Raw genomic sequence first — 116,067 nt, 5'->3', positions numbered from 1 at the left:
TAGAGATATGTCAATGGACCTTCATCAATTAATGCTTCCTTACCCAAATCAACAACAACAACAATAGGGCATTAAAAAAAGTCAGATTGTCAAGCCTGAATAGGTTTTTAAACAAATTAAAAACATTTAGCATTTTTAGTTACATATAAATTAAGGTGCGTGTGATTAACCAGATATTTATTCAACTTATTTAATAAGTTCTGATTATATAAAAATTTATTCACAAGTTGGATGACGAAACTCTCTAGAATAAATTAAAATATATTTTGATAAACATCTCTAATAAATTTATTGAAATGAGCTAAAAATCTTATAAAAAACTTTTACATTATTTTTAAGAAAATCTTTTAAACACAAACTTAGAGCAACAAACCTTCAAGTGAAATTTAAGTTGAGAATGTTAGTTTCTTATGTTTACTTTTGATTTTTAAAAAATAACATTCACAAGAAATAATATTTTTGGGGAATTTTTTTGACCAAGTTTTCTACAAAAATATTTTGATGTGAAAGGTGAGAATCTAAGTTTCTCAAGTTAAAAAATAACTTTAATTATGATAAAAATATAATATTACTCTAATTAAATTATTTAATGAAATAAATAACTATTTTTTTTAGTAAATATACTATTTTATTTTACATTTCCAAAAAAATTATATAACCACCCCTTAACTAATCATTTTTATGATTATTTTTAAATAAAATTTAAATTTATGATAATATTAATTAAAATAAATTAATTTAACTATTTTTATTAATATCGATGAATTAGACATTTTTTTTTATATAGGATAGAGATAGTACTTCAAGATTTGTGCAATATCCATAAGTCAAATATCTACTTTGCTATTGATAAAGTTATGTACCGTCGTTGTTTATCTGCAAATAAATTATTCATGCGACTTTTTGAAATGATTTAACAATTATCACGTTATATCATTATTCATTGATTAAAAAAATAGTAAATAATTTATTTTATCGTGCTAAAATATTTATACATTTATAAAATTTTATTACAGTAAATTTAAATAATCTAATAATCAAATTATAATTGGAATATATATATATATATATATATATATATATATATATATATTACAAACTATTTTAACACATGTATAAATATCAATGCATGCATAGATGGACATACTAGTTTTACTCTAAATTTTACTCTCTTCTCGCTGTAAAGTGGACTTTATTAAAGTGGAATCATGATTATGGGATGGGAATTTCTTTTGCAAATTGAAATCAGTGCAAATAGGGGGAGGGGGTGGGGATAGAAAATTCGTAATAATGAATAATCCTTACACCAAATGGAACAACAGTTTTAGTGGCATAATGTAAATATTTTTAATTAGTTTTGAATTTCTTCTGTTTATAATATTCTTTTTCTTTATAAAGTTACTTTTTAATCCATACTTTATAAATTCGTGGAAAACTAGCTTTCTGCATATAACCCATTCGAATCATCAAATTGCAAATTAATATTAAGTCAAATATACTTTTTCTCAGCTATTGCAGATAAGAATAATTCATGCAAAAGATGTGATATTGCCACTTTGGTAACATTCTGTTAGAAACAAACAAGCACCATCTTTGCATTGCAAGAATATATTGGACTGAACTGTAATTCTGAACAAATTAAAGTAGGTTCTGGGGCCATACATATTTATGATTCGTGATATAGAAAAGTAATGACATCTAAATTTGGCGAATCAGAACCACAAACAGAGAAAGTAGGAGAATTTAACTAGGGAGCACAATAAACTATATATTCTTCCGTAAATAGTGCTTTATTTTCATGATCACTCTCTCTATATAGCCTATAGGCATTCATAATATTATGACTTGTATATATGAAGTGCATGACTAAGCATATACCAAGTTTGAATAGAGAATGCTTTTAGTGACCCTCAAAGGCTTCCAATACTTTATTTTTTATCGATTCAATATCGAGAAACATGAAGGCGTGGAAGCTGCTGGGGGTGTCACCAAAGGAACTACTCATGTATTTTTATCATTCTTCTGACTTGTGAGTCATAAATACTGTGAGTGTTTGAATCCGTTATGTGTTATTGCAATGCAGTTATTGGAGTTCCGATATCAACTGCGATATTCCACTTGCAACAAAATACATAATTAAACTCCAGAGTTCAATTTACCAGTTATCTCTAAGTAATATTATTATATGATCTTTGGGAATACCATGTGTCTATAGTCTTTGTTAATCTTCACATGAAAAAAATATTATATGATCCAAAACCACGTATGCATAGTATCCACATCAATCTCTATATATCAAGTAACTACGTATATTTTTGAATTTACAAAAAAGTTAATAATGTGTATGTTGCGTGGAGATTCATGAAGGACAGTCACAAATGGATTATGATATAAAAAATGTCTAATTATTTTGCTACAAATAAATTTAAAATTTTCGAAGGAAACATTTATTTTAATAAGCAGGTTCTATTGATATTGGTATAAATCTGAATGAATAAAAAAGTGAGTATAAATTATTAACATCAATAACTTGTATATGTAAAAATAGGCCAGATTTATTTGATAAGGGCTATAATATAACCTAGTCTACATCAATCCGAATCAATCCTTTTTTTTTTATAAAAAAAAAAACGTTTTATAAAAGCTTATTTGATTAAAAAGACTAATCTTTATAGACAATTTAAAAAATCTTTTTGGTTTAATACCTATTTAAGCAAATGTAAATAACAATTTTTTAGTAGTATTATATTAAATTTATTAATTAATACATTATTATCTACGGATTAATACACCATAATAAAACTATATTTATTTATCTTTTTTAAAATATTAAGCATATTGATCTATATAAAGAGTTACTATAAAGTTTAAATTTTTGCCCTGTTTAAAGATCTTATATTACAAAATTGGTTTTAAAATAAGTGATCTTAAAAGTCAAATTAATCATTAAAAATAAACTAATGTACATTATGAATAGCAACGGTTTTTCTTATTTATAAATTATAGTTTATTTTATATAGAATCTTTACAGATTATAGATTATAGTCCATGATGCAGAAAGAATTAAGTAAGACTTATGGAAAACTTATAAAATAAATTTTTAAGTATGCTAATAGGTCAAATTAAACTTTCAAATAATTTAGGTCAGAGCTAAAGAAAAACCTAATTAAGACAAACAAGCTACGCTCAAATCTTATATATTTTAAATAGACCAAGCCTATTTAAGTAGAGTCGTTGGCCTAACCTTGGTAGTTGGTACCTTAATAACTCGTAATGCCCATGGTTAAATAACACTGTACAATATTAATCTACAAACTTGTATACCTAATTACACTATACAACATATTTTTCAATATTTAAAAATCATTAATATTGAAAACATTTTGAAATTGAAAATTTCTAAGAGATTATTGAATATATAAATAATTAGAACGAAGTATTTTACGTTTCTACAAAAATTATTAAATAATACAAATATATCAAGCTTTACTCTTGAACTAGAAGAAACTAGATTAATTCTTTGTTTTTAATTAAATATGTTGCATTAAAGAATGATGCGAATTAAGAGCATCCTACAGTATCTGACCTTTGGCTTCCTTAGAAGTTGAAACGGGGCCAAGATGCTCGTAGCAAATCAAAGCATAGGAAAAGAATCGACATTTTTTTGGTTTATTTAAGACTTCAAGTAGTAGAGATTTCGATTTTTACTCTATTTAAATAAGATTTTATTTTCATTTTCAATAAATAAAAACTAGTAGTTCAAATACTTTTTAAAAAAAAAAATCTAATTTGACTTAAATTAATTATGGTATAAATAAAACTTTCAAAAGAAAAAAACATGAAAAGAATTTAAAGTGGAAATCATTTATACAAATCAAATATATAAAATGAAATACACTATTTTTATATCACCTTTTTAATTAAATAATATAATAAAAAATAAATATTTTAACATATTCTAATTTTTCGAACGAATAAAATATGGTAAACAAACAGTACGAAGTAGCTACTTTTAATTGAATGAGTGACTTATTAGTCACACATATTAGGTTTGTGGGATAAGATATAAATTCAGATAATATATTATTAGAGAAGGATGATAAACTTTTAAGTTTGATAAAATCTAAGATTAATAATTAATCTCAAAGGACCACCTCAAGATCTCATCAAAGGATAAAAAACTTAATTAAAGTAGATACCAAAAAAGAAGTTTTTTTTATCAAAGGATAAAAACTTTAATTTATGCGATATCTATTTAATTTTCATGCGTTGATCACACTTATATTCTTTTTACACCTAATTCAGCAGAAGCCAGAAGGTGTACCAAAAAGTCAGCCACTACAATAGAGAGATGCAAAAAGATATGGTGTTGATGCATACCAAAATTAAGAAAAATAAAGTAACTCAAAACCATCACATGCTTGTGCGCATTTACATGCATGGCCCATGTTGGTCGGAAATTATATATTATCTCAAATAGAGTAATTTAGGTAAACTTAGTCTTCAAAGCTTCAAAAACTAAACCCTGTTCATAGAATTTGTTTATGATTTTCTTGGTGAACTATGTTATAATATGTATCACGTTTACTTCATGTTGTTTTTTTTTTCTTTAACTAAATTTGGTTTGAATTAAAAACCCTATTGTTGGCACTTGGTACAGATACCTGTTTATTTGAATATTGCATGTCTTTAATGTTGACACATGGGGATTGTCACTGTGGTCTGCTAAATGGTCCATTATCAAATCATTGCATGAATCGGATCTGCAAAGTTAATTATCTTCATTCTGTTTTGACTTATGTGGGCATTGGATGAACGACTTCTATTTGTAATATACCTTTTTCTCGTTAAAGTCATTTTTAAATCTATTCTCCACGAGTTGTGAACACTGAAGATAAAATTTCATGCAGAAGATGCCATTTTCCCTTTTGTGGCAACATTCTATTAGAAGTAAACGAGCACTATATATCTCTACCTTTGTGCAATTTAGAATTGAACTGTCATTTTAAACAATGAAGGTTCTTGAGACATTAAAGTTCATTATTCGCTATCCAAAAAGTAAACATATCTTAAATTTGGCGAATCAAACCACAACAACAAAGAGAATTTTCTTTAGCAAATTGTGATTCATTTTCATCGCATGCCTTATCATCACACTCTATAAATATGGACTACACATGCAGCCTTTCAGATAAAGGTATAAGGTGTGTGCTTGAGTGAAAAATAAACAAGTTTCTTAATTAGGTCTTTGCATGGAGTTGTTAAATAGAGAATGCTTTTTAGTGGCCTCAAAGGCTTCCACTACTGCATGTTTCTGTGGTTTAATATCCTGAAACAAGTGGTAGTGGATGCCTAGAGGTCCATTAAAAGCAATGCTCATGTTTTTATCCTCTGAAATTTCTACAATATATTTTGTAGCCAAATACTGTGACTGTAGCTATTTAATTTGAATCAATTTTTATAATGTTTGGTTGCTATTATATTAGAGTTCCTGCACAACTTCATTAAATCTTGCAGCTAAATATAAATTCCAGAGTTCTGTCTCCTGCAGTTCTATAATTACTTGTAATTTGTTTGCTATCAATTTTGAAGTCCATTTCTTTTATTCTACAGGAAGATGACAAAAAAGACAGCATTCTCAAATCTCACGCTTCATTATTGTCCTCCGCTGAGTGATATTGGTTAGGGCTAAGGTCAATATTCATAATTTTTCCCTCTGAATTAAGTTGAAAGATTATTGTCCAAGGATAAGAAAGATACCAACGGCACCAGCAGCTACCAACTTCAAATTAAGAATGTAACCTTATAACATCTCTATGGACCACTCATCAGAAACATGTAATGTTTTGACTTATTAAAGAAATAATTTTATAAACAGGATATAAGCTATAGCTAGCCTTTGAAAAGTTAGATGCCAATATTATTTTCTTGTAATGGATATGAGTAACAAGTTGCAGAGAAATTAAGCTAATTGAATCACTCTTGTTTCCTTTCTTTTCGAAGCATTGTATATGTATTTATTCGGCGTATATATATACAAGAGTATCAATCTAACCTGTCCTGGTTTCTGTTTCAACTTTCAACTCAGCACAACTTGTATTAACTATTAAGCATATTTGGTCAAAGATACTGGCCAAGAGCTTTACCTCAGTGGGTATTTTACTACGTACTGTGTATATATTTATTATTGTCATCGGAGTTCCTTAGCATTGGATAGAAAACACTCAAACAAGCTACTACTAGTCAAGTCAGTCTTTATTTTTAAATGGAATTCATTTTCTCCATGTGTTTTTGATACAGTACCATAGGTATTTAAGTGTATTTTTTATTCACTCAAAATCAAATCTTTCGTGTGTGTGTATACTAAAAAAATGTTATAAATGTATAATATAAAATCTGTAATTAGATTAACTTGAGTACAAATTTCAAGTATATATATTCAATTGTATAAAACTAATTATATAAAAAATAACTCTTTATAATAACTTCAAAATAAATAAATCCTAAGTTATTACATTAAAATTAGTATGATTAATCTTGTTAATTTATTGCAGCTGAATTTAGTGAATAAAAAAGTAATAGTTATCAAGATGAAATGCCAATTTTAATTTGAAAACAGTTTTAAAGATATTGAATTTAAGTTTTACTAAAACAATAAAGTATAAATCAAAATAATTTAATTTTAATGTAAAAAACAAAGCAAAATAGATAAAGTTATCATTTTCTATCAAGAATCAAATTCGATTTAATCTTAAACTTAATACATTAATCAACTTGTATCGAATCACTTAACTTGATTTTATAATTTTATGTACGTGTAACTAATATTAATTGTTAATTAATTTCCTATTAACAATTAAAATTTCTCGCATTCCTTGCACAATTTATAAAGTGTTGAAATTTGAAAATATATCCTATTAGTCTATTTAATATTTTGAAGACAATGCTTTGAATCGAAGTCAAAAGTCAATTTGAGAAATTAATATTCATGAGATATGTAAAATTCCAGGATTAAGTTTGAAATTGGAATCAAGAAGGTAATATTTAAAATGTCAAAACTGTTACGTTTTGGAAGATGCAAATTGGAGGCAAGGATTCAAGTTACAAGGAAGTTATTTGCAGTTATATATGATAATCATGACATGGATGATGAAGACAAATATACCAAAATCTTAGAGTCTATTTATAGGATTTTTCGACTGTTTGTGGTGAAAATATACAAATAAGACCTTTGTATTTCATGTTTTAGTTGTTGAAACACTTAAACCAAACACTTTGTACTATCACACTTCACACGTCAATGATTTTTTATGAGTCGAGTATATGTTTCTAACCACTCATCATTTTAATAATAGTCTTTACATTTTCTGCGTTTTACTGTACTTAATTTCAAATTTTCTTTGAACACTTTCCATTCCTATTTCTTTACTTTTTGATTACTTCCATTCTGATAATAAGTGCCATTTATACTTACCCTTTAGGCGCACATTTAAGCATGTATTTTCTCTTTTTACAATTTAAGATGTCTGTAGGTACGTTTAGCCCATTTTAGTATGTTTAATTGATTAATTAGTATCAGGACGTCTTATTGTTCCTACGTTAATTACAGGGTTTTTAATACTTTAATTAGTTGTGTAATTTGTTATGATTTAATGTGTACCGAAGCAAGCCCATTTTGAAGCTGAAGTGAAGGCCTTTTTTTGCAGTTGGCGCTTAACCTAGCAGGCTAGCTCCATGTACGTTGCTCTGGCATCAATACCATAATTTACTCTGACGACCACAATATTAACATTTCTAGTGTCGGTCACTAGCTACTATCACCAACATGTACGTCTCTATTATCATGATCATTTTGTCACAACAATCATCATTTTTAACTACTGTCTATCATCCTTGTCATTTGCCTGGCCGCTACCAACAATGTTCTTGGAGGGACTATCATTATCATTGCTATTGACCATTATCACCATCATCTTTATTTCAGTTATTACTATTATATACCTTGTTGTTCTCATGATTATTATAATTATTACTTTCATCACCTTCATCCTTATGTATATATTATAACTCTCAGCATCATCATTATTATACCTTTTCCATCTATTGTTAGCATCATTACTTGTGAATCAATATTTTTCCTCTCTCAAAATTAGACTAATAAACCAACTCATTATTATTCTTAATTAGAGGTGTACGTGAAAATAAAATTCACACTTTAACTCATTTATAATTTTATGCTTTTATTTTTTGTATAACTCAAACGTATGAATTATGATTCTGAACCATTTTTTATGTAGAATTAAAATTAAAATTTAAAATTCTAAACTATAATTTTAATTCGTTCTATGTTGAATGAATTTTAATTATGTTTTTTTAGGAAAAATAAATTTCATCAAAAGATAACAACAGGTTAGCATATATATGGTATGCTAATGACCGGTAAAGAGTTTATGATGCAAATAAGATAAAGCCCGTCAACTCCATACAATTAAGTTCCATAACGATACACGTGGACTATATATTAGAAAAGTACAATTACAACTTTGTCTCACATGAACTGTGTGCTGATTAATTCTGCAAAGAGGCTCAAGTATCACTAATAATAGTGAGAGTTTATGCGGGGTTTTGAGTTTTTCATTGATTTGATCGAGTTTTGAGATTAAAGTGGGATTTATTTTTTTATGAGTAGTTTTTTTAACACATATTTTGGTCATATATATATATATATATATATATATATATATATAATATAATATAATATAAAATATTTAATCAATATTTATTTATACACACAATCATTACTCATTTAGTCTCTATCATCATGAAGTCGTGTCTAAAAGCCATTAATTACTTACACATGATTAATTTGATCCTTATATGCAACTATATTCTTAATTTGATCTTTATACATGTCATACATTCTCAATTTAGTTCTTATACTTAAAACATTATTAAATCAATTTCTATATATACAAATTTTTCACTGTTTAATCCTTTTGTTATATACCACATTTGGACGTTGTCTCTAATGATCCTACATGGATCGTTAGTCCCTTACATGAAGTTTTACTCTCGTCATCCCAATGGTTTCTTCTTCTTCGACCTTTAATATTCATCAAAATTAAATTAAATTTTGAGTAATTAAAAGTCTTGTGCAGTTTTATGGCATATTTCTTAGTCTTAACATATCATGTGTTTGATTTAAAATAAATTTTAAAGTAATACTTATTAGGTAAAATAAGTATAGTTGAGTATTTGTTTGTAAGTTATATCGCACAAACTACAAGATAGAAGACAAAAAAACTATATTTAGGTAGAGCAACATTGGAAGCTAGGAGCCACATTTAAGAATCTAAAATAAAAATTTCATTGTATGTAAAAAAAATATATAATTAATTTACCCAACATAGGTACAAAATATGTCACGCCACAGGTCTAAAAAATTGAATATAAAGAAACCACTATCATTGAAATAGTGGAAGAAATTAAGAAGGCTCTATAGTCGGATGGTACTTGAATCATGACTTAACTTGGGAAGACAACTCCAAAGGTTGCATCATATATAATGCATTGTGATACGGGTAACGACAGAGTATCTTGAGACACAAGTGGTCTAGGCTCCATTTTGTTGGTTTGGTTTTTGTTGTAGAAGAGAATGAAAGTTAAAAGAGGGAGAAACCACATGAAGGTCAATGGCGAGGGTGAAACTCTATGTAAGGGATTGAATATCAATTCATGTAAGCTCATTCTACATATCTTGATTACACTTTCTGAGTTCTGACTTTAGTATTGAAGTGTCTGTGCAACTAAATGTATGTAGGTCTTGTTCATCGAAAGCTGTCACCGCTGCTCCTCAGAGTCATCATCATTGCTTGAATCGTTCATCATGTTCAAAGGTATGAAAATCCCTCCAAATACTAACATTCACCCAAGTGGATAGCATTGGCTAAAGTCAACATTAATTTTTTTTTTTTATTTTAAAATAAAGAGGAATTTCAATGGTTGTTTCCATCTTGTGTTAGCCTAGTTGAGGCTAATAAAGTTAATGTGGAGGCCGATTGAAAGCTTTTAACTCTAAAACTAACGTTTCTTGTAGTGACTACTATACTGTGTATTACTTCACTTATGAATTAATTAATCATTTTATCAGAAACTTGTATGTTCTTTCTCTTTAAAAAAAATTAAAAAGTTCATTTCATTCTTAATTTGTGAGTGGTTACTATCCGCAGAAAGTCAACAACTAATTTTATTCTTGTGTTTTCACAAGATAAAATTTGAAATTAATGGAGAATCGAATATGAAAACCTGTGGGCCAGATAGCTATAATTATATTTTTGGAATAGATGTTCTGTTGGACAAGGGATTGGGTCTATAAAAAGCCAATGAAACTCTGATTTCTCATAAAAAAGTGAGATAACAACAATCATAGACAATATATATCATATATTTGAAGGGCGAATTATAAATGAAGTTTGCAAGTTCGTTCAAAGGCTTCCAATACTGCACACACGCAATATCGGTAGCCTTTGCCCAAACTTCAAAACTTCGGAATGCATTCTAAATTACTTGAATGATTCGTGAGTTGATTCTATTTATTTTAATATTGAAAATCTTGTCTGACTAGCTCTATATATATATATATATATATATATATATATATATATATATATATATATATATATATATATATATATATATATGTGGGTTTTTCTATCATGTGCAACTTTATACATGTTAAGGGTCATTGAGATCTACTTCCAATCAACTAATTAATTCTGATTTATTGAGAAAAAGATTTTTTTTCTCTTATTTATTTTATGAAATCACCTTAATGTATTCTCTCTCTTCCCATCAAAATAATAATAATTTCTGACTACTTTAGAGAATAAATTCATAAAATATATACAAATGAAATAATTTTTTTAAGAGAATCAGGATTAAGATTCATTAAACATTTGTTTCATAAAATGCAGAAAGAAAACAATGTCCTATACTGCTATTGTGTTTTCAGCAATCGTGCAAGTTTTGGTAAAATGACACAAACACATACACAGGTCACGTCATCATAGATTTATTTTTGCTTTAACATGCATCATTAAAGGTACCTCAATTATTTTGAAAAAAAATACGTAATACTCATTAGTTTGAGTGTTACGAAATTTTCTTTCCTAAAATCATGCTAAAAAAAAAAATACGTAGTACTCATTTTTTAATGAATATTAATCTTGATTCTTTTTTTAAAAAAATTTCGTTTGTATATATTTTATGAATTTGTATATATTTAAAATACTATGACCGCAGTCTTGTGCATCTATATATAAGATCAAGGTTTTTAGTTTAAGTTAGTTTTCGCATGAGTTGATCCTTGACATTCTCCATTTCAAGTGGGTTTATTGTTTGAGTTTGGTGATATCTCATCCTCACGTGTTCGTTGCATGGAGAATGTATTATGGACCGGTACCTTAGGTTCTTTTGTTGGTCATTAATTAATGAGATATTAATACCTATTTGGAGTCGTATGTTATGGGGCATTATCATGTAGATTAGTGTTGGGTCTGGGGAAATTGGTTTCGGTTTCTGTGCTACATATTTTATAAAGAATAACGATACATTGAATCACTCATAATTTTGTATATTTCATTAATATTTTTAATTTTTTTCTATCTCTCATTTCTTATTATATCATATATTAATCTTATTATACTTATAGTTTTTTCTGTTTATTTACTCTCTTTTTAAGTTTTAAATAACATATTGGATGCTGAAACAAATATTTTTCTTTTGTGGATTCTGTTTTTTGTTTTTTTTTACTCTGCTAGTCTCCTAGTTATCAGTATTTCTTTGGGATAAATACTACGGTTAAATTTACATTCTTAAGTATAAAAGGTTAGAGCAATTTTATAACAATGTAAATCCTATGGTAAATAACTAAAATGTTATTCTATATTGTCCAATAATTATATCTGAAAATATGAGATTCTTGGGGATTTAATTTGGCTTCTTGCGAGATCTTAATGGAAGTATTTTATCCACGGAAAAGGAATTGTTAAATGACATGAATTATGATATATAATATATAAGTAATTTGTTTTTTTTTAAAACTTGAGAGACAAATTTCAAATGAAATTATAATTAGTCACAAATTATTTTTTAAAAAGTCTCGTCTTTGTGATTGCTTTGGACCTAGCTAGATAAACGTATTGCCAGTCCTATATCTTTAGAATGAGTTGCGGTTGATTTTGTAATTATTAGGAAGGTATGTCTTATATCTGTCCTTTATTTTATAGAAGTCTTTACTTGTTGCTGATAAAAAATAAACCTCTACTTTGTATAAAATGCGCTGTAACATTTGGGACACCTGTATATGGGTTGGGTACCCTTATACCTCATAATTAATTAAATATATCTTATTTTAATTTGCTGATAAAAAAAACGTAACATTCAATCTTGATTCTCATGAAAAACAGCGATAGTAAATTAATCCATACACATACTTGTACGGAAAAATGAGCCCTATACCGAATTTGACAAATGCAGAAATGCCTGATGACAAAAGAAAAAAAAGAAGAAGGAAATTGAAAATGGCAAGCACCAGTTAGGTCACAGTAGTGCTTAATTAATATCAATAAAACATAGACTTATGGCCATTATCAAGTTCCCTTCTTCATGAATGCCTATAGTAGTTTTTATTACTGTGTAAGTCTTTAACTCTCTTTTCCCTAGAAATCTATATTCTTTTACTTATGTTAATGCTTAATTACTGGACGCTATAGGGTACGTAATTTACTATTTTATGTTGTTTTTCTCTCTAAAAAGGACGGATATGAAAAATTACAAATAATATTAATGGCGAAGATAATCAGGCAATATTATTTTGTAACTTTGTGTGCTGGTGCCAATTCAGTTTGAGTTGATTCAACCAGTAAAGTGACTTGAATTAATTTAGTTAATTAATTAGTTGTGTATGGAATCAAATCCTAGCATAAATTTTTCTATAATTTCCAGGTCTTTATTATTGATCTTAAGTAAAATGATTAAATATATCTATTAATTGTAGGATAGATGGTAAGAATAATTAATTGGATTTATATATTCTATAGGATTTTTAGTTCACTAAGAAAATAATTATATTTACGTAAACGTGTATATCTCTTGAAGACATATATTCTTAAAGAAATATAGTCTCACATTGATTTCGGTGTATACACCAGAATATGATATTTTCCTTTAGCTGGATTAATATAATATAACATAATTGATAAATAATTTTATTTTTAAAACACGAAGTTTGGAATTTGGTCCTTAGGTATGTATGTGTATGAAAATGCATATTTATTAATATAATTCAATCTCTTAAATAAGTTTCAGTTTATGACATGAGAAATTAATTTTTAACTCTAAACTATAAGTTCACCAAAAATAGTCCCTTGATGGGAGTACACAATCAAAGTGTTAAGATTAGAAAAGGGATCCTAGCCTTATAATAACCCTAGCTTTTACCCATCACAAGCCCCAGGTCACCCAGCATACAACAGTATAAAGTGATTTTCAAATCAATAATAGATCACATTAGATGGACTTGCAGGAAAAATTTTGAGCTATCCATAAAATTAACCAAATCTACCAATCAATAAAAGTTCAAATCCATAAAAACTAACAGGTTTTCACTCAGACAATATTGGTTGGTTTTAATTTATTTTGCAAATGACTCTCAAGTTAAATAACTTTGCAGACGACATTCACAAACCTAATAACAATTATCACACGAAAAAATGATTATTAAAACAAAAATCCATTGGCTGACAACCATAAGTAAAATTATATATTTAGCGTCTAATTCACTCCAATGACCATATAAACAAATACATATCGTAATATAATATGTGACACTCCTTTCATATTACTGGGTGTATGAATCACGTACACGTGCGTCTTCTTATGAACATACAATCAATCTGCCAAGAAGATTACAAACATGTTTCAAATGCAATATCATTTATCCATATATGAAAACCAACATATCTTTCTCATGAAAAATCAAAATGAAAATAAGAAGTATCATCAATCTCCTAAGAGGATATCTATCATAAAATATGTGTCTTACAAAAACTAGATTAAATTAATCATCTTAATTTCTATTAAAATATTGTTAGGACTTGGCAAGTGCACCAAATCGTGACAAGTAGTAAAGCTCGGAAGTCCGAGTATCGTGTCCACAGGGATTTTATTGCACTTTTTCAATACCTCTCAATTTGTAAGTGGGAGTAAAGTAGTAAGTAGAAATGAAAGTAGGAATAGTAAAGAGTGCTATTACTAAAACAAATAAGTAAAAGGGAAAACAATTGATAGAAATGCCAAGACCAGACAAACCCAATTGGCCTACGATGCATGTAAGTATGATATTCATTACCAATGAAATGGTGTTAGTTCTACCCACATCTGTTGATTACTTCCCCCTGATGCCTCACGTTGGCAAGCCTATTTTAACTACCTATCTCCCAAATGCCTTTGCGAAGATTTAATAATTAAAATGCGTTAAGATTAAGTTCTAGATGTTGCTTAGATGCATGGGCAGTGAGTTATCATTCTATGCCTAGCAATGCTAACCCAATGATTCTTTTCTTTAGATGTTCTATTAGGTGTTACCCTTTCCCAAGCGTATAACCCCTAAAACTGATGCATGCATTGAATCTTAAATATTATTGAGAATTATCCTCTCCCGAGCGATTAAGACCCAAAAAGAGATCTAAGAATGAATGCAAGAATAAAAGAAAAGAAATAGAACAGAAAAACCTGGAATAAATTCCTTTGCATTGATAACTCTTGAAGCTCATTGTACATCGTTGGCTTTTTAGGCCTGCCAGGCCCTAGCTAGGGGTTTAGCCACTCATGGCCATTGAGGGCTTACAACTGGGAATGAAAGAAAGAATAGGCTAACAAAACAAAGAATATAAAGAGGGAAGAAAACTCAGGCTTGAAGTACTGAGAGTGATGCTCTGAGATGGGATGATCTTTCCTTGGGACTGCCTCTCTATTTATAGTGGCTGAAGTGAGCTTACGGGCCTTCGTAGTTGCGCTCAGCGCCACACCTCGCGCTTAGCGCGTTCAGATCGCGCGCTGGGCGCGCCATGCACGCTGGGCCTGTGCTTCTCTTGGATCGGGCGCTGGGCGCCTGTGCGTCTGTTGGATCGGGCGCTGGGCGCCTAGCTGGGCTTAGCGCCTGATGCGCGCTGAGCGCCCCTATTGGATTGGGCCTGCTTCAGAATTTCTTCTTTTTTTCTTCCTTTCTGTGCCACTTTTGCTAAATGCAACCTTATTTTTTTGTATCTGCAACCAGAAATTCAATTTAAATTAATTTTCTCACTTTTAATTACAAATAACTGCTAAATAATTAATTTTAAGCCAAAATTTGACTATTTAACTCCTATAAATTCACAATTATTTAACAGTTATCAAAATCCCCCAAATTAAACTTTGCTTGTCCCCAAGCAAACCAAGAATAGAAATAATTTCCAAGCAAGTTCTGAGTGTTTCAACACTGTCAATGGCCTTAGTTCCTCCTTCTTCCAGTGGTCCTTTCCGCATCTGTCAACATCTCAAAATGAAAGCATAAAACACACAAGTGGTTAGTCAGTCCTTTGGAATCTTGATCAAATCTGGCTTGCCTTACTTTCCTCACAAGGCTAGTGTTTTCCTCTGCTCACAAGTGTATGGTTTAGTGTCTGCAATTTTCTAACAACCTGCAAGTAAGATTCCAAAGTTTTGCATTTCCTCTCAAGTATAGTTATCTTTAGTTATCTTCAGGTGGATTACTAAGGACTTTATTGGCTTGTATTGGGGCTTGGCTCACAAAAAAAATCATGGTTTTTCTTGAAAATTCAAATTAGGATTAAGAGAGCAAAAATTTCTAATACTTCCGATGCATTCTTCTTAACCCTTTTATTTCCCACAACACTTTTCTTTTGACACCTCTCTTGCTCTTTGTTTCTTTTTTTTTTTTTTTTCGGGCTTCTAGTTTATAAGAGGTGTCTTACTACGTGCTGTACCATTGTCTTAGCTACCTATTTTCCAAAATCCCCCAAATTAAGACCTTTATAACCCATTTTTGCTCTCTTATCATCCTAAAGGGTAGGACTTATCATTTTATTGGCTTAAGGGTTAATTCAGAATAAAATAATATGATATATAGGCTCAATCATGGGTGCAAGGGAAAAAATGATGTCGGGTTGGCTTTTTGGCTAAGTAGCTATAACAAACATGGCCTTGATCATTTCCACCTTAAGTAACTATTCTAACAATCCAAGAGTGATGCAAAACCAGGAACTTAAAAACAGGCGTTTTCTCTCACAATTAAGTTCACACTCTCACCGGAATTAAAGCAAGTATACGGCATACCAGTTATGACCTTGTTCCATCAGACTATCCTTCCCACCTTGTGCTATTCATGTTCCACTTCCTGACCTGACTCGTGCTTCCAGAACCAATGTTTCCAAGGACTAGTGGCATCTCAAGTGTTTCAACCTTTCAGAACAAGCTCAAAAATTATGACCGCTCAAGTTATCATGCAATTATTATTCAGAAAACAAATGCTAAATCTCTCATATTATTACTACTACTTCTTTTTAATACCTAAACAGACCATAAAACACAAAAGAAAACAAAACATAAAAGAAACATCAGAACATAAAAGGAAAACATCAAGAAAAATCAACTGCCTCCGCCCAAGTCTGCCCATGGGCCCCAGTCAGCGGTGGCTAAGTCAGCAATGAGGTCCTCATCGACTGCAGGATCCTCAGCGGCTCCAGAAGGCTCTTCCCCCCTGTCAGTGGAGGGCTGGTCTCCTGGCCAGGCGACTCGCTGACGATAGGCCTCTGGAGTGGTGAGCGGGGGGTCCATCTGCAGGTGTAGGGACAGCCTATGCATATTCTCCATGATGAGCTGCTGTCCAACGTGAAGGGACCTCAGCATCTGCCCATGCATGTCCATGGATGCTGAGGTGGAAGCAGGTGGATGTCGCGGTCGCTGGGATGGCTGAGACGGAGACTGGGTAGGGAGAGGGGCCTCGGAAGCTGATGCTGAAGCTCTGGTACGTGTGCGGCGAGGCCCAGGGAAAGTGATCGATGGGTCGGCGGGGTTCCAGCAGTTCTTCTTCACATAGGCTAAGTTGATCGCAGGGCTGAGTGACTCAAAGATCAGGGTATCAGAAACCACCCCCTGAATGTCACACAGCGCTGTAATCAATGCTGGGAACCCGAGCCTCGAGGTGCTGGACTGGGCAATCTGGCTGATCTGCTGTGATATAAAGCTGCCCACATCCATGTCCATGCAGCTCACCAAACCGTAGATCAAGCGGGCCCTGTCAAGATTAACATCAGAAGTGTGAGAAGTGGGCGCAAGATCGTAGTAAGAAAGGACACTCCATGTCTGAGCAAGTGTCGTCATGTCCTTCCTCAGGAGCTTCCAGGGGAGACCATCAGCATTAAGGACAAAGCGCCCCCCTGGAGTGCACAGTGTGGCCGCGATGGTGTCAGGATCGGGGTGAGTGCTGAGGTATCTGGTGTATGCTGGATACTCCTCCCCGTCCTCCAAGATAACTGGGGTGTCGAGGAAGTCGTTAATGGTGTCAGCATCAAAACGAACGACCTGTCCTCGCACCCTGCAGAACCTGGGACTGTGGTCCTCTGGATCATAAAGGTTCGAATAGAACTCTTTTACCAGAGCCACGTCAATCCGCTTCTCCGGAAGGTGAGTCGGCACCTGATCCCATCTGCGCCTCCTGAGTTCCTGGAGGAACTCGTCAAACATCCCGGGTCCCAGTTCAACATTCCTCTCCGGAAGGATGTTCCGAAGCTGGATGTTGTCATGGTACCTGTGCCAGGCAATCTCAGATGTGAAGCGGGAAGTGTCCCAGTTGGACGCTTCCCCTGGTGTGGGCACGGCACGGCGCTTGCGGGAAGTCATCTGAAAAAAAACAAAAACCACAAAAACAGCAAAACAGATTGCAGTTAGTAATTAGGGGGGGTGCAAAAAGTAAACAAATTAGGGGTGAAAGTAGTAAAGAAGGGGGTGCAGAAAGTAGACAGCGGGGGTGAAGTTAGAAGGAAGGGGGGTGCAGAAAGCAAAGAAGAAGGGGTTGAGGAAAGTAGAAGGGAGGTGTAAAAAGAAAAGCACGAGGACTGGTGCCCCTAAGGCCCAGCCTCGCGCTTGGCGCCACCCTGGGCGCTGCTGCTGTCACGCGCTTAGAGCCACAAGAGCGCGCTTAGCGCGTGCTTCCCAATAGATGAGCGCGCTTGGCGCGGCAGAGCCCGCCAAGCGCGTGCTTCGTATCCTCTGCTGTATCAACGGGTGAGGAGCGCTCAGCGTGTGAGCCATACTTCTATCTCCTCCCTTTGTGTTCTTGCTTAGCTTAGCGCGTTAGTCCCTGTTCAAAACCACAAAAAAAAAAATGCAGACGTTCAAGCTTACCTCTGAGTGTACGGAAAAACACGTGCTTAGTCTTCAGAGGATTAAGTAAAGGAGATGAAGAGTAGGAAAGGAAGAAAGGCAGAGGGAAGAAGGGAAGAAAAGAAATGCTGGGAAAAAAAATCCGAATTTAAAAACAAAGGAGGCAAACGAGGGGTTGGGCAGTTTTCGAAAACTGCCCAGCAATTATGGTGTATGCGCTAAGCGGGAGGTCTCGCGCTAAGCGCCCCGCAGGCGCTCTGACCTTTGGCATTCCCTCGTATTTTAAAATTTAAAAACGTACCTGGCCGCTTAGCGCGAGGTCTCGCGCTAAGCGCGGCTCTTCGTGCAGCCCATTTGATTTCTGCTATTGGCACCCCTGCTTTTGCTATCTATACCTGTGGGCCTTTGCTTTTCGTACCCCCTGTTTGCTGTTCACACTTGCTGGGCTTTTTTTTTTTTTTTTTTTTACACAAAAACAAAATACTACAACTTTACACTAAATGTTGGGTTGCCTCCCAACTAGCGCTTAGTTTATTGTCCTTAGCTAGACAGTAGGCTCTCTCAAGGATCATTTAAATAGATAATGGTCGTCAATCGCTCTAATTGTCCTCCGTTATACGGCTTTAAGCGCTGGCCATTGACGATCCATTTCTTCTCGAAGCTCCCTTCTCTAGGGTCCACCAATTCCACTGCTCCATGAGGTCTAACTTCTTTTATGATAAACGATCCAGACCACTTGGATTTCAGCTTACCTGGAAACAGCCTTAGTCTTGAGTTAAAGAGCAATACCTGCTGTCCTGGCTGGAATTCTCTCCTCTGCAGCTTCTTATCATGATATGCCTTTGTTCTTTCCTTGTAAATTCTGGACGATTCATAGGCATTCAGTCTCATCTCTTCTAACTCCTGAAGCTGCAATTTCTTCTTTTCTCCGCATGCATTTTTGTCAAAGTTAAGCAATCGGAGAGCCCAATATGCTTTGTGCTCCAATTCCACTGGTAAATGGCATGACTTCCCGTACACTAGCTGGAACGGTGATAAGCCGATGGGGGTCTTGAACGCTGTCCTATAGGCCCAGAGAGTATCATCGAGCTTCAAGGCCCAATCCTTTCTGGATGATGCAACTGTCTTCTCTAGGATTCGCTTGAGCTCCCTGTTAGAGATTTCTGCTTGGCCATTCGTCTGAGGATGATAAGGTGTGGCCACCTTATGTCGGACATTATAGTGCTCCAGGACTTTCTTCAACTGATTGTTGCAGAAATGCGTTCCTCCATCACTGATCAAGGCTCGTGGGACTTCGAAGCGGGAGAAAATGTTCTTCTTTAGAAACTTGATTACAACCCTGGCATCGTCCTTCGGCGTAGCTATGGCCTCCACCCACTTGGAGACATAGTCAACTGCTACCAAGATATAAATATTCCCGTACGACGAAGGCAGGGGTCCCATGAAGTCTATGCCCCAACAGTCAAAGATTTCCACCTCCATGATGTTCTGCAACGGCATCTCATTTCTTCATGATATCCCCCTGTTCTCTGGCATCTATCACAACAACGCACAAACTCGTAAGCATCTTTAAAAAGAGAGGGCCAGAAAAAACCTGATTGTAACACTTTTGCTGTTATTCTGTCCCCGCTATGATGTCCGCCGTATGATGAACTGTGATAGTGCCAAAGAATGCTTCGTGCTTCTTCCTTTGTGACACATCTTCTCAATACATTATCTGCCCCTGCTTTGAACAAGTGGGGGTCATCCCAAACATAGAAGCGTGCGTCGTGTAGGAACTTCTTCCTCTGATTCCAAGTGTACTCCTCTGGAATGACTCCCGTGGCTTTGTAGTTTGCCATGTCTGCAAACCAAGGTCTGGTGGTAACCTGCAAAAGAAACTCATCAGGAAATTCATCTCTTACCTCAGGCTCTTCCTTAGTGACTTCTTCATTCTTTAACCGAGATAAGTGATCGGCTACCACATTCTCGGATCCTCTCTTATCCTTAATGATGATGTCAAATTCCTGCAATAAGAGGACCCATCTAATCAACCTTGGCTTCGAATCGGTCTTAGCGAGCATGTGCTTGATGGCAGCATGATCTGTGAAAATGGTGACCTTCGATCCTATCAAGTATGATCTGAACTTCTCCAAGGCAAAGACAACAGCTAGCATTTCCTTCTCCGTAGTGGCATAGTTCAACTGTGCTTCATTCAGGACCCTGCTAGCATAATAAATAGCATGAAATACCTTATCGTGTCTCTGTCCAAGGACTGCTCCTATGGCATAATCACTGGCATCGCACATCAGCTCAAAGTCTTTACTCCAGTTGGGTGCAATCATCACAGGTGCAGTAGTAAGCTTGTCTTTCAGTGTCTGAAATGCTGCTGAACATTCTTCATCAAACTTGAAGGCCACATCTTTATTCAGCAGGTTGCTTAGGGGTCTAGCAATCTTTGAAAAATCCTTGATGAATCTCCTGTAGAACCCTGCATGCCCCAAGAAACTTCGAACACCTTTAACATTCAGTGGTGGTGGCAGCTTCTCTATAACCTCTATTTTTGCCCGGTCAACTTCAATCCCTCTAGCTGAGATCTTGTGGCCCAGGACTATGCTTTCTCGGACCATGAAATGACACTTCTCCCAATTCAGGACTAGATTAGTCTCTACGCACCTCTGAAGTACCATCTCTAGGTTCCTCAAGCAACTGTCGAATGAGGATCCGAAAACCGAGAAGTCATCCATGAAAACTTCGATGCTTTTCTCCACCATGTCTGAAAAAATGGCCAGCATGCACCTCTGAAATGTGGCTAGTGCATTACATAACCCGAATGGCATCCTTCTGTAAGCAAAGACGCTAAAAGGGCATGTGAAGGCCGTCTTCTCCTGGTCTCTAGGGTCCACCGCAATCTGATTATATCCTGAGTATCCATCCAAGAAACAATAATACGCCTGCCCTGCAAGTCTCTCCAGCATCTGATCCATGAACGGTAGAGGGAAGTGGTCCTTTCGGGTGGCCTCATTCAGCTTGCGATAGTCGATGCACATTCGCCAGCCCGTGACAGTCCTTGTTGGTATCAAGTCATTCTTCTCATTCCGCACCACTGTCATTCCACCTTTCTTGGGAACCACCTGTACTGGGCTTACCCAAGCACTATCAGAGATGGGGTATATGAGTCCCGCCTCCAAGAGCTTGAGTACCTCCTTTCTGACCTCTTCCTTCATTGTCGGATTTAGCCTTCTCTGGGGTTGCCGGATTGGCTTGTAATCCTCTTCCATCATTATCCTGTGCATGCAATAAGCAGGGCTGATTCCCTTGAGATCCGATATATGCCATCCAATAGCTTCCCTGTGTCTCTTGAGGATACCTACTAACCTGTTTTCTTCTTCTATTGTGAGTGCATTGCTGATTACGACAGGCTTGTCTTCCTCCAAGAACACATACTTTAGGTGATCTGGCAATATCTTCAACTCTACCTTCTTCTTCTCGGACGGAACTTTCTCTTCTAGCTTCTCAAACTTGGCTTCTCCCTCCGGAATACTGTCTTGTCGATCCAAGTCTTCCAAGCAAGCCTTTAGATCTTCCTCTTCTTCACTGGTCAAACAGTCCAAAGCATTAACCATTGCTTTCTCCAGTGAAGACTGTGGTGTCTCGAGAATACTGACATCCTCCTTATCAATCTCTTCTACTCTGAAACACTTCCAACCTTCCTGTGGATACTTCATTGCTTTGAAGAGGTCGAAGGTGATCTTCTGGTTGTCAATACTCAGCTCCAAGTTCCCATTCCCCATATCCACCACACAGTTGGCAGTCAGCATGAATGGTCTGCCTAAAATGAGGGGAATGTCTGCGTCTTCTTCGATATCCATGATCACAAAGTCCACCGGGAAAGTAAAGTGGCGGACCTTGACTAGGACATCTTCTACCACCCCGTAAGGTCGTGTAATCGAACGGTCTGCTAGCTAAAGCGTCATCTTGGTAGGATCGATCTTCAGATTCCCAATTCTTTTGCACATTGACAAGGGCATCAGATTGATGCTTGCTCCTAAGTCAATGAGGGCCTTATTCACCGTCTCCTTCCCTATGGTGCATGGGATGGTAACACTTCCGGGATCCTTAAACTTCTTGGGTAGCTTCCTCTGTATTATAGCACTGCAGTTACCCCCTACCACAATGTTCTCATTGTCTATGTACTTCCCCTTCTTGGTGAGGATGTCCTTCATAAATTTGGAGTAGAGGGGCATCTGCTGTAAGGCTTCCCCGAATGGCATAGTGATATCCAGCCCTTTGAATATTTCCAAGAAACGCTTGAAGTAGCGTTCCTTGTTCTTCTTGGTGGGCACCACAGGATATGGGAGATCTTGTGGTAGGGCTGGTGGTTCTTCTTTCCTGGCTTCCCGTGCTTTCTGGCTCTTTGTCTTAGGTGGTGATGCCACCTTCTCTTCGACTTCTGTCCTGTCCTCCTGTGTCTCTGTCTTATCTTCCTCTGTCTGGTCTTCTTCCTCAACCTTACCTTCCTCTTGTGCTTTCTGGCTCTTTGTCTTAGGTGGTGATGCCACCTTCTCTTCGACTTCTGTCCTGTCCTCCTATGTCTCTGTCTTATCTTCCTCTGTCTGGTCTTCTTCCTCAACCTTACCTTCCTCTTGTGCTTTCCTCTGCCCTCGAGTTAGCACGGCCTTACATTCTTCTTTTGGATTCTTCTCTGTGTTAGCCCCGAAAGTTCTAGTGGGCCTTTCAGCTTTGTCTTGTGCCAATTGGCCCATTTGAACTTCCAGGTTCCGAATGGCTGCATCCATGCTCTTCTGATGGGACCGTGTCTCCTGGATGAATTGCAGCAAGAGCTCTTCTATGTTGGTGGGCTTGTCTTGCTGATTGGGGCCCTGGCTAGGATGCTGGTATGGTGGTTGGTATGGTTGTTGATTCCTCTGCTCCTTGTACTGGTTTCCCTGATTCCTCCACCCTGAACCTTGCGTGAAGTTCCTTCCTTGATTGAATCCTGGTGGCCCATGATTGAATCCTGCTCCCCCTTGGTGGAATCCAGATGAGTTCCCCTAGTTATAACCCTGATATCCGCGATTTGGTACGCCCATATAGTTTACTTCTCGAGAAGTATCCTGTTGGCTTACACACTGTCCAGGCTCATGGGTTCCTCCACATGTGGGGCATCCTTCTACCTGCAAAACAGAAGAGTGGGAAGAACTTACCGCTTGTAACTGTTGAGGTAGTTTGCTGAGGGTTTCGGTAAGGGCTTCAATCTGCCTCGTCAACAGCTTATTCTGTGCCAATGTCGCGTCTTGCGTGCCAAGTTCCAAAAGGCTTCTTTTTGTAGGCACATAGCTTCGATCACGAAGGATTGCTTGATCACTGGCCGCCATGTTCTCGATGAGCTCCATTGCTTCCTCCGGAGTCTTCAACTTGATTTTTCCCCCTGCGGACGCGTCTAGTAGCTGTTTCGAGTGGGGTCGCAAGCCATCAATGAATATATTCAGTTGTACCGGCTCGCTATATCCGTGTGTCGGTGTCTTTCGTAACAGCCCGTGAAAACGGTCTAGTGCTTCGCTGAGGGACTCATCCGGAAATTGGTGGAAGGAGGAAATCTCCATTTTCCCTTCGGCGGTCTTCGACTCTGGGAAGTATTTCTTTAAAAACTTTTCTACTACTTCTTCCCAGGTTCTTAAGCTGTTTCCTTTGAAGGAGTGCAACCATCGTTTTGCCTCTCCTGCTAGAGAAAAAGAGAAGAGGTTAAGGCGTACCGCATCTTCTGGAACTCCAGCAATCTTTACGGTGTTGCATATTTCGATGTACGAGGCAAGGTGAGCATAAGGATCTTCGCTTGGAAGACCATGGAAGAGATTCCCTTGAATCAGCTGGATAAGGGAATGCGGGTAGGAGATATTTGCGGCTTGCACCTCCGGTCTTGCAATACTTGTGAAGAACTGAGGAGTGGCGGTGTTGGAGAAGTCCTCTAAGGTGACTCTTCGTGCCTGTTCCCCGTCCATTTCAGCGTGATGTGGAGAGAGAGGAGGTGATGTGTGACTGCTTCCTTCGGTGTCCTGTTCCCTTCTTCTTCTTGCAGCGTTGTTACGCCGACAAGTGGCTTCGATTTCCAAGTTGATAGGGACCACGTCTCCAGATGCAGTCCTAAGTCGCATAAAAACAAGAAGGCACTACCCGTGCAATTATAGAAGAAAGAAAGAAAGAATAGAATAGAAGTAAAGAGAAAATACTGATAAAGTAAGCCAAGAAAAAGAAGAGTTGGGCTTACAAACTGATATAGTATTAAGTGCGAAAACAAAATCCCCGGCAACGGCGCCAAAAACTTGTTAGGACTTGGCAAGTGCACCAAATCGTGACAAGTAGTAAAGCTCGGAAGTCCGAGTATCGTGTCCACAGGGATTTTATTGCACTTTTTCAATACCTCTCAATTTGTAAGTGGGAGTAAAGTAGTAAGTAGAAATGAAAGTAGGAATAGTAAAGAGTGCTATTACTAAAACAAATAAGTAAAAGGAAAAACAATTGATAGAAATGCCAAGACCAGACAAACCCAATTGGCCTACAATGCATGTAAGTATGATATTCATTACCAATGAAATGGTGTTAGTTCTACCCACATCTGTTGATTACTTGCCCCTGATGCCTCACGTTGGCAAGCCTATTTTAACTACCTATCTCCCAAATGCCTTTGCGAAGATTTAATAATTAAAATGCGTTAAGATTAAGTTCTAGATGTTGCTTAGATGCATGGGCAGTGAGTTATCATTCTATGCCTAGCAATGCTAACCCAATGATTCTTTTCTTTAGATGTTCTATTAGGTGTTACCCTTTCCCAAGCGTATAACCCCTAAAACTGATGCATGCATTGAATCTTAAATATTATTGAGAATTATCCTCTCCCGAGCGATTAAGACCCAAAAAGAGATCTAAGGATGAATGCAAGAATAAAAGAAAAGAAATAGAACAGAAAAACCTGGAATAAATTCCTTTGCATTGATAACTCTTGAAGCTCATTGTACATCGTTGACTTTTTAGGCCTGCCAGGCCCTAGCTAGGGGTTTAGCCACTCATGGCCATTGAGGGCTTACAACTGGGAATGAAAGAAAGAATAGGCTAACAAAACAAAGAATATAAAGAGGGAAGAAAACTCAGGCTTGAAGTACTGAGAGTGATGCTCTGAGATGGGATGATCTTTCCTTGGGACTGCCTCTCTATTTATAGTGGCTGAAGTGGGCTTACGGGCCTTCGTAGTTGCGCTCAGCGCCACACCTCGCGCTTAGTGCGTTCAGATCGCGCGCTGGGCGCGCCATGCACGCTGGGCCTGTGCTTCTCTTGGATCGGGCGCTGGGCGCCTGTGCGTCTGTTGGATCGGGCGCTGGGCGCCTAGCTGGGCTTAGCGCCTGATGCGCGCTGAGCGCCCCTATTGGATTGGGCCTGCTTCAGAATTTCTTCTTTTTTTCTTCCTTTCTGTGCTACTTTTGCTAAATGCAACCTTATTTTTTTGTATCTGCAACCAGAAATTCAATTTAAATTAATTTTCTCACTTTTAATTACAAATAACTGCTAAATAATTAATTTTAAGCCAAAATTTAACTATTTAACTCCTATAAATTCATAATTATTTAGCAGTTATCAAATATTAACATATATTGTAACACATGTCAAGTTTATCATCATTGAAAGTTAATTTCATTTATTACTGGTTTGTTGAGAAAAAGTATAGATACTTTAGTTATGCTCCCTTTTTATATTGATTCTTAAACAAAATATACGATATACATGTTTCACATTCACAACAATACGTTAATTTCCTTTTCACTATAATTCCTATCAAACACACACAAAAAAAATTTATATTACTCAAAGTTCTCTTTAAGAAAAAATAAATCCTAAGAGTTCTTGTACAAAAATGTGTTGTCCATTAACAGTCGCAGACTGACATGCATAGTGAACAATGAACATCGAATATTTTCTTGATTCCAATAACACGTGCATGTCAAAAAGATTAAAAAAGAATAATAGCTAATCCATAGGATTAAAAGGAATATGATAAACATGTTGAAAAGGTTCGCTCAACGACAAAAGCAACGGTAAATATAGAAGTAAGCATAAGATTCACGGGCAGCCACTAAATGTCTTCATGGTTAGATGCTGAATTGATTAAAATTTAAAAAATAAAATTTCATAATTTTGAAGACGAATTTAAATTAGAAAAATACTAATAACATACTTTAAAAATGAAGCATGTTTACTGGGTTTTAGTTTGATTATGTTTTGTGGGTAATGGTTGGGTAACAATAATAATACCCAGAGGGGTTTTGTTTTTAGTTCCCCTTGTAATTTTATGTTCTTGGCCATTTTGGTACTGCTTGTACCAATTTTGGCTCCTATCAACAATATCTTTTTGCTCCTTTCAAAAAACTAATCCTATTTTTTTCTAAAATTGTCTTTTATTGAAATTTGATATCAATAATAAGAAAAATTCAGAGAAATTAAATAAAAGATGATTTTATTAAATAAGGAGAAATTTGTTAAAATTTATTTATATAGTCTCTTTAAAAACAGGTCTCCTTTCCTATCTTATAAATAAAGGTTTTTCGCGTCTTTTTTTTTTCATTTTTTAGAGGGGGGGGGGGGGGGGGGGGTCACCTGTTATACGAATCTCCTGTCACCAAGCCAATGGTGCCAAATAAATAAACGTATTATAGAAGCGAAAGAAGAATATTACGTTTTTTGGATGAAAAAGTTAAAACAAAAAATATATTCAGCTCGTGTAAGGATTGAATTTAGTTAACCAGATTGAGCTATTAATTTCAAGCAAGATGCGAAATATTAGGCCTCCACTTTGAGAATTAAAGATAATGAAAAGCCAAAAGGAATGTCTCCATGCATGCATATTTAAAGAGAAAGATTGCACTAATAATTTATGCTTTTGACATTCTAATTGAGTAGCGGATACACAGAGTCAACTAAAGGTCGTCTTATAGAGGGAATGCGGCGTAAGTTCATAATCATATCTCACTTTAATTTGTTGGTAATTTTGCTTTGGCTCTTGAGATGAAGAATAAGTCACCTTTGAAATCAAAACTATATATAAAGCGTATCTTTGTATGCGTTATCACGAGTCTAGGACTAATTTAATTATAGTAGTATTCAAGATTCCAAATATTAATTCCCAAGATACTTTCGAAGATAGAAAATAATTATAGATGTAAAAGTCAATGGGAATATCGTGGATATTGGTTCGGTTGGAAATGCTCGGGTTAGGAACGTGGACAACCATAACCAATGAACTTTGTAGCCCGCATAATAATGGAATTAATGACAATCAACTTTTATTTTCTCAAACTTCCCTTTTTCGATCTTCTCAATAATTTAAGTTTAAATACGGTAATGTTTCCTCTTAATTAAACAATTTTCATTTAAAAGAAAAATATATAAAATTTATTGTTTTAATAAATATATTATAAAAACTATACTAAGTCATATACTATTTTTTATTTATTAATTGATTTAAATATTTTATTAAAAATAATATCTCTTAGTATAGGATATTTATATATTATTACCACACCATAGTATAATATATTTTATTATTAGTTTAAACTTATATTAACTATACTAATAGTTGATTTTTTTTATTGATAAATCTTAGTTGTTAATTAATTGTTTTACTTTTTATTAATAAAAAAAATCAAACCCATGATTTTTTTTAATAACCATCCAATTCATATTATATCTCTGACTAATAGTTCAAATTCTAATGAAAAAAAATTCTATTAATAGAAGCTAAACACAATCATCGGTGAATATTTTTCAGTTTGTAAGAAAATTATGTAATTTAACAATAGTTATTTGAAACATAACTTTGGGCCTTCACAATAAAACTCGGAAAATTCCATTTCTTAAGTTTGTGTAATTTGTGATTTGGTTCTGAAAACTTTAAAAAATGCAAATCCATCACTAATTAAGCTTTTAAAAAGGTGTGTGACATGATGTTCCATATCAATCTTTCATATACATAATCTCATAATCTAGCAGAGAAAAGTATGCTTCACTTTGCATTTTAAGGCAAGTGATCCAGCTCGTCATATGTGATCATCTTGTGCTAGCTTCCTGAAGCGCTTTTTTTTTTCTTTTTTTTTACATAGGCAAAAAGTAGTTTTTTTAATAAGAAAGAAAACTGGACCATGGTATAAGAAATGCCACTGAGCAGCTTCAATAAATCTGATACAAAGTAATGCAAAACTAGAACAAATAAAGCATAAGACCCCCTCTAACACTAAAGAGTAAAGACTAAAATGTACCAATACAAAAGTATAACTCGGACATATATTCCACATAAAAAGTCTTCAGAACGTAACATAACAGCCAGAATATACATACAAAAGGCTAGAAGAAGTCTGCATAAGCATTCCAAGGAGAATGGTGCAAATACTCCTCCATCGGGCATATATAACAGCCATAGTCCTGAAGCGTGCACTATCTAATAATTAAGTGAAATGTAAACTACACATTATATGAACAAAGAGTTTATGTAGGTGCCATGAAATATTTATATATATAGGTCTTCGAGGAGAAACATTCAAACATAGGTGATCGTGTGATTTGAAATTTGTGTTGAGTTATTTGATAATAGGCTAATGATGCATTATGCATAAAGTTATAGTATGAAAGTTAGATCAAGTTCATTTTGGTGTTAAATGAAGCTATTCTCTGATAAAAATAAAGCCTAATATTATCGATCTTAACCACCTCTATTTTTTCAAGCTTTCATAATTGAAGTATAAAATAAAATAGCTTGTTTTATTGAAAACCAGCAGCAGCATAGTTACAAAAAATTCCTTCTAGAATGATCATCATGCATAAAATTGTTATTCTTTTCCCAGTAGAAGAAGTAACCTTATCTAAAACGAAGATGGAATCAAACCCTGCACTGATCTAGATTGAATATTTATTAAATGACAAGGTGCTTGATTCACTTGTTAATAATGTCTTGATCAGTTTCAAGTATCATGAATAAAAAAAGAAAACATTAAAAATGTTTTACCCTTAAAAATACACGACTTAAATTAGTTAGAATTTAATATAACAATATATAATAAAAAAAGTTGCAAAGAAGAGAATATATATTAAGTCTTGTCAAACTATTGTCCATTTGAGAAGATTGCGCGTTCACTGTTTATTATCTATCTCTCTCTCTCTCTCTCTCTCTCTCTCTCTATATATATATATATGGGAGATTTGTGCTTTAATTAGGTACCAACAATTCAGTAGTGTTAAACTTCACATGGGTTTTGATAAGAGAAAGTTTTTAACAACCCTCAAAGGCTTCCACTACTTCATATTTCATTCCAGTGAGAATATCACAAACATGAAAAAGTGGTGGAACTTTGAGGCTTGTTGAAGCCTTTATTACTGTTGTACCTGCTACAATGCAAATTGTCAAATTCAAATAAAATGATAATCAAGAAGCTAGCTAGTGTTGGGTTCTGCATGTCTCAATCCATGCACAAACACAAGCGAAGTGAAATACACCTTGTGTCTTTCGGTGAAGGGCTTGACAATTCCTAATTCCCATAATGATAAGTGTGGTTATCTTCTAGTAGGATTTACTTCAAAATACAACTTTTCTTTCTATTTTCCTTCTTTCATTCTTGGGTAAGATTTTTCATTCTATTATTTACCACATAGTAAAGTGACAATGATCGTATTTTAGAATGAGACTATATATCTCATTTAATTTTCCTTAATTTGCCATTTCTTTATTAATTCCCATGGCCATGGGCTAGCTTCTCTTCACATGTCCTATTTTCTCTCGGTCTCTCAACTTTGTGCAAACTATTCTCCTGATCAATCCACAGAACCCCTGGCCTCTTAACAATCCTGCCTTCTCTCTTTCTAAAATCAAGAACTATATGTATCAGTGAAACACTGAAGTTCTCTATATCTTATATATTGGGGGTATATCATGCGTGTGTGTCATCTTAATTTGAGCATAACATCCGAATCTGTCATTGTTAGTTAAGTGGATTATTAGGAAATATGAATGACTATATATAATAGTCAATTACCCTTATCACAACCAACTGAAAACTCATCCTGATCATCAGAATCATAGTGCTAATTCTTTGGACCATATCAAGGATTTGGTAGATAAGTTGCAAGGTGCAAAGAGTAAACATATGCCACTGACATGTTAATATACTCGGGAAAAGGGTTTAAAAATTGAAATAAGTATTTAAGATGGGATTTGAACTCGCCACCACATGTTTTTTTTAGCGAATACCACGACATATGCTTTTGACACCATAAACTTAATTATTTTGTGTATGTATGAAAAATATATTATTTATTAATTATCTACCAATAATACATATATTTGTATTAATTTTTAGTTCCTCACACATTTAATTGTTTTATATAATATATTTTTCATACCGATGACAAGCTAAGTGTCTTAATTAGTAGTGCTTATGCATGTTTTAAAGCATGGGGTAGTGAGTTCAAGCCTCACCTTGAACTCTTCTCAATTTTCAGAAGTTAGAAATTTAACAGTGAATTAAGTGTTGGGCGGGATGTTGTATGAATTTCAAGAGTGTGATGAAGATATATTTGATTTGAGTAGTTGAAATTATTGAGACCAAAATTACACATTTGGTAAATTATGAGGAAAAAAACACAATTAAGCCTGAATAGAAAAAAGAAAGATGCCTACTTGGTGTCTTTTTTTTTTCTTTTCAAAATTAAATATATATGATTAATTATAATATTAAATATATAATAGTATTAATTAATATAACATATAGATGTATTTGAATTCATGCTGGTGTATAGAGGTACCCCACAATGCAGAACATTTTTTGTTAAAGCAAAATATATTTTCATTCGGAAGTTATGAAATTAATCTTCAAGATATAAAAGATCATTAAAGTAAATTTTGTCTCTTTTAACAAAATCTTTTTTATACACATAACTAAAAAATTGATCTCTTGTCAGCATTTTTAAAAATCTCAATCTACTAAATGTGTTAGACCTTGTTGATGCAGGACATTCCCTTAACGAATCGCGTTGAGGTGGCACCAGACCCAAACCTCATGACCGATAAGACCCTAACCTCATGATCCATAAACTCCCGGAGAGAGTTGAAGCAAAAATTTACGGATCACCTCTCAGTTTTCTATGAGAAAATTAAACTCAGCCAAAGACAGAAGCCACAGATCTTATATATGTGCATCAAAATCTAAATGAGTCTTTCAAGGAATATATCAACAAGCTAGTTTAACTCCAAGAGTAGAGCTCCAAATTAATTAACCATACATGGGAATGTGGAGGAGTTAATTTCTCACAAGGTCGATTAACGAGTAAATTAATCTATATATGGTAGTAAGGCAAGCATGCCTCCGATAGAGCCAATACAGAAATCCTTCAATTCGCAGCCAGAACTCAATTCTTTCTCCATACAAACCTGAGACCGAGACTATTTCATCTGGATATATATATTTCTCTTTCCCGGACTGGTGCTAAAAAAAAACAATGAGTATTTGCTTAGTAAAATTTATCATTTCCATTAGATTGTAGAAATTATAAATATATATATATATATATATATATATATATATATATATATATATATATATATTGATTAATTCCATGCAACTATACGGATAAAATTTATTTTTGCAATAAAATTGATACTATAACGTCGAAAAATGAATAGCCAATCAATGGATTGATTTATGTCAATAATAATTAAGGAAATATACAATTATAATTATAATCAAAGTGAGCATACTCTTAAGTAGCAAAAATAATAGATATGTATTATAATTTTCATTATTATTAATAACTTCCTAGAATGTCTTTGTTTCGGCATTTATAAAGTAATAAAGTATTTTTTTTTTGGAATGTGTAAACTTAAGGAATTTATCATGTTTGTAAGCTTTAAAAACAGGGTTTTTCCACCTTGTGCAACTTTGCATAGGTTAAGTATCATTAATTACCCACTTTTAATAAATTCTGAGTAGTTAATTAATTGTGTTTTCCTTTATTAAAAAACAATTATCTCTCTTATTTATTTTATACATTCACTTCTTTATTATCCCCCTCTCTCTCCACTAAACAAAATATATATAGTCCTTGTTGTTTTTATTTTTATTTATTCCTCTCATTTTTTTAAACGTTAAAGGACTATTATAACAATTTTTTAAATATAATGTTTCTATTTATTGACATATGACTCATATAAATGATAATTATAACAAATTTCTATAATATTGGTGATGCCATATTCCATTCAAACAAAAACGTATAACACAGTAAAAATATTATAAAAAAATTATTTCAACAAAAATAAAATGGAGTCACAATATTTTTTAAAGGCAAACCATAATTTATAATAATATCCCTCATTTAAAAAAATTAAAATAAGTTGAGGCATTAAATATAAAAAATAATGACTATAATTTTTCCAGTGAAAAGAGAAAGATTATAAGCTGCAAGCAAGTATGTGAAATAAATAAGAGATATATAATTGTTTTTTTTATCAAGAAAACATAATTAACCAACTACTCAATTAGTTAAAAGTGAGTAAACTTATTTTACTTAACCTGTGCAAAGTTGTATAGGATAGGATAGAAAAAATCTTAAGCTAGAATATTCTACTAACGAGAGTTTGTGTTTAGAGGATGGGTTAGTCTCCATCTTATGACAAATCATAGTTCAAATTTTTATTAACAAAAGTGTTTATATATAGTGTTCAACTATATCTCAAATAAAATTGTTTTTGAATAAAGGTATATGTAAGAAACAAAAAAATATAAATTTTAGTTAAATTTAATTTTATGCCTTAAGGAAAGACGAGAATCTTATGCACAAGGGAACACAGGTAGTGTTATCAATATTCAATTCTTATATCATAAATTTGAATATTTATTCTTGAATGAAAATATTTTAAGAGTTAGATAAGATGAAGGGTTGAGTATTTATTATAAAAAAAAACTTTATTGTCTATGTTACTATATGTTTGTTTTTTCGTTTTGGACCCCTCAAACGGACATTGAAGGCAAAGCCAAAAATCTTTAGTACTTCTTAAAAAACATTATTTTGGAACGTGCGTCAAACGAATGTAGTGCGTACACAAACATGCCCTATATGTGTGAGAGAAAAGATGGGTAAAATATATACTTTCGGTCAAAATCAATTTCAGTCCATATAATTTTTTAAGAAAAAAGTAGATTTAGTCTCCATCACTACTCCAAAAATCACATTCTACATCTGTTATTTGGTACCTGCATGTACGCTCACAATGGATCAGATCGTTATCAACAGCATTAGGGTGAGACTAAGGGATACACAAAGATGACCCTCCACCTTAAAAACACCGGGCACATGTCATTCCGTTGGTGTTGGACATGTATGCATGTAAATATGTAATAATGGGTCAAATACAACTGTAATTTAACTATCAAAATAATTAATAAAATGCTTGATTTTATCAAAGAAAAAAAAGTATAATTGCTCGCCATGTGAGACCATGTACTGGATTTTTCTCTTCAATGCAATGACATTCTGTCCTAAGAAATAGCATGAGCGCGATACAATTATACATAATGATATGATAATTTTTAAGAATATATCGAGACAATACATACATACATATATATATATATATATATATATATATATATATATATATATATATATATATATATAATGTAAAACTAACATAATAATAAAAATTTTAATCTAAAAAATTAATTTGAAAAAAACATAGCATAAGTCATTATATATATTAAAACATTTATTTAATTATTATGAGATTTTATTTATATTAATATAATATTTTAAATTATAAAATACAGATAAAAGTATTGAAAATATATATCTGTGATGATGCATTTGAGAGACAAATATGTCTTGCTCAAAGGTGATATGATGTAGTGTTTGTACTTCGTTGCTCAATGCTCACACTACTTATACGATCTAAAAGTAAAAGATTAATTGGTTCACGTCATGTAAACAAAAAATTAAATGAGAAAATTCAAGAAATTTGAATTAACAGACAAACCAATTGAGCAACTTAAGTGTTTAACTCACTGATTTCAAATAAAACTTAATGATTTCATTAAACCAATGAGAAGACAGGTATAAAGCCTCCAGTTAACCCCCAAAGTTACTTCCGAAACTCTTAATTATTCCTAATCAACGATTAATTGATTTGACCGTAACATGGAGTCTAGGAAGCCTTTGAGGGTTACTGAAGACTTTCTCCTTTCAAATCCTTCACACACAACACAAGCCACTGATAAGATTACAAACAAGCAATACCTATTTATAATCAGCTGGTAGATTGATTCTCTCATCCCACAATTAATTGAAATAATTAAGACAAGTAACATGCACATGTTTTTTTTCTTTGCTTAGAGTTTGATTCACCGTATTTTAGATAAGGTTACTTTATTGATCATGAATGGTTAGAATTTGTTCCTAGTGAACTTGGTTGTTTGTGGTTTGCTCTAAATGTTTTTGACAAATAAAAGAAACGTCTCGACAGACATACAGAACAATTGGAAAATCAATATTTACACTAAATCACCTTAATTAATTATGTTTTTTCTTTATAGAAATGTCATATGTGTTCAATGATATTTCCTGCCTTGTGATCTATTGTTGTCTTGGTCATAGCAGCTTTGTTTAAGCCGGGTGTGGCAGTGAGATTTGAGAATAGTCTCATTCTTTTCTTATACGGTTGTCAATAAGAGATACTAACTTTTTTATTTTTTCATTAAATCTATATATACAAAAGATCATCACTATTAAGGGAAAAAAGGGTGGGATTGATGAGTGGTGAGATGAAAATAAATAAAAATATTATATAAACAATATAACTCAATTTTAAAAATAATATTTTAATTTCCCTTTAATTCTAAAAAAAATAGTGTTTCATTATATTAGACATCGAATGTTTTAAATTGGATCCAAATTTTCTGCCGTCAAAGGAAACACGCATTCACGCAATAAGACGATTAGAACCATCTGATGAAGATCCAACGGTTCATAAATTATTTTAGTAAATTCAACTTAAAAAATACCTTTAAAATACTAACTGTCTGATCAAATTAGTCGGTTCACATTCACGACTGCGTGAATGCTGGTAATCCATTTTCGTTTTAAAATACATGATACAGAAAATACAGTCACGACTTTTTACAACGTTTGCTACAATAACGGTTCATAATCAACGTGTTATGTCTAAAAAAATCAACTTAAAATGTCCTTTTCATAGCAGCTTAAGATGTTGAGCACACAGATTAATATGCAGGCATTCCGTGTGTAATTAAATTTGAAATGGTGGCCATGAATTTCAATTCTGGAAGGCAGAGATGGAAGAAAATGTGAGTGCGAAAAATAGAATTAGTGCGTTGACATTGTGGCAGTATCCAAAACAGATCGTATATATTACTTTGGGGTCGTGACTCCTTTTAATTCCATGCAGAATAAGTTATCTTTGACAAGCTGCACACATTATATTCCTCCAACTCCAAGCTCATTACTTTTCTGAATTATGCATGAGTTCTTTCTGAATAAGTTATCTTAGAAAAAAACTGTGTATAAATAGATTATTTATGTATGATATTACTTTATGCGGTTAAACAAAAGAAATAAAGAAAATCTTATCTTTCTTCTTCAATCATATAACTTAGTAGGAAAAATTAAAATGTATAAATATGTTCGCTCATAAAGGATATATATTATCCATAACTTAATTTTATTTAAACTATACGCGCAAAACGACTTCTAAATTTCTATTCTTAAATAGTTCACGCACTGTGTCCAAAAAGATAGAAATGCAAGTTAATTGAACTGATGAAACTTCATGAATAGGTATAGGTGGCAATATTTCTTATTGGAATACAAAAGTTGTCTGTTCTTATAAGTGTTGATTCCTCCCTTTATATTCTTTAGAATACATATGGCGACATAAAGATAAGCTTAGTCGTCATATCAGAAAAAGATATATGGAAAATTAAAGGCAAACCCGAATGAACATGGAGAACCAAATAAGATATGACCCTAGCTAGATTCGAGTTAACCTCCTTCTGATCAGAGTAAGGGCCAACCATTGTTGTCTATAAATACGAACTCAATTATCTTTCACTACCATCAAACATATATACATAGAGATACTCATAGTGATAACTAGCTAGCGGGGTTAATTAATATATCAAAAGAAGTCTTCGTGTTCCCTCAAAGGCTTCCAGTATTCATTCATACCTAACTAGTTGCTTGAATGCTGGATGTCTTTGAAGGAATTTGAAAGCTTACTTCTACGCTTAATCATAAATATTCTGAACCCTAACTCCACATCCCTTTTCTTACAATAAAGATCTTCAGCAAGAAACCTAGCTAGATATCTCCATAACATTTTTTAACCAAAATCAACTCATTATTCAGTTTTTCTTTATATATATATACACACACACTTTCGTTAGCTTGAATTTTAATTCGAATTCAGTGAGGGAACACCTATATATTGCATTGATTATCAAACGGGTGAGTGATACAAGCCTTTGGCAATTCCCATTAGTTTATAGTTCTCTTAATTATTTTTCAGATTTTTAACAGATATAACTGAGTAGCTCACTTTGTTTTAAGATATTTACTAGTCAAAATGAATAACAAAAAAGGTAGTATATATGTAGAATAACAATCGTATTCCTAACGTGACGGTGTTTAACGTGACTCCATCAAGCCAAATTTTACCTTTAATATATAAGGGATTCAAATTAAATTCTAAAGTATATTATGCTTAATAAAATTATAAATATATAGCTTAATTTATTTTGTATTTAAAAATTATATTAAATATTGTGATTAATTTTTTTCTAAAAATAAATTAAACTAATTCAAATAAGAATATAATATTTACCTACCAAAAAACAAAACATAATATATGAAATTTAAAATAACATGAGATATATTGAACAACTTGTATTTCAATACAAACAACTCTCTTCACCACGACTCCTCTCATTTCAAGAATTCATACTATATAGACAATTATCTCTCGAGCATAGGTTTAAGTTTGACCTCAATGAAAAAAATAAAGCATCTAAAAAAGTATATTCACAGACCAATAACTATGAGATTTCCCCTTTCATTGTGGGGTGACGATGAAATTGTACCATTCGATCCTTTTCTTCATGTTTTCCTAGGAGTATGCAGAAAATTGCAACCAATAGGAAAAAAGCATCAGTTATAAGGCCTATATTTAACACCTCACCTTATGGAGGTCTATAATAACTAAGCATTTATATATAAATTAATATAAACTAATTCTATTTTTTAATTAAAAATTTTAAATTAACGTAAATATATTTTCGATCCCTTTAAATTGACTTTTTTTTTAATTTTAATTCTTGTAAGATTTTTTATTCATTTTAATTTTTATAAGTTTGGATTTTTTTTCTATTTAAATTCTTGTAAACACGAACTTATGGGAATATAAAAGAAAAAAAATGTTAAAAGAATTAAAATTAAAAAAACATAAACTTATAAGAATTAAAAATGAATAAAAAATCTTACAAGAACAAAAATTAAAAAAACGTCAATTTACAGAGACTAAAATTAAATAAATAAATTTACAAGAATAAAAAATAATGAAGTACTAACTTACCAGAACCAAAAACATATTTAAATTCAAATATAAATATTAACATAGTACAAATATTAATTATTATGTAAAATCAAAGAGACGACTTAGAGATAGCGGGGTTCGTAAGGGCCATCCCTACACTGGCCCAGCCCAAAAATACTCATTTATTTGTTACGTGGGCTTCGTTTAAAGTATTTTTGTCAACTTTTTAATTATGTCCCCAGCTTTTTTATAGATTATTTAGTGTTACTTTTGTACTCTTTCATCTAACATGTACTTGTGTGTAATAAATATATAAGTTGACTTCTTGTTTCCTACTTTTATTATTTTTAACTCACTTATGTTATGCAAATTGTATCCATCCTCATTCCTTCTTTTTGTTTTCAATTCCTTTCAACCTTCTAGTGACATAAATTAGGATAAAGATAACTTATCATTTCAATTTTAATTTCAACCATGTCCTTAAAGACATTTGTTAGTATTATCTAAAAGTATTTTTTTGCTTTAAATTGCCTGGATAACTTACGAAATATTATCAATTATTATTGTAACTATAATTTGTGAAAAACAAGTTTTGTTAAATTAATTATTATAATCTTATATGTACTCAAATATATCTAAAGATTGAATAATTTTTATACTTTATCAATTGAAAAAGATTTAAATTTTAAAACTAATTATACAAATTTAATAATTAATTACATATCATAAAGAAACATAAATTTTAAATATTTTGTACAGTATATTTTATATTATTAAGATGTCATAATGTTTTGCACTTAAGGTCTCAAATACCCCTAAACCAGCCCAGTTGTATGTTTTTAAATAGACATGAAAATTTTGGAGGAAAAAAAAGGGAGAATAAAAGCTGCAAGTGCCAAAGGCAACCTATCTATTGAAATACTCACATGTATTTCACTAAATGTAAATCTGCCCAAATAACTCAATACATGGAACTAAGTTTCTATACAAAAGCAATCATGTATCAAGCAACCCATAATAGGCTGCAAAGAATGAAGGCATGGGAGTAACATTGAGAGAGCAAACTCCCAGCAGATAGAAAAAAATTAGAAGAAAAATACAAATCATCAAAAGAGAAAGGTCAAGCTCTTTGCAGTACCAAACCGCTTGGATACAACATTCTCAACCTGTAAAAAAAAAGCATAAGAGACATGTCATCATAATATAAATCATTTTCTTGAAATCCTAGCAAAAGACCTTGCCTTCCCAAGCCACTGCCACCCACTTTCCCATAAAAATGAACTACATAAAGGCTTTTCATATCTTAACACCTATATAATTTGAATAATTTTTGGAAGATGAATGAAATTATATAAAGGCTTTCAATCATAAGTGATGATAGAATATTTTCTCAGTTGACACTTGATCAGATTAACTTTCCATGTTCAATTTCATTTGGGAGGAATGCATCCAACTGATTAGTTAATTCCTTGAGATATTGAAACGAATATATTTGTAATAGAAATTGTAAATTGAATTTAATTAAAATGTACTGACAATATAAAAGTTTTTTACATTGTCATCAATCATAGATTGCTATGTATAGAAAGATTGTTGACTTTTGTAATAATTTAGTTTAAAATCATATCTAGAGTAATTTCTAGTTGGTTGATAGTGTAAAAATCTTTACAGTGACAATCACTGACAATATATGAAAATTAAACTCCATTATATATTTACCTGATAATATGACCAAGCCAAGGTACAAAGATGCGCAAAGAAATGCAAATGATATCATTCCCCTGAAAGTGGAATGCATTGCAGAAAGGAATATTAATGACTAGTAGTTAATAAAAATATAGGACATAAACTCAGTTTATTCACCCAGTGGTAAAACATATATTATTCTTGTCATTCAGCTGCACATTCATGCACTTTTTCCCCTATTTCTATACAGCTATTATTTGACCATCTTAATCATCAACTTATGTATAGCTTGAAGAAATTTATTTTCAGTTAAATCTAACAAAAAGTTAAACAGGGCGACAAATTGAAAACAAGCTTCATTAGCAAAGAATTATTATTTATTAGAATTATCTTTGCATTCAAGCATGCTTCCCTATAGCAAAACTCACCAAATAACTCCCCATCCAAAACCATTACAAGGGCATGGGCAAACTTCTGCAAACTTTTCAGCATCACTAGAGTGGACTCTCCGAGATATTAAATCATCGTAAATATCTACATCATACAAAATTTTAATAATGTGATATAAGTGGTATCAGATGTTTTATTATCCGAAGAAAATAAACCATATAAAAGGTGCTTGAAAGTATACCATAAACTGAAAACAAACTGTTCATCACACCTAAAAAAGTAAATCATAATTAGTTGCCTGTATATTTCACAAGAAATGACACAACTGTCTACCAGAAGCAAATTCAAATAATTTAAAGAAAATGGATGAATAGGAACATACCAATAAAGAGAATCACATAGCGAAGAACGTGGACTGTTGTTTTCTCTTGCAGAAGCCAAATTACAGCAATAAAAACAATAAATCCTGATATTCATTGATCAAGAAGAATAATGTGAGAATTGTCAATACCTTTCCATTTTATTTGAGATAAAGATCATAAATTCACTCACCAATACAGAGTCCTCGGAGGGTCCACTTTTAGAACAAAAGTGGGTAGCAAGACAGGAAAAGGGAGAAAAGTCAGGACAAAAATAGCTTTGATATATTTGATACAAAACATCTGCATCCATAACCAATCTTACATTTTTTGCGAGAAAGAGCACAACAATTAAAGCAGCAATAAAGCAACCAGCAGCAATTTTTGCAGTGAGAAGATTTGTGGACGCAAGTATCAAAGCCATTCCCCAAAATGATGAACCGAGATCTAAAGGGGAAAACAATCAGAAAAATGCTAAATGCAACTGAAAAGTGCTTGTATTGAATTCAAGACATATGCATAAAAGCTATAGGAGTCTGTCTATTCAAAATATAGAATATCAACATATTCATGAATCTCATGATTTGCAGCCATTTTGCATGTCACAATTTCACCTCAAACCATGGCACATGTGGTGTTGTTAGTTTATAAGATTGCTATCCATAAGTCCCTGATTATAAATTAACTTAAAAAATTTACCACATTGCGTAACTTTTTAATATATCATAATATCATGTGATTAAGAACATCATGTGGCATGAAAGTAAAAATTAATGTGTTAACTAAGGGAGAAAAGTAATGCATTACATCCAGCAGGCAGGATCACCCAGTATATGCCACCACGAGTCTGGGTTACCCCACCCTCATTTGCATGAACCTGAATTCCCTCCACCTATTGACATCAGTTAACAATAATTCAGCATGCAGAAGATATAAGTATAAAGAAGCTTATAGAAGAATCGAACTCATGAAATTACTCGGGCTTAATATAATAAAGCCCACATGATCCTGCCAGCAGTAAAAAACTGCATAATACTAATCCATAGTGAATATATTAGTAACAACATGGTATACAACTTCATGCATTGAAAAAATGCAGCATTGATGCATCAAGAATTCAGGATCCAGGAAATTTACTTTATATGAATAAGTTATGAAACATCTTAACTTGAAACAGTGAAAGTTATGATAATCAAGCTACTTTTGGCAGCAGAAATTCTTGGATTCGTGTTATTCAAGGCATAGAATACAAGCTAAAACTTCTAACTCATTGTGAACAAAAAAAACTTCAAAATTGGTCTACTTCTATTATCAAAGAGCATTAAGCTACAACGTTTAGATTTTTACCTTGCCACAAGTGAGCCAGCAAGCAATGGCATGACTTGCTTCATGCAGAAACACGGTGATGAGCTTAAAAGGTGTAAGTAGAAAGGTCCTCCATAGCTATAACCACCACAACAAAGCAATTGCACACAAGAAGATCAGTTGAACAGCCACTGAGACCAAAATAAATATATACATGACATTATACCCTAAAAAATCTACATGACATATGATGTAGCATATTTATGTATGGTTATTAAATTAAAATAAATATCTGCAAACTTCCCTGGTTAACCACTAACAATCCAAATATGGTGTAGCATAAGTGTATAATATACTATAATAAACTATGGACCTACTTTTGAAAAGGTCCATTGTCTAATGTCAAGTCCACCAAGTTGCTCAGCTTACACAACCACGTATTAGTTTACCGATTAGCTCATCCAAATAGAGCTACCGGACTTTGATCCAGTCTCAAGTCACAACTAACTTGGGAAATAAGTCGGGTGAAAATGACAAATAATCTTTATTTCTCTTGCTATCCATCCATATGATTCTCTCTCAAAAAAACTTCAATCAAAAAACTTTACATGGTAAAATCATTTGTGGCACTCCAAATTCTCAAATACTAAAAGTTACAACCCCTTTCATGATTTAGCAACATTTAAAAGTAATTGGCTTTCTCTCGATAACTCTTTCCTACCACTATGTAGTAGGATTGCTATGGTTTTCATGCTCAATGTATAATAGTAAATGATATCGTTGGATTGCAATAACACAATTACCTACAACTACAAACATGTGTAATTAGTAATTACATTAGAGAGAGAAAGAGGAGTGATCATTACTTATCATAAACTACTACTACTACTTATCATCCAAAGCCTCTAATTCTCATATCATTACTTCAATTTAGTAAATTTTAAAATATTCTCTCTCTTTGTTTCCAGAAAAACCAAAAGAGCATACTACAATTCTAATTCCTTAACAGGGTATCTTTTCCTTTCCGAAAACAAGAAACACAAAATTGGGTTTGAGAGAGAGAGAAGTAATAGTATACCACGAGGATTACAACGGTGAAGGCAGCAACACAAGCAATGAAGACCTTCTGGTCGTGGTCACAACAGTTCCTGAGCTCCCAGTTCGGCATAGCTTTTGTGCTTAAACGAAAAGGCAATGATGAATTGAAGTGAAAAGGATTAAACTTTGTTGAATGGTGGTGATGGGTTTTGTTCTGAATCTTCTGATTAAAGGAAGCGTTTTTGGTTTGGTGGGTGTAGGAGAGAGAATCAAAGAAACACAATTTACTGTATTTGTTTTTCAAACAAAATATTTATTTAATTTGAGAAAAAGTATTTGCCAATTGCCAACGCGTAAATAAAGTCAACCACGTCAATGCACCAATCAATGTGTTTTATGCTTAGGTGAACCGTTCCTGGATTTCAGATCTTTGTTCATTTCAAATTTCGAATTTATCTCAACAACGTTGGTACGTACAAGGTAAGTCCAGTTCCACGATTCTTGTTATCGCTAAATTCATGTTTGTTTAGATTTCACTTATAATTCATGATGAGAACCTAACATTTACTTCAATTTATGTTTATTTAAGAATTACTTTTTAATGTAAAATATTTGTTATTAGTCGTATAAAAGGATTCACAAAATTCACATAAAATAATTTGTAACATTTATGTCAGGAAAGAAAAAAGGAAAAAAAAAAAAAAAATATATATATATATATATATATGAAGATAATACTAGTATGTGAAAAGTATAAGGTCGTTTATATCTTTTGACTTTACAAAATGTTTTTTTTTTCTGAGTACTATAAATCATTATATTCTTATTGTTCTTTATTAAAAAAATATTTAAAATATTTATACAAAATTGAAAGGTCAAGAAATTGAAAAGTCAAAAACATTATTTGTATAACTAATCAAAATAAATTTCTGTCGAAAAAAACTAATAAAAACAAATTAAATAAAATAGTAAATTCAAAAAACAAGATTTATAGGAAAAAAACATCATGTGTTAATTGTAACAGAAGAACTTTAGTATTCCAGTCAAAAAAGAACTTCAGTATTATATTATATATAAACATTACCACAGTAAAATGGATATGGTTTATAACAACTCCTTGATTTCATAATGCTTGCTTCCAATTTACAACAACTCGCATGATATAAGTACTCATAATAAATATAAAAAAAAAGGATTTCAAACTGTTAGAATGCAAAATATACTTTAGATAGGAACGCTTATCAACTTAAAGTATATTATTAAGTTCATTGTCAGAAAAATGCTAGCAACGTATTGTTTTCAACACACTTTATTGTTGGAATAAAATAGGAGTAGAACCCACTAAATAAGCAGTATGATCCATTAAATAAAGTGGAAAACTCACATCATTTATAAAACCACTTATATTTCACTTAATAATAACAGTGTTTTAGAATGAGTGTTGCTAGTAAAGGAAATATTTTCAATATATAAATAGTTTAAGCTGTTTACCGAGTAAAACTTTTGCCAATTTCTTAGTAATATGTCATTTGATTCGTCATTGTCTTGAAGCAATTGGATCTACAATACATTTCCCTTACATGTAGTTAGGGACCTTTTGGTTGGCTTTTCCAAATTCAACTTACCTGCTTCATTGTTTGATGATAAAGAAACGTATATAGACTACTTCCAAACAAAAATCACGAAGACATCGAGATGGATGATTAGTGACTTCTCGACAGCAACACTTTTCTGGTATGAGATTGAATGCTTTTGCATACAACACCCCCTATAAAAATATAAACCGAAGCATGATTATCATTGAACCTATACATGCACCAGTCTCGCGTTTATTGAGAAATCTTTGAGGATTTCCACTTTGCATTCCCATTTCTCCCATGCATATACCATACACAAAGCACAAAAGCACAACAGAAGGGTGATAATAATGAGTTGTACAGCTTAGTCCTTGTGAGGGGAATGGTGACTATATTTTTCCCGCCTTTGAGACCGTTCATCTCTTTCTTTTCTCTTCCGAGAATGTTTGTCTTTGTCAGTAGAACTCCTGTGTCGACGTTCTTTCTCAAGTGAACTCCTGTCACTTTCTTTTCTCTTCTGAGAATGTTTGTCTTTGTCAGTAGAACTCCCGTGTCGATGTTCTTTCTCAGATGAACTCCGGTCATGGTAACGACCACTCCTCTCCATAGAGCTCCTTCCACGTGAGTGGTTATCACGATGACTTGAACTCCTATAATGCCCTTCCTCAATGTCCACTGAACTTCTGAGTCCATCTTCCGTCTTGTTCCTGTTCCTGTCATTAGATCCCCTTCTGTGGCTATGAGAGTCTTCTTCCCTGTCTGAAAGGCTCCTTTCACTTCTAGGAGGCGATGGCACCTGTACTTGTAAGGACAAAATCAAAAACAAATTAACAAGCAAATAGATATAATGTGCCATGCCATGACACACTATGAAGAATCCTAAACCAAATACAAATTCCTTTGTCCTTTTAATATCTTAAAATATATAATACAGATTTTTTAATTAAAAAACATCTTCTACAAATGAGATATGCTTCAAAAGGTAAAATAACAACACCTGAAAGCGTGACATGTATCTTCCCTCGGGAGGAGGGGGGATGCCAAGCTTCTTCAACTCCTCATATGGAATTGGTTTCCTGGTCAAATAGTAGAGAGAGAATATAAAATCAATATAGCAATAAGTCAATGAACAGAAACTATATTATCAAAATTGAATTGTGGATCAAATTCAAGCAGGTCTCTTAAGCCTTGGCATTAGTATCTAGCCAAATAGTCAATGCAAATATCAGGATTTTGTATGCACTGCACCATGATTTATCCCTTTTCACAAAACTTCTACAATCACAATATTTTGGAAAAGGCTTGTAACCAGAGCAGAGCCTAGATTATATTAACAAAAAGGTAAAACAGGAATAGACATGGGGGGGCCAAACCAAACCCATGCCATGGGTAATAAATCATTTTAAGGAGGTATATACTTCAGCACACATGTAATCATAATCATTTCCATTATGGATACCCACATTTCAATCCTACTCTCCCTCTTATCCACCTTCTGTTTTATATTCAAGTCACTATCAAGTTATTCATTTTAGACCAACTAGTTCAAGAACAAAATAAACCATAAACCACAATATAAATTTATTCCCCCTTTGACCTTTTTACATCCTTCCATACAAGTGAAAGGCACAAAAAAAAGTAAGAGCAATTTAGGAAAAACTAAAGGGAGGTTAATAGAATTTGGCTCTATTTTATTTTTTTTTTATAAGCAGAATTTGGCTCTAATAATCAACCACTTGACATAATGGTTCAGTATTCTTTTTTGATTTAACGCACTAAAGATTATCGCACATCTTTGCTCAGTAGGTTATTAGATATATCAGAATTAATGAAAAATAGTATTTAGATATAAGAGGACTGGAATTTACAGGGGTGCACGAAATGGCTTTTCTCTCCCCCCAAAACGAAGTTGTCCCGATTCCTTCTTACCACTAAGACCACCACCTGTAGGAGAGAACAGAAAGCAATCAGATGGCTCTGGCACAGTGAGTAGAAATACAACTTTAAGAATGAGTCACTTTAACTGACCTAACCTTCTAGGAATCCATCCAGGCATCAATTGCTGTCTGTTGTAATCAACTATGATTTCAGAATCATCAACAATCAAATGATGAGCATCCTGCAAATGAGAAAATTCAATAAAGTTCCATAACATTAACATTTAATAAAATGGCATATTTCAAGCCAGCAGAAATCCAGATGATTTCACTTGCTACTTTATCTGTGGCTGTGAAATCAGCTTGGTTTTCTCAAAATTCAATTATTAAAACATGACTGATGTGTGTGTGTGTGTTTGCGTAATAAGTAGGTTTTAATCTTTGTTGAGTCATAGAGCTTTGCTTTTCTAAGCTAAAAGTTAAAGAGTTTTAACATGTTGCAGCACCATATATGCTCGTCGCATCTCCCTTTCAGTCTCGTATTCAACAAAAGCATAACCACGAGAAGCTCCCGTCACTGACAAAAAATAAATAAATCCAATGTAAGAACTTAAATCATGCAGTTTGACAACAATATGACTATAGAGTAACTATGAACATATCACTCAAGGGAACAAACGCATAAAATCACCAAACCATTAGAAGGGGTTTGACACAAAAATTTGGCTATACAAGAAGCAGTACAAAAAGCCCAATGGGAAATGCTATATCTGTAGGTAAATGAATATTTAAAGAGACATGGTAAGGATCCTTTTCCAGTATTTGGGTAAACCATATAAAAACAACTTCCTAAAAGAAACATTGTTCCCACCCAGGCATGTATAAATTTGCGAGCAGCATATTATCTCCATAAAATGGAAAATGAATCATCGCAGTGAAACAGTACAAAAACAGCAGTATCTAGATTCCTGAGAGACTATTATATTCCATAGTTCGTAGAATGGCTTAAATACAAGAAAGTACAATCCAATGCAGAGCATTATCAAAGTGAGGAATGAGCAAGTACTCAATCATACTGATCTACACGCTCAAAAAGAAATGTCACTTGTATGTTTTACAAAAGCACACAATTTGAAGATGTAAAATAGGTCCACATAGAGCAGGGAGGGGGGATAATTGGCAGAAACTGACAATCAAAGAAGGGTTAAGAGTTAAGATACATTAAAGAATAATACCAATGTCCCTAACCAAGCGTAAGTTCTTCACTCGACCATACTTACTCATGACCTGAAAGTAAAAAACCACACATCCTATAAGCACTCAGATTAAGCTACCAGAGAAGTTAATTATGCTCTGAAAATGAGGCAGCAAAAGAAGATATGACAGTATCATAAACATGAGTCAGGACTCAGGAGAATGGTCAATGATCAATATCCTCCATCAATTTGACAAAATTGTCGACTTCAAAACCAACTCCCGTGGAAGAAACTTACAAGCTCCAAGCAACATAATTGAGTTACAAACTTATAAGCTATATGCTCCATCTATACTCTTGCTGATCCATTGTTTATGGGGTTAGAAAGGGTCAGAATTGAACCCTAACCAAGTAGCCTAACTTCTTATTCATTATCCCCCTTCTTCAGAAAAATTAAATCTGCATTAACTAACTTAATATATATCCGAAACAATTTTCTAGAAACTTGTATTTATCAATGTTCAAGGCAATATTACATGGAACAAAAAAAAATGGTACCTTGCGGAGATCATCTTCGGTGGTGAGGCGAGAGAGACGAGCGACAAAGAGAGTGCAATAAGGGTCTCCAGTGGCCTTGGGATCACCAAATGGGTCATCTGCAAAATTCAATTTTTAAGCACAAAACGGAACCAAAATTAAAAATTTTGAAAAAGGAGAATGAAAAACGAAGGAAAAACAGACAGAGGCCGATGGAGGAACAGAGTTGAGCGCGATAAACGGCGTTATCGTGAGGAACAACATCGGTGCCGTCGATGCTGCCAGCTTGAATGGGATGGTACGAATCTGCATAGAATACAGAGTTCAAGTTTTTGGACCGAACACTCATTGTCCTTCGCACTTCACTCTTCACTACTACAAGTCTACAAGGGCTTATAAAGGTTTTTACGATAATAGTATGCTCCAATTCACCTGCTTATGCTCATGGATGGTTTAATTGATCAAAATAACTCATTTGCCTCTTTTCGTAAGAACTAATTTGTATTTTTGTTTTTTTTTCTTGGTCCTCCGTATAATCAAAGAAAAACAGAGAATGCTTAACTTATCACTTATGTACAATCACTTCCTTAAAAATTAATTTTTATTGAACAACAATTTAGCTAATTAAATTTTGTTAAAATTAAGAATAATTCTAAAAAATTATAAAAAAATTTATGATATTCAATCAAAACTTTTAAACAATAAAAATAAGTATTATAATATTCAATTACGTATTTTTTTTAAAGTATAATAAAAATATGTTATGTATCATTTTAATATATCTAAATATTGTGACAAACTAGTCCAACTATTTTGTCATAATATTTTAATATGAGTCTGGAAGTAATATAATTATAAGATCACTTTAATATTAAGATTATATTTATTGAAAAATTAGTCAAAAACTCAAAAGTAAATTAGAAGTTAAAAATTAGTAGTTGAAAGTTACAATTTAAAAAATTTACTTCGAGTAACATTTCAAAAATGTTAAAATTTATTAAAAAATATTATTTATCAAACAATCAAACAAATTTTTCAATTAATAAAAAAATTAAAAATTAATTTTTCAAATCTCTTCAAGTTGTAGATGCACTTCTAAAGTCCTCTTTGTGTTTTTCATTTGATATACCTTTAGCTCTTCAGTTGGACCTTCGGTATTCTTGGTTGGACTTTGTTATTGGGTCATACGAGTAATAGTCTTTTTTTCACTCTGTTCTCATCGTTTTTATTTCTTATAAGAACAAGGCTAAAGCCCAAAGAAACTACATCATAATGTTTCGAGGGGAAGAAACACCCATAGAATAAAAAAGGAGCAACTGAGAGGTTACTCATACATCAAAATATCCTGATCCAAATCACAAGCTAAATTCCCCATGGCTATGTGCACACATTTCTGATGCTGCCTCCTAAGTTCTGCAATCTGCAAATTTCTTGAATAAGCTTCAAACCCATAGAACTACCTTCAGAGTTCCCATTTATACCTTTAACCACTGCTTCTGAATCAATCTGCAGATCAATATTCATGAATCCTTTGTTTTCAGCGTTTAAATAAATTTGCATTTTTTACTTCAACATTTTACTTATCATCAAATTTTACCCCAACAAGTTAGTTTGGTGCATTTTATATTTTTAAGAAACTTCCAAATTTTACCATTGTCCATTTGTCCATTATTTGACTTATGAGAAAACTGATATCGCAGCTAAGATAATTGTACTTTTTATTCTCAAGTTTTTATTTTTTGGCAATGCTTATTCCAATTTTTTTATTTTTTGTTAAATTTTATTCTTAACTTTTTTTTACTAACTACTTGTACGGAAAAACAATAACAATGGAAGATAAAATTTGTAAATTTCTTAAAAAGTTAGAAGTAAAACACATCACCCAAATTAATTTTTGAAGGTAAAATTTACTAAAAACTAAATAAAGTAGGATTAAACATAAAAGATGAATGAAAATGTGAGAAGTGTATTTAGAGCTTAGGACCTGTTGATATATTCTCCTGAAACAGGCAAGAGGTAATTCATTAATGCTACGTACCATTCTGTTGAATGTTGATGCTCAATCAATTACTACTCTCATTCTTGGCTTTATAAAACATTCTCGCTGACACCAATGAAATCCAACGGTGGAAAACCACCTTTCCCACCGTGGGAGATTCAATAGTATCAAGTTGATGGCCAATCTGTAATAAGGGACCCACATATATATTTCAAGCCAGAGGCTTATACTTGTGCAACCATTTTGATATTGATTGCCCTCGTGATCATCATTTCTGTATTTAAATTTTATGAATTTTTATTGATTGGGAAATTTGTATTATCACCATAAGTTTTCTTTAAATTGGCCATTTGATTTTCTTATAATTTCAAAATAAAAATAGTTATTTTTCTTTATAAATAACAATGGTTTTCCTCAGTTTAAACTAACTAGAAAAAGGGGAAAATTAACAAATAACATAGCACCTCATTATGAAATAGAGAAATATAGCATAGACTTATATTTTGCAATGTCTGAAATTTTTTGAGTCAAGGGAGGAGGGGATTGATTTTGGGCTGTTTATTGATAGCTTGAAACTAATTAATCTTTGTTACGCGTATTAGAAAACAAAATATTTATAATAAGACTGTTTCATTTATTTTGTCTGTTACATTTTGTTCTAGTGGCACACTAAATCTTACTATAGACACTGTCTATGCAGTTTTGTATCTAATGATTAGGAAGATTCTCCAAATGGCAGCTTGGATTTTATTTTGGTCGATAATAGTTGTTTTTGTTTCATATATAGTCCAATACTCATGGTGTATTGTAGTTTGTTTCTGATGTCTAATTATTCATAAATTACTAAGTCACAAACAACCAAAAGAACACGCCAACGAAAGATCAAACACAACCATGCATCCAATCTAACTTTCTAATAGTCAGAGTCTATCTAGATCAACTACCTCAATTTAATTAATATTGTAATTTGCAACTTCTATTGTAGATTAGGTGCAAGAAAATTTCTTTGACATACAAGTGGTAAATGGGTTATTGGCGAGTAGCAGCCCTCAAACGGAGGCATTTTTGTCAATGGTGCAAAATCATTTGAAATATCTATCGTGCAATTATAAGTGTAGCCTAGCCTTCACAACCAAACTAATTAATGAGCTTACCAGAACCATTAATAGGAGTAAACTCCAACTAGTTAAACTTTTTTGGATTTTGTGATAAAACAAATGAGAATAATGCACCTAATACACAAAAGAACCTAATCATAATCTAAAGTAGACAAAAAAAAAAAAAGACTCACCGAAGAAACCAGTAGAGTCGATGTAAGTGACAATACATAGTCAGAAGAGTAATTAATTAAAGAAAGCAGGGATTTTAGTTGGAGACTTAGGACGAGCAAATATAATTATATAACCAAATTATTTGGCCTTAAGAAGGTGAATATTTATACTAATTAATAATGATGATTCAATACTTATTAGTTAGCAAATGTGCATAAATTCATTAATGGGTTATAAATGTATTTCAATTTGTATTAGCTATTTATTACTCGGTAATTAATTTATATACTTCGCCAATCAATGAGCGAATCTTTATTATTTGGTGTAATTAAAATACTGTATATAAGAGATCTCGATTGACATTAATTACTGATAGTGGAACCTGTAATCCTGTTAAGAATTGGATGAAGGTAATCTGTATCAAAGGAAGGAGGGGGAAAAACTCAACTTTTTTTTTATCCGTATATGGTGAAATTTTATTTGATTTGATCTTTTTTTATGTAATGTAATTTTAAAATCTGGTTTTATAAATAATGTAAATTTAAAATTTTTCATAAACTTTACAGCTTTCAGCCTTTGAACCATTTTTTCAGTAAAATCATTACATGACTTTGAATAAATTGCCTATTTCATATTTGAAGGTTTATCTTCTCTCTTACTTGGTTCCTCAAGTACACAGTGTTGAAAATTTTACCACATATCATCTAATCATATTTTGATAATTAATCTCTCATCTATTAATTACATAGAAAGATATTTTGAGGGAAAACAGGACTAAATTAATATTATATAAAAATAATTTAAAAACTTTAGTTTATCTCGGCTATTTTTCAAACAAGTAAATATGCAGTTAATTAAAAAATAGTCTTTATAGGAAAAAAATGTATAAGCTTAAGTAGTCATCCTCTTAAAAGATACGAAATAAATTTTGTGAGTGTGCAATTTATTCTACTTCAATATATTTATCCTTTTCTTATCTCAGGGTGATTTCTTAGAAGATACGAAAAGGCATTACTTCTAGAATGTTTAACAGCAGGCATAATAGGTGACTAATTGGTGACAAGTGCAATAACAATTTCAACTAGTTTTAATGCTGCTATTATTTTGCCTATTAAAAAAAATCAACTAATTAACGAAAAACACTTATCAATCATTTGTATATGTAGCTTAACCGCACATATATATTGTTACGATGAGTGCAATAAACTGAAAAAATAAATCATGCTATTATTTGATGAATTTTAAATGCGAATCAACTCCTTTCTAATTTAATAAATCAAAACAGTTGAACGTATTAGAGTTTCTTTTCATTATGTTCTAGGAGACCAAGCAACGAGAAATTATTACATGGCGTAAAATCATCATGCAAATTGGGGGCGTTCGTTATGTGATTGGATTTAATTTTTTAATAAACAAATTATTTGAATTAAACATAAAATAAAATATAATTTAGTTTGAATATAATATCAAATCTGAATTAAACTTAATTAATATTTTACCGTTTGCATTGGTTTGATTTGATTCTGACAATTTTTTTTGTTTTTTTAATATATTAGTATAATTTAAAATTTATCAACAAAATTTACATAATTATGCGATATTATTTTAAAAACAAATATTTTTAAAATTAATTTTTTTAACACATTTTAGTTAAAAATTATTATTTTTATTTTTATTTAACATTAATATAAAATAATCTTACCAATTCTTTTTATAACATAATAATAATTTATATATCAATCATTTAATACTATTTTTAACACTATTAGTACATCTTTTTTTAACTTATAAAAGTAAAATATATATATTGATTGTAAAATAAAAAAAATTATTTAATACTTATTATTAATTATCACAATAAAAAATAATAATTACAATATACGATTTTGTTCAATTTTTTATAACAAAATCCCAAAGTCACACCAAATCACAAAAATATATGCAGTTTTTTTATTTTCTTTGCGGTACGTCGTCAACTTTTTAGATTGATTTAACAATTTTCAAATGATTTGATTTGGTTTTCAACACCACTCATGCCAACATGGTAAAGTCCTTATGATTCCATTTTGTGTTACCAAATGCATAAAGGGGTATTTACAAAATATATAAAAGTTTAATTAATCATTTAATTTCTTTGGTTTTCAAATTATTATTTTTAGTTTCTATAGTTAATAAATAGATTTTTTTGTTCCTAAAATTTATATTTTAATTCTACATGATTCATGTTTTTAAAATTTTTTAGCTAACGAAATTAAAAAAATCTGAGAATTAAAATATAAAATTTAGGAACTAAAAGATTTATTTATTAACTACAGAGATAAAAAAAGATAAATTTAAAAACTATAAAAATTAAATGATAATTAAACCATAAATAAATAAGAGTTTTTATAAATTAAAGGCGCCAAATACAATCCGATTTTAAGGAAAAGAAAAATATAGATGAGTGCGCGTGGGTGTCTATTTTTTAATTTATTATTAATAATTACTCTTTCAATAATTTAAAAAGTAGAAAAGTATTTATTGTTTCAAAATTTAAAGATAAAATACTTTTAATATTTTCTTATGGATGACGTGTATTCTATCTGATAAACAATTATATTCATGTGAAATAAGATGACAATAATAATAAAATTTTCTTTCTAAATACTAACAAAGTTAAATATTCAAGATTTGAATTTCCAATTACCGATTAAACCAGAAAAAGAACTTGTATCCATGCACTCGATGGTATACTTTTCGTATTATGATTCTACTTATACTTCTGATGTAAATGAAAAAAGAGGTGAAGGAGAGAAGGCGAGAGCAATTGCATCTGCATATTTTATAAAAAGAAAATGCACAAGTTGTGCTAGAATATACAAATAAAACATGACCCTTACAGGACCATCCAACCAACTAGCAAAGGTTGCCCTCCCTATAGACAACAAACCATACCAATAAATACTTATCACCAACAGCAATGACCTAGGAATCCAATCTTAAATTATACAATACTTACTGCATTACCTTTGCTGCTGTTACAGAAACACAATGGCATGTTCCCTCTGTCGTAATAATAAAGGGCTAAACTGCTAAAGGCATTGCATTAATATTTTGGATTTTAGAGGGTATACTAGAGTTTAATTTTTAAAACTTGTTAATATAATTTTTTTAATTAATTAATTAGAAATCAACATAGATACAATTATTTAATTAATTATTATAAAAGTTAATAATTTTGTTAAAATTAATAAATTCCAATTATTTTGAAAACTTGGTAAAAATGTTTAGTAATAATCATTTTCAATATCTAGAGTGATTTCTAATTAATTGATAATATAATTTCTTTACACCAACCGTATATTAAAATTAAACTCTTAATTTAAATAATTAAAGTTTTAATAAAATATACAATAATATCCTTACTAGTTATTAACTCGAGATGAGAAAGATATTCAAAACTTACCGAAGTATGTTAATATGAGTGGAGAGAACATCTTTTAAGTATATGTCTTGAATTAAATATCAAGAGTATGAAAAACAAATATTGATAAAAGGAATTTCTCGCTTCCACGTCTATTCGAATCTCTAGATATTAGCCTCTTATTCAACTAACAAGCATACTTTATGATAAAAAAAAAATTAAAAATAAGAACAATTAAATTATTTTATCGCTTGATGAAATGAAATTGAATTATTTATAATTTATAATTATAATTAAATATTAAAATCTTTTAGTTAGAAAATATAAAATTATCGTTGATGATTGATGATATAAGAGTATTACGCGAAGAGGGTTTTTTTTACTGTATTATTGGTACATATCGGTATAAAACATTTATTAATTTTGTTAATCACTAATTTTTGTAAAAAAAAAAAAACTAACTATCTTGAGTGAGACTTTTCTTTTTAATTATATTTTTTTCCATCTACACAAAACTTGAACTTGAACTCTTTTCTAAAGATGTTGAATCAATATCAGAAATTTAACACGTGAGAATGACACTATTTGATTATAGATTTGCTTTAGATAACACTGACGAGACACTAAAAATTTGTAGTATTGAATAAAATGCATAATTTGCCTGCATAATAAGATAGGTGAGTCCATGATTGAGTACCAAATGGAGTACAAGTTGATGCGTTGGCATCTTTCTGGTTTTGTTTGTTTGTAGGTGCGGCAATAGAGAGTGTTATTTACTTTTTGAGCACGCTAGTTAATTTCACATTTAAAACTTCTTTAACGATTTTCAACTCATGCCGGCTAATTTTAGTTCTCAACACAACACAACACTCTCTGCACGTCCCTTCATAACCCTCAACTCAATAAACAAAGTCACCTTTTTTTGCTTCCAAAGTCTCACTCTTTAATCAAACAAACAAAACCCAGAAGAAAGCATATCCCCTTTTGTCCACTTTGGACCACTCCATAAAGTTGTAAACTCAGCATCTTGCTACATTTATTAATAATTCAAACCCTATTTATGGCATTCTTTTTATTTCACTCTTAGAACATCTCCCGTGCATATTTTTTTCTAGGTGCTTAATGGAAAGAAATCGTTTTTTTTTTGTTTTGCACAGGAACAAATTGACATGACAGGATGTTTTCCTTCATTGTTAAAAATATTTTCTTATATAAAAAATCATACCTAACAATTAAAAAAATGATTTTTTCAGACATAATAAATATCTAATCATTAAAAAATGATTTTCTCACACAGGACAGGTTTAACACGAGGATAAATAATTGTCCAAGAGAAGAACAGAGAACATATAAACTCATTGAATAACCACAATAAATTTCAAAAATCATCAAATTAAAAAAAAATGATTCAAATTCATATTCAAGCAAAACGGTAAAGGAGAAAAAGGGAAAAACCAAACACAGCGAAGGTGAAGGCAAAAGCACCATGATGGAGGTGTTGACACCAGCGAAGGTGATGCGAGATGCTACCATGGTCGGAACTGGTGACGCGAAGTGAAGGTGAGACCAGACGAAGGTGTTGCGGTGGTAGTCGGAGGTGTTGACGCCGACAAAGGTGACGCGAGACAAAGGGAAAATGACGAAGAGGAAGAAGATAGATATGAGTAGAGGGGAAAACTTTTGGATGTGGTGAAGAGATTTTGAACGTTGATGGAAATAAATGAATTATTTGTATACATAAAAACTAAAAAATGAGTTAATGTTATGTAATTTTTTTTATGTTATGTATTTTTTTTAATGTTATATATTTTTTTTTATTTTTAATTTATATTTAATATTTTCTTCATTTATTCATATTTATTATATGTATACATAAAAATTGAAAAAATTAATTAGTTATTTTATTGGAATAATAATTAAGTTATAATAAAAAATAATTTAAATATTTGAATTTCTTGTGATTTTTTGATTGAAGTAAAATTATGTAGAAATTTTTTATGAGTGATATGAAACTAACGGATCACAAAAAATACATAGAAATCACAAAAAATATTAAGAAATTCATATAAAAAACTTGCACTAGATATGCTGTTAAATGCTTCTTTTATTGCATTCTTTGTTAGGCTCTTAAATGCTTCTTTTATTGCATTCTTGGTTAGGTTTGAATCAATCAAATTGACTGGTCTGCTTGCTAACTTTTGGCCCCATTTATACCCTCTGCTGTACCCTCCTGTTTCTCTTATCAAACCCCCATTTTCTCTTTTTCTTCTTTTTTTTTTTTGCCTTTCTGGGAGGGTTCCAAATTCCATAGTTTCCTCAAAGGTTGAATGAAATGGCCGTTGATCTTTGCTCAGAAAATTGTGTGGTTGCTTCCTCTTCTTCTGTGAGTCCAAGAATCTCATTCTCACATGACTTCTCCCAATCTGATGTCATCCCTGTTGAGCAACTCCCTTTTAGATCAAACTCTTCTGGCTTGAATCCCACCATTGATTTTGATTTTTGTGTCAGTGAGAGCTTTGAGCTTGAGTCATCTTCAGCTGATGAACTTTTCTCACATGGGAGGATCCTTCCCACTGAGGTCAAGAGAAAGAACAATATTGTTCCACCTATGAAGCAATTAGCACCGAAGAGTAGTACTTCATTGCCTCCTCCTCCTTATGCTGGTCCCAACAGTGTCTCCACTGGTAGAAACTTGAAGAAAGAGATTACCCCCAAAGAAAGCAAGTGTTTAAATGATGAAGTGTACGATCAGAAGCAAAGTTCAAAGTCCTTTTGGAACTTTAAGAGAAGTAGTAGTTGTGGAAGTGGACCTAGAAGGAGTTTTTGTCCTTTGCCACTTCTATCTAGAAGCAATTCAACTGGATCATCAACACCAAGTGTTAAGAGGAATCCACTTTCAAAGGAGGGTGTTAACAACATTAAACAGAAACATTCTTCCACAAGGTTGGCTCATCACTCCTTTGTGCCAAACAGCTATCATCATCATCAAAAGCCTCCATTGAATTACAAGAGTCATCATGGATCTTATGGTACCAGTGTAAGAGTCAATCCTGTCCTGAATGTTCCTCCTGCAAACCTATTTGGTTTGGTTTCAATCTTCTCCAACAATAGAGACAAGAGCAAGAAGTAGTTTTAGTTTACTTGCGAACCAGTGGGGTCTATCTCCTTTTTTCCATGTACTTCTTAGGTTTACCAATTACCATGTGAAGTAGCAAAAATTGAGGTATAGGTAAAATTTTGAAAGGTAAATGGTTTGCATCATGAAGACAAAGTGATAGAAAGAGATGTATGTGAAGGTGATCGACAAGAATGATATAATGCAAGCACATGTTTTGGGGCACAAAATGACAGGTAGCTGTTGTTTTCGTGGCTGTACCTTGCCTGTTTTTGTTCCTCTACTTTTGTTCTTAGGACTATGTGTAAATACATTGACTTTGATTACTATCTATTTTTCCTCTGGATCCCTCTTTCTCTGTATGAATAACTGGCCTAATGGAGAAGTTAAGTATGCATTACCAGATTGATTTTATAAAATTATGTTCCAATTCAAATAGGTGATTTAAGGTAATTATTTACATATTTGAAGAATTGATTCTAAGTTGAACGTAAATTTAAGTAACTTTTAGTTGGATAAAGAAATTTATACTTAGTTTTATCATTAAATTTTATTTAGAATAAAAATATGCAAATATAAATTACTTCAATACAAAACTAATTTTAATCAAATCAATTTTATAATAATTCATTCTAATACACAGTTGTGTGTAAGAAGACCTTGGCGTGTTTCTCTTCTGCACTCAGCTGTTCTTGTTGCATGAATTCATTAATAATAATAATAATAATGCCTTCTGACTCATTTTTAAAGCTCCTTCTACACGCAGAACTAAAGTGCTACGCATATGAATACCAGTTGAACACTTAACACAACAGATCAATTATGTACGCTAGATTAATTTGGTGCTCTGCAAAGTTGTTATGATCTGCATGCATCTGCATTATGTGAAGGATTATGAAACTACCCCTTTCGTTGATACTAAATTCAGAGTATTTGACAATTTATAGAAACCATAAATCATTATTTCTAAATCACCAGATTATGCCTCATAATCAAGATGCGATTGTTTTGTGAAGTTCCGATGCTGCACTGTCTTCTAGTGTTCCCTTGAGCGGTGACCGCTATATCCTCTTTGAAGATTCCAACATCGAATAAACTTGTCGCTTGCAATCCTAGTGGGTAAGCTTAGACCCTTTTCCTTTAATTATGACGTAATAAAAAAAATATTTATGAAATATAAAGATATTAGATTATTTGTCAAATACCAATAATGACTTGTATATCTTAAATGGTTTAACCTTGCAATTCTGATTAATCATTGAATATAAAATTAATTATACCAAGAAAAAACTACTTTGTACCAATAAAATCATGCCAACAGCACATTGTGTCACACAATAATATAATAAATAAATTGAAAGAACATTACTGCAATACTGCTTAAATATAAAAATAGTGAGATCGATTTGTTTTAAATATAAAAATAAAAAGTGCTGGATTGGAAATTACTTAAGTATGTGAATTCCTTGTAGAACTAGCAAATCTTTGGCAAAGTTTAGTAAGAATTCGAGGTTTGGTCTAACAAGTAGTAGCATTACTCGCATTAAAGCTTAAGCTTTAAAGCTTTTGAAGTGTTTAACACGACTAATTCCCTATTGGATGGTTACTTGTTGGTGGGCTTCATATAAGTCAGGTTGGAAAACAATATTCAAACTAAGCAACAATTGTCAACTTCGATTCCCAATAAATAAGGGACTACTCCAATCTAGAGAAAGTCCTACCTTGAACTTGAAGCAACCAACTGAACTAAACAAACATTCTTCAACTTTGGATTTTGAAGCTTCTGGGCTTTCCTCTTCCTGGTTTCTTTCTAGGGAAAAAATAGGAGTAATTAAAGAAAAAATGGCATGTTGAAAAGGGTATTGCTATTTGCTGCCGTTCACAGAAATAAAATCTTATGATAAGAATGGATGATGACGTGAACTACGTACAAAGTGCTAAAGTCTGATGGCTTTTAATTTGTGTAAGAAGCTAAAAATGCTAAATATAGACACAAATTCCAAATATAATTCTATTAAATATTTCCGAATTTATATATTAAACATCAATATGAAAAAGTAATAGTAATAAATGATGTGTTAGAGATATAGACACAAACAATATCATTATATAAAATATTGTATTAATAATACAACTCAACGATAAATAAGGTTAAGCAAGAAGTTGTCGTAAAAATAATAGCTCGATCAGGATATTATAATACATTAATAACCCAAGATGAGGGTTATTTGATTGTTTAGACTTAAAAACTCGACATATTAATCGTATAGTATTGTATTAGTGGTTGAGTCAAATTTGATCTATTCAGCTGTCACTCATACTCAACTTGTTACCGTCCTGTCTCTATCTTATTCATTTTGTTGAGGCAGAAGTAGGAAAAGCCAAGACAACGCGTTCATACATACATGTTAAAAAAGTTGAAAGATGAATGCACTGGAATAACCGACCAAGAAAAATGGACAAAGGGAAAAAGATGCGAATGGCCATCATTTTTATCCACAACTTGCTTCACCTAGATACTGAAAGTTCGGTTCAAAAGTTAATTCAATTCAATCAAATTGCTGCATTCATTTACAAGTCACTTCAGATCATGATAGTCCATCAAAGTGGAGGATCGCCTACAGTTTTAAAACAATTGCATACTGTAATAAATATATTTGTCCCCTTCTAAATAATGTAATGTTTGTTTTTAGTTAGTAAAAAATAAATTATTTTTCTTCATTTATATCATATTTTATCCTACTTAAAATTATCATATCGATATTTTCCATTATAAAATGTTTTTAATGTTTCAGTTTTTTTTTTCTGGAAGAAAACTCTTATTTTGTCCATCAAGCATTGGTTTCCAATTGCTATGTTATAAATGTATGCTAAGTAAGCACACATATATGTATTTTTTTGGGTAGTGCAAACTCACATATATGCGTGTGTGTATATATATAAATTAAAAAAAGATTACTTTACTGTAATATATAAAACTATTCTGATTGATGTATTTAACTTCTGAACCTTTTCCTGACTGTGCAAGCTACAAGTCATATCAGATTTTATCACAGGCACAGTCCATTGTAAAAAAAATGCATATGTCAATCGCACAAACTTTCTTGCAAACAACCGAAGGTTTCTCCTCAATTAAAGGATAGATTCACTCTAACAAACTTACCCTCGATTTGATGCTCATTGATCCGAAAATTACATTAAAATATTAAGTAATGTTTTTATTTTTAAATAATAAGAATTAAAAAAATATAAAAAATTTATAATAAATCACGCAAGATTATTCACTCAATCGAATTATATCTCCTTAACTAATATGATTTAAGTTAGATTGTCTCGTCATAGGTCAATTGTGTCGGCAACTTATAAACTTCATGCATATAAGTTTGTGGATCGTCTTGCTAAATAAGCCAATAAAACATAAGATAATTAGGCCTCTGGCCTTCAGTTTAGTAACACTCAATAAATAGGAGTGATCCCTTTGATTTTTCTAAATCACGCATTCTAGGACATCAACGTCAACGAGGTCTCTTGAGCCTCTAGCTTTAGGATCCTTTAGATTTGGATGTGAACATAAATGTTTAGTCTCACTTTAAGTAATTATTTTTGGGTCTGGAATTAATTGAATTAAGTAATTTTAGATATTATTTTGCATTAAATCATTTTTTTTTACTAATTTTACTATGTACTACCTTACAGTCCTTACTTTTAGAAGAGAAAAAACACTCAAACATAAATTATTTTACTTTAAAATCAATTATAATTATAATTAATTTTGATTTTATTTAAAATCAATTTTAAAAACTCACCAATTTAAATCAATTTTGCGAAATTTAAGTTGTTGTTCTTGCTTGTCAATTTACACTATATCATATTCATCAGTTCGAGAACCAAATAAAAAAAAGAATTAAGTTTGTTTTGTATAAAATACATACATGCATTCATATTTTATAAAAGAGAATCTTATTTAAGTCGAATAAAAATATTATAAATAATAAAGGTTTTTTAAAAATATTCAGCGTTTGTATATTTGGAATTTAAATTCAAAACTACTAATTAGATTGAAACAAATAAATATGCAACTATTGATTTGTAGTTAAGTTGAAAAGTGTATGGAATATGATCTCATGGGTTGATGGGTACGTGTATATATAGCCAACAGTGTCTTGTATTGCAGTAGCAGAGTTATTGGTAAACACATGCTTTCTAGTGTATATAGTGTGCCGTATGCTGGTGGAACCCTTTGGCAGTTGCTGAATCTTGAATTATTTGTTAAAAACAACCAAAAAGGTAAAAAGATTAGGACATGGTTGGCCAACCAGCAGCAATCTATCTTCAATCCAATTCCTTGATGCAAACAACTCACACACTCTTGTTACCCAACTCCAAGACCAACACCATGTGATACTTATTCACATGCCAAGTACACCAGACACAGTACATAGAGCTGTTCTGTCCCAATATTAATACTAAATCTCTAGATCTTCTTAAATGGAGAAAGTAAATGTAACTTCTAGATAATAACCATAATAATAATGACAAACAAATTAAGAAAAATTCTTTATGTCATCATGATTGAGTTCTTATATCAAATGATGACATAAGATGTTCTTTTAAGTATTAAATAACCTCCATTAATAATATGTTGGGGGGAGCTTTTTTTAAAAAAAGAAATATTTGATATGAGAACTTGATGGAAAAATTTAATTTCATGTAATTTTTATCATAATAAAAAAGACTACATATATAGTGTAGAGGAGTTGCTACCGATTATTCTATTTTGACCAATCTTCTCTTGAGTTTCTATCATAAAAATATAATTTAGTTACAATTTGATAAGAAAAACTTTATTGTGTTTAATAATTATACATAAGTTTGGATAGAGTGGTGTCGGAATTCAATTTTATCAAGATAAATAAATAAAATATATAGAAGAAAAGAAGAAAAAAAAACTGAAAATTTTCTGAAAAAAATAGAGAAAGAAATGAAGAATTTTGAAGAGAGAAAAATTTTAAACACATCTATTATTCTTCTATTGTTGGTAGTATGCAAAAATGAGGTAATATCTTGATTTATGTATATTTGATAGAGGTGTTTTTACATCCTTGAAAAATTAAAAGAAAGATTTACAACACATTGTTCTGACATGGAAATCAAAATTGACCTTTATCTTGATAAAAAAAAACTGAAATTAAGCTTTCTAATTAAAGCCTCTGAATTTCATATGAGAAATCCAACATTGATCAAATTACTCCTCTCCATTATCTCCTTGTTTTATAAATAGAATTGAAGACCATTGAGATTGAACACTTCGCACATAAAAAAAAAATAGACCAGTTGGTTCTAGTGCAAAGTTAAATGGGCCAGCTCACAGGCTTCAACTATTTTAATTTTTATTTAATTTGTAAGATATATATATATATATATATATATATATATCTAATTTTATGTCTATCTAATTACTCCTCTCCATTACATACTTTTGAAGAAATGAGTTGAATGTCTATCTATAAAAAATGATGAATGGGCTAAATAAATTTTATAAAATACAACATAAATGGATCGAAATTTTTAAATATTATTTAACAAACCATAACTAAATTAATATATATATTTTTTATTTATCCATTATAATCTAACCCAAAATTTATGAAACTCATATGTTTTAGACCCCTGTCTGCTCATTAAAAAGCTCTTTATGTTCTTTTATTAAGAAAATTTTACTTTGTCATGCAATTTGCACGTGATGTGTACAATTGTTCTTCGTCCAATATTCATCTATCTTGACTCTTTCCTCTTACAACCATGTATGCTTTGTGTACTTGTATCTCCTTAAATACATATCATTTCAAATGAATTAGGACGTCTATTACCACTTATTCTTAATTTTATTTTCAAGTCCAATAAAGTATAGCGTACTATGGAATATGGATAATAGCACACACGCTTCTTTAAATATGGGGCCAAGTTATTGTTTTTCTTTTTCTTGTTCGCTTATTTTACTTATTCTTTCCACCAGATTATTGCACTGATTTTTCAGATTTATATTAAGAGAATAAATACAAAAAAATATACTATGACAAATTTGCCATCTCTTTGATACTTTAACAAATATGATAATAATGTTGCCTTTTATAAATCTCTATATTGACATTACCTCAAAATTACACTCTACAAACAATTGTCTATTTCGTGATTTTTTGCATAAGAGGAGTGCTTTTTTTTTTTTTTGAAGGAAACACAAAAGGAGTGCTAACAATATATTTCTAACACATTTCTTTTAATACACACTTTATTATTAGTTAAAATTTATTAAAAATTATAAAATTATAAGAAAAAATCATTAAAGATAATATAAGAGTCACTCACTATCTTTTATAATTTTTAATAAATTTAAACAAATAAGAGAGAATGCATTCAAAGCAACGTGTCAAATGTTTCTCTCAACTTTGGACAAATAAGACTGCTGAGAGAGTAAAATGAAGGGTTATAATACTTCTACAATCCAATTGTATCCTTGGTTGAAGCACTTATAAATGATACTTGATAATATTCAATTTGCTTACATTTTTACTGAATAATTCGTTATTTATTTTGATAACACATAAGGACCAATCATCAATTATATTTTACAAAATTATGTTATGATACTATAAAACAATAAAACAACTATTTATTGATTTATCTTCACTAAAAAATTTAATTATTTCACACCATAAAATTAATCCAAACGCACTGTTAATCTCCTTTTAAAATATTGTACCAATGCTATTCTTATTGTTCTCTCTTAATCGCATAAATCAAGTACTTTGTATTTCATATGAAATTGATTAGTAATAAACTTCATGTTACATATTCTTCTTATAAAAATAGTCGGAGCATTCTTTATAAAAAGGCTCCTAACTTGTCTTGCACAAATAGTCAATTATATCCTACATCCTACAAATATTTTTACATGCTATGTGATTATCTATGTCTCTATTTATTTATTTATCTATAATTCGAATTGGTGTAAAGAAAAATTCAACATTTTTTATGGTGTTGATATAAACAATCTAATTCATGTCACATTAATCTTACATAACTCAATTAATTTTTTCTTCTATGAATATTTTTATTAACAAATTGTTTAACTCTTAAATATTATATTTTTCTTATACAAAGTTAAACAACTCATTATTAATAGTTATTTATATAAGTAATTAATTATCTCTAATTTTAAACAACTCAAAATCATGTTGCATATCAAAATAATTTCTTTTTGTTAAACAATCCATTAAGCATCTTCCATTATTGATGTTCTTCGGAATTTGGAGTTTTTCTTTTACTTCTTTCGTTTTTTATTTTTCTCATGTTTTTCTATTTCAGTTCTAATTAATACAAAACATCAATGTAGAAAAAAAGAGTTATGCAGTATTTCTCTATCTTACTCTCACGCGCACATATAAAATATATATTTAACGCAACCATACCTTAAAATTTATATTTAGATGTTTCGCATACGATATTCAAACCCAGCCATAAACTATATTTTCTCTTTGTCTTACACTTGAGAGAAATTTCGTCTGCCTTTGCCTTTTTCTATTGGCTTTTGTTCTGTGATGGATTGGCCTTTCTCTCTTTCTTTCTTTTCTCCAAACACGAAAATACAAAAATAAAAAATAAATCTGATGTCAACTTCCACTAGATTTTGTGTTTATGGTTGTGTACAATCTAATCTCGTAAAAGATAAAGATAAATCCTTTAACAATTAGTATAATGAAACAGTGTTAAGAACGATGATCCATTGGTCAAGTCTCAGATTCTTCACTTTTTCACACGCTCTTCCCCACGCTTCATGTGACCACAGTTCTCTTTACATATTCATATTCACATTATTGGGTCCACCAAAACTCACGTGCTACTTTAACATTTTTATTTTAAAAATTGAACAGAAGCTTTAAACTTGTTCTTACTTGATAATGGTTATAGACTTATAGTTATAATTTTTAAGCAACAAACAAAAGAACTCATGTGAGAATTGACTCATGGTCAAGAAGATGTTCTATTTATTTTAATTACTATCAATTTAGAATTTATGGTGAAATAAAAAAATAAAGCAACCTGTTAAACTCGGTAGAATGATAGAAAATTTAGATAATTTATATGGCATCTTAAGTATACATCTTATTATCACCATTATATAAAACAAATAAATAAAATTAACAAAAGGAGAAAATAATTTATCTGCCAACCATGGATTTTTTTTTTATACTTTTATCTAATCATAAATTAACATATACAATAAAATTGTTGATTTTTTTATAGTAATTATTTTCAAGTTATAGTTATCATAATTTTTAATTAACTGATAGTGTAAAATTATATATTAATAAAATATAAATTAAATTCATTAACAAAAGAACATTATAAAGTGTCTGTGCAAAATGAAATGAAAGTTGTTATATAAAATGTTTAGAAAGATTTTTAACCCCAAAAGTTGGGGCATATCCCAGTGTGCATTCTTACCCTTTTCTTGCTGCGAACCGAGTAAGAAGGGGAAAAGTTTAGCATGATTATTATTGATATCCTTTTCGAGGTTTATGCCATTGCATAAGCTATAGTTGAATTGCACCAGTGATTTTGGTGTTTCAGTACTTTGTTACTAAGGAGTTATTGAAAATAAAGTATGCTAATATTGTGTGCGTCAATTACATAGGTTGGTTGGGGCGAGTGCATTGACGGCGCGTGAGTTACAGCAATGAATTGACGCTCCCACAGCGCAGAATAGCAGACAGACGTAGACCCAACGTTACCCAACAAACCCAACCTCTGTTTCCGGTTGTTGTCCCGATAACCACTAATATTAATGTATTTGACCAATGCTTTCTTGTGCCTGGGGTGTCCCATTTGTCTCATTCCCCTTATCCTGCGCACCCTTCTCTCACTCTCTTATCCGCACGCGCGCCTCCACCTTAGCTTTGCTTTGCACCTTGCAGTAGTAGTCTTAGAGCATATAGCATTAGCTGCATTGTTTGTTGATGCTTGTGATTTAGAAACGTTGCTATGTAGTAATTGTATTGTTCTTTGCTTTTTCTTCGACGGTGTCGTTTTGCTGTATCAAGAGTTGCTTTCTGCCTTAGTCCTGCTGCTGTCAAGTTTTGCAGACTTGTTCCCATGTCTTTTCTGGATAACATTATTGTACGTTGTTTCCATAAGTGTGAGACTGAGCTTTTGCAGATGGGTACCTAAAGGGAAGAGAAAGCTGTTTCCTTTTCCTTTTTTTTTTTGTTTTGTTGGTGAGGGAATCATTCATGGAAATGTTAAGTTTTTTTTTTTTTTTTTTCTGATCAGTGAAAGAGAATATGTGTGCTGAGAATTGAATGTGTTTATTGGTTTTAACAATGTAGAGAGGAACCCGTTGTTGATTGAGGAAGGTGGTTTTTGACTTTCGGTTCTTTTGGTTCTTTTGGTTCTTTTGGAGTTGTCGGTGGTGGTTTTGGAGTGTTGCAGAAATGAATGATTCTACTGTGAAGAATTTGGCCATCACGGAGAAGAAGGTGCAGCAGCATAAACCTGGTGGTTGTGTTGGCATTTTCTTTCAGCTCATTGATTGGAAGAGGAAACTCTCCAAGAAGAAGCTCTTCTCCAAGAAGCTTCTTCCTCCTGGTTAGTTTCTTTCTAAATCTATGCTCATATAATAATATAATGTATGAAATGTAATATAAATTTGGCTTTAAATGTCACACACGAAGACATGAGGGACTGTTCTTGGTTTTTGGAGACTGATGTGTTTCTTTTGATTGATCTTTTGTTGTTGAGCGTGTGTCAGCTCGTGCGAAAAAGTTTAAGGGAGATGAAAAAATGCCAAATTCCAAGCTTCACTTGGTAACGCTTTAAAAATATGCTCGAGAGATTGTGTTGATTCTTTTGGTTTAATCTTTGGTACTTAACTCTTTTTGTTGGGTATTGTGGCTGCGTTTCAATTGTAGATTGCTAATGAGAACAGTGGAGGTTTTCCTGGTGCTAAAAAAGTTGGGAATCATGGTCTAGATGTAGAACAAAAGAGTGAAATGCGAGTTCCGAGTCTGGTAGCTAGGTTGATGGGTCTCGAATCTATTCCGGCAGCTCAGCGAGACAAGTCCAAGAAAGCCTTGTGTGCTGATGGGAAGAAGGAATCTTTGGGTGACCATTGTGAGTTGGATAGGCAAGGCGTGGATTTGGAAATGGGAGTTGTAAAGCATGATTCAAGACCTCAGAAGCTTCAGAAAACTGGGTCATATGAGAGAAGGGCGGTGACCAGGTTTGGAGCCGAGGCACTGCAAATTAAGAGTGTTTTGTCACGAGCAAGAAAATATAATCACCATCATCATCAGAAGCTTGCTTCTTTGAGAACCCCAAGAATTCCTTCCGGAAAGAGTGCTTCTCGAAGCTCTAGGTTAATAGGAGCAGCTACAAAAATTTTGGAACCTGGACTGCAAAGCAGAAGTAGAGCTAAAAATTCTCTTACATATCCTGCTTCCATGTATCCTCCCAAGACTGGCATTGTGACAAATGGTGTGGAAGATGGGTCAGCGATTATGCAAAATCAATCTTGTTTTGAAACCAGCTCATGCAAGCAATTGATGGGGCAGACCTCTTGCAAAAACTGTGGTAATTTGCTAGATGTTCTTGACTGCAAGCTTGAGGTTGGGAGACAGTCATTGGTTCCTCCACCCATTGTTTCAGATGTGATCACTGCTACCTCTATGGTATCATTAGAGAAGAAGGGAAAGTCATTCCCTCCTCATGGACATGAAAGAGATGTAGTTCTTCCGAGAAGTCAGGAAAAGCTCATATCTCTTGTTACTGAAGGAAAAGGAAAAAATAATGCACAACAATCATGGAGTGAACCCACTGCCAGAAGAATGCCAATGCCCCATGACGGTCCAGCTAAATGGAATTCATCTTGCCAACCATCAAGGGCCCTAGAGGATGATGCATCTTCTTTTGCCTTAAAACACAAAACTCAAACACAAGAACAGATGTTAAGCAGTGAAAGATATTCATCTGGGTCTACAACGAGTGATATGCAAGTAAAAAGGGTATCATCATCTATGAGTGCTGTGAATGGAACTAAAGATTTTGTTGCTATGAATAGAAGTCTAAGTGGTCGATCAAGGATAAGGTCACTTACCAAAGCGGATGGTTCCAAATTTGACCTAGAGAAAAAACCTTACAATCGACAACAGAGTTCCTTATCTCACGTAAGGACATTAGAGAGAAAAAGAAGGATTCCTAATGTCACACAACTAGAAGGTACAGGTTCTGTTTATTCAGTTGGTACAAAACAAAGAAATCTCCATTCTGGTGGAATGGGTGGCAAAAGAAGGGACTTCAATGCTTCTTCCTTGAACAATTCTATTGTAAAAAATAAACAAGATGGTCAAGGAGAAAGAGTTATTAAGGTTAATGACAATAAGATCAATGATGTAGTGTCATTTACATTTAATTCCTCCTTGAAGCAAAAGATAGAAATACCTGGCAAGAGGGAAGAGACAAGCAGCGACAATGAGAGTATGGTGTATTTCCAAAGGCCTTCGCCCTTGAGAGTTGATGCTTTAGGTGCCTTTCTTGAACAAAAATTGATGGAATTGACCTCTCAAAGAGATGAGGAGTTGGCTACAGGTGCTCCACCTAAAAAATCTAGTGCCATGATTCTTCAAGAGCTGATATCTGCTCTAAGTTCCGAGCATCTGATCTGTCATGATGGTCATCACATGTTTAATGAAAATGTTTGTTTTCATGTAAGTCTTCTCTTTCATTATTGTTTCATTGCACCCAAATTTATATTTTCTGATCATTTTGCTTTCGTTATCAGTTACCTGTTGCTCAGTTTCATATTGAATTTGTAGTCAATGTTATCCACATGATTTGCTGAATAGTCCGTAGTGCTTGAGTCCGAAGTTTCTGTTTTTAATAATATTGGATATACTGTGGCTGGAAATGGATCCCTGTCAATTACTTTTGCTTTTGTGTATGTGTACTCTGCTTCTGTGGCTATTTATTTGTCAGTCCTCTGTAGCAATGGCAGAATACTACAATGAAGAGGGGGGGGGGGGGGGGGGGATTGCATTCTATATATTTGCATCAAATTATCATCTGGTATCTTACTATCTTGTTTGCTATCATTGTTTAGACTTCATCCTGTTGTTCTACTTATGGTTTTTAGTCCAATGGATCTTGTTTTTGACATTAAGCAATTGTATTTCTAGTTTCTAGAAAAAGGACATGTTCAGCTGATCAGTGTCACAGCAGGTTAACTCAAAACACTTTGAAAGTTACATGTCCCTATAATCTAGTTGTATTTTACACCCCATTTCATTGATTAATGTGTTATGCCTACCAATCAAACTTATCAAATATTGGAGTACAATGAACCGCAAATATTAGTAATTGGTCTAAACAATTCTGAGTCAAAATTGCGTATCATTTTTGGTTGATTTACAAATAATAGCATGTCAAAAGATAAAAATGGTGATAATATAGCACAACTCAAATGGTGGAAACTCACAGATCCACTATTAATGTCGGGAGAACTTCAAATGGATGAGTATCTGCCCAGTGGCTCTGTATTGAGGGAAATCATTGATCATAGCTGTTGAAGTGCCGTCTAGAGGGTGGTACCGCTTTATGGTGTGTGGAAAAGTAAAGGAAAGCATGCTTCTTTGTATAGTGAAGCAAATATTTGCATCATACTAATGGAAGTTGGCCAAAAATGATTAACAGATATGTAAATGGATGCTATCAGCTGTACGAAATGAAATATACTGATAATGATTTAGCCTAATGATGTTGATAGAGCTCAAGCTCAGGGATCTGGCAAGAGCATTACAATTAGCATTTTCTTTATGCAATAATATTTATCTTAAGATTGAGTATGAATGCAAGAAAGAACTCAGTTAACTGTGTACTGTGATTGGTGGAAATTGAAATTCTTATGACAGTTATACCTGACATTGTGTTTCCTTCCTTTTTTACCAGTATGGAGCAAAACAAGAAAGGTTATTAGGAACCTGTTGCAATGGTAATCATCTGAGTCCTGGATCCGTTTTGGAAGCTTCTTTTTCTTCCAGTAGTCTGGATGAAAGCTCAGGTGGAGTGGAATTTTAAAAAAAAAATATGATTTATGTAAAAGTAGTTTCTAAATACAATTTATTTAATTCCTCTGTTTTTTGGGCCACGTTTCTCTTGTTGATGTCTGTGTTCTTTGATTTTATTCCAGGGCATGGTTTTCACCCTGACCCCATGAATTACTCTTATTATGGTCAACCGGAACATGATACTGAACTTTCAGATTCTGCAACATCCTTTAACAAAGGAAGGATGGATGAGATACTGAGTGATGTTGTCAACCAAATTCCCCGGGCATTAGAAAGTTTGCTCACTTTTGGGACAGAATTGACACGAAGCAAGCTCAACCATATGAAGGATATTCTCTTGAATTCTGAGTTGGTGCTTAGAATTGCAACTGACCGCAGAGAGGATCAAGGGCCACAACTTCTAATTTATCAGTTTCTCGTTGATGATCTTGACAGTATGGTGAGTGATGCTATGTGGACAGATGCTAATGGCATCGTGGGTTGTGAGGATTCTAAACAGAGAAAGGAGCTAAAGGGGTTTCTTCTTGATTGTGTTATAGAATATCTAGAATCAAATTGCTGCCAATATTTTAACTCTGGATTCAAGAAATGGACGAAGCTGCCCTTGTGCATGGAAGCTGAGATGTTGGCTCAAGAGGTGAAGAGGGAGATCAACAAGTGGTTATCTATGGTTGGGATGGTGCCTGATGAAATAATAGAATGGGAAATGAGCCACTCCTTGGGGAAATGGACTGACTTTGACATTGAAGCATTTGAGGCTGGTGTTGATATAGATGGGGATATACTTCAAATTTTGGTTGATGAAGTTGTTCAAGACCTGCAGGTTGCAAGCAGGGGCACCATTTACTTCTAAAATTCCTTTCAGCTGATCATAGGATATACTTCTAAAATTCCTTTCTCTGGTGAGATATGTGATCTAACAAGGTGTATTTTTTGTACAAATAGGATTATGTTATTTCTAATGGAGGCTTTTTTTTGGGGCTCTTTGAATTAGTGGACAAAATAAAGTCCATTGACCTAGTTTTTATTCGTTATTTTTTCAATTTTGTGTGTCTGTGATTTGAGTAAAATAGCCTAGAAAATATCAGTTAATGCCTTGATGACTAACCAAACCTAAAACACAAAGACATAAGTTGATTGAAGTATATTCCATCTTGAAATGTCGGGGAAAAATGATTTTAGACAAGGGGTGTGTTGAATGAACTCACAGTTTATTTAAGTTTACTTTATGAAATAATTTAGAGAGTTTATGATATGAAATTTTGCTTATTAAATAGTTGTTTTATACTTATTTCAGCAAGTTTTTCAAGATAATTTATGAAAATATTTATAATTTATATACATAAGCAATTACAATATAAGTATTCAACAAGAGGGTGTGATTAAAGGACAATCATACTCCGCCTTTGATGAAAAAAAAAAAATACTTTTATTCCAAAACACACCTAGCCAAGTCCTTCTTTAAAACTGTCATGGTGATGAATACTCGCTCAAATCATACTAGCTTTACACTTACACAATACTTTAAGTCCCTCCCGAAAAAACAAAAAATTAAAAAAAAAAATTGAAACCAGAAAGAATGAAAAGTAAAGATCTATCAGCAAAGCTACAACAAAAATGAACAAATAAAATAAAATCAAAGGGTTTAAGGAAACACCATTACACTCCTCAAATGTGCCTATACCCTAAAACAGTCTTTCTTGTGATGACCCTGCTACTCCTTCCTCCTCTGTTCTCACCATTGATGGCATTAGGCAAACTCTTTAGTTCATCAATACTGGCATAGCTCTTCCTCGGCATGAGAACACCACCACCAACAGCCCTTCTCTTCTCACCAGCATTCGCTGACTTACTCCCTCTCGCACTCGACAGAACACCCTTGGAAGAAGGAGGTGTCAACTCCATCAAAGGAGGTAACACGTTACCATTCACCGGCTTCCTATTCTCCTTCCTCAGCACAGCAGAAAAATCCGGCACAGACTGTGCCACAAGAGAAGATGAGGATGAATATGATGACCCTTTTCTCCCAGAAACCACACCAGTACCACCATCTTGAAACTTGACTTGTTTTTTTCTTGGTGGGGTTAAAGTTAAGACCTTTGCTTCAACAACACCCTCTTTTTCTTCTTCTTGTTCGTATTCTTGTTGTCTCGTGTACTTCATGCGAAGCTTTGTTTCCCTCAACGCAGCGTATGCATGGTATCTTGGTCCTCTCTCAAAGTCCTCCTCCATCATGAGGAAGCCTTGCTTCATGAGAGAGATGGTGTCCAGTGTGGGGTTTGAGTGTTGTTGCAGAGAGACGTTGGGATTGTGTTGTGTTGGGTTCATTAAGAGCGTCATCGTTTTTTCTTGCTCTTATCTTAACTTTTCAGTGCTTTGGCGAGTAAAATATTTGAGTTTCTAACGGTCTAATAAATCTTAGTCCAACGTTCTAAATGAGGAGGGTCCCACAGAGTCCAAGGATCCCAAGTTATATTATACACCTTGGATTATATATTCTCTCCATCCTATTATAATCACGTGTAATAAAATAAATTTTATCTCAATATAATTATTATTTTATTTTTTCAGTATAATATTAAATATTTTTATTTATATTTTTTTTATATAATAATAATTAACTATAAAATTTAATAATGAATTATTTTAACTTTTCAAAGTGACATTAAATATTTTTTTTATTTATATCCTTTATATAATAACGATAAACTATAAAATTTAAAAATAAACTAATGACGATTTAAGATTAATTTTTTAAAATTATTATTTTCTTTTAGACATTTATTCATTTTTTTATTTGTGTAAAATAATTTAGGATGATCATTTGGGACATATATTATTAATTACTTTATCTTGTGAGTGTAGTTATGATATAAGATAATAAATTAAAGATAAAAGTCATTAACTATTTTCCTTTTAAACAATTAAAAATATTTAATACTTCTTAATTAATATTAAAATATTTATTTACGAAGACTCTGAAAATAATTCACTACTATTGCTAGATTACTTAGATTTTTTGTTTGCATTGAAGACTTGAACAACTAGAGCAGCCCAACAGAAAGTAAAATAAAAAGGTAGAGGGTACGAAACTAATTTAGTGTCTAAGTAATACTACCAGCTATCCGTGTTTGTCAGTCAAAATTAATATAATAGAGGCTGGAAAAATAAAATTACAGAAAAAATTAATGCGTCTCCAACTATATTTGACAGTTTTATTAATGCTGATAAAGAATATTAACGTTATTATTTATACACTGCTGTTAATTGAAAAATATGAATAATGAATAAAAGTTACTATTAGATATCACACTAAGAAGCTCAGTGCAAGGCATTCTATTTTGTTAAATTTATTTTCAATTCAAATATTTTTTTTTTCAATTTTTTTCCACCCGATCACACTCACCCTAGTTAGCATATTATCAGGTGCCGAAGGGCAAAAGTTGCTTCCACATGCGCTACCATTTTCGTGGACTGGTCCAAGCAACAATTCAACAACTAGTATTTCTCACAATGAAACAACTATCTGCCAGAGCTAGAATATGACCACTGGTGTGCTTTACAAAAAAATGCACTAGTCATGACAAGTTTGTGAGGTATAACTGCTATCTGCTAACATACACAACAATGTAACCACCAATTTCATCTTGGCGGTTCATTTTAAACTTTATGGTACTTGTATTTTTGTCCTAAATTGAATCTATTGACATGCTGGTCAAAACCATTGAGTACTACGGTCCTTACTGCTGCAACTGCTTGCTCCAATGAAGCGTCAATCTGTTATTGAAAACAGGAAACCATAATCAAATTTCATATTAGGAAAAAAAATGCACTTAATTTGTATTATAAAATTACTCTTCCAATTGCTTTTGTAGGTTACGCTAACTGTCCAATATTAGCATTACCTGTTCAAGTCCTTTCATATTTTTTTTCTGATTATGTAATTATTATTGAATTAGTTACAAGTTCATATACTAACCTCCTTCCACAATCAAAAAGTAAATATAAATTGCTTTTACACCCCTAACGAAATCTAATGGACTATCACAAGTCATAAGACAGTATTTCACAGACCAGTATTGGTATAAAAGTGCAGTGCGGTAAAGGAACTAAATTGCTCTTTTATTCTCCAATTATGTAATTTTTGTCAAATTTGTTTCGATCCATCTATTAACTACAAGTAAGTTCCAGTCACAACACAAGACTGTAATGTATTTTGCGATTAGTATAAGCAGAAAAGTGGTATGCTATTATAAAAGAACTAAACCAATTCACGCTTGGTATAGGACTAGCTGTAACCTGCTTTCGTTCCTCTACACTGAATTTTTGTAGAAGATAAGCTCTTAAATCCATAGTTCCAGGAGGATTTCCAATTCCTATAAACACAAATTTGAAATATAGTACTGTAGAAACAATTGAAGAGATCATGTCAATTTATAAAGTGAAAGAAGAAAAGGAACTAACCGACTGCAAGTCGAGGAAAAGCACTGCAACCATCCAAATGGCCCATTACATTTTTCAATCTGTAACAATGCAACACCAGATATAGAATTTATGATTTCCCAGTACAGAGAAATGTGCCAGTTCCCAAATAAGTTTTTTAAAAACAAGGTTTTAATATTGGGATGACAATTTTAGTGTCTTATTCATAAAATCATCTATGTGATGAGATAATGTATAACAAATCTTCACCATTAAACTGTATTGAAGTAAAAGTTCTTTTAAAAATTTAAAATAAAAAAGCTACAATGCTATGTTACTAATGATAAGATTCAAATCATTATCTTGGAGAACATAACAAGAGTCTCACAAATTAAAATTCAAACATAAGAATTCTACTTTTTTGGAGTTGAAGCAACTACCTGTAACCTTAACTTTTTGATATCTTAATATCTGTCTTACGGCAACGACTTTATAAAAAGTCTAATTACTGTCTCACTATTCACAAAGTGAACTCAGCTAAGCTATCAATTCCAACTTTTGAAATCATGTTTTGTTCTGATATATAAAAAGTCTTAATGAATACAACAAACATTACCCATTGTGATGTCCATGTCCGCCTTTAGGTTGAAGCCTTAAAACACCATTTGGAAGGCTTGTCTCATCAAAAACCTATAAAAAAATCCCCACAAACTTATGAACAAATGAGATTATCAACGAGCGAGCAAACTGTCACTATCTGCTTCTAAACAGGAGTAAGGTAAGAGATACATACTAGTAGAATATGACGCAAGGGTACTTGATAATATGCAGCAAGTGGCCCAACCTTCAAGAATAAGATAAAATCAGCAGCAGAAAAGTAATAACCTTTTTAATGAAATAAATAATATAATTTCAACATCAGCATGTTCAAATCAGAATTGAATCAGATAGTTGATCCATAATCAGTTTCAATAGGTAGTATCTCTCTGTCGAAAACTAAAGCCTGTGTGTGTATGTGTGTAATAGAAAATCTAGTCATTGCGTACTGTAAGGTGAAAACTAACTAACTAACTAACTAACCGATTCCCCACTGAAATTCATGTATGTTTGGGGCTTTGCCAGCAAAATCGGTACTTCACCAATAGAACCTGTACAAACCACAGAAGAAAATATAAGTTAATGATAGAATTACAATGAAATCTGTAACTGGGAGGGGAAAAAAATCAATTTTTTTTAGAGGAGGATGCACCTATTCCAATGAGGGCCTTTGACTGTATTGTGTTCATCTGAATCCCTTCTGCTCGAGAAAGGCTATCAATTATTTCAAATCCAACCTAATAATAGAGAGAAAATAATAAGATTAAGGTTCAGTACAAAATACAAATAGGAAGTGTATTCAAGAACGGAAGAAATACATTGTGCCTTGTGCCATGGTATTTGTTACCAGGATTGCCCAAGCCAATAATGAGCCAAGGAGTATATTCCACTTTAGCTCCATTTTTTGTCTGTGAAACCGAACAACGAACAGAAAAACATGTTTTTTGAACTGAAGAAGGAGGATAATGAAGGTTCCCGGGATAGCTTAAACAAAAGCTAGGGGCAGATACTGCATGCAACATTGATCTGTCGAAAAAATTCAAAGGGCATATAAGAGGTGTCAGGAAACCCAATTTTTTCAGTAAAACCACGACATACTCATAAACAGAGATTATTGTTACCTTAATAAATAATCGGAACCGCCACGAGCTGTTGCTGCTTGCTCTTTCCTCTTCCACGCTCACTCCATAAACCCAAAGGAAATGGCGGTTTGGGGGATTCAATGAATGAATGATTTTGAAGGACACGTGGCTCTTCTCCCCTTCTCTTATCGTTTCCTACCCACTGCTTCTGCTCATGCTTTTGGGCTTCACATTTCAGCCCAAGAAAGAAGGAACCAAGTTTGGACACCTTATTCTTTTCTTTTTCTTTTTACTTACTTTTTTTTTTATAACCAGTAGGTGTAATCCTCCACCTAACGGGTTCATTTGTGAGATAAAGTTATATTTGCCGTTGTTACTCCATATGTAAGCTAGGGAATTAAATCCCAGACCTTGTTTAAAATAATCAAATGTCAAACCACTTATATCAACAAATTTTGACTCTTTTAGACCTCAATAAAATATAACATTTACTTAATTATTTACTTTAACTCACACCTAATCACCTAGTTTATTATCTTACATTTCTCTAATTATTTAATTTCACTTAAATGAAATGCTGAATTATTTTTGTATAATAATTCTTGTGGTGAGTAGAAAATCATTGTGTAATAACTTCATATATTATTATAATTGCTGCTCAATTTTATTTACATAATATAGCTATGAATTATGAAGAGGCTAAAGCAGAGGAGTTTAGGAGTTTGGGAGGAAGCGTGATGGCAATGGAGAAACAACTTTGTTAGTGGAAACATGACCATTTTAACCTTTAATTTCTTTGCCAAGTGATGGAATGGAACCAAAACATCGCAAAAGAATTATTGTATGAACAGATGGTGATGGATTGTAGATTGTACATGCATGCATCTATTCAGTACCGACAGCATACAAGGCAATTATGGAGGGGAACCCGAATTATGTTGGATCTTTTTACAAGTCAAGTCAATGCATGCTTTTAAAACTTAGAAGATTATGCTTAATAGAATCTCGTCAAGGAAGGGGTTCTATATATATAGACAGTGGATGTTGTACTTGTACATACTAGGTTGTGGGATGGATATGATGAGCACACAAACCATGTTTTCTTTAATTTGAAAATAGGGACTATAACTGATTAGGAATTTCAATGAAATAATGCATAACTCAAACAAAAATCTCTAATTAAGTTTGTGAGACATACCATCATTTGGTCTACATGGCAGGCAAGGGACTATTTACTTTTCAACTCATGAAGGATAATTCAATTACATATTTAGTTACGATTAAATTGTGGTGTTGGATTAAGGCTAAACAAAATAGATTTCAACACCCGTTCTCCTCTTGATATAAATATCCAACGGTTCATGAATTTGTCTAATTAAGGTAGACACTGTGTGGTTTAGCGGTGACATGATTATCTTTGGTCTTACATTTCAATTTGGTTTTACAACTGTTGCAAGTCGTTAGCTCAAGACTCATTTTGCAGCCTGGTATTTTTTATTTTGGTCTATCACTTTCATGGGTTCTCGATTATTATAGTGGCTGAAAATGACTTGTATTTTTGTTCATGTTATTCTAGTTCAAACAGGGGAAGGATGTGATTGTAATCTGTTTGGGAGTGGTATACTGGTTTCAACTTTCATCCAATCTGTTATAATTGTTTAGTGGAGGTTGAAATTGTAACTTTGGTCTTTAATTTTTGGGATTATATACAGGTTCATCAAATATTTTTAGGGGATTTGTTTATGCAGTGGTTGAATCAATATTCACGATAATTCTCTTGCTTATAGATATTAAAAAAAATTGCCTATGCATTTGGCAAGTTGGAGCTCAAATTTATAAATAATAATGTCCTCGATGCCAATGGCCCGTGATATTCGTTTGAAACAAATTAAAAAGTTTATCAGAAAATAAAAATCTCAGAGACGACCGGCATGAAAAATGTATAAAAATTATTTCTTCACAACTCTAACTACTTATTAAATAAAATTTACATTCACATACAATTCAGAGTACAAAGGTTGCTATTAACAAGTCGATACTTTTAAGGAAGATTTTATGTTTGAGTACCTGAAGAAAAAAAATATGACCGAGAAGAGATTCACTAAAGTGACTTGTCAGGTTCAATCTTTATAGCAGAGACACACCAACAACATGGTGATAAAAAGAAAAAAGAAAAAAAAATAGAAAAGCTGCTACACATTTGGTGCTAAATTGAATGAAAAAACTGATTCACAAAACTCACAGGCTAAGATGCAAATCCAAACCTAACCCTCGTTCACGACCACCACCACTACCTTCACCCCCGTTGAAGCCACCGAACTGCGGCAGAGGGTGGCGGTGACCATGGCCATCAGTGATGGAGGCACCAGCTGCTGCAACATAGATTCGTCTTCCAGAAGCCACAAAGGCAGCTCCTGAATGATATGCACCACCATGTGGTGTGCATAACCACGACAAAGGTGGCTGAGACTGTGGTGAGAAGCTTGATATGATTGTGTTGTGAATCTGTGAAGAAACAAAACCACGAGCAGCTTGCATTTGGGCACGTTTCAAGAGCTGTCTTTCTTTCTTGTGCGCGTTTTGATGCCCTCCTAGTGCCTGTGAGTTTGCAAATTCTCTGCAACAGTACTGACACTCGTACTTTCTTGAACTGAAAGGCTCAGAATTCGAACCTGCTTCATGAGTTTGATCTTCTGGGGACTTGCTAATGTTGATGCCAAAGAGCTTTAGGGGTTGAGTGTTAGTATTGGATTTTGCATGGTATTCAATTTCAGCCATGATGAATTGTGTGAGGGAAAAAGAAAAGATGCACCAAAATATGTGGTTAAGTAGTAACAGTGGGCATGAATGTGTGTGTGAACTACATAGAATGAGAGGCTTTTATAAAAGAGTTCAAGTGCAAGCTTGGAAAGAGGAAAGCATAATCATTTCTTAGAAGAAAGAAAAAAAAGAGACAAGAGGTAGAGTTTCAACGGATGAGACGAAAACCAGCTTAATTTACAATACGATTTTCAGTATTTTATAATTTGTAGCAGTACCACCTATTAGGGTTGGGGTGTGGGCATATTCTCATAGACAGAAAATGGGTGACATACGCATGATATGATAAGCTTACATTACGCAAGTAATTTTTTTTTATATATATTAATTATAGTATTTCGTAAAATGCGCTGTGCTTTTCTTTTTATAACTTTTAGGGTACGAAAATACCTTTGTTTAAGTGCACACTAGCTATACCAAAAAATTACGATAGTAAAATGTGTGTTTTATTAAAAAGTACGATAGTAAATTTTATTAAGGGATATAGGAGCATAGTCTTTTATTTAATAAAAATTAAAGTTTGGGTATAAATATTACGAATTTATGTTAATTGTATGATATATTATACTTATAGACAATTTTATTCATATATATAAAAAATTGATGTACATCATCAAATGTAACATGTTGTGAATATATATAGTCCTTCATACTATTTTCATAGACTTATAATGTTATGCATCAACACTATTGACACTTGTTAGTTCAAGAATAAGAAGTTTGGTTCGGCTTAAATAAAGCATTAGGTCCGAGTCAAGTGAGTTAATATATCCTTTTTTCAGTGATTAATATATCTTTTCTTTTTAAAGGTGTGCCACTAATATATTTTTTAATATGTTTTTTTCAACACACATTATAATATTTGTTAAAACTTATTGACAATTATAAAATTAGTAAAAATTCATTAAAAACTCACAAAAGTTTATGATTTCACAAAATTTTAGTTAATAACAGATAGTGTTGTTAACATATTATATATATATATATATATATATATATATATATATATATATATATATATATATATATATATATATATATATTAATTTCATTTTTTGTGTATGTTTTAAGTGAAAAGAAGAACCACAATGGCACGTACGTCCCAAACTTGCAATAATAATTGGTAGAAATTAATCTTATTAGATAAAAAAAGAAGCTAATAAGTTAGGTTGGTTTAGGCATAGCACATAAAACAAAAGGGTATCTGCTCTTTGGCTCAGAACGCTAGATACATTAGTAATCTAGCTCAAGCATATATATAATCTAGTCTTCACTATGTGTCATGCAGACTTGTTTTGTCGTGGCTTGCATAAAAGGATGTTAGCTCAATATATATTAAGAGGACAACTTGACATCATTGGCGTAGATTAAAATCTAAGCTGATATTTAGTTGATCGATTTAATCAAAACGTTATTTTATTCTTACAAAAATTATTTGTCATATACAGAAAAATATATACTACTACAAAAAGGAAAACGGGCATTTTGCAAGACGAAAAACATGCAGCGGTCCAGAATATCCTGAGTTAATTGATGAGGAAGTCAAACATTGCTAGAAAGATTAATGATCCAAGTGGATTGAAGGTTCAGAATGACGTAAGGTAAATGCTAGGTATCACAAGCATGTTTGCGTGATTGACGTTGAGTTAGTCGTTAATTATTGGGACAAAATCTGCAAGAATCTTACTAACTTCCATCACTTGGGTTCAATGTATTATGATATCACCACTACACATGTTTAATTTTAATAGAATGCTTGACAACAGTGTCGAAACTGGCGATGCTCGTGATTGCTATTCCACCATAACAAAATTGCTATAAAGTACACATGCACCCAAATTTTCTCTGTTTAAATTTTGTATTACTACAACACATATCAACTTTAACAACTTTTTTTTCTTTAACACTTAATAAAAATATTATTGAATTTGTTTGACAACATTAAAATAAATGTCATTAAATTACTAATAAATGTTGATAATATCTTTTTGTGATATTTATTAAATGTTTTTATAACTCATATTGTTAAAATCTTTTTTGATATTTTTAGGCTTTAATAGTAAAAAAAAATATTACTAAAGATCACATGTGATTAGGATATTATTACATGAATTAAAAATATGTTTTTATAAATAATAACTTTTAATATTATATGAACCAGATCCTAAAAACATTGGTTAAAGATCTTAAAGAAGAAATATTTTTATTAAGAAGTGAAAAATTATATTATTCACGATCTTTTTTAATTAGGTTCTCTTATTATTTATATAATAAATATTTTTTAATTCTTTAATAAATGTTTTGAGGACATTGGTTAACTAAACTCATGTTAAATATGTATGTATTTTTATCTTAATTAAAAAAATTGATAGTAATAAATACTGTATTTCTCATATTTATTGTGCAAACCTTGTTTATCGGACTCAATTCACTTCTGATTGTCCCACTTTTATTGTCCATAATGACAATTGACCGACAACAAATTAATCAATTAGCTACTTAGAGGGCACTGACAATGATGAACCTAGTGAAAAACATGTTTACACTTCCCTGTAGACTTAATTTGTTAATCCAGTCCCTTCATGGATTAATTTGCAAGCTGGGGACCAGGGACGGACAATGATTGAAACTCTCGTTGATCATAAATTAAGTATACCTTCCTGCATGGTTCATTAATTATTATGATATGTACCTCTCTTCCCAAGTTATATATGTTTATGTTAGTCCAACCAATTCAAGTCACATGTTAATACAGTCCTCGATCGCAAAACTATCTGTTTTTGTTCCAATACAATTTCCGTATGTTAACGGATTTAAAAAAAAAAAAAAAAATACTTGAAAGTGAGAAAAGCTTTAACTTATATTAGTACATTGCAAAATCATAATCTTTTATAAAAAAAACATTATATATTTAAATAAATTAAAGAAAGAAGGGTACGTAGAACCTATATATATACGTGCCCCTCGCTCAAGCTCAATCGATCCGTTGCTTAAATACTTGCATGGAATCACAAAACTAGCACTCCCTAAGTGAATGCTGCATAGGGTACATACAATAATTTCGAATACCAATTGATAAAAGTGGTTAACGAAATTTGAAATTTCCATGTAGAAATTAGACGGTTAGGTGGAGAAAGTATATTGTTCAAAAGCACATGGCAATGATGTTTGTTATACATCAATTCATGCATGAAAACTCGAGTGAAAAGAATAGGAACTAGCTAGGAAGAGCCTGAAAAATCTCCCTCTCTCTTTCAATCTATCTAAATGATCCATTATGTTATATAATTATCTTCTCTAGTTCCTACCTAGTGAACTCATTACAAGGGGGTCACTTGTTTTTAATTTTCTTAAATTAGTAATCATGGAAAGTTAACATGCACCAGTCATTTTAGAGCTTTTTGTAGCTGGTCCAAATGGACAAACTGGACCTGCCGACTAATGCTTGCCGGGGTAATCAATGAAATCTACAACGTTAACACTATTTGTTTATTAAATGATTGAAGTTGATGCATGTTACTTGGTCAATAAATAAATATACACTAATAGTTTGATGTTGAACTTGATATATAACATAGTTTTTATTTAGTAAAAATTAAATTATTAATAGAATCTCTGTAAATCTAACTAATAATATATCCTATTAATAGACAATTTCATTAACCGTTGGTAAATTAAATTGATATATTATTGAGCATATTACATATTCACCATAATATATTAATGAAAACTCATAATGTTTATATTAACAATTTGTTTTTATTAAACAAAATTTATAATATATGGAGACAATCTTAACGTTGGACAATGTTTATGTGTTAGTAAATGATATTTCTTTTGAAGTGACATGCAATGCAACAATGTACTTGTTTCGTTAATATAAGAAATATAATGAGCTTTAAAAATAATATTGATTTTGCAGGGATGGTTTTGTAATTGCCGTATAGCATGTCTCAAACTGCTCAAAATCCCAAACGCATAGAAAAAAGGTAACGTAATTTTACTTGACACGAATTTCGATCGGATTCAAAATGGGTATTCCGAACAAACAAAGCTACCTGAATTTTAAAAAGGCTTCTTATTTGATTTTTTTTTCTTTTGTATAAATAAGCTATTTTTAAAAAAATTGTTTGTCCCATTTTTCTTTTTATTTTTTTTTAAAAATGGATTATGCAAATCATAAATAAAGTTAATTAATTTATATGTACACCGTAACCTAGATTATGCATGATCTAGAAGGTCAAGATTTAAATGCATACATGGTTAAGCAAAATCTTGAAAAGAGGGTTTATCTGAGTAGGTTAGGCACTTTAATTAGACAAGTCTGCAAGTTAAAATGGTCGAACATAATAATGCATACAAATTACTAGCTTTTACTCAATAAAAAATGGACGGCTTTGGAGATATCTTGCATGTAAAAGGACAAGGAACGTGAGGACGTATCTTATTTAAATTTAATAGACAAGGTACGTAAATCACATTCAATTAATATCTTTAAATGGAAATTCACGTGGATAAGGCATAAAGATATTGAAAAATTAAGACCTTATCTACGAGTTTCAAGTTGGAGTTTACAAATATACTGGCCTGCTATATATAAGCTTAATTGATGAAAATATATAATAGAAGATAGATTAGTAAATGGTACAGTTCCAGAAGTAGTAGGCAGTCACATGGCTAAGACAATACTTGAAGTCGTGTCTTTAGCGGCTTTTTTACCAATCAAGTTTTCAATTACTCAACTCTAAACTTGGGATGAGAGTGCTACTTCTTTGAATCTGTATATGCCGCGGAAGTTTGATTACTTGTTTGTTGTGATACGGCAGCACGTGACATATAAAAAATAGAAGCTTTTTCACTCTAGTTGAAGTGGTAACGATGGATGTTACATACTAACTAGGAAGGGAGGTTTATAGGTTATTAGTTTAAATTTCAAGTCTTTCCAAGAGAATAGTTCTGTCAAATAACATTTGATTTGAGATAATATTAAGTTAGTCATGTGAATGATATGTGTTATTGTTATGACACACGTTAATTTATGTTTTTGTTATTTTTATCTTAATGTCAACAAAACATATTTTATAATTATTTTTTTTCTGAAATGTGATGAGATAGTATTTAATGTAAGTCATTTTTTTAAAATATGCATTAAATGTATTGATTCTAATAATGTGAATCAATTTAAGGTTGAAATATTAATGTTAGAATGAAGAATAGGTTGTTCTTATCCCTTAGTCTCAATTGAAAGCTTGTGTCAATGTGTCAAACAATCTTAAGAGTCAAGACTTAAATACTATATAAGCAAACTCATAACTTAATCACTACAACATCTTTTAATAACAAAAATAGACTATTAAGCATTAAAACTCACAATATATTAGATGTGTTGACTTTAATGATATTAAAAGATTTAACATCAAAATATTGATATTAGAAGAAGGACCTAAATCACTCTTATCCTTAACATTGATGGAGGACTTGTTTTGATGTGATAAAACTATGACATATCAATGCCTCTACTCCATAGTGGACAACATTGCCTGGTAGGGTTATGGTATTTCTAAATATGGTAAACATCCCAAGCAACAAAGACAACTTTAGTGAGCAACAACAAATTTGGTTGAAAATAAAATGTTCCTTATTATATATTATTTAAGATTTTGACACATAAATTAAAAAATATAATTAATTTGTTTGATTTCATATAAAATATTGGATAATTTTATAATACACTCTTTATCTCTCTAATTAATTACTCATTTATTTTTACTTTGTTATTTCCACTAAATATTGATTAAGGATAATATTAGAAAAAAATTTAATTCAATATTAATTTTATAATACTCCCACTATTTTGAAACAATTTTTTTAAAAAATGTGATATAATTTAGAACGAAAAAGAATGATAGAAAAAAGAGTTAAGTAGTAAATGCGGACTTTGGACCATTTAACTAGGCCCAAAATAGCTTAACAACAAAATTGATTTCCACAACAAATTTGACAACATATAATGCTTTAATCATTCTAATAAAAAAAATACTAGACAAATTTAATTACAAATTTTACAAAATGCATTATGAATTGTAAACATTTCTCACATTTTTTTAAAAATAAATTAAAAGAAACACCCTAAAATTTATAGTAACCTGCTTCTTCTTCTTCTTTTTTAATCTCCAATGAAAGTGTAGACAGGTTTGGGACTTGGGAGTCCAGTTGGTACCACACTGGCATTGCCTGAAATTCAACCACTGAACTAACAAACCTACTACCCTTTGCAATTGGAATGCTTTCCCTATGTAGGTCTCGACATGCCCTTCACGTTTTCAACGCATCTTCACGCTTTCTTCATTCCTCTTCTTCCCGAATCCCGCGCAAAGCACCTCCTTCTGATGTCGTTTACCCTTCCTCCTCCTCTTTGCTCTCCGACCTCGTCTCTTGCGCCACCGACGATGCCCACATCCGTCGCGTTTTCTCTCGCCACAAGCGAGACCTAACCTCCCCCCTCGTTCTTCGCGTTTTGAAGAGCTACAAGCAACTGGGTAGGGCTAAAACCTTGAAATTCTTCTCCTTGGCCGGGACCCACTTAGGTTTTCGCTTTGACGATTCCGTCGTTGAGTACATGGCTGATTTCTTGGGTAGGAGGAAGCTCTTTGACGACATCAAGTGCTTGTTCAATACGATGTCGTTTCATAAGGGTCGAGTTTCGCCCAAGGCATTGTCCATTTGCATCAGGTTTTTGGGGAGGCAAGGGAGAATCAAGGAAGCACTGTCACTGTTTGAGGAAATGGAAACTGTGTTTAGGTGTAAGCCTGATAACCTTGTGTGTAATAACATGCTTTATGTGCTTTGCAAGAGGGAATCATCTTTGGAGATGATTGAGCTTGCACTTTCAATTTTTCACAAGATTGATGCTCCTGATACCTATTCCTGCAGTAACATGATTGTTGGTTTGTGTAAGCTTGGTAGACTAGAGTCGGCTCTTGAGATTTTTGATCGAATGAATAGGATCGGAGTGCTTCCCACTCGTTCTGCTGTTAACTTGCTTATTGGGGAGCTGTGTTTGATGAGTGGAAAAGAAGGGTCTGTTGAGAAGGTGAGAGTGAGGAATACGCGGAGACCGTATACTATTTTAGTTCCTAACATGGGAGGAAATAGCGGCGCGATTCAGCCTGCAGTTCAAGTGTTTTGGGCAGTTTGTAGTTCTGGCTTGTTGCCTAGTGCTTTTGTTGTTGTCAAGCTTATGTCTGAGCTTTGTCGCTTGGGTAATACGGTAGAAGCTGTTCGAGTGTTGAGGATTGTCGAGGAAAGGAAATTGACTAGTGTTCAAGAGGGATACTCTGTTGTTATAAATGCATTGTGCGAATGTTGCCGAGTAGAGGAAGCTAGTGATTTGTTTGGGAGGATGTTGTCCTGTGGCTTAAAGCCAAAGTTGGTTGTTTATAATTCTGTTATATCGATGCTGTGTAAATTTGGAAAATTGAAGGATGCTACTAGGGTCTTCGAAATCATGAACAAGAACAGATGCCTTCCTGATGGATTAACCTACACTGCTCTGATCCATTCTCACGGTGAGGTTAGGAACTGGAAAGTTTCTTATGACTTGCTAATGGAAATGTTGGGTTTGGGATGGATTCCACATTTTCACACTTTCAATTTAGTAGAGAGTCTTTTGAGAGAACATGATCAGTTGGATCTATGTGTTAAATTGGAAAGAAAATTGGAGAACCAGAAGTTGCAGAAGCTGTGTAAAGGAGGTGAACTAGATGCTGCTTATGAGAAAGCACAATCAATGCTTGAAAAGGGTATTCCTTTATCAGCTTATGCTAGAGACATTTTTCAACAGGTGTTTCAGAAGTGTGGCAAGATAAAAATAGCACGTCAGTTACTGGAAAAGACTGAAAGAGTTCAGGAGCCTGAGGAGATCAACAAAACTTAAGTATTTAGAACAACAGCAACAAAAAAAATCCTGTTGTTGGAAGTTGGAACAATTTTGGGCTTTTTTGTTGACATATATAGATTACCATAAATTTTTCCCTCAATTTTGTAGTTTTAGTTTGTAGTGTATCTTTTAAAGTCTTGCATTTTCCAGTAAAATCTTCCATGTTTATCACTGTAATTGTAAATTGAATAAAAGAAAAGAAAGGTTTCTGTTAAAATACTAAACTTACATTATATGCTGATTGCATGCTTTTGCTTTACTGGGGGTATTGTGGCAGAACATTGTCTATCAATTTAGCAAATGGTGGTTCTTACATGGTGAATGTCTATCAATTTAGCAAACATTGACTATAATTCACTCTCCTATTAAAGTTTATCTTATATATTAGATGCTACAGTTACTGCTTACTGTTAATTAAATGTCTTTGATCTATGGGGCATGGGGCTTCATACTATTGTAGTATCGGATTACTAGCTTTTCTGTATACGTGAACAAGAAAGAAGAAATACAGGACTTGGATTACAAAACTACAAGCAATGTTACCTATATATTTTGATGTGCAAAAAAACAAAAAGAAATTGCAGTCCGTATGTTCCGTGAATCGTATGAGTTTTTGGTCCACCTTAATTCTTAACCCTTTTTTGATTGTGAGTTTCTATCAGCTATTCCCCATCTGTTCTCTGTGTGGATCTATTTTACATCTTCAAATAGTGTGCTTTTGAAAAACATACAAGAGATGTTTCTCATTGAGCAATAGCTTGCAGGTCAATATGATTCAGTACTTGCTGATTGCTAGTATTGTATAATGATATACATTTGCCTGCTTTTTCTAGTATTTAAGCCATGCTAAGAACTATGAAATACACTAGTCTCTCAGGAATCTAAATACTGTTCTTCTTGTATTGTTTTACTACTTTAATTTGTTTTCCATGTTATGGAGATATCTTATATGGTGCTCATAACATAAATTTTTAGTTGTTAGGGAACAATTTTTCTTTTATCAAGTAGTTTTATGATTTACCCAAGTACTGGAAAAGGATCCTTGCTAAGTCTCAGTAAATATTCATTTAACATAATTTTTCTTTCTCTATTCTGTTGGGTATTGAAGGGATGATAAATCTTAATAGGTACCACATTCTCTCAGTATTTTAAAAATGTAATGCTCCAAACGAAGGGACAATAGATATCACATGCTCTCTTCCGTTTCTCTGTAATCCGTCCCACCATATTTAGCCGTTCCAAACAAACAGGAATTTCATTTGTATGCATTCTACCGTTTATATACTTTTTCGAAAACTAATGACTAGACTAAAAAGTATAGATGATATATACATTTGATCTATACAAATGTTTCCATGGAAAAAATCACGTCTCCGGGCTCACTTGATTGAGCAAAATACGTAAGTTTTGTAAACTTTCTATTATCTATCTTCAATTGTAAAAAGATAAATATTTAGATCAAAGATTAATGTAAAACTAATAGGAAAAAAAAATAAAGACATAAAGAAGGAAAAAACTGATTATTATTTCAAAGATTTTGTTCATTTTCATCTATGTGATGTGATAATCACTATATGTGCCTAGTTGATTGTGACATGCTTAACTTGTTTATTGAGCGCTATTAAGTTATTAGATGACACCAACTAATAATTAATGACTATATTTATTGCTTATTTAATTTTGAGGGTTATTTATTTTCTTATTTTTATTTCAGAGATTAATTTAACCAATTATCACAATTTTAGGATTAAATTAATTGGTAATTTATAATTTTGTAAACCATTTTATTATTTTTAGAAACCAATTTGACTTGTCATTATAATTTTAAGAATTACATTACTAATTTATTTATTTTCATTGTTATCTAATTATAAATTGACATATATGGTAAAATTATTGAAAATTGTAATAATTATTTTAAAAAACAACACCCATAATACTTTTTTTCATCAATTGACCATATAAAATTTTTTACATAGAAAATTAAACTCAATTTTTTTTTATTATTTAGAAAGAATAAATATATTTAAACTTTCTTTAAAATTTAAAAAGTCAAATGAAAAGAAAATAAGTTCTTTCACCCGGTCAAGAAAACGTAGCATAGAAAACTAGAAAAGTAAGCGAGCTATATTAGAAAAAAAAGAAAGAAAAGTAAGCGAATTTCGGGAATAGGATATTTTTTAGAATGAATATATTAAAAATATACTATGTTTATAGTTGTTTTGATCGCCTAAAATTTATTTATAAAAGTATGTAAGTAATAGATAAAATATCTAAAAAAATTTCTTTTCTCTCTAATTATTTATTATAATTATACACTATTGAAAATAAAAGATTTTTGTAATTCTTTATAAACATTTTTATGTTACAATTATACATTTCCGAAAATAAATTTTTAAATATTACTAAAAGATTATAAGAATGATAATAATATGCTTTGACAAATATTATTCCCAACGACTGGAGTATGTATCTTATTTTCGTTAATCGTTAGTTAATTTCCTGACACAACGGGAATTGGATTTGGAGTGTCCTAGATTCGTGTCCTGGTTTGGTTCGTACTGTTGTACGAGTTTTGACTTTTTCTGGATTTGGAGTTTTCAATTAGATAATGTGCAACGGAACCGCTTGGTGGGTTCAGATTCAGAAGCAAAGGGTGTTTGTGAGTTTTGGTGAATTCAAAAGAGAGAGTAAGAAGATTGTGCATGAGTATCATGAGTAATAGTAGAAGCAGAAGCAGCTGGTGCGGTTTGTGGCCTGGTTCCTTCAATATGGAAACTGAGTTGACTATTAGAGGAAAGAGTTTTGGTGGCATTTTTGGCTCCTCTGCTAAGCCTAGATCCCTCAGGGTTCAGCCTTCTGGTTTGTTTCTCTTCTTTTTTTGCTGATGTTGATGCCTTTCATGTGTTTAGTTCGTTAGCGATTCTCACTCAGGAGATCTTTTTAATGCTTACCAAAGATATGTTTTTTATTGTGGTCGATTTGTTGTTGCTGGATGCCTGCTTGGCTTGTTTCTCATGGCTGCTTTGCTTATTTAATAATTCTTTACTAATATACCAACATGAAATTTCATCCAAATGTTTTTGGAATTTCCTCAGTTAAGAGTTTATTGTAGGACAATACCTAGATGCATAGGTGCTTTTGTTGTTGTTGTTGTTCTCCTTTTAGAATTGGAGTTTCACCTCGGTAACCTGCATTGACCTTTAATACAAACCTTTATTATGTGATTTGAAATTCTGATTCTAATCAAAGAATAACATCAGCAACACCTAAATTTATTGTATTATTCTTTACAAATGCATTTTATTTTGTCCATTATTGATGGCTCCTAATATCACATCCATAATGTGAATCAGTGAATGTGTCCATGTCCCTCGAATGTTACTGTGTAAAATTGTGTTGCAGATGAAGATGTTGAAGATCTTCTCCCCTCTAATATTTCGGGCAAACCTTCTGGAACTGTTCTGCCCTATGTTGGTGTTGCTTGCCTTGGAGCCATGTTATTTGGTTATCATCTTGGGTATGATTTCATCTTCACTTGGTATACAGATAGATGGACTTAAAATGCAGCATATCATATTCTGTATGCTGTCTTAAGTTATTGGTGGCAAGAAACTGGAGTCCTGTGTTGAATTTTCCTTGTTGTAGTACTGATTTTCATCGATTATTATTCTTAAGTAGGAAACTCTGACAATTTCCTTTTTGATATAGGGTGGTAAATGGTTCTCTTGAGTACCTTGCCAAGGATCTTGGAATCACCCAAAACACTGTTATACAAGGTACATCTTTTTCTTTTCACTATTTGTTTTTGCAAATTAGTTTGCACTGTTTGATTAATTTTATCAGAAAAAAGAAATTGTAGATGTTAATGCAAATACTCTTTCTTGTTCTTTAGCTCTTTAATTTTTATCTTTGTACAAGTCATATTTTCAGCATCTATTCAACCATGACTTGTACTTGTTAATTTTACTCTTATATTTTCCAGGAAAAAAACTTCAGTTTTATGGCATGAAGTTTAATTGAATCTATTCATTACTTTGGCCGTTTGTGAAGAGTATTTTTGTCTGTGAAATGTTTGTATCTCAAAAACCTAATTTGACTTGAATGTGGTCCATCAATTGTATTCTCGTAATTCTCATTAGATCTAATCCATGAACAGGATGGATTGTCAGTGCACTGCTTGCTGGTGCTACTGTTGGTTCATTTACCGGCGGAGCATTGGCTGACAAATTTGGCCGGACTAGGACTTTTCAGTTGGATGCAATCCCTCTAGCAATTGGAGGATTTCTTTGGTCAGTTAATCGCCCTTGGGTAGAAGGTTTGATCTTTTAGGTATTTTTGCAATTGATGGGTTAAATTATATTACGTTTACAGTGCTACTGCTCAGAGTGTTCAAACAATGATCATTGGTCGCTTGCTAGCTGGCATAGGAATTGGTGTAACATCTGCAATTGTACCACTTTACATATCTGAGGTGATCCTTTATAAATTATTTTAACCTCTGCGATTATGTTTACATATTTTATGTGGACCCGATGGTGATTCCTTCTAATGGACAGATTTCTCCAACCGAAATTCGGGGTGCGCTTGGATCTGTTAATCAACTTTTCATATGTATTGGGATTCTTGCAGCATTACTGGCTGGTTTGCCTCTGGTGGGAAATCCTATATGGTATTGACTATTGAGTTGTTTCATTTTACCATCTTGTTAGTTGTCAGCTGTTATTTCTTATGAGGATATCTTCTCAAGAGCATATATATTTGTGGTAGAAATGACAATATTCAGTGTGAAAATACTAGAAATGAAAGAACTCCTTCTGTTGTTAGCACTCCATGAGAAAGAAAGTGGAGATACGCGTCTTTCATAAATGAGAAATAAATTAAATGGCATAAGAAAACTTTGTCCTAGAAGATAATTTTGCAAAGTAGTTCCTTCTGTTACAAGTGTTCCAAGAGAACTTTGAAGGATGGCCTATCCGCATGGTTTTTATTTTTACTTGGAGGATCTGGAATATTTGTTGGTTGGTTAGTTATTAATTTCTTGTACTTGTACTAGAGGTGGTAAAAACCTTGAAATTTGTTTTGCATTGTGAATACATAGTTGGTTTCCTGTAATTGGCCTTGTGACTGTATGTTCATTAACTTGCATCCTCTTCTCCCTCATTTTATTTTATCAGGTGGCGGACAATGTTTGGAATTACTGTAGTTCCATCTGTTCTGTTAGCACTTGGAATGACTATCTCTCCAGAAAGTCCTCGGTGGCTCTTTCAGGTTGTCCTTCAATAATATGCTGTCTTTTGTTATGCAACAATATATATACATAACAAGGAAGCCAACTTTTGCAAAACAAGCCGTGTGAATTACTACTCTAAGTTACTTTTCTTATAAAAGATTACTACTTTTAGACACAGCAATAACTTTCTCTTAAATATTCTTTGTGCTAACCTATACATTGGATTATAGTCTCTTATGGTAACAATTTTGCAAATAAACTATTAAGTATAACTTTTTCAAAGAAAAGAGCTTATGCTATGTTTAAAATCTCTAAAAACACCATTGACATCCTTAAAGATTTTAATTGGGTTAAATTGTAGAGTTATGGTAGTCATGTATAATCTTAATACAACTTAATAGACATATAAGTATATGATGTCTGGTTTCTTGTGAAGTATACATTAAGAGTTTAGTGCAATTGCGATAATTTTCATGTATATTTTCTGATAAAATTACATTTATTATTTTATAGCAAGGAAAAATATCTGAAGCTGAAAAAGCTGTTAAAACACTATATGGAAAAGAAAGAGTGGCTTTGGTTATGCATGACTTGACAGCAGCAAGTGAAGGTTCTTCTGAACCTGAAGCAGGATGGTTTGATCTGTTTAGTAGTCGATATAGGAAAGGTATTCCATTACTGCATTTTAATTCCATGTTTGGTTAACAAGGGCTAAGGTTTCTAGTGTACTAAAGCAAAATTTCTGTAGTGAAGAACAGCTATTAATTATACCTTCATCAGTTAATATTGTATGTTTGTTACTATTGGTGCTAACCTGCAGCTTTAAAAGGTTTGGTCATAATTATGTTATTTAAAAACTACGTACCCCATTGCCCAGAGGCTCTACGTACCCCAGTGCTTTTATACAGTAGTGCCCCAATCATTGCGAATATATTCATGGAACTGTGGAAGTCAATTTTCTTGTTTCAACCTTAAAACCTGGGTCTTTCTTATACTTTTTGAATTTGTTTATGCATTGTTTTTTCTTTTCCTTTTCCCTTGATATATGTTATGAAGAGATGAGATATATCTTAATAATTTCATCACAGTTTATGTTGTTTCACTGCTCAACTGCCAACTTTTTAGTTTGTTCCAGATTTGATTAATGCTTAGTGAATTGGTGTGGCACTTACAAAATATTCCTTGTTGCAGTGGTCAGTGTAGGGGCAACACTTTTCTTGCTCCAGCAGTTGGCTGGAATAAATGCTGTGGTCTATTATTCAACTTCTGTTTTCCGCAGTGCTGGAATTACTTCTGATGTTGCAGCAAGTGCACTGGTTGGTGCATCAAATGTTTTTGGTTAGTATTTTTCATCCTAAAATTTTGATATCATGCAATTCTCACAAACATGATATTGTTTCTGACTGATGTTTGATTTTGTTGCAGGCACAATTGTTGCGTGGAGGTTAATTCGAGATCGATTGCCGACTAAGTCTAATCTACGGAGAAGGCAAATAGATATAAGTGACAGCCTATGTCCTTTCTGCAGTATTAAGGACGAAACTGCATCTCATCTCTTTTTTGAATGCAGCAAAATACAACATCTGTGGTGGGAATCCCAATCATGGATAGGGACTTCGGGGGCATACCCTATAAATCCTAGGCACCATTTTTTGCAGCACAACATTGGGATGAAAGGTGGGAAGATATACAAGAGGTGGAAGTGCTGGTGGGTTGCTCTAAATTGGTCCATCTGGCAGCAGAGGAATAAGGTTATTTTTATGAACGCCCCATTCAATGGTAGTAAGCTGTTGGAAGATGCACTATTTGTGGCATGGACATGGTTCAGAGCAATGGAGGAAAACTTTACAATACATTTCAACTTTTGGTCAAGCAATCTTCCAGCTGGTTTTCAGTAAACTAGGATGACACCAGCTGTGGTTCTGTAATCGTTGTAGCTTTATAGTAGGCTAGTAATCTCCTATCAGTCTGTACTCAGCCTGATATGAGGATTTACTAGCTTTACTTACATACTCTTGTATCTATAGTACCTCTGGTACTTTTTCATATATCAATATATATTATTTTTGCTGACCAAAAAAAAAAAACAATTGTTGCTTCGTCCTTGATGGACAAAAAAGGAAGGAAAAGTCTCCTTATCACAAGCTTTAGTGGGATGGTAATAATTACTTTCAACTCACATTTTTCTAAGGCTGAAAGCAAAACGATTGAGCTTTCATGCATGCGTGTCAATGATAGGCTTGCCGTCATTACTTTTGTAATTGTAGCTTTAATTCGTATTTCTCTGTGATCATTTTTGGTAAATAGCAGTTCTTGTTAAGCTTGTAATCTTATTTTTGTTGGTTTTAATACCTTTGAGGGGAGATGAAGAGAATCCAAAGCTGGTTATAGGTGCATTAAGAGATAATAGTTATACCTATTCCTAGTTATAAATCTATTTAATTCAAAACTCTGCCTTTATGGATTATACGATATCTCTTTCTATTTTGCTTTCTGCTTGGTTTAATAACAAATTTTCATCGCAACAGCTTAACTTAGTTTCTTGTGTAATATTAATATAACCTACTCATTTTCTTAAACCCCCTGTACTTTTCTGACTTTCCCAGGCTGCTTCTATGTTGCTTCTTTTTGTGTCTTTTACTTGGAAGGTCCTTGCTCCATATTCTGGCACCCTTGCAGTCCTTGGGACTGTCCTGTAAGTCATATTTAATTTTGTCAGTAAAAAGTATTTCCATACACTGAAAGGCTAGCATGTGTTATTTGTTTTCCATTTCTCTTTTGATTTGACTCTGGTCTATGAATTTTAAACAGCTATGTCTTATCTTTCTCTCTTGGTGCTGGTCCTGTGCCTGCCCTTCTTCTACCAGAGATATTTGCGTCTAGAATCAGAGCAAAAGCAATTTCTCTGTCATTAGGCACACATTGGGTAACTGACTTCACTATGGAATCTAATATCACCTGTAGTTATTGCAATGAAGTTTCTTGGACCTGTTGGGATGATTTATAATGTGCATATGTTTTATTGCTACACTAATTTTTCATTTTTGTTTATTCTTACCAGATCTCCAACTTTGTCATCGGGCTCTATTTCTTGAGTGTGGTAAACAAGTTTGGTATCAGCATAGTGTACTTGGGCTTCTCAATTGTCTGTCTTCTCACTGTCTTGTACATAGCTCGTAACGTTGTGGAAACAAAAGGTCGATCCTTGGAAGAAATAGAACGTGCACTTAGTCCTGCAACATAAATTAAATACTTCACAAATGCTTGTGATCTTAATTCTAATGCTGCTCTCACAATTTTTGTTCCTTAGGACACGTGATTTTCATAATAATTATTTTAAAAATCATATTAATGATAAATTATAATTTGATAATAATATAAAAGTAGTTTATAATGGAAATACATGATTATTAAACTCTATTTAAATATAAAACTTATCACATTTGATCTATTTTTTATATACACTGTTATTATTCTTATTTTTGAAACATAACTCTAAACTTCATTTCAATTCATATATTATAAATTTAAAATTTAAATTTATGAATAAAATGAACTCTTTATATTCTTTTTTTGTTGTCACTATATATAATCGTGTTTTTCTTATTTTATGACATGTGTTTTATAAACTTATATTAAAACCAAATTTTCTGTAATTAAATTTTTAATTATAAAAGATATTTAACCTTTTAAATTATTTAAGTTAATACTTAAAATTCATTCAATAGATGTTATAATATATATATATATATATATATATATATCGTTATCAAAATAATAAAATTAAAACAAACACATAGATGTATTTTTATATTTTAATATAGTTTTTATTAAAAATAAAATATTTTCCTCTTTGAGGTGTATATGTACCTATTAGAGTACTTCTGGTACTCTTTAATTTATTAATGAAATATCTTTGCTGAAAAAACGGTAGTTGAATTACAAGTTTTTTGACAAATAGAATATCATTGCAATTACTTCCATAAATAAGATATGCGGTGGGCGGTGCAATAAAAACTTTATAGCCCTGAAGCTAAATAACGGAGGAAGCCAAACTTTATGCCAACTAATAGTCAAACTAAAACTGAAACTGTAATAATCAAAAAACAGAAACTTAGTGACTAACCCAATGCTCTATGCTGTGCATTCAACACTCAGTCAACACTCAATTTTAAATGGTTACTTAAATTATTAACTGCTACAAATTGTTGACTGCATTCAAAACTAATTAAGACAGAAGGAATATAAAAGTACATGTATGATTCAATCTGAGAATGCCATTCATTGGTCGTTTGTAAAGGACCATAAGGACCAAAATGGAATGTTTTAAACCATAAGGACTGAAGTGGAAAATTATTAATTGCAATTATATGTACCAAAAGGCTAATTAAACATAAGATATGGGATCTGATTTTTTTTAAAAAAAAATAAATTCCAACCAACAAAAAATATTTTTAAAAAGAATATGTAATTTTAGAAAAAGTAGATAATCTTTTTTTTTTACAGTATCATAATTACATGAGAGAGTTACATAGACAGGAATGACTAAGTGAAGTCCTATTAATCCTGATTACAAAATAAATACATAGATAAAAAAGAAAATAAAAGGGAATCTAATAAGATCTGGATAATCTGATTTTAACCTTAACTAACTAAATCTCTTATAATAAAGAAGAACCGAATCAAATCAGATTTTGATCTTAATTAATGACCTAAAACTTCTGTATCCTTATTTTAAAACTAAAATTTAAAATAAGACTACATATAACTTTCAACAAAATACAGAGAATTAATCTTAAGTTGAAACAATTAATTTTAAATAATTTTTGCGTTAAATTTAAGATTTATATTAAATTTTATTTATAACTTATTTTATAATAAAAACATCCCACATAAATGATGTTACTTTAAAATTAATTTTCTCAATTTTCATTACACAACTAAAAAGTGTTTCTCCATCTTTCTTTAAAATAGATATAGAGAAGGAGTATAAAAGTACAATGCATGACTCAATCTGAGAATGAAAGCTGTAGTAGCTATGTACACCAATTTCAAATTGGGAGAATAGAAAGAAGAAGCTTCTTGTTCATCTCCTGCTCTGTCATTTTGTACGCCTATTGATAATTGGCATATGATGCATAAATCATCTCAGAAAGTTTCAATGTCATTCTTTGGTCCCTTGTATAGGAACATAAACAAAGGGTACAACTTGGTTTTCTTTATAATTGGCGTATCACTAGGAATAGCTGCAGTTTTATGCCTTAAACTATCTTTCAGTTTACAGGCCTTTCTGTATCCTGTGATTACCCCAATCACAACAATTCTTCCACCACCATTATCATCATCACGACTATTATCTGTGACTGAACAACCACCTAGTACTGAATTAAAGACATCTCTGATGCACAGCATGACCGACCAAGAGTTGTTCCTGAAAGCATCATCCATGGTTTCAGGTACTCAAGATTTTACTCAGCAAGCCGTTCCAAAAGTGGCCTTCATGTTCTTGGCTAGAGGTCCACTACCCCTGGCACCCTTGTGGGAGAAATTCTTCAAAGACCATGATGGATTTTACTCCATTTACCTGCACCAACATCCTTGTTACAGTGAAACCATGCCTGAAGATTCTGTATTCTATGGAAGAAATATTCCTAGCGAGGTTAGTTAGCTTGCCATTGCTTATATAGTTATATTATTCATTTCTCTTCAACCCCATCATAATTCATAAGCACGGTGTAATTCATGCAACATGAATAAAGTAAATTAAGTAAAGCTGTGCAAGATAGTATAAAGTTTTACATGTTTTCCTTTCGTATAATTTTTTTTAACACTCATTAAATTATAAATCAGTGTGATAAGTCAATTGACTTCTAAAAATAAATATTTTAAAAGACATATTTGCTGTAATTTTTAATTAGTTAATACGTTGAAATTCTATAGAAATTAAACTACTCAATACAACCTTGAGATAATATTAAAATAACTTTGGCACAGGTTTTAATGCATCGTGAGCTTTGATAGGTTGTGCATGTGAACATTGGGCTTATGCATAAACATTTTGTCATTGGATGAAATTAAAAATGATTATGAATGAACCAATCTTTTCTGTCAATGGCAGCTAGTGGTCTGGGGCGCACCATCATTGATGGATGCCGGAAAACGTCTTCTAGCAAATGCACTAATGGACTTATCCAACCAACGTTTTGTGCTGCTATCAGAATCATGCATCCCCTTATTTGGCTTCAGAACCATATATGACTATCTCATGAACTCAAGCACGAGCTTCTCAGACTCTTTTGATGACCCAGGATACGATGCCAGAGGAAGATACTGCCCAAAAATGAGGCCTATAATTGACATAACCGATTGGAGAAAAGGGTCTCAATGGTTTGAGGTGCATCGTGAGCTTGCCATTCACATTGTATCTGACACCAAATACTATCCTATAGTTCAGCACTATTGTACTTCACCATGCTTTGCAGAAGAGCATTATATACCAACTTTTGTGCATATGATGTACCCTCAATTAAGCTCCAATAGTAGCATCACTTGGGTGGATTGGTCAAGGCGTGGCCCTCATCCTCGAACATTTGGGTCCAATGATATTACAGAAGCGTTTTTGAACCACATGAGGTTTGGATCAACATGTGTTTATGAAGGGAACATCACCAACATGTGCTTCCTTTTTGCAAGAAAGTTTCATCCAAGCGCATTGAAGCCTTTATTATTGCTATTGTCTCCCTTGATGCTTGGTGCTGATACTTAATTATTAGATCTTACCAGGTTTGTGTTGTCACAAATTCATTAAGCTCCCATAAGAGAGATAAAAATTATCTAGCAATTGTCGACGTGGGACTTGATTATTTCTCAACAAAAACTTACAAAAACTTTTTTTTTTATTAAAGGACTAACTTATAGGAACTAAAATTAAAAAAATAAACCTACAAGAGCTAAAAAAAACTAACTTACATAAAAAAACATATTTAAACTTTTTCATTATTAATTGAGCCTTTAGTGTTGCTTTAAACATGAAGAAATAGAACTTTAGGAATTTCAATAGGAACCAAACCATATGCTTTAAACCAGAACTATGATCATTAGTCTATTACGTAGTCAATGCATACCAAGTGGCAATAGTTGTTATTACAACAGTATAATTAGATACGAGACATTAGTTATTCGATATTCATCCTAAGCCTATATATAGTCCTCCATCAACTCTAGAACTTAGATACTTATCAACATAACATCAAACTTGATTGAGTTGATTCTCTTTCATTTCTACCAGTGAAGAGAAATCGAGTTTGTTGCCATTGCAGCTGTGCTGTTTGGAGTTCACTGTGCCATCCCTTTCTTGCTGCTCTGTACAATTGATTTCTCCATTCTTCTTAGCATTCTTGTATATCATGTACAAGATCATTTGAGAGATGCCAAACAGAAATCCTAGCACATTTGGCAACTGATAATGCCGCAAAACAAAAGACTAATCAGTTTGCTTCCTTGAGTAAATTAGTAGAATGAGTAATAGATTTAGAAATGTTATTCCTCACCATAATGAAGTTATCCTTATCGAAGAACCCATAGAAAAACCACATGGTGGCGCAGAGCGTGAGAAATAAGGACAATGAAAATGGCATGAACTCTACACTTTTGGTTTTTATGACCCTCCTCTGCAATTAATATAGAGATTTACATATTTCAGATTGCATATCAAACTATGCAAGATCTATGTTATGTGAATAATTGAATATAGAATGTACCATTATGCTCAAGGGAGCAGCGAACACTGCAATGTTAAAAATGGCACAAATCCATCCCACAGCATGGACACGGTTAATTCCCTTCACAGCAAAGGTGGTGATTAACATGGTTAAGCCAAAACCTCCAATGTCGGCAATGAGTATCATTACCAAAGTGGAAATCTGAAATATCCATCAAAACATATATAAGGTTATAAGCTTACCAAGTTACAGTTTAGAACACTCTTAACAGCAATAAAGCTAGTTTCAAATTGAACAATTTTGTGCAGTTATTTTAAAAATCGTTATGTAGAGCAAAATGGAAAAGAGTTGAGAAGGAAAGATTGTCATCTTGGTTTCACCTTCTGCTTCCTGGGAGCATATATAATGTACATTGCTAGGTATGAAACTTCTATAACACATCCAATACAGTTAATGGTGATAATCAAAGTAGCATTGGTCTTTATGAAGCCATAATATAGAAGCAACAGTGCGCTAAGAAGTGCAACCACATATGGAATTGATTGAAATCCTTCAGATGATTTGTTCTTGTAAATTGTATAGAAGGTTGGCCTGCGAGAGACAGAGGTGGATAAAAGTTTTTAAGCATTTCAATGTGTAAATGAGCGGCATTCATGCAAAATTATATATGATACTATTATGGTTTGAGGCAGGACTTACAAGGGTGCTAAGAACACCATGAATGACACAATGTTACCTACAGACAAAAATAGAACAGAGAGCATCAGTGAGGGATCAAGACAACAAGAAAGAATAAATTTGAAAAAATAAAAGCAGCAGGTAAAATTGAAATCTACTGTTGTTTCATGCATTACATTCATTGTGTGATAAAAACCTTAATGAGACTGTATGGAAAAGTTACAAAATAAAGATGGCTAGCTTTCCTTTTTGCTAGGCCAGTTGGAATAGAAAGACTAGCTAAATATGAATTATTTTCATGATGGCATCAAAGTTGAAAATGGTGCAGTCAAATGGTTGGAATGAGAATTGTACTAAGACTAATTAATACCTAGGAGACCAAAGATCAAAACCAGCTCATGATCAGAAAATAGAACCATTTTAAATATAGAGGTGTTTGCTAGTGCCAGATAAGTCTTGGGGGAATAAGCTTTGCCTTTTGTGAGGTATGAGTAGAACAATCTGTGCTTCAACCAAGCTTGCTAGCTTCTATATATATATATATATTGGATAACTTATACATTGTCCGACACGTGTACACTCCCTTAGAATTCCCTCTTTTAAGAGCACTAACATTTTATCAATAAAAAAAGCCAACCAAATATCAGGTTGGTAACTTCTAACATCTGATTAATTTTTTCTTGTCATAACAGTAAAATTCCTCCTTTTAAGAGCAATGATGAGTTATCAGCCACATAATTGAAGTTTTAGAGGTTAATAACCAGAAATGAAAGCTTAGGTATTAACTAATTTGTGTGCAATTTGAAAACAATACTCTTTTTTGTTTACACAGAGCATTCACAACTGCTATATGATTGATAATAGTTAAGGATTATGCCATGATGAAGTTACTTTTATATCTTTATCCATTTTGCGGCACAATTTCATGCAATAACTGGACAATATGGACTAAATGTTTTACCTCTGAAGAGGGGCAAATGAATTTGTGGTTTTAATTTTTTTTAATCAAAGGTGAGGGAATGAAATAACATCACTAAAAATATCTCATATCCCAACTAGACACCTGAGCTAACTAAAGATCTTATGTCATCACATCCTCAATATTATTAATTGAAAAAGAAAAAAAAAAACAATACATTGTGGGGGACATAACTAAACCCATGAAATAATAACTAACAGAATCTATAATTAGGCATGCCTATTCTATTTCTTAAATAATCTTCCCTAATGAAATTAGGAAGAACATCCCACCAAGTAAAGCCTACATTTGATACACCAAAGGATGCTTTTTTTATCCGTACAGCAATTTCCTTCGCAGAAAATATGAGTAATCCGAAAACAAATCATTTGAGCCTTGGCAATGCAATTCTCCCATTTGTGGTTTTAATGTAGTGGTCCATATATAATGACAAAATAGCCCCAATAGTGCTTCTACTTTATGCCTAGTAATTAGTGAATTGGGGGAAAGTTCATGCACGGTGGGATGTGCTATATATGTTTCAAAGTAAATTATACTGACATGAGATTTTTTTTAAATTGCACATGATATTCCTGGTTTTAATCTCAAAAAATCTCAGGAGATATAAACATGATTTAGTAATTTACTCTATGTTTTTAATTCTTCCTGTTTAAAGTTTTAGCTCCTGAGGCCGAAAAACATAAACAAAATTACCTAATCCAAAAGTTTTATTTTAAAATGATTATTCTAACAACAATTGAAAGACAAAAGGCAACGGACCCGATCAACTAGAACAAATCGTAAGGATAAAGTCAACTTTTAGACTCTTATTTAGATTACTATTTTGAAAGTTTATTCCTTCTTTTTTTTTCCCTATGAATGAGTTACACAATGAAATGAAAATCTCCTTTCCCTCAAAGTCCTGTTTGGTAAATGTTGAAATGTAAAACGTAAGAACTTAGTCCATATGTATTATTTTGTAGAATATATTATGAGCATTGTTGTTCATTACAAGAACTTTCAATACATGGATGGTGCTTTAAAGGTCGCTTGATTTCTGCCAAATTTCAATTATTTTTTTTTAAAAAAATTGTTCTTACCCAATAAAATATTCACACGTATATTTCGTAAAAAAAGTGGTAGCATAGCATCCATCTTGTACTAAGTAGCATCCCTCTATCTTAAGTGCGTGCTAGGTTATTTGGTGAGAGTGGTTATGTCCTTAAATAGTGATTCCCAAAAGGGTTTTCAGGCTTAGTAATCTGAATGTTGTGTTTCTAATATGTTGCAAGGATAAGGCCCAAGGTGGTATACCAAGCAGGGGACATGACCAGACGTTCCCACCAGCACCAAGGGCCAAGACCATTCGTTCTGTCAAAACATTATTAAAATTATTACTCCCAAAACCAAAGTAAACTGATTCCCACCATGGCTAATAGAATGGCTTCGTTCTTAGGGCGTTCCCAAATGTTTGGCTACTTCTAGTCCTACCAAACAATTATTTGGTCACTTCAGGATGCACTTCCATTCATCATGGCGTGTAAAGATATTTTGCTTTTCGCTTCTTCTTTTTTTTTTAAATATTATTCTCCAATAGTCGTCTATCTATACTTTGTCTTTAGTTCTGATTATCAATAGAACTCAGACTAACCAAAAATCCGTACTTCTCTTTTGAATTTTGTTTATTCTGTTTTGGCTGGTAATAATCCTTAAAATTAAGTTTTGTGAAACCTACCTATGTATGTGAATGATTTTCTTTATTTTTATGATAATATGGATCAATGTTAAAGCAAATTGGCCATATGAAAAATATTGGTAAGTTACTCTTTTTATGTATATATTTTGGTGAAACATGGTTTTGTCCCTTAAAATGTTTTAAATATTAATTTTAATTCCTATAAAAAGAAAGATAATTTAATCTTTCACTAAAAATTAAATATATGTATTTTGAGTAAATATAAAAATTTAAAAATATGTTTCTATAGGAATTAAAACTAATATTTTAAAGAGTTTATTATGTTTTTAATTCGTCATTTTCACTTTTAGTCTCTAAATAAAAATTTTAATATTATTGTTCATATATTTTTTTCTTTTGTTAATAGTTTTATTCTTTTTTTTGTCAAATAACCTTAACCGATGAAATAACAATGAAATTGATAATTTATTAATTTGTCACATTATTAAGGAATCTTACAAAGCAAACACATGAAATGATTCAAATAAATGAGGAATTAAAAATACAATTTATCAAAAATTATATGTGATTATTTTATCAATGTATTGTTAAAGTTGTTACTTAACACCTAAAACTTTTACCGAAGAAAAAAAAATATAAGGATAGAAAGTGTTTAAAGTTTCATTTAGTGACTAAAAGTAAAAATTTGCTAAAACAATCAGGACAAAAAAATAATTAACCCTATTTTTAAAATGTTTTGATAAACATATTTTACTTTTCTTTTTTTATTCGTAACAAGGACTTGCATATCAAAAAGTTTACAACCAAGAGTTAAATCCTCTATCTTGGTCATTCTAATTTTTAAATTATTATTTTTTATAATAATTGAACAAGACATGGAACCAACAGGCCAATTCCATGCACGTGGCACCAAAGGAATGGCTAAGCTAAGGGCAACAACAATTGATCCAATTAATATTGCTTTTTATACTTTTCCTTATTATGCTTTCGGCTTTGTGGTGGTAAAAGTGAAAGGATACCAATGATCATTATCAACATCGATCAAGATCAGAAATCAAAAGCATTCAGCGTCGACCACATGATATACCTTGACGTGACGAACCATACGCCTGAACAAGACTCGTGCATGCTCCTGCCAAACATCTCACACATGAAACAAATTGTCAGAATCCATTCACTGAATGAATTAAAGGCACAATGATATATCAAAACAAACACACCCCTTGCTAGTTAGTTAACATATATTTGCGTTAATGGGCTGGTCGCAGCTTTACGGCGTTCCAAACACTGCCTTGGTTGTTTTTAGCACAATGTTCAGCCATCTGTCATGGCCATCACTTTAGAATGAATATGCACACATATACATACACAACATTTGTTCGTTCATGATTGCCTCGTTCTTCTTCTTCGGTGTTTACAAGACACGTACTTACAATTCTCATACGCATCTTCTTCCTCTATCTAATAATTTATAAACAAATAGGCTTTTGATACTTGCTTTCTTCAGTTTCCTAATCCATACAAGAAAAAAGATATATTCATTTTAGTGGACATATATGAATATGACGAGAAAACTATGGAAGATCAAATACATTATCAGCATATAAGAGCATGACAGATATTGATAGTAGAAGTGGGGCTCTTGTGGAATATATTGTGGTTTTCTTTTGTAAACTTAAACAAGTTACGTTAAACAGGGTATTGGCCAAGCCGATTAAAATGAATTATATGATGGGCTACGAGTTTAAATTAATTTCCACTCGTTTTAGGAATATGTGAGTCTTTTATAAGTGTTCTTTAAATTCATAGGCTTAGTTCTTTGGATCGGGATATTATCTCTTTTTTCTTAATTTTTAAATTTCAATGATAAAAACTTAATTCAATTTACACAATAATTTCTTACCCTAACGATCTTTCGTTATAAATTAAGATAATAGTATAGTTATATTTTTTTTTTCATAAACTTTTTATAGATTTAGCTACCATATTTTATGGTTTGTGGTTTCTTGCTCCAATCGCTTTATCCCATCTAACAATAGAGATGCATCTTAAATCTTGTCGAATTTTTTTACACTTTGACGAGTTTTAATCTACTTGCATGCGTAGTCTTAAAATTTGAATTTAAACCTAACTCAACTTTAAAAACTAATTTATAGGGTAATTAAGGATGATTCTATACTTTTCTTTTTCAGATAAAATTCTCTACTTATTATATTACAATACAAGTCAAATGGAATCTCACATTTAACATAGCATACAATATAGAGGATGTACGGGAGAGTAGAGACTACTTGGGATTGGGAAGAGCAATTAATAAATAAGAAAGAATTAATCCTAGGATTAATTTGTTAATAGGATATTTTTTATCCCTCAATTTAGGTTACTGGTATTTTTGGCCCCAAAATTTAAATTTATTGTTTTAGTTTCTTAATTTCAAAAAACTTGTTACTTTTTTCTTCTTAATTGATTTTTGACAATACACAATTTGTGATAATTTTTAGCTCACAAGAAAATAAAAAGAATATTTCTCAAAATTGAAGAACTAAAGAAATAAATTAAAATTTGGGGAAAAAAGAAGGCCTAAATTTGAGAAGGCAAAAATATATTTAAACTTAAATTAAATCATAACCATAGTCATTCTTAGTTAATTACTTTATTTACAATTTTTTTTTACCAAATTTCTACCATCACCAACCAACTTACAAAACCACCGTCACAGATTTATTTGAAGAAAATAAAGGAGAAAAAATAATGTTTTGACACTCTAAAATACTATTCGGTCCCTTTCAGCTCAAAATATCATTATCATTTGTTTAGGAGGTTAAAGAAGACCACATCATATGCCACGCTAGTGCTGAAGTGTCCAATTAGTGATATGTTAGTCATTCTTTTGTTGCCATGTCTCAGGTATGCCACATTGGCATATTTTACAGAACATTTTTTTTTTCAAAATTTATTTTGACCTTTAAGTTTTTCTATATTTTCATTCTTACCTTTAAATTGTTTTAGATTACCATATTTCCATATCTTTTCAAAATCACACTTTGGCTCTATATTATTTCTTCATGTATCGAAACACCCTTAACGTCTTTTAATCCTTATTTTCCACCTTTAAATTTTTTTAATGCCTCCAAGACATAGACATCCATGAATTTGTGATGGAAGAAAAAAAATATCTTTCGCTAGTAATTGTTTCACCCCCAAAGTAAATTAGAGTAGTGACATCTCAAAGTGGAGATTTCAAATTCTAAAGGTAAACTCCAACCCAATGAATACTTTTAAACTGTTGAAACATGTGTTTGAGTGCAAAGAAGCATTGAGGAGTAAAAAATAAACATATATATATATATATATATATATATATATATATATATATATATATATATTGATATTGTGAAGCTAGCGAAACACATTTCCACTTTGGTGGAAAAATCTTAAGTAACCAGAACCTTGAAAAGAAGAGTAAGATTAAAACATAGGAGAAAATGCGATGTGAGCTTACATGTCAGTTTTTACATAACCATTATATTCAACAGTAGAACTTGCGACAAAAGACTCTCCATAAATGAGTATATCAAGAAATTCGAACGGTTTGTGACGAAATGCGACATTCAAGAAAATAAGTAGCAAACAATAACTTGTATTTGTTCAACCATAGTTGAGTCTTGTTATTATTTTATTTTATTGGTATTTCTTAACTATTATACGTATATCTTGGAGGATTGAACATGAACATGGGTCACTGTTAGGAACCTAGCCTAAGTAGATTAATTACTGTAAGGGTATTAAAAGGATTACCATTAGAGATTATTATAGTTTGTTATGGCAATTTAACAGAATCCCAAAAGTGTATGCTAGTGGTTAGTTGCAAGGCAATATCTGCTATATATATGTACTGCATCAGTACTGAAAAAGGGGGCAATGAATTGAGTCTTATGTTCCTTTCTAGTTTACGTCTCTTCCTTCTCTAATTCTGGAGGTTCCCTTCCCTCAAATTAAGGATGTATAAGTCACCTAGACCAACTTCAGCAAAACTAGACCTTATACAATTTCATCTATCTAGCCATTTGAATTGGGGAAAAACTTCCTAAGAAGTCTTCATACCAACCTCTTTCCTTCACTAGCAACCTTTTTACACACCAACAAAACACAAACCTAGCATACCTCTTCTTTAAACAAACCACCTAATCCCATCAACGAGACCAATCCTAAAACAAGTTAGGTGTCAAAGATTTGGCCACATAATTTCTAGGGTAAGACAAACATCTATCTATTTTGAGTAATAATTGGTTTACACTTTACAACTTAATTTAAATCTTTTAACAAAATATTAAAATATAATTTTATATTTTTAACTCTTAGGAAGAATAAAAATAAAAAGTCTGAGCCATCAAACTAAATTTAAGTTTAAATAATCTACCACCTGCACCACTAAATTTGATTAGATTTATATAATATTTGATAGAGTGAAATGTGATGAAATAAAAGTGAGTTGACATGAAAATTTTAAATTAAAATAAAAATGTAAAATTTTAGATTTCACATCTTTTTTAACTCATTTTAGACTTACAACATACAAGCATGAATGAGAATTGATCTGTTCGAATTTATACCTGCACGTAATAGTTAAAATGACCAGCCATAACCAATGATTTTCTTCTGATAAGGTGGACTGAGTTTTGGTATTTTTTTTATTAAAGTAAATTGCATATGACTATATATTTTAAGGTTACAACAACTTCTTATAGGTGTATGTGATGTAATATTTTCAAATAATTAAGAGTATTAGTATAATCAATTTGATGTTTTTCAAACAATTAATAGACTAATATAGGGATACAAAAAAAAAATATCACGTACAATCTATACAAAATATGAAAGAGTGTCACTATAATTTATTATTTTTATTAAATTCCTATTGTTTTATTTTTTTTTCCAATAACTAAACTTATATATATATATATACCCATAAAAAAATTTGGAACTTACTTAATTTGTATTACTTTTAATATGTCACAGGGAGATAAAATTTTACATAAATATATTAATATAAATTATAGAGATAAATATTAATATAAAACTATAATAATCTAATTTAAAAGGGCATACTTTATTATAATGAATTTAATATGTGTCTTTGTTTAGAATTTATGTCTTCTCTTATAATGATTCTAAATCTAATCTAAATTATTATAGCTAAAATTTAAATTATAATTATTTTAAAATAAATAAATAAAAAAGGAAAGTGGCAGAGAAAATACCAAAATAACAAGAATATTGGTGAATATCTCAAGTTCTCATCCTTGGGTTGCTAAGCTTCACGAATCATCATCGTATGGTGTTTCTGGGTAGCAGCAATCATGCTCTTTCTTTCCTTTCATCCTTCTCTGTTTCCAAATTCATATTCTCGCTTTCACATTTCCTCTTCTCTGCCCCCAAACTCCAACAACGGCCATAATCATCAACACACTTCACCTTCTCAAGTTCCCATCAAATCCCCCACTCCTCCATGGATGAAGGTTCCTCTTCTTCTTCAACCCCACGAGCTCGTTGACCTCTCCAACCCCAAATCCAAGAAGTTCAAGCCGGAAAAACACGAACTTTCTGATAAAGCTTTGATGGGCAAAGAGGTAAGAGGGAAGAGGGCCATGAAGAAGATTGTGGACAGGGTGGAAAAGCTTCACAAGACTCAGAATTCAAATGAAACTCGAGTTGATTCCCTCAATGTTGAAAACTTTGGAGGGTATTTGGAAATTTTGAAGGAAAATGAGGAGGTTAGGAGTAAGGGGAGAATGCCATGGGAGAAGGATGAGAAGTTTGGTTTTGTGAAAGTGAAAAGGGAAAAAGCTGTCACTGCTGCGGAGTTGACTCTTGATAAGGCCCTGCTTCGAAGGTTGAGGAATGAAGCTGCAAGAATGAGAACATGGATCAAGGTTAAGAAAGCTGGTGTTACACAAGATGTTGTGGATCAGATTAAAAGGACTTGGAGGAGAAATGAGCTTGCCATGATTAAATTTGATATCCCTTTGTGCCGGAACATGGATAGAGCTCGAGAAATTGTTGAGGTTTTGGCTTGTCCCTATTCTTCTTCAAGTAGAATTTTGTTAAACTGCCTGCATTGCAATTGTTATATTACTGAAAATGTGAATCATTATGTTAGATTGTAAGTGTGTTGTACTTGCAGATGATCGAAAGATGGGTTATAGAAGGCCATGTTGTGTGTCTAAAATATGAATATTTCTTCTTTGCTGACCATCTAGTTCTATTTGTTGATGTTGTACACACTTTTTGTAGTGAGTTTTGGCTTGTTTATATTGAAATAAACTAAGGAGTAAGTGATATTCTAAGTATTATACAGTTATCTACCATTGTTAAATTTAAAGTTCATGGAGTTGTTACATGCTATATAATGTTGAATTCTTGAGAAAGTAATGCAAGTCAAGCTTTAAACTCATTTCCCATCCTCCTGCTGGCCATTAAATCTTTGTTAGTATTGTCATATCAATATATGGTACAGGATCCAATGTCTGAGAAGGGTGTGACTTTTGGGGTTGTGGTGGTGGTAAGTTTTGGTTAGTGGCAGAGCTAGCCATTAATATGATCATGGTTTTGACTGGGGGTTGCGGATGCATAAAGAAAGAAAAAACTATATAAGAAATTATGGATTTTAAAAATTAAAGAAAAGGCTCTACCCATAGTCTTGGTCTTGGGTAAGTTGATAGCAATACTCTTTAAGTATCCAAAAGTATAGAGAATATGGACTAGTATGCTTATAGATGTTCAATACTGAAAGTTGATATGAGCTGGTTTGACTTTGACTAATTATTGATATCTAATATTGAGTGTCCTGTTACTGCTATATAATGCAGATATGCTGCTATATATGAATTAGTTGTGTCAATATTCTAATGTTAATCAAACTGTTTTGATTTGTAGATAATTATTTCTGTTATGTTATATATATATTTCATGTTATCCTTTCATGTTATCTGATGACTACATTAGTGTTCATTTCCTGTTTGAATAGACAAAGACTGGAGGCTTGGTTGTTTTGAGTAAGAAGGATTTTCTTGTGGTTTACCGAGGATGCAATCATCAGTTGACCACTAAAGGTTCTCCTAGTCTAAGAACAAACCATTATGAAATGAATAGGGTGGAATTAGCTACCAAAGGTGATATTTTCCGGGTTGAATCCAACCACAGTTCGAGTGAGATGCTGAACTGGAATGCTGATCATAAGGATTCTATATCAACTGGCATCCAAGATGTGAATTGTCAACTGGTCAATGGATCATTGTATGAGAGGGAAACTGAGAGATTATTGGACGGCTTAGGCCCTCGCTTTATTGATTGGTGGATGCACAAGCCACTTCCAGTAGATGCTGACTTACTTCCTGAAGAGGTTCCTGGATTTCAGCCTCCATTTCGGCTTTGTCCACCTCATTCTAGTGCTAAACTAACTGATTATGAACTAACATACTTCAGGAAGCTGGCTCAATCTTTACCAACTCATTTTGTCCTTGGTACTCTACTGCTTCCTGCAATCCTTCAATATCGTTTTCAAGCTGAGACTACATATTTATTTTCTTGATTTTCCTTAACAGGTGCAATTTATACGAAAGAATTACCAGTTTAAACCAGCTTAACACAATATATATTTATCTTTTTTTTCTCTGCTTTGGTTTCATTTTTCAACCATTTTGCCATTACTTTTTTATAAATTATAACTATCATCATCATCTTCCAGAGATATCTTCACATCTTTTTTTCATTATATCTCTTTTAGTAATTTATGTTGGCTATCACAGTGCATTTTGCATATTCAGAATTGAACAAGACTGTTTATTACATCAGGTTTTGAATTTTGTTATCCTTTCCTCAAATATAATGCATTGTAATATTAATATAATATGGATAAGCATAGTTTTGTACTACATACTAGCTTATAGGTAGGTTATATAGTCAACGAAAATTTAGTGCAAAAGAGAGAGATGAGAGGTAGAGAGAGAGGGTGTAGAGAGAGAGTGAGTGGAGAGAGAAACACGGGGTGGGGGAGTGACAGACTTAGAGGTAGGACAGTAGGGAGAGATAGAGCGAGTCTCGGAGAGGTATCTCGACGGCGCTTTGCCGGAAACATTGGAAGGACTAAGCTTTCAAGTACGGTGATTAACTGGAGAGATCAAAAGGATATCACATCCTTCTACTTCTCTCGCTTCGCTGACGATATCACAGAGCAAGAACTTTGGCACCATTTCAAAAAATGGGGGGATGTTAGAGAAATCTTTATCCCGAATAGAAGAAACGCCTCGGGGAGAAGATACGGTTTCGTTAGGTTCAAAGGGGTCCAAGACATCCCTTACCTGGCGAAACAGCTTGACGAAATTGTCATAGGGGGGTTGAAATTGTTCGTCAACCTCCCAAAGTACGGCAGGGTGACGCAGAGGAAGACAATGGTGACATTCCAATCACGGCGAAACACAGACAGAAAGAATGAAGAGGTATTTCGATATCACCACACCAAACCCACATCATATGCTGATGCGTTGACAAGAAACATAAGAAGACCAGTATATCAGAGGACAGCAAACACCATCGCCAACTACAGATCTTCATCTTCATCGGTTCATATCGAAGTGGCGCCAGAAGATACGCTTTGGCTGAAGGATGCATGGGTAGGCCGCCTTAAAAACCAGGCTCTGTTTGAACGTTTGGAGGACGAGTTTCGTTGGGGGATGGGACTGGAGATAGTCCCTAGATATATGGGTGATGATCAAGTGTTATTATTGGGTCTCACCGACGCTGACGCCGACAAACTCATCAATGGTGGAACCACAGGGGAGTCAATGATGTTTTCCTCCATTGAAAGATGGAATCCAAGCCTGCGTGCAGGTAATAGACTTACATGGATTCACTGTTGGGGGATTCCTATTCAAGCCTGGAATCAGAAATATATCAGTCATATTGTTGCCGCCATGGGTGAACTGATGGATCTAGATGATTCAACGGAGGAGAAGAGGAGAATGGACAGAGCGAGGGTCCTCATTAAGACCCCATGGAAGCCTATAATTCAACACACGGTGGAAGTGACGATTGGAGAAGACAAGTTCACGATTCAGATTGTCGAGGAGTGCTGTGGAGGCTGTCAAGATGGTTTCCGGAGTGGAAGAAATGTACGAGGGTCATCGGAGGACATTAACTCCGATGACAGCTTCCTCGATAGCTCTTCTTTTGCTAACTGGGGCTTCGGGGACGACGCGTCAATCGTGCCGGAATCGGACTTTCGCAGTGCTCATACTAGCACAGCTGCGACGACCGCCAACGGCGCAGGAAACCACGGGGAGCAGCAACCGCCACTCCTCCACGCTTCGGAATTACATATCGCGTCTCCTGGCGCCGTCGCGGAGAATGATGTCGGAGCTGAAGACCAGCAGTCTCCCACTGCATCCAACGGTCCAAGTGATAACGGTTACCCTTTGGACAATGTGAACAACCATCGGGTCGATAGCGGAAACCAGTGGGTAAACACGCATGGACCAAATTCGAATTTTATGCAGGCTACGGTCACCTATAACCCAGAAGACAGCGCAAAAAGGAGGGCTATGAAGTGGGAACCAGTGCCTAACATAGATGATACTTTACAGAGTTATCACCAACTCGGTAATGAAGCTCAGGGTGAGTCCAGTGGATTGGAAACGGGTCAAAAGATGGATATTGCAGTAGGGGGTGACGTGGAGAGGATCAACGATAGCCTCATGACACGAGGCACAGGAGAATATAAGGAGGTGGAGGCCATTATTGTTGATACAGAAGCACGGGCAATTTTAACGGACCAGAATTCCAATTCTACCCCCAGTGACAAAAGATCTAAGTTGGGCCTGAACCCATTAACAGGAGGAGGTGCAACTAGTTGCCAAGTATACTCCCGACAACGTAGGTGCAAGAAGAAAATAACCTCGGGCTTAATTCCATTGGGCTCTGGTGATGAAACACATAAGGGACTCTCACAACCTCCAAACACACAGCCTTCTTCACTTCATAACGAACCATACAACGACAAACTGGAAACTCCATTCCAGCTGCAGGTTTACAATGGTAACATGGAGACAACCAGTGACTCTGACAAAACATTTAATCCTGATGCACTTCAGATGTGGAGCATGGCCAAACAATTGGGCCTCACAGGAGAGGGGAGCAAGGAATCAGTTATTCAAAAGTTTCAAAATATGGAGGAGAGGGACAGGGCAGAAGCAACTAGAAGGGTGTCTGCAACAGCCATCAATGAAAATAATCTCTTATAATGTAAGAGGCCTTGGGAGGGGTGTGAAATGGGGTGCAATAAGGAGATTGGTAAAGCAGGAGGGGGTGGACATGATTTGTCTTCAAGAGACAAAGAAAGAGATGGTGGATAAAGCAATGTGTCAGGCATTATGGGGACATGTGGAAGTAGTCTGGGAATTGTTGCCTGCCACAAATTCAGCATGTGGCATTCTTTGCTTGTGGGGAGAAAATTCTTTTAAATTGCAGAGGAAAATTAGTGGTCCTGACTTTATTTTAATGGTGGGGGAATGGATACAGGAAGCTCAGATAGTCACTATTGTTACTATTTATTCACCATGTGATATAAATAGTAAAAGAAGCCTGTGGGACACAGTAAAGCAGTTGAGACAGTCAATGGTTGGGGGGTTATGGTGTATACTGGGGGATTTTAATTCCATTAGAAGACCTGATGAAAGGTATACATCTGCACAGACCTCGGCTGAGGACAGCTCCTCTAGAGAGTTTAATGAATGGATACAGGAATTGGAGGTTGTGGAGGTTCCGTGGCTTGGTAGAAGTTTTACCTGGTATAGACCGAATGGCACCTCTAGAAGCAGACTTGATAGGTTTCTTGTCTCTCATGAGTGGCTTGACAGGTGGCCTAACAGCACACAAGTTACTCTTGCAAGAAATTTTTCGGACCATTGTCCCATTGTTCTTCGTTCTAATGAGATTGACTGGGTCCCAAACCTTTTCGGATTTTGGACTGTTGGCTTCTTGATAGATCCTTCAAGGAAACAGTCTATCACAGCTGGACATCATATCAGCAACCAGGGTGGGGTGGTTTTATTCTTAAAGAGAAGATTAAGAACTTAAAGAACAGCTTGAAGAGGTGGAATAGAGATCAGTTCGGAGATACTTTTACAAGGGTAAAAAAGATTGAATCTGAACTAAATAGTTTAGAGGAGGACACAAGCCAAAGAGAACTATCCCAACATGAAATTCAGAAAAGAAAGCAGCTGCAGGAAGAGCTTTGGACAGCAGCCCAAGCTCATGAGTCTATCTTGAGACAAAAATCAAGATCAAGGTGGATTAAGGAGGGAGACTGCAACTCCAGATTTTTTCATATGATAATAAATGCAAATCGAAGTAGAAATTCTATAAAAGGGGTCCTAGTGGATGGTGCTTGGACAGCTGAACCTCATAAAGTGAAGGAGGAAGCTAAGGCATATTTCTCACAGAGATTCAGTGAACCGGATCTTCATAGGCCCAAATTGGATGGCATTCATTTTCAGACCATCAACCAACAGCAGAACAGCTTGCTAGTAGCACCTTTTTCGGAGGAGGAAGTGAGGATGGCAGTTTGGGATTGTGGTAGTGATAAGAGCCCGGGGCCTGATGGTCTTAATTTTAAATTCATTAAGAGGTTTTGGCAGCTGATCAAACCTGACATCCTACGGTTTCTAGATGAATTTCATGTCAATAGTGCTTTTCCTAGGGGATGCAACGCATCCTTCCTAGCCTTAATCCCGAAGGTGGCTGACCCGCAATTTTTGAATGACTACAGACCTATATCTCTTATAGGTTGTATGTATAAGATCGTGGCAAAGCTATTGGCTAAGAGATTGAAGAAAGTGCTGCCTACTATCATCAATGAATCGCAATCCGCGTTCACTGAAGGAAGACACTTACTACAAAGTGTACTTATAGCAAACGAAGTGATTGATGAAGCTAA

General features: G+C 32.7%; 13 protein-coding genes, 1 long non-coding RNA gene and 3 other non-coding genes across 24 annotated transcripts in view; 8 read left to right on the top strand and 9 right to left on the bottom strand.

Annotated features, from left to right (window-relative positions):
* Window positions 1-5,280: 5,280 nt before the first annotated feature.
* On the top strand, window positions 5,281-5,431 carry MIR5044 (microRNA MIR5044). Its single transcript, NR_048835.1, has one exon. It is a non-coding gene; the product is annotated as a microRNA MIR5044 (primary transcript).
* A 16,957-nt stretch (window positions 5,432-22,388) lies between these two features.
* LOC102666104 (uncharacterized) lies at window positions 22,389-24,578 on the bottom strand. The gene is made up of 3 exons (XM_006603549.1): window positions 23,631-24,578; window positions 23,063-23,477; window positions 22,389-22,999 (listed from the first exon to the last, which is right to left on the bottom strand). Exons 1-3 carry the CDS (start codon window positions 24,576-24,578, stop codon window positions 22,389-22,391), a joined length of 1,974 nt encoding a protein of 657 aa, XP_006603612.1.
* A 10,000-nt stretch (window positions 24,579-34,578) lies between these two features.
* Window positions 34,579-34,681, bottom strand: MIR5037B (microRNA MIR5037b). Its single transcript, NR_048840.1, has one exon. It is a non-coding gene; the product is annotated as a microRNA MIR5037b (primary transcript).
* Window positions 34,682-36,654: 1,973 nt separating this feature from the next.
* MIR862A (microRNA MIR862a) lies at window positions 36,655-36,744 on the top strand. The gene has a single exon (NR_048800.1). It is a non-coding gene; the product is annotated as a microRNA MIR862a (primary transcript).
* Window positions 36,745-38,951: 2,207 nt separating this feature from the next.
* On the bottom strand, window positions 38,952-43,181 carry LOC100306005 (peptidase M50B-like superfamily protein). 2 transcript variants are annotated; one of them, NM_001249258.2, is made up of 10 exons: window positions 42,878-43,124; window positions 41,842-41,937; window positions 41,302-41,386; window positions 40,820-40,941; window positions 40,688-40,712; window positions 40,518-40,601; window positions 40,377-40,406; window positions 40,174-40,279; window positions 39,779-39,840; window positions 38,972-39,225 (listed from the first exon to the last, which is right to left on the bottom strand). In NM_001249258.2, the coding sequence occupies exons 1-10, from the start codon at window positions 42,965-42,967 to the stop codon at window positions 39,221-39,223; spliced, it is 705 nt and encodes a 234-aa protein (NP_001236187.2). In that variant the 5' UTR covers window positions 42,968-43,124; the 3' UTR covers window positions 38,972-39,220. The 2 variants fall into 2 exon arrangements, with proteins under 2 accessions (XP_040867509.1, NP_001236187.2); XM_041011575.1 differs by lacking the exon at window positions 40,377-40,406 and having other exon boundaries at window positions 38,952-39,225; window positions 42,878-43,181.
* Window positions 43,182-44,323: 1,142 nt separating this feature from the next.
* Window positions 44,324-48,552, bottom strand: LOC100814109 (U11/U12 small nuclear ribonucleoprotein 35 kDa protein). Its single transcript, XM_003551797.5, has 8 exons — window positions 48,228-48,552; window positions 48,045-48,142; window positions 47,527-47,578; window positions 46,798-46,868; window positions 46,443-46,533; window positions 46,283-46,358; window positions 45,412-45,490; window positions 44,324-45,210 (listed from the first exon to the last, which is right to left on the bottom strand). The coding sequence occupies exons 1-8, from the start codon at window positions 48,370-48,372 to the stop codon at window positions 44,779-44,781; spliced, it is 1,044 nt and encodes a 347-aa protein (XP_003551845.1). The 5' UTR covers window positions 48,373-48,552; the 3' UTR covers window positions 44,324-44,778.
* Window positions 48,553-49,322: 770 nt separating this feature from the next.
* Window positions 49,323-51,437, bottom strand: LOC121174056 (uncharacterized). The gene is made up of 2 exons (XR_005889769.1): window positions 51,314-51,437; window positions 49,323-49,529 (listed from the first exon to the last, which is right to left on the bottom strand). It is a non-coding gene; the product is annotated as an uncharacterized lncRNA (long non-coding RNA).
* Window positions 51,438-56,808: 5,371 nt separating this feature from the next.
* On the top strand, window positions 56,809-58,142 carry LOC100813565 (uncharacterized). The gene has a single exon (XM_003551796.5). It carries the CDS (start codon window positions 57,029-57,031, stop codon window positions 57,824-57,826), a length of 798 nt encoding a protein of 265 aa, XP_003551844.1. The 5' UTR covers window positions 56,809-57,028; the 3' UTR covers window positions 57,827-58,142.
* An 8,258-nt stretch (window positions 58,143-66,400) lies between these two features.
* On the top strand, window positions 66,401-71,969 carry LOC100813026 (uncharacterized). Its single transcript, XM_003551795.5, has 6 exons — window positions 66,401-67,086; window positions 67,198-67,456; window positions 67,620-67,675; window positions 67,780-69,573; window positions 70,811-70,922; window positions 71,052-71,969. The coding sequence occupies exons 2-6, from the start codon at window positions 67,303-67,305 to the stop codon at window positions 71,780-71,782; spliced, it is 2,847 nt and encodes a 948-aa protein (XP_003551843.1). The 5' UTR covers window positions 66,401-67,086; window positions 67,198-67,302; the 3' UTR covers window positions 71,783-71,969.
* A 464-nt stretch (window positions 71,970-72,433) lies between these two features.
* On the bottom strand, window positions 72,434-73,296 carry LOC100306145 (uncharacterized). Its single transcript, NM_001251348.3, has one exon. It carries the CDS (start codon window positions 73,267-73,269, stop codon window positions 72,598-72,600), a length of 672 nt encoding a protein of 223 aa, NP_001238277.2. The 5' UTR covers window positions 73,270-73,296; the 3' UTR covers window positions 72,434-72,597.
* A 972-nt stretch (window positions 73,297-74,268) lies between these two features.
* Window positions 74,269-77,186, bottom strand: LOC100804132 (chloroplastic group IIB intron splicing facilitator CRS2-B, chloroplastic-like). The gene is made up of 9 exons (NM_001252889.2): window positions 77,070-77,186; window positions 76,767-76,974; window positions 76,601-76,685; window positions 76,432-76,499; window positions 76,145-76,195; window positions 75,968-76,041; window positions 75,394-75,452; window positions 75,229-75,305; window positions 74,269-74,706 (listed from the first exon to the last, which is right to left on the bottom strand). Exons 2-9 carry the CDS (start codon window positions 76,968-76,970, stop codon window positions 74,590-74,592), a joined length of 735 nt encoding a protein of 244 aa, NP_001239818.1. The 5' UTR covers window positions 76,971-76,974; window positions 77,070-77,186; the 3' UTR covers window positions 74,269-74,589.
* A 1,817-nt stretch (window positions 77,187-79,003) lies between these two features.
* LOC100527555 (uncharacterized) lies at window positions 79,004-79,980 on the bottom strand. The gene has a single exon (NM_001250852.2). The coding sequence runs from the start codon at window positions 79,806-79,808 to the stop codon at window positions 79,269-79,271; it is 540 nt and encodes a 179-aa protein (NP_001237781.2). The 5' UTR covers window positions 79,809-79,980; the 3' UTR covers window positions 79,004-79,268.
* Window positions 79,981-86,681: 6,701 nt separating this feature from the next.
* Window positions 86,682-87,889, top strand: LOC100803602 (pentatricopeptide repeat-containing protein). Its single transcript, NM_001317434.2, has one exon. The coding sequence runs from the start codon at window positions 86,683-86,685 to the stop codon at window positions 87,784-87,786; it is 1,104 nt and encodes a 367-aa protein (NP_001304363.2). The 5' UTR covers window position 86,682; the 3' UTR covers window positions 87,787-87,889.
* Window positions 87,890-90,240: 2,351 nt separating this feature from the next.
* LOC100803067 (plastidic glucose transporter 4) lies at window positions 90,241-96,381 on the top strand. Of its 2 annotated transcripts, XM_003552672.5 has the most exons (13): window positions 90,241-90,651; window positions 91,195-91,309; window positions 91,501-91,568; window positions 91,949-92,081; window positions 92,164-92,263; window positions 92,349-92,461; window positions 92,967-93,060; window positions 93,536-93,689; window positions 94,214-94,361; window positions 95,108-95,180; window positions 95,629-95,717; window positions 95,834-95,948; window positions 96,084-96,381. In XM_003552672.5, exons 1-13 carry the CDS (start codon window positions 90,495-90,497, stop codon window positions 96,264-96,266), a joined length of 1,542 nt encoding a protein of 513 aa, XP_003552720.1. In that variant the 5' UTR covers window positions 90,241-90,494; the 3' UTR covers window positions 96,267-96,381. The 2 variants fall into 2 exon arrangements, with proteins under 2 accessions (XP_003552720.1, XP_006603059.1); XM_006602996.4 differs by lacking the exons at window positions 95,629-95,717; window positions 95,834-95,948; window positions 96,084-96,381 and having other exon boundaries at window positions 94,214-94,360; window positions 94,448-95,109.
* A 2,051-nt stretch (window positions 96,382-98,432) lies between these two features.
* Window positions 98,433-99,788, top strand: LOC100812487 (glycosyltransferase BC10). The gene is made up of 2 exons (XM_003551794.5): window positions 98,433-98,681; window positions 99,141-99,788. The coding sequence occupies exons 1-2, from the start codon at window positions 98,433-98,435 to the stop codon at window positions 99,786-99,788; spliced, it is 897 nt and encodes a 298-aa protein (XP_003551842.3).
* A 308-nt stretch (window positions 99,789-100,096) lies between these two features.
* Window positions 100,097-101,931, bottom strand: SWEET44 (sugar efflux transporter SWEET44). Its single transcript, NM_001357981.1, is given in 6 exon segments — window positions 100,097-100,481; window positions 100,573-100,692; window positions 100,783-100,944; window positions 101,124-101,334; window positions 101,443-101,479; window positions 101,792-101,931. Coding segments are annotated over 6 exon segments (789 nt in total). The 5' UTR covers window positions 101,841-101,931; the 3' UTR covers window positions 100,097-100,271.
* Window positions 101,932-109,337: 7,406 nt separating this feature from the next.
* LOC100811938 (chloroplastic group IIA intron splicing facilitator CRS1, chloroplastic) overlaps window positions 109,338-116,067 on the top strand; it is a 12,692-nt gene continuing 5,962 nt past the window's right edge. For 5 of the 6 annotated variants that reach the window (XM_041012227.1, XM_006602995.4, XM_014770933.3 and 2 more), the window contains exons 1-2: window positions 109,358-110,140; window positions 111,103-111,598. In XM_041012227.1, the coding sequence (XP_040868161.1) occupies window positions 109,436-110,140; window positions 111,103-111,598 (1,201 nt within the window). In that variant the 5' untranslated portion in view covers window positions 109,358-109,435. Of the gene's footprint in view, window positions 110,141-111,102; window positions 111,599-116,067 lie in introns of all 6 variants that reach the window. The other variant, XM_006602992.4, reaches the window with a different exon arrangement.

This window comes from Glycine max, chromosome 18, assembly GCF_000004515.6.
Source record: "Glycine max cultivar Williams 82 chromosome 18, Glycine_max_v4.0, whole genome shotgun sequence".
Classification (NCBI taxonomy): domain Eukaryota; kingdom Viridiplantae; phylum Streptophyta; class Magnoliopsida; order Fabales; family Fabaceae; genus Glycine; species Glycine max.
Note: the sequence above shows the minus strand (reverse complement) of the source record. Positions and strands in the feature narration are given on the sequence as shown.

Excerpts from the sequence above, each read along its gene's own strand:
- LOC102666104 (XM_006603549.1), bottom strand. The coding sequence starts at position 24,578 with ATGCGACTTAGGACTGCATCTGGAGACGTGGTCCCTATCAACTTGGAA. Across the intron at positions 23,478-23,630 it reads TACCTCAACAGTTACAAGCG|GGGAACTCATCTGGATTCCA; the intron begins GTAAGTTCTTCC and ends GGTTATAACTAG. Across the intron at positions 23,000-23,062 it reads GAGGAAAGCACAAGAGGAAG|AAGTCGAAGAGAAGGTGGCA; the intron begins GTAAGGTTGAGG and ends AGGACAGGACAG.
- LOC100306005 (NM_001249258.2), bottom strand. The coding sequence starts at position 42,967 with ATGCCGAACTGGGAGCTCAGGAACTGTTGTGACCACGACCAGAAGGTC. Across the intron at positions 41,938-42,877 it reads TCACCGTTGTAATCCTCGTG|CTATGGAGGACCTTTCTACT; the intron begins GTATACTATTAC and ends TGGTGGTTATAG. Across the intron at positions 40,602-40,687 it reads CCTCCGAGGACTCTGTATTG|GATTTATTGTTTTTATTGCT; the intron begins GTGAGTGAATTT and ends AATGAATATCAG.
- LOC100814109 (XM_003551797.5), bottom strand. The coding sequence starts at position 48,372 with ATGAGTGTTCGGTCCAAAAACTTGAACTCTGTATTCTATGCAGATTCG. Across the intron at positions 46,534-46,797 it reads AGATGCGACGAGCATATATG|GATGCTCATCATTTGATTGT; the intron begins GTGCTGCAACAT and ends TCTCATTTGCAG. Across the intron at positions 45,211-45,411 it reads GATACATGTCACGCTTTCAG|GTGCCATCGCCTCCTAGAAG; the intron begins GTGTTGTTATTT and ends TTACAAGTACAG.
- LOC100813565 (XM_003551796.5), top strand. The coding sequence starts at position 57,029 with ATGGCCGTTGATCTTTGCTCAGAAAATTGTGTGGTTGCTTCCTCTTCT.
- LOC100813026 (XM_003551795.5), top strand. The coding sequence starts at position 67,303 with ATGAATGATTCTACTGTGAAGAATTTGGCCATCACGGAGAAGAAGGTG. Across the intron at positions 67,457-67,619 it reads CAAGAAGCTTCTTCCTCCTG|CTCGTGCGAAAAAGTTTAAG; the intron begins GTTAGTTTCTTT and ends AGCGTGTGTCAG. Across the intron at positions 67,676-67,779 it reads CAAATTCCAAGCTTCACTTG|ATTGCTAATGAGAACAGTGG; the intron begins GTAACGCTTTAA and ends TTTCAATTGTAG.
- LOC100306145 (NM_001251348.3), bottom strand. The coding sequence starts at position 73,269 with ATGACGCTCTTAATGAACCCAACACAACACAATCCCAACGTCTCTCTG.
- LOC100804132 (NM_001252889.2), bottom strand. The coding sequence starts at position 76,970 with ATGTTGCATGCAGTATCTGCCCCTAGCTTTTGTTTAAGCTATCCCGGG. Across the intron at positions 76,196-76,431 it reads TGAATTTCAGTGGGGAATCG|GTTGGGCCACTTGCTGCATA; the intron begins GTTAGTTAGTTA and ends TTATTCTTGAAG. Across the intron at positions 76,042-76,144 it reads CCTTGCGTCATATTCTACTA|GTTTTTGATGAGACAAGCCT; the intron begins GTATGTATCTCT and ends ATTTTTTTATAG.
- LOC100527555 (NM_001250852.2), bottom strand. The coding sequence starts at position 79,808 with ATGGCTGAAATTGAATACCATGCAAAATCCAATACTAACACTCAACCC.
- LOC100803602 (NM_001317434.2), top strand. The coding sequence starts at position 86,683 with ATGCTTTATGTGCTTTGCAAGAGGGAATCATCTTTGGAGATGATTGAG.
- LOC100803067 (XM_006602996.4), top strand. The coding sequence starts at position 90,495 with ATGAGTATCATGAGTAATAGTAGAAGCAGAAGCAGCTGGTGCGGTTTG. Across the intron at positions 92,264-92,348 it reads TACCACTTTACATATCTGAG|ATTTCTCCAACCGAAATTCG; the intron begins GTGATCCTTTAT and ends TCTAATGGACAG. Across the intron at positions 92,462-92,966 it reads CTGGTGGGAAATCCTATATG|GTGGCGGACAATGTTTGGAA; the intron begins GTATTGACTATT and ends TTATTTTATCAG.
- LOC100812487 (XM_003551794.5), top strand. The coding sequence starts at position 98,433 with ATGACCGACCAAGAGTTGTTCCTGAAAGCATCATCCATGGTTTCAGGT. Across the intron at positions 98,682-99,140 it reads GAAGAAATATTCCTAGCGAG|CTAGTGGTCTGGGGCGCACC; the intron begins GTTAGTTAGCTT and ends TGTCAATGGCAG.